Raw genomic sequence first — 144,179 nt, forward strand, 5'->3', positions numbered from 1 at the left:
TGGCAAACACTGACATTCAATAAATATGTACTGTCTAGCTGAAAGAGTGCAAAAAAAGACAAGGAAATGAATGGGGAAATGGAGCAGTAGAAAGGGAGGTTGGGGAGGAAACAAAGAAGAAAGAAAGACGGGTGAGGAATCTGTGGGTGTGGGGCCACAGTGTTTGCTCACACTCTAGGCTGCTGCTCTGTCTGTGAGACCAGACTGCTGGACCCTACAGGAATGATGTTTTTCTGTAGCTGCCTGGGCATCTGCCCACACTTTGGGACTTACGTTCTTTAAAACCAAATAAGGATCTCAATGATATGTCACCTCTTCTATTCTTTGGTAAAGTCACACCTACCACCAAAAGGGAAAAGGAACATCTCTTATCTCTTATCCCATAATCTTGTTGCTTAATCAAGTCCATCTCTAGTTGCAGAAGACTGAAAGAAAATGTTTCTCTTGTGCATGGGGGTAGGGGAGCGGGGCATTTTAAAATTTGAATTCTGTTTTCCCTCTTGTTAATCCATGGACTCTCATTTTACACTGGAATAAATATTTTGCTGCTTTTATGGATACCAGGAGAGAATCATTGAATGCAAATTATCTTGAAAATCTTGGATGTGTAGTTTATGCACATATATAGTCTAGCATAGCAAAAGGGAGAGGAAGTTGTCTTAAACTCCTTTCAGCACCCATCGCCTTTGCAGGTAGTCTTGTTCATTCTTTCCCCGGAGTATGCCAACCAGTTCATTGCCTCCAGCCTTCCTATCTTCACCACATTCCCATTTATTTCTTCTCTCTCAGGAAGAAATAACACTAAGGTGTAATGTGTTACCTTTCCCATTACCAAATAATGATGATACATTTTTGGAATTTCAGGTAGCAGCCTGAAATGAGCACTGGTTTATTATCTATCCTGTAGGCTTCTGAGTTCATGAAGCCAAACCACACGAATGGTTATCAATTTTAACAAAGTGACCCCTGCCTATAAGATGTAGCCTCAAGCTAGTCTTATAGTTCTGTTTACTGTGTTTTTCGACCAGCAATAAGATGGCCCATGAAAGGGGTTTATGTGGAAAGCTTGATTTATTTAATCTGACATTACATGCTCTATATCACATTGATACAAAACACTCTAAATTCATATTTTTAAGAGCTATAAAAAGCATATTTATGCTAAGCCCCACTTAGCCTATTGGGCTCTTGACAATCTACTGTTTAAAAGAAATTTTAAAAAACATCTTTGGAGATTATCTAAAACTACACAATTTCGTAGCAATTCAACTAACATTTATAATAAAATCACTATATGCAATTGACTGTGCTGAAAACTTTATAGGGGTTACAAAGAGAAATATGAAAGCTTTTCAGTTAAATCACATTAGATAGTCTAATACACATAAATTTTAAATAACGATTTAAGATGATTTTTAATTAACATTTTATTCTAGCTTCTTCATTGTACTTGGATCAACTTTAAATCAATCCTTTGTTCATTGTATTGAAGTAAGACAAAGATTTAATGTCAGCTCTTCACATAAGAGTAAGTACTAAAGGTACTATTACCTGGAGACTAAGCATTGTATAACAATTCCAAGTGTTTTCCGGTAGCTTTGCAAAATTAGCTACAGTACAGAACCAAGATTCTCCTTCTTTACAGACCCTATGCTCACTAATCCCACCTTTCCCTTTCACTCCTGCAGGCAGAGTGCTCAGAAGAATAATTTATAAATTAGGTAGAGTTGAATCAATCCAAATAACATAAAATAATATTCTTTTTTTTTTCGTTTTAGAATGTTCTTTATTCTGACAGTTGTTGGACAAATATAAGGCATGTTCACAAGTATCTGAAGTTATGTACAAAACACACTCATTCGACGGATGTTCCTCTTCTCCTTTTGTACTTGCTGCTGCTGCAAACTGATCTCATGCACGTTAACACCCATAGCGCTCAATTCTTATGGATATGCAGACAATGTTTTGGGGACCACCGTGGAGAATCTGTTTCAAACTAAGGTGTGAACTTCTAAGAACTAAGTCACTAAGACATCAGAACTCACGGTGAACAAAGGCAGAGGAAGGTGACCAAATCAGCTCATAAACTCATGGCTCTAAGTTTCCAGTGGAACAAAGAACACATTGAAAAACTCAAAAAATAATATTCTTACTGGAGATGCAAGCATATCTTACTTAAAGAAAGTTCTTTTAAAGTATTGGATGTTAATAAATTCTTCTATATTTAGAAGAATTCTTCCACTTAAACAAATTTTTTAAATTCTTCCCTTTTTTTTCTACAAAGTGCATTCTCTCCACTGCTCACAATCAGCTTAAGCACTTCTCAAGTTGTTATTAAAGAGTATATCTTCTTAAAATAACTAATATTTCTAAATATAGAAAAATTTATATCTTCTCTATATTTTCTATAATACAGAAAATATGATAGTTCTAAAAATACCACTAATATTGAGGACAAATACAATACTTAATTGAACACAACATGGTATGTCAAAGATTATGAAAAGTAAATATGTATACTATATGTGAAAAGAAATTATGCCCTACGGCCATCAGAACTGATGCTATGTCAGCTAAGTAAAGAGGACTCAGAAATAAGAGACTTTAAAAAAATTTATAACTACAGTCTGTTTTCTTCACTAGATTTCATCATTAGCTTTCTTGTTCACTCGTGTATTTCAAGTATGTGGCAGACTGGTTCAAGGGTGAATGATTGATGACAAATTAAAATTATTTAAAGGCTGCATATGGACTTCCTGCAGAACCCATATGTACAACCACATGTCAATTAAGCAAAGAGCAGACTATAGGAAATCTCTGTTAACCACACAAAAAAAGGAAGATTTTAAAAGAAGGAAAGGGAAAAGTTCTCTATCTAATTAGCAATCACCAAATAAGAGAAGAAAGCTGGCAACTTCCGGAGAAGGCTTAGTACACCGCATGGCTCATTTCTGCAAGTGCACTGCACAAAGACAGCTCCTGACTAGGGAATGGAAATTGTCATAGTTTACTCCAAACCCTATGGTTTTGTCATTTGGAGATGATGGAGTATTAAAGAACACGGTTCTTCATATGAGGACTAAATGGTCTATGGAAAGCAATTCCATTCTTGCGATTCCAGTATCCCATTTGAATGATGGTGCTTCTGACTCTAGCAAGATTAGCAAATGACTAGGCAAGTTCATTGCAGAATCCTCATTTGGCCTGGGAAATTCTTTACAGGGAGCCAGTGATGTAAATGCAGAGAGTCTAAGGGAAAAAAATTCCTTCACTTTTTCTGTCTACAAAGTGCATTCTCACCACTGCTCACAACTGGCTTAGGCACTTCCTCAAGCTGTTATTAAAATAAAGAAGTATATCTTCTTAAAATAACTAATGGGCTAAACAATTAAAAGATTAGCAAAAAATGCTTAAAATGATTAGATTAGAATTAAGGCTGTAAATTAAATTTAAAAACAAAAAATTGGAGATAAAAGAACAAGAAGTTAAAGATTTAAATACAGTAATCTCAAAACAGAAGGTGATATATAAAATGCAAGCTACAACAAACTAACAACTTGGAAAATTTCAAAAGAGGCTTAGAATTATTACAGTAAAAGGTTAGGAGACTTAATGTTGATCTTAGAGCTCAACCCTCAATAAGAATTATTTTAAAATTATTTACAGGCTGCATATGGACTTCCTACAGAAGCCATCTGTACAACCACATGTCACTTAAGCAAAGAACAGACATTAGGAAATCTCTGTTAACCATAAAAATGGGAGATTTAAAAATCTTTAAGAAGCTTAAGGTAATTCAAATTTAGAATTAGCAAAAAAATAAAGGCAATAGAGAAAGAAGCAGGTAGGCTGGGAAGGGCCGGGGCAGGTTCTTTGAGAAGTCTAACACCTCCAAGCCAACGTTGGCAGGATTTATACCAGATATGCAGTAAGCCGTCTAATGGCTGTAGGGGAGAAACACATCCCTTGTTTAATACACAAAGTCCCCCTCTTCCCTTTATCTCCCATATTATTCATTATTTTCAGTTAATAGTAATATAGTTTTATTTGATAGAATTATTTCAAAAAATCTGTCTTTTAAATATATTCTAAGAAGAGAAGACAACTTACGAAATAGTCAAAGTGAGGTGAAGATACATTAACTAAATGTGGAAGGAAAAGTCTCATGAAGCAATGAAAAATAGGCCAAAATTGTAAAGCTTTCCTCATAAAAAACGAGAACTCCATTTTTGCAAATCATAAAAAAAAACGAGAAAGGTAGATTGGTTCATTTTAACTTTATTAGTTTCAGTGAAAGCAGATTATTTCCAGGAGGAAAAAGAGCAAAGAATAATGTCTTTCCTTTTCAGAAACGTGAGAAATGACAAGTAGCTAGTCATTAATATTTTTTCTTTTTGAGAGTGATTGCCAAATTCACTCAGACCTAATATTCATTTTATTAAGTGTCATTCACTTTGAAAAACTGATTCAGTTAAAACCAAATTTCAATTGATTATATCTAGAAAATGGTATAGAAAACAAAACAGGAAACCTGCCTCTGTTGCCAGGAATTGTGCACCTTAAACCTGGGGTCTTGCAAAGAAAAGAAGAAAGCTGATATTGACTGAGCTCAGTGTGTCAGATGCCATATCTTTATTACCCTATTTAATCCACAAGCAACTTCTTAAGATTAGAAATTATTATCACTACTTTACTGATGGGAAAAGAGAAATTTACTAAGTCATTTTGGACATAGTTTATGTCCACATAGTTTAAAGTAAATCAATTGGAAATTAGGTCTCCCATAATTACCACAGTACAACATGCTGTCTACTTACCTTTTCTGAATGTAACTATTCATTTGTAAAAGCAGTTTTAAGCATTAATGAGAATATTGTGAAAACACTTTGCAAATTCCAAAACATTATAAAAACGTGTGACATTATTTTGATTAGCAATATTTAATCGATTAAAAATAAGACGGAAACTTGTGTAATTCAGGCTTTCATTCTACATTTCTATATTATTCCCCCCAAATTCCTTTTTTCACATTATATCAATTCCACAACAAATATTAAAGAAATTGGAAAAAAAAGTCTTTATTAAATAAACCTTAGATTGAGGCCACAGAGTCCTCATGCTATTGTTAATCAAAGGACAATGAAGGGAACTCTACAAAACAACTTTCATTAAAAGTTGCCTTTTTAACGTAAGGTCTTCCTTATGGTAAAGCAATTTAGCAACATCATGATGACCAAACAAGTCAGTGCAAATATTTTGCTCTTTGTGATGGAAAACCTTTAGAAAGTGCAAAAGCTGTGACTGGTCAAAGAGAGTCACTTATAACTCATCTGACGAATTTTGTGTTTTAATTTTTCTGCTTTCATTGTTGGGAAATAAGGCAGGATTTTGAAATTTAGCATTCTCTAAAGGAATAAAATTACTTATGAAATAAAAGTAGTCTCTATCTATAGGTCTGAAATGTTCCAAAGATATGCAGCCTTGTCAACATTTCTTAAATACCTTACTGATGTCAAATAATTCATTTTAGCATATTCCTTTAGAAAATGGTAAATTGTTTTTCATTTTTTTCTGTAAGTTGTACCACTCTAGATTAATAAAAAACAGAGGGCCGGGCACAATGGCTCAAGCCTATAATCCCCGCACTTTGGGAGGCTGAGGAGGATGGATTGCTTGAGCTCAGGAGTTTGAGACGAGCCTGGGCAACATAGTGAGACCCCGTCTTTACCAAAAACAGAAAAAAATAGCCGGACATGGTGGTGCATACCTGTGGTCCCAGCTACTTAGGCGGCTGTGGTGGGAGGATGGCTCTCTCTCAAAAAAAAAAAAAAAAAAAGAGGGTGTGTTTGTTTATTGGCAAAATAACACAGCAAATAAGGAATAGACCATGAACCCAAGTGAAAGGCTTATGTCTGTTGGGCTGTTTTTTAATTGCCCATGAACAGTTTGGAAGTTTCCAAGAACTTGTTAAAGAAACCTGGACATGCTCTGCTCAGAAAGTTGTGTGCCCCAGAGTTTGTTCCTTTGGGAACATTGCTCCACCACAACAGGGGTTTGGTAAAATGAGTTTGAGAAATGTTCCATACTATATAACTCTTCTTGGACTTTCAAATGCACATTATTATATTTAAGACAGAGACGTTATGCAGTAAGCCTATTTTAAGTTTGTAACAATGTTCCATGACTCTTCATAGTTTCCATGGATCACAGCTCTGGCCTGGGGAGTAATGGATGCTGCCATGAGCCTGTTCAATTTACCATTTTCTACTCATGAAGTACCAGTTTGACTATGTTGGATTTAGATACAACTGTCAATTAAAATCTTGTAGGGCTAAGATGATCAAAATGATATAAACTAAGTTCATAGTCCAAATAATCTATGGAGAAAGGATGGTCCATGACAATGACGTAAGCTTTCTGTAAAGCTAAATTTATTCAATTTGAAGAACTGATATTTATTTTGAATCCTTCCAATTTGTAAAATGAAATGTTGGTGATAAGAGGTTTAGTGTACTCAGCTATGGGCTTCATCACAATTGTAAGCCCAACGCTATAGTACAGAGCATGGCTCAACATAGGCTCAATACAATTTGTTAATTTATTAAATAAATAGTAACTATTCTGTTTAGTATCCTATTTTGCCAAACATAAGTTGACAACCCTATGTTGGTTTGATCATTGTTTTTAAAACTCAAAAATCTTGGAATCATTTGAGTAGATGAAAGTCAATTTTACTAAAAACATATATTGCAGCAGAGATGGCTTCCTTTCTGTAGTGTTGTCATTCTCCAGGTACCCAAAGAGAGATGACATTCTTAGCCCCTCTTGCATCTCAGTGAGGCCATGTGACTTATTTTAACCAACGTGGTGAAAGTGGAAGTGATTTCTGCCCCTTCTAGGTCAGGTCCTTCTCCATTAGCAGGCTGAATGCAAATGACCCTGAGTCCTAGGAATGGTAAGGCCACAGGATCCTGGGTCCCGGAATCACCACAAGAAGGAAAGCCAATGACCAAATGAACACACAATGAGCAATTAATTGATGCAAAATAAACTTCATTGTGTTAAAGCATTGATATTTTGGAATTTGTTTCAGAAGCTAGTGTTACCTAACATCTGTATCTCCATCTATATGTGAATACACACAGATATACACCTTCGCAGACATATATTAGAAGCATATGCACATAAAAGATAGAAGTGGGAAATAGACTTAACAGATTTTATTTATTTTTATTTATTAACAGGTTTTATTTACTCTCTGGTCAATAGGATTAACAGATTTTATTATTTAAAAATTGTCATACTTTTCTAAGTTTTCTTTAGCAAATGGGCATTATTACCCATTAGGTTTATAATCAGGGGGAGAGCAAAATAAATATATTATTTTTAAGTGATTTCCAGCCTGCAAGACCTCTTCCTTTTTTTTTTTTTTTTTTTTTAAGTTTTTGGGATTTTTCCTCACTCCCTGGGTCCCTCAAGCCCTCTGTTGTTTTGTTTTGTGGTTTCTTTTTTCTTTTTTTTTTTTTATTTCCAAACTGGAAGCACATCCTATCTTTAGTCAGAACTGACAAACTTGCAGTCATCTCTGCCCTCTCTCAGGGGTATCTGAGGAGTAAGCACCATCTAGTTTCTCTCTTTACCACCTCAAAATGTAGGAACACTGCAAGGGGAAGAAAACCTACCTGGATCACTGTGCTGTAGCTGGATCCTTCATGATGTGTTTTGCATTTCTAGCTTTTTATTCTGAAATAATTTCAAACTTAAAAAATTGCAACAATAGTACAAAGAAATCTTATGTTCTCCAACCAGACTCATCCATTATTATCAGTTTACATGTCTCTCTCTGTAGATACATAGACAGATGCCAGATAGATACATAGATGATGATAGATAGATGATAGATAGATGATAGATAGATGATAGATAGATAGATAGATAGATAGATAGATAGATAGATAGATAGATAGACAGATAGATATTTTTCCAAACCATTTGAGAAAAAGTTAAAGATATCTGGCAATATTTCATCAAAATTCTTGAAATACGCAATGATTATTTCTGTAATTCCACTTATTATGACCTAGATGTAAGAAAATACTTACGGATATGAAAAAGTTTTAATTTCAAAGTTGTTAAATCAGCAATACTTATATTAAAAATTGAAATGACTTTTATATCCAATAATGAGTTTGGCTGAGCAATAGCCATTACATACTGCTTCCAAATGTCCTTTTGTTTGCCACCCATCATTGGCCTCTGGAGCCATTAGGACAAAGTCCAAAGCTCTTAATATGTCTACCTCTATTGACTACGTCACTCTTATCACTGCTAGGACTCCTTTGATTCCGCCTGAGCCCCCTTCAGAAAAAAAAAAAATGATCACCCAGGATACCCTCAATTTTACATGGCACTGATGAATGTTGGTTTCACCAGGTATGTCTTCTCCACACTCTCTGAACCTAAGGATCCAACCAGGGACCATCATACATGGAGACCCCATTCTCCCCGAAGTCTCGGGGACTTGTGCCTGACAGCCTAGGTGTCAGGTGATGCTATTTAATCCAGGAAAGCAATTAAAAGCCTCTCTGAAAAAGGAGTAATAAAAAGCCCAGCTGTTCAGGAAGGTGTGCTCAACATAAGACCAAATAACTTAGAATATAATCAGAATTCTATAGAACTTACAACAGATAACTTATCCTAATTTGAAATAGAGTCTCTTCCTTGAAATCACATATATTCATGAGAATTTCCAGAAAAATAATGTCAACTTTCTTCTTAGTAACATCAATGGAACAGATTCCCCGGCCTGGCTCCACAAATTAAGCTTCCAAAGCTGTTTACCCTCTTCTAGCTGGTATGTTCACCTTCCTTACCAAGAACAAATATAATATTACAGAATCTCAGGAGGAAATCATTTGACTTTGATACCTCAAATTCAGAAATTCTGAAGTAAAAATCAACATAAAATTTCAAATAGGGAGCATTTGGAATTATATTTCTCATATAAATATTTGAATGGAAAATCATAGAATGTGAAATAGCACTTATAAAATAAAAAGAAATAAAGTAAACTCAAAAATTTGCCTCATAAATATTAAAAACATTTCATCAAATGTACAAGTTCTAAGACTCAAGAAGGAAATACTCCGAAACATATTTATTTAAAAGGCAATATGGTTTGTGTTGAAGACATTGTGGGGCAAAAAGGGCTTCAAAATGGAATGGAAAATGCAACATTCTTAATTGAATTTTACTGTCAATACTAGTACTGAATCACTTACTTTTCTTAAGGAGTGTATAAAATACCACACAAAAATGTAATTTCATTTAGTTTATTAATATGATCCAAACAGATTTAGCTTAAGAGATGAGGACAGGACATAAAACAAGATTTGGCTGAGCTATATAAAGAAAACCAAAAGAGTGACAAGATTTTCAATTGGTGACAATTTAAAGTCATTTATTAACTAATATAAAAATAAATCTACAATAGAACCATGACTTAAATTGAGCCAGTATGTGGTACATGTGTCACCCAACAGTCAGCAAGGAACCATTTAGAACTTACACTCTCCTGGACTGGCTCACACGGTCTGTCTTTGTCCTGGAACCTCATACAAGTCCCCTCACAGCACTGGGTTTGCAGCCAGCTACACTTTTTCTCCTCAGCCTATGACCAGTTATTAATACATGCCATTTCTATGTTGCCCATAGCCTCTTTCTTTTCAGATAGTGACAGAGCTCTAGAAAAAACTCATCTGGCCAGTACTAAACAGGGAAGGTGAAAAAAAGTACTTTAAGATGGGTGTGGGCTCATTTGGGGTACCGACAGACTCAGATAAACAAGGGAACCAGAGTGGGCATCAACAAAAAGCATTGAGGTAAGGGGCCCAGTGGTAATTCACAGAAAAGACCAGAACTGGACAATGTTAAAGTCAGGAAGAATGGCTGTTACACTTGAAAAGTCACACTAGAAGAACAAGAAAGAAGAAAAAAACTGGAATGAACAGTAGTCCCTTTTATATTTTTTAAAAGGAAGGAATTTTTTAAAGAAATATAAAAGTCAAGTCAAAAAGTGAAATAGTAACAATGAGTATTTAAATAAAACAGAATGTAGTAGGAAATAAAGAATTCTTTTATTCCTACATGACAGTCCAATTTTTAAAAATGGTTATCTTAAGTCAGGCCAGTTTTATTTTATTGACCATGTATATATAACATCAGGTATTTCTAAGAAAGAGAAGAGAACCTGATCAATGTCTCTCATGTAACACGGAAAGGAAAAAGGAGGGAGGGAAAATGGGGATGAAAAGTCTCCACACTCTTCATGCCCAAAGTGGACACAGTCTTTAACCTGTACTTCAAATGACAGGTTCAGATCATAGAAAACATTGTCAAGTCCAACAGAATTTTGATCACAAGCTCTTGGTGCTCAGCGTGCAGCTGAGTAGCAAAAGGCACACAAGCAAGTTGATGGAGAAATCTCTGTGCAGGGAAGAGGAAGAAGACGTGCCACACACCAAAGGTGCTGCTTTATAGGGTCTTTCTATATCTGGAGGTAATGCTGTCATTCCTTGAATCTGAAAACGGAAGCACAAACAATGCAAATGAACATCTGATTTAAAGCAGGACAGTGACCAAGCACGCTCAGCTGCCCACACTTCTGCAAGGGATAAAGGGGGCAGGAGTGGTTACCAAAGGAGTCACACACTGGGGGAGTCAGAAACCTAGGATTTAGGAGGAAACAGAAAAGAGGGCCAGGCACTCCTTTGGAAAAGAATACAAAGCAGGCTTTATTGCTTTTTGCAGCACTCATTCCAGCCTGTTCCTGCTCTATCCCAACCTTAGTTTTAGAACTAATTTATCTCTTGAAATGGGGTAGAATGAGGAGTTTTCACTCAACCCAAGTAACCATTGAACAAAAATTATCAGACATTAAAAGGCAACTGGACCCCTGGATTTTTGGATGTTTGTCTTCTCCTTAGGTTTTCCTGTAATAGATTCAGATAAAATGTGTCAATTGGGTTCTCAGAGGTTAAAAAGAGCTTACCGACCACTCAGCATTGTCTGTCTTGGAACATCTCACATTCACTGGCAGGCTGAGGACCAGCTTGTTGAAGGAGAGACCTTCCTTTTTAGTCCATTTAAACTTATTCATAGCATCCATGAAAGAAAGGTTTTTATATTGCTTGGGGCTTTTGATAATGAAAGGCCAGGTCCTGAATTTAAAAGACACAATTAGTCATATTCAGAACAAATGCATTACATGTTTCCTTTACTTTTCAACGTCCTAAAATAGATCTCACACTTATTCATTTTCAGACACATAGATAACCTGATGCAAAACGTTGATGAGCTCATCAGCAATTACTAGAAGAAATACCAAATAAAATCTTTTTAAAGAATGATATATTTTAGTAGCAGACTGGCATTAATTTTATTTTTAATTTACTATTTTTTAATAGAGATTGGGTCTCGCTATGTTGCCAAGGTTAGTCTGGAACTCCCGGGTGCAAGCAACCCTCCCACCTCCACCACTCAAAGTGCTGGGATTATAGGTGTGAGCCAACATAACCGGTCAAAGTTTAAACAAATAATTTTGTCTCAGAAATCCTCTACAGAGCCTCACAATTCTACATTAATTTGGTTTGGTTCTAGTTAACAAATTAACTGGTAAGCATTCATTTTTGAAGAGTACAATGCTAATGGTGTAATCAAGAAAACTGCAGGTTCCCAAAAGATATTATGAGAGATGGAAAGTTCAAACCCATGCACTATAAAAGCCTGACCCCTGCTGGCTGATCTGTTTTGGCTTAGCTAAGTGAGAAGATAAACACAACAAAAAATGTGATTTGATCAATGCTTCAAAAATTTTACTCATTTCTTAAAAGAAGACATACATACGGCCAAAAAAATGAAAAAATGCTCCACATCACTAATAATCATCAGAAAAATGCAAATAAAAACCAGAGTGAAATACTATCTCACCAGTCAGAAGGGCTATTATTAAAATGAAAAAAAAAAAAAAAACTGATATTGGCAAGGTTGCAGAGAAAAGACAATGCTTATACATTGTTGGTGGGGATGTAAATTAGTTCAGCTAACTGTGGAAGCAGTTTGTAGATTTCTCAAAGACCTTAGAACAGAACTACTATTCAACCCAGTAATCCTATTACTAGCTATATACCCAAAGGAAAACAAATAGTTCTACCAAAAAGACCATAGGCATTTGTATGTTCATCATAGCACTATTCACAATAGCAAAGACATGGAATCAACCAAGGTGTCCATCAAAGGTGGACTGGATAAAGAAAATGTGGTACATGTACACCATGGAATACTATGTAGCCACAAAAAAAAGAGAGAAATCATATCCTTTGCAACAGCATGGGTGCATCTGGAGGCCATCATCCTAAGTGAATTACACAGGAACAGAAAACCAAAAACCGCGTGTTCTCACATATACGTGGGATCTAATCATTGAGTACACTTAGACATAAAGATGGGAAAAACAGACACTGGGAACTACTAGAGAGAGAGGGAGAGAGGGAGACAAGAATGAAAAAACTACCTGTTGGGTGCTAGGCTCACTACCTGGGTGATGGAATCATTTATACCCCAAACCCCAGTTTCACACAATATACCATTGTAACAAATCTAAGCATGGCATCCCTTGAACTTAAAATAAAAGTTGAAATTTTAAAAATGTACTGAGAAAAAAAATACCCTATATAGAATACACTCTGCCTTCACCTGCCACTCCAAAAATCACATGCCAAATATCCAAGAAAGGAAAAAGAAACCACAAGAATGACATGAGCAGACAGAAAAAGTGACAGAAAAAGTGAAGTGAAAAAGTGAATGACATGACTTGCTTGAAAAGATACTTTTCAGGTGTTGTCTTTCATTAAACGTAAGTTTTATATTATTGATTCCTGAAAAAGGGAAAAGTGTAAGTGTTGGTGTGTCACAAAATTTTACATTAATCCATGGACCTTGCAGGAAATTATCATGGTGACTAGAAAGTATTTGGCACCCACAACATCCCAAGATGTTACAGTAATTTCTGTAATTATCAAATAATCTCAGCTGAAGAATATACATTAATCTTCACTTTTTAAAATTTATTTATGTCATTACTCTCTCTCTCTCTCTCTGACATACATAACCCACTCAGGCACATTGAATATCATCTTTTTAAGTAAATTAAAAGTTGCTTATTAATTTTTTGGAGTTATAAAGATAATTTTTTATGTCTAAATTTGAAATATTTCTTCCATATCTAATAGGTGAGATAATGAGGAAAATAGGTAATATATGCAGATCTTTACATTTTTCATAATTTCCTTTAATTAGAATCAATATATATCTTTGTTGAGTTTTAAATGCATTATTTTATACAAAGACCTTAAAGTGAAGTCCCATAAAGTAAGAGCAATCAGCATCACATTACATAAACATACCTAGCAATGACCTAAAATCTACACCATTTGAAAATTAAACATATTGTGACAATTTTATAGAGATACAATCCAGAATTAGTATAAAGCAAAAACTTGGCTTGAAAGAAGTTATTATATTTGCATACAATGTCCTTTTAAAAGCACTAAAAGCTACAGGTATTGATCATTTTAAGTCAATTATTAAAAATAAAATTTACTTTTCAAAAAGATAAAATGCCTAATTTGAAAAAGAGAAAATCAATTTTATTACCAGAGAAATGCTAGGGGAAAATCATCAGTCTGTAACCATCTGAAACACCACAAGGTGGCACGACAGTCTTTACTATGGTGCTTAGGTGGCCTAAAGCCTCTGGCGCCCAGCTGTTAAGAGTGAATAGTGTGACCATTATCCACAGATGAAATTTTAAAAAGCTTTGCTGCTATAATAATTTCGTAAATTGCCTATTATTGAGATTGCCTAACATAAAGTGACAGAAGAGGTGTAACCCCATTTGTCAGTTTTTAGAACAGATATGTAGAAAGGCCAAGCCCAGTGGCTCGTATGTTGGAGACAGAATGACTGAGGCTGGGTGACCTGGGGATGTGGTCACCAACCTTTCTGAGATGGCATTTTTGTCTCATATTTATCATCTCCTTTCCACTCCCACTAACTTGGTTTAGGCCCCTGTTCTATAATAACTTTATACTAATAAACATCCTACTTGTCATCTCTAACCTTTCTAGCCTATCCTACACACTTCCAAATCATCTCCTAGAGAAAAGAGCAGACTGAAAAAGTGAATATTTATCCTGAATACTTTTTTTTTCAAAAAGACTAAGCTTTAAACCAGAAACAGGTAACCTTAAAGTAGCAAGTATTTCTGCTTTTACTGGGATTAGGGATTAGTTAGAAATAATTGGGAATGTTACAGAAATAAAAAGTTACATTTCTGCATATCTTGTCAGTGTATAAATGTCTATCCATACATACATGTAAACGAATGGCATTATATATATATATATATATATGTATTACTGTAGTCAATAAAAAACAGTGTTATTATTATGCTTTAATAGTGATGGGTAATTTTCCTTTGTAAATTCCATCTAAACTCTGAGACATGTTTTTCTTAGAAGATAGCAAAGTTTACTGCAATACACCATGGTAGAGTAATTTTTTAAATTTTTAAGTGAAACATAAAGCTATTTATTCTTATAAATTCAAACTGATCAATGGAAATTTTAAAAGTTTAATGATTTTTATACTTGGTCCCTCTGTTCTACATAAATTGAAAAGCAGATGGAGAAAAATAATCTGTGGTTACATTTCTTATCTGAGCCTCTCTGGACTCCTGTTTTAAAAGTTTTATTGCTAGTGTCTTTCTTGGGGTAGAGAAGGAGAAGGAAGGAAGAGAGATGGAAGATGTAACCAAGAAACAGTGTCCATGTACTTATAGCTAAATGAACTGTATTACAGACTCTCCATCCATCAAGCAAGTAAACATGTGATCAAAAACTAGCAAAAGGAACAAAAATTCATTAACAGACATCTACTTTTGGCCATGTTGGAGTAACTGACACTAACTTCCTGTAAAAAACTCAAAATTCAACAAACCATATGAAACAGCAGGTTTGGACATTGGAAAATAGCACAGAACTATGATCCCCAAAAGTAAGGAAACAAATAAGGTGTTTGAATATTATGTTCATCCCAGCTTTCTGCCTAGAAGCATTCTCTGGACCAGAATGCAGGAAAGGGGATTTCGAAACAGAAAATGACAATCTCAATAAGTTAAGAAGATGAAAACCAGAGTTAAGGGAGTCTGAAGAAGCTTACGTATTCAAGGTAGCCTATTGCAGAGGAAAAATCTGTATAAGGATCCTCTGAGTCAGTAACTAAGCAATAAGCCAACTATATTTAGGGTAAAATCCACAAGACTGGGCAATGAATAGCTAGAAGATTGTGACCTAAACAATTCCCAGAGCCTGTATAGAGCTAGCAGACATTTGAGCTCAAACTAGCCAGAGTGGAATGTCTTTGTTGACTACACGGAGTAAACATCTATTCTAGACTCACACTAACAAGGTTCTTTAAAGAAATAAAAACAACCTAGTGCTAATTAACACAACGTGCATAATGTCCTGTTGTCTATGTCTAGTCAAAAATTATTAAACACATCAACAAGTATGTAAATGTGAATCTAAACTAGAAGAAAAAATCAGTCAATACTCCAAGATCTTGAAATGACAGAGATTAAAGAATTAGCAGACAAGGATAACTAAAACTTAAAAAAAAACATATTATTAACAAAACATGTGCAAAACTTCTATATTGAAAAACCACATAAAAGTGCTTAGAGAAATGAAAGAACAGTAAATAAGTGAAGAGGCATACCATGTTCATAGAAGACTCAATAATGTTAAGATATCAATTCTCTCAAATTGCCTAGAAATTCAATATAATCCCAATCAAATCCCAGCAGGTCCTTTTTTAAAAATGAAATTGACAAGTTGATTTAAATATATGTATGAAAATAGAATAAACCTAGACTATCAAAATAATTTTGGGAAAAAAATGACAAAGTTTTGGAGATCTACATTTAAGACTTCCTATAAAACTATAATAATTAAATGTGGTTTTAGAGTAAGGCTAAACATATAGAGCAATGAAACAGAATAGAAAATCCAGAAAGAACCAATATATGGACAACTGATTTTCCAGGAAATATTCCAAAGTAATTCAATAGTAAAAAGGTAGTTTTCTTTCATCAAATAGTTCTTGCACAACTTGATATCTATATGAAAAACAATGAACGTTGGATTTACCTTACACTACACACAAAAATGTGTTCAAAATGGATCCATCTAAATGTAAAAGCTAAAACTGTGAACTTTTCAGGGGGAAAAATAAGAGAAAGTCTTCCCTTGAGTAGGCAAAGATTTTTTAAGCAGGGTATGAAAAGCACAAAACAAACCAAAAAAATGATGAAACAAACTTCAATAAATACAGCTATAAAATGAAAGTCAAACCACAGACTGGGAGAAATTGTCTGTAAACATGCATCCAACAGAGAACTTGCAACCAAAGTATAAAGAACTCTTACAACTCAATAATAAGAAAACAAGTAATTCAATTAACAATGAACAAAAATTCTAATAAATAATTAAAAAGAAAAATACACAGTTGTCCCTTGGTATCCATGGGGGACTGAGGATAGCAAAATCTGTGATGTTCAAGACACTTATATAAAATGGTGTAGTAGTTACATATAACCTATGCACATGCTCCTATCTACTGTAAATTATCTCCAGGTTACTTATAATACCTAATACAATGTAAATGCTATGTAGATGGTTATTATGCTGTATTGTTAAGGAATGATGACAATAAAAATATTCATATATGTTCAATATAGATGCAAATTTTTTCAAACATTTTTTATCTGAAGTTGGTTGAATCCATGGACGCAGAATCCATGTTCTGCCTCTGGGAAAGCAGAGGGCTGACTGTATACACACACACACACACACACACACACATTTATTTATACACATGCACATATATATACATATATACACATATATATGTGTGTGTGTGCATATATATATATATAAAACTTTAGGACAATTCTCTGAGTGGCCCTGGACCAATCCAATCCATTCTCATTTTTGCTTGTAGCTCTCAAGAATAACTATAGAATGTGCTGGAAACACAAAATCTTGAGATGGGAAGGGACTGACTGGAATAGCCCAGGTTCTGTTCCAGTACCCCCAATAGGGTTTGAATGTTCATGTCCCTCCAAAACTCATGTTGAAATCTCATCTCCACTGCAGTGTATTAAGAGGTGGGGCCTTGAGGAGGTGATTAGGTCAAGAGGGTTCCATGCATCATGAATGGAATTAGTACCCTTACAAAAAAGGCTTGAGGGAACCTTCCAATTGCACCTTCGACCTGTGAGAACACAGCAAGAAGGTGCCATCTTGGAAGTGGAGAGCAAGCCCTCAGAAGACACTGAAACTGCTGGTGCCTTGATTTTGGACTTCCCCATCTTCACAACAATAAGCAATAATTTTCTGCAGTTTATAAATTACCCAGTCTAAGCTATTTTGTTATCACACCCCAAGCCGACTAACAGACTCCCCTGGAAACAGAGTGTCCTTCAATGCTTTAGCCTTGAATCTCACATTGTCCCGGGATATAAAACCAAGAATGGGCTGCTTTTCAAGGTCTTTCAGCTGCCACGCAACTGGGACATGTACAGTAGAGGCTCCATCTATTCCAGGCAGATTTCCTGAGCCTTGGAGAACTGGCTTACAATAAATTCTAGGATTCTGTTGTTTTCGCTGCCTATCTGTAAGCAATAAATCCATTTAATGTAACTTGTTATGTATAAGTACGATCTTTCTTACTGGACTCAGACAACCTGCACAGTGAACCTGCTTTACAATAACCAATAAACATGTGAAGGAGGCTCAATATCATCAGGCACAGGGAAAATGGAAAATAAAGCCATAAGAAAATACCACTAGATACACATTAAAATGGATAAAATGCAAAACACTGAAAATACAAAATACTGCCAAGAATATTGAGTAACAGGAGTTCTTACACATCACTGGTAAGAACGAAAAATACATTATTTTAAGAACATTTTGAGAGTCTATGGAGTAAACATAAACTTAGCCAACAGTCTCTCAAGTGGAATCTGCTTAAGCCTACTGAACTCCCGAGGGCAGGGTCGCCCAGCACCGCAGCTGCCTGCTTTCTAAGCTGTTTGAGCTCCTTGGGAGAGGAGCAGCAGCCAGCACTGGGACTCGCAACTGCTTAACATACTAAGCTCCCTGGGCGGGGGAAGGGCAGCATCCATCTCTATAGCTCCAGACTGTGCTTTTCCCCTGCTGGAGCCAGAGAGGCTGGATGGCTTGGTCACAAGACTTGTCCCCCACAGCCCAACACACTGGCTGTGGCAGTCTTCTGCCAGAATGCCTCTTCAGGCTTGACCCTGACCCATCCTTCCTCACTGGGTGGGGCTTCCCTAGAGGAACTCCAATGACTCCAACTAGAGGCTCAGGGACAGAAGCTGGATCTCCCTAGTCCTGAGCCCCTAAGGGGAGGAGTGGCCACAGTCTCTGTGGACCAGCAGACTTCGCCTTTCCTCCTGGTAGTTCTGAGGAATCCAGGCAGCCCAGATGAGTGGGTTTTCTCCCAGCAAGGCACACACCCTCCACCAAGGGAAAAAGTGCTTTGTAAAATGAGTCCTGTTCCCTGTGCCACCCAAATGGGTGAGACCCTCCAATAGGGGTTGTGAGACACCCTGTACAGGAGTAATCCTACTGGCATCAGGTTGGTGCTACTTGACGTCAGAGGTCCCAGAAGAAGGAGCAGGCACTCATCTTTGCTGTTCTCTAGCCTCCTGGAGTGTCATCTCCAGGTGTGGGAAATAATCAGATTAATAGGGCCTGAAGTGAACCGCCAGCAAAATGCAGCAGCCCTACAGAAGAGGGACCTGACTGTTGAAAGAAAAACAAGCAGGAAGCAACAACAACAGCATCAATGACAACAAAAAAAGCACCCACAAAAACCCCATCCAAGGGTCAGCAGCCTAGAAGACCAAAACTGGACAAACTCATGAAGATGAGAAAGAATCAATAAAAATATGCCGAAAATCCAAAAGGCCAGAGTGCCTCTTCTCCTCCAAATGATTGCAACAACGCTCCATCAAGGGCGCAGAACTAGATGGAGGATCAGATGGATGAATTGACAGAAGCAGGCTTCAGAAGATGGGTAATAAAAACTATGCTGGGCTAAAGGAGCATGTTCTAACTCAGTGCAAAGAAGCTAAGAACCTTAATAAAAGGTTGAGGAACTGCTAACAAGAATAATCAGTTTAGAGAGGAATATTAATGACTTGATGAAGCTGAAAATTACAGCATGAGAATTTCATGAAGCATACACAAGTATCAACAGCCGAATCAACCAAGCAGAAGAAAAGATATCAGAGTTTGAAGGCCACCTTGCTGAAATAAGGCATGCAGACCAGACTAGAGAAAAAAGAATGAGAAGGAGTGAACAAAGCCTCCAAGAAATATAGGACTTCATAAAAAGACCTAACCTATGACTCATTGGAGTACCAGAAGGAGACAGGGAAAATGGAAACAAGCTGGAAAACATGCTTCGGGATATTATCCAGGGGAACTTCCCCAACCTAAAAGAAAGGCCAACATGCAAATCAGGAAATACAGAGAACACCATTAAGATACTCCATGAGAAGATCAACCCCAAGACACATAATCATCAGATTCTCCAAGGTCAAAATGGAGGACAAACTGTTAAGGGCAGCCAGAGAGAAAGGCCAGGTCACCTACAAAGGGAAGCCCATCATACTAACAGCGGACCTCTCAGCAGAAACTCTACAAGTCAGAAGAGATTGGGGGCCAATATTCAACATTCTTAAAGAAAAGACTTTTCAACCCAGAATTTCATATCCAGCCAAACTAAGCTTTATAAGTGAAGGAGAAATAAAATCCTTTTCAGACAAGCAAATGCTGAGGGATTTTGATACTACCAGGCCTGCCCTGGAAGAGCTCCTGAAAGAAGCACTAAATATGGAAAGGAAAAACTGGTACCAGCCACTGCAAAAACATAACACATTGTAAAGATCAATGACACTATGAAGAAACTGCATCAACTAGTGTGCGAAATCACCAAATAGCAGCATGACGACAGGATCAAATTATCAAATTCACACATAACAATACTAACCTTAAATGTAAATGGGCTAAAGGCCCCAATTAAAAGACACAGATTGGCAAATTGGATAAAGAGTCAAGACCCATCAGTGTGCTATATTCAGGAGACGCATCTCACGTGCAAAAACACATAGGCTCAAAATAAAGGGATGGAAGAAAATTTACCAGGCAAATTGAAAGAAAAAAAAAAGCAGGGGTTGCAATCCTAGTCTCTGACAAAATAGACTTTAGATCAACAAAGATGAAAAAAGACAAAGAAGGGCATTACATAATAGTAAGGGGAACAATTCAACAAGAAGAGCTAACTATTCTAAATATATATGCACTCAATACAGGAGCACCCAGATTCATAAAACAAGTTCTTAGAGACCTACAAAGAGACTTAGACTCCCACACAATAATAGTGGGAGACTTCAATAATAGTGGGAGACTTTAACACCCCACTGTCAGTATTAGACAGAACAACAAGACAGAAAATTAATAAGAGTATTCAGGACTTGGAATCACCTCTGGATCAAGTGGACCTAGTAGACATCTACTGAACTGTCTACCTGAAATCAACAGAATATACATTCTTCCCAGTGCCACATGGCACTTATTCTAAAATCGACCACATAATTGGAAGTAAAACACTTCTCGGCAAATGCAAAAGAACTGAAGTCATTAAACAAACAGTCTCTCAGACCACAATGCAATCAAATTAGAACTCAGGATTAAGAAACTCACTCAAAACCATACAATTAATGGGAATCGAACAACCCAGTCCTGAGTGACTCCTGGGTAAATAATGAAATTAAGACAGAAATCAAGTTCTTTGAAACCAATGAGAACAAAGAGACAACGTACCAAAATCTCTGGGACGCAGCTAAAGCAGTGTTAAGAGGGAAATTTATAGCACTAAATCCCCACATCAGAAAGCTAGAAAGATCTCAAATCAACACCTTAACATCACAGTTAAAAGAGATAGAGAGGCAAGAGAAAACTAATCCAAAAGCTAGCAGAAGACAAGAAATAAATAAAATCAGAAAAGAATTGATGGAGATAGAGACAGGAAAAACTCTCCAAAAAAATCAATGAATCCAGGAAGTGGTTTTTTGAAAAAAAAAAATAACAAAATAGATAGATCACTAGCTAGAAAATAAAGAACAAAAGAGAGAAGAATCAAATAGACACAATAAAAAAATGACAAAGGGGATGTCACCAATGGCCCCACAGAAATACAAACTACCATCAGAGACTATAAACACCTCTATGCGAATAAACTAGAAAATCTAGAAGAAATGGGTAAGTTCCTGGACACATACACCGTCCCAAGACTAAACCAGGAAGAAGTCGAATCCCTGAAAAGACCAATAACAAGTTCTGAAATTGAGGCAGTAATTAATAGCCTACTAACCAAAAAAATCCCAGGACCAGATGGATTCACAGCTGAATTCTACCAGAAATACAAAGAGGAACTGTTACCATTCCTTCTGAAACTATTCCAAATAATTGAAAAAGAGGGACTCCTCCCTAACTCATTTTATGAAGCCAGCATCATCTTGATACCAAAACCAGGAAGAGACAAAACAAAAAAAGAAAACTTCAGGCCAATATTCCTTATGAACATCGATGTGAAAATCCACAATAAAATACTGGCAAACCAAATCCAGCAGCACATCAAAAAACTTATCCACCACAATCAACTTGGCTTCATCCCTGGGATACAAGGCAGGTTCAACCCATGCAAATCAATAAACATAATCCATCACATAAAACAGAATCAAAGTCAAAAACCACGTGATTATCTCAATAGATGCACAAAAGGCCTTTGATAAAATTCAACGTCCCTTCTTGTTGAAAACTCTAAATAAACAGGGTATTGATGGAAATATCTCAAAATAATAAGAGCTATTTATGTCAATGCCACAGCCAATACCATATTGAATGGGCAAAAGCCAGAAGCATTCCCTTTGAAAACTGGTACAAGACAAGGATGCCCTCTCTCACCACTCCTATTCAACATAGTATTGGATATTTTGGCCAGGGCCATCAGGCAATAGAAAGAAACGAAGTGTATTTGAATAGGAAGAGAAGAAGTCAAATTATCTCTGTTTGCAGACGACATAATTTTATATTCAGAAAACCCCATCATCTCAGCCCCAAGACTTCTTAAACTGATAAGCAACTTCAGCAAAGTCTCAGGATACAAAATCAATGTGGAAAAATCACAAGCATTCCTTTACACCAACAATAGACAAACAGAGAGCCAAATCATGAATGAACTTCCATTCACAATTGCTACAAAGAGAATAAAATACCTAGGAATACAGCTAACAAGGGATGTGAAGGATCTCTTTAAGGAGAACTATAAACCACTGCTCAAGGAAATAAAAGAGGACAAAAATAAATGGAAAAACATTCCATTTTCATGGATAGGAAGAATCAATATCATGAAAATGGTCATACTGCCCAACATAATTTATAGATTCAATGCCATTCCCATCAAACTACCATTGACATTCTTTACAGAATTAGCAACAACTATTTTAAATTTCATATGGAATCAAAGAAGACCCTGTATAGCTAAGACAATCCTAAGCAAAAAGAACAAATCTGGAGGCATCACACCACCTGACTTCAAACTATACTACAAGGCTACAGTAACCAAAACAGCATGGTACTCGTGCAAAAACAGACATGGAGCAGAACAGAGACCTCAGAAATAACACTACACATCTACAACCATTAACAAACTTGACAAAAACAAGCAATGGGGAAAGGATCTCCTATTCACTAAATGGTGCTGGGAAAACTGCTTAGCCATAGGCTGAAAACAGAAACTGAACCCCTTCCTTACACCTTATACAAAAATTAACTCAAGATGGATTAAAGACTTAGGTGTAAAACTGCAAACCATAGAAACCCTAGAAGAAAACCTAGGCTAATACCATTCAGGACATCCGACAAAAATCCCACCAGGACGGTGGCCCACTGTAACCACACTTTGGGAGCCGAGGCGGCGGATCACGTCAGAGACCACGCAATTGCAACAAAAGCCAAAATTGACAAATGGGATCTAATTAAACTAAAGAGCTTCTGCACAGCAAAAGAAACTATCAGAGCAAAGAGGCAACCTACAGAATGGGAGAACATTTTTGCAATCTACCCATCCAACAAAGTCTAATATCCAGAACTTACAAGGAAGTTAAACAAATTTACAAGAAAAAAACAATCCCATTAAAAAGTCAGCAAAGGATATGAACAGACACTTCTCAAAAGAAGACATTTATGCAGCCAAGAAATATGAAAAAACTCAACATCACTGATCATCAGAGAAATGCAAATCAAAACCACAAAGAGATACCATCTCATTCCAGTCAGAATGGCAATTATTAAAAAGTCAGGGAACAACAGATGCTGGAGAGTCTGTGGAGAAATAGGAATGCTTTTACACTGTTGGTCAGAATGCAAATTATTTCCACCACTATGGAAGACAGTATAGCAATTCTTCAAGGATCTAGAACCAGAAATACCATTTGACCCAGCAATATCCCATTCTTGGTATATACCCAAAAGAATATAAATCATTCTACTATAAAGACACATGCACTTGTATGTTTATTGCAGCACTATTTACAATAGCAAAGCCATGGAACCAACCCAAATGGCCATCAGTAATAGACTGGATACAGAAAATGTGGTACATATACACTATGGAATACTATGCTGCCACAAAAAGGAAGGAGATCATGTCCTTTGAAAGGACATGGATGAAGTTGGAAGCCAATGTCCTCAGTGAACTGACACAGGAACAGAAAACCAAACACCACATACTCTCACTCATAAGTGGGAGTTGAACAATGAGAACACATGGACACAGAGAGGGGAACAACACACACCAGGGCCTGTTGGGGGATGGGGGGTGAGGGGAGAAAATTTAGAAGATGGGTCAATAGGTGCAGCAAACCACTATGGCACTCGTATACCTATGTAACAAAACTGCACATTCTGCACATGTATCCCGTTTTTTGTTTGTTTGTTTAGAATAAATAAATAAATAAAAACACTTTGTGTTCCAGGAAAACTTAATTCAGATGCTCAACACTAAAGTGTATTCAATTTAACTTATAAATCCTACAGGTAAAGGAAAAAATTCCTCCATTTGTCCAGAGAGATCTCCCAAGGGAAAGAAATATGATTCTCAAATATCATATCCAGCCAAACTGCTGTCCAAATAAAAGAGTAGAAATTCCCAAATGTGAAAGAACTTGAGGCATAAGGCACTCAGAAGCCCTTACTGATTAAACAACTTGAAGATAAAATCCTAATGACTCAAATTTCAAAACTCATTAATGTAGAAATCATAAAGATTAGGGTTATCATTGAATCGATTTATCTAATCAAGTCATGTTAAATATTCTGGGAATTATAGTTTCATAATTAACTGTAAACATTAAAAATCTTGAAAATATAATAATTATAATATAAATAATAAATATTTAGTGGTATAGAAAGCAGAAGTGGGAAAAATGTGAAAGTATAAACGTCTCCATCTTTCATGACCTAAAATTGAAACTTATAGTGAATCTAACATGATCTAACATCACTATGATGATTTTATGATCTATTTTGTCAACATTTGAGATCCTCTTCATAAAATATTATTTCTTGTGGTTAAAACAACACCAACAACATTTATTTGAACTTCAACAAATGTTCAGTTTTACTTTAGTTTCTTTCTTGTAAGTTAAAACAAAATTAAAAGTCAATGGTTTTTAAAAAATAGTGCATAAATTGTAATCTTGTAACAGTATTTAATCAATTCATTTTATGTAAATATATACATATTAAGATGTTAATAATAACATTCAATCAACATGTTAGCAATGTTTATGTTGAGTAGAATTTGAGGTGGTTGCTTTTGCCTTCTTTATAACAACTTGTTCTGCATTACCTGAACTCTTTATAATAAGCATGTGTGAGCTTTAAATAGTAAAAACATAAAGTGATTTTTCCTGCAAAGAGGAAGAGAAACAGCTATTGATGCTTTTTTAGGAACAGAACCAACAACACAGGAACTTTCCATTACTTATATCTCACCAGACCTGCGTATTCAGTCTTGATTTATGGTAAAACAGGGAATACACAATTTATCTAAACTCATTATCTATTTTGTTATTTGATCTTTGTGAGTTTTTTGTTTTTCCTTAAGACTTGCCAGATCTGTAGGAGACAGACAGAAATAGCACCCCCAAGAACAGACAATAAAATTGAGACAAGATATAGTTGTCTCATTTTTTCTATCAATCCTTCCTAGGATTGCTATAGAATGTTTAAAATAAAATATAGAACCTGATTAATCATTATATGAAAAGCACAGAATAGAAGAGTTTTGTTCATATGTTATATGATATTCCTTTTTAGTATTATACACTGAATACCAATTGGTAATATTCTTTTAAGCAAATATTCTTTTAAGCAAAACAGAAAGAAAGCACCTAAGCCATTTTTCGTTCTGATGTTTGAGCCAGCACCTTGTTAATTTTGCCTTCACTATCATTTATGTCACTGTGGTGATGAACTAGATTTGAACGTCTAATTTAAAGTCTAAACATGTATTTTTAAATAGAGGCTCTTTTGTGCTCATATTTTTGAGGAATAAATTTAACCATGAAGTTAAATGGGTTTGGTCCTTTTTTTTTTCTTTTTTTCCTTTTTTTGGCAGGGGAGAATGACACCTCAAAACTAGCCTTGTTCTGTAAAGCAATTCTCCCTGTCTTTCCAAATTATGAAAACCCAACTTGAGTATTTCCTGAGGGAGACCAAAGGTATGGACACTGGTGGAGCTCATTGGGAAACAGGAGAGCCGAGGATTTTTAGAGGCTTTGTACCATTTAAACTTAAAAAAAAAAAAAAAAAAAATAGGCCAAAGAATGCATTTCAATCATCTTGCAAACATACAGCTTTTAATATCCATTTGTTTTTAACATTCTCTCAAATTAACCATTGATTAGAACATTTCCATTCAATATGTAAAAAATATTCTAAATGAGAAAAAGACTACTCAAGGCTAAGTAAGGAACAATATAACATCAATATTTGAAAACCAAGATTATATCCTAGTGTATTTAAAATGATATTTTATGTGATGCTTGGATTTTTGTTGTTTTAATTTGTTTACATATGTAATTATTTACTTGTTATATATTTATGTATATTTATATATTGGCCTATATGTGCATGTTGTATGGAGAGAAAGAGATCAGAGACTAGATACAAACCCCAGCTCTCCCTTTTATTATGTACTATATAATGTTGAATAATTTCTTAATCTCTTGGTTTCTATTTCCTCCCCTATAAAACTGGGATTGCATGTCTTGCTCTACCTGTTGGAATTGTGTAAAAATGAATTATAAAATCATGCATATGAAAATACTTAGTAAACTATAAACCAATTTACGTAAGCATTTTGGTTTTTGTATTTTATTAGATATAGGCATTTCTTCTAGTGGTCATTTTGTTGTTGGCATAAAAATTCAGTAAAACCTATCTATGAATCATAAATTTAATTCAAAAGAGGGGTGGGTCTCAGTTCATAATTCACAATCCTGTAATATTTAGGCACAAAAACTTGAGCATATTTCTATTCTCCTTCATCATCTGCATTTTACCATATCCTCACTGAATGTTTTTTCACTCTCTCCTTAAACATTTGTCTCAAAACTCTATGTGTGGCTGGGCATGGTGGTTCACACCTGTAATCCCTGCACTTTGGGAGGCCGAGGCGGGTGGATCACTTGAGGTCAGGGGTTCGAGACCAGCCTGCTCAACATGGCGAAACCCTGTCTCTACTAAAAATACAAAATATTAGCTGGGCATGGTGGTGAGCGCCTGTAATCCCAGCTACTCAGGAGGCTGAGGCAGGAGAATCACTTGAACCCAGGAGGCAGAGGTTGCAGTGAGCTGAGATCGCGTTACTGCACTCCAGCCTGGGTGACAAGAGTGAAACTCTGTCTCAAAAAAACAAAAACAAAAAAACTCTATGTGTATATTTTCTCTAATTACATAATTACATCAGTCCCTTTCATTTTGAAAAGTAGTGATCATTAGAAAATTCTTCTTTATATTAAAACGAATTCAGCCATCCCCAAATTTCCACCAGCCATTCTAATTCTTCTCACTGACATCAGTAAGAAGAGATAGATCAACCTTAATATATCCAAAACAGAATTCTCAATATCATCCTCAGGCATGTTCCCCTAAGACCATTCACACACCATCACTGAGCCTTTACTCTGCTCTATCCCTCACTGCCTCCCTGAGATGCCATTGATCAGCAAGCCTATGAGTGCTCCTTTCTAAAATTAACCTGAATGGAATGTGTCTCATCAACTCGGTGTCACCACCTTGGCACAACTGACCCTCATCCCTCAACTAGTCAATCACAATAGTTTCCTGATTGATATTCCTTCCAGTCTAGCCCTCCTAGAGTCCTTTCTCAACATAGTAGCCAAATTGACTTTACTTATATCCTTTAATTGCATCCCTTTGCACTTAAAGCCCCAAGGCCTTATGTTGCCCATAAAGTCCTAAATCATCTGGTCCCACCTGCTCTCTTGTGTCTTCACTTATTCTCTACCATACTTCACTCTTCTCCCGCCAAATGCACTCTCTTGCTGTTCCACAAACACGGTAGGTTCAGACTAACCACAGGGTCATTACACTGGCTCTTTCCTGTGTAGAATTTGCATATCTCTATAGTTGGCTTCTTATCATGGAGGTTGCTGCTCAGATATCACCAACCCAGAGAGGCTTTCTTTATCCTATTGACAACAACTACATACTTCCTTCACTGTTTTGTCTTCATAACATCTATTACTATTTAAAATATCTTTTTTGTTTATTACCTCTCCCTCACTCCAGAATATAATCTCAAGAGGGCAGGGATAATATGAATCTTGTTTATTATATCTTAAATAGCTCCCATAATTGTACCTAAAGAGTACAATCGTACCTAAAGAGTTAACATAATAGGCCCACCCCAGAAAGGCCTGCTTGCAAGGACAATCCTTGGCAGTTGCCTGGAAACTTAAATAGTAAACGATTTTCTATATTGACATAAACTTTCTCTAATGATAAGAGTGACTCATTGTGCCTAGACTGTGCAAACAATGCAGTTTATGCTGAATTTTGGTAAGCAGTAGGCAGAGAGCATCTATATGACTAGTTCCCCCAAAAAACTCTGAGCACTGAATCTGTGATGAACTTCTCCAATAGGCAACATTCCATATATGTTGTCACAATTTGATGACGGTGGAATTTGGTGCATTCTGTGGGAATCCACTGGAAGAGGGCTCTTGGAAGCTTGCACCTGGTTTCCTCTGGACTTTGCTTCATATAGCTTTTCCGTTTATTCTTTCTGCTTTGTATGCTTTCACCATAATAAATGTTTTCCATGAATACAACTATTTGCTGAGTCCTGTAGGTACTCCTAGCAAATCACAGAACCTGAGGGTGGTCTTGGGGACTCTGGACATAGTAATCAAAAAGGTTACTGGGTCTCCCCAGTTAAAAGTAGTCAAATAGAACAAACAGTGCATAAAAATTTCTATAAAGTGGTAATGGATCCAGTATGACAATAAAGCCCACTTTCTCTGAAATACATTACCCCATCATGAAATACATTTACTACTTACGTGACTGGTCTGTAGATCTCCTTAACACCAATGAACTGAAGTTGTTCCATAATGTCTGGAATACTTGCACATCGAGTAAGATTAATTCTTGGGTAATAAATAAGGTATGAGAGACACATTTCACTCCTGGTGCTTAGTCCTCCCTGAAAACAGATGGGTTATTTAGCAAAGTATGCGTTCTACCAACTTTGACATTTAAAGCACACAAGTCATTAATGTCACACAGTTCCTTCCAGTATTAAAATTTAATACATCTTAAAGCTGAAAATTTTAAAAACTGGCTTTTTTAAAAGGTAATGACACAATTAAAAATTAATAGAATTATTTCCACTTTGAAAATTTGCCTTTCTTAAATAACCTAATAAATTCTGCTGATGGGATGTAAACTTTTCAACACAGTGAACATTTCAGAGAATCATAAAGATGTTTGGTTAGCATAATACCAATCAATCAGGAATTTTTGCAGGAAATTTTTCTGATTTAATTGGGTTTTCTAGAATCTTGTCTTCATGTGTACAAACATTAGCAGCTGCATACCACAAGGGAAACAGATTTCATATTTTGAATCTAGGTAGTTAATTGTCTACTAAAATTTGGAAAAAGATTAAAGACCCTCAAAAGAACAGAATCCAGAGTTACTACAACATATTATCTAATATGTCTAATTTCCACCAAAAATTATTAAGCGGGAAAAGAAACAGGAAATTATTATCTATCTTCAATGGAGAAAAGTCAGTAGAAATGGATTGTAAGATTGAGATGCTGGATTTATTAGACAATGACTTGAAAACATAAAAATATGTTCAATAAAGCTGTTTTAAAAAGTGTTCAAAGAGTTAAAGAAAAACATGCCCAAGTAATTAAAGGCAAATATCTTAAAAATGAGTAAACAGATAAGGAATGACATCAGGAAAGAAGAACGTTTTTAAAAATAGAAATTCTAGAGCTGAGAGGTACCAAAACGAAATAAAAACTTCACTGGATGAGCTCAACAGCAGGTTTCAAATAAGCAAGGAAATATCAGTGAACTTGAAGATTAATCAATAGAAATTATCCTATTCAAATAAGAGAGAAAAAAGACTAAAGAAAAGTGAAAATATTTCAGAGATCTATGGGCCAATATTAAATGTTCTAGCATTTATGTCTAACATATATGTACGTTTTCATGTATGTTAAATACATGTAATTGGAGTTCTAGAATGTGAGGAAGAAGACAAAAAGGTAGAAAAAATATTCAAAGGAACAATGCCTGAAATAATCCCCAATTTAATGAAAAACATTAACTTACAGACCCAAAAAGCTCAACAAAAGCCAAAGGTAAATACAAAAAGAGCCATACCTAGACACATCACAGTCATACTGCTGAAAACCAAACATAAGAGAAAATCTTGAAAGCAGCAAGAGAAAAATGACACATCATATATAGGTGAACAAGAATACAACTGACAGCTGACATTTCATCATAAATGATGGAAATAACAAAAAGATATTGAATTATATATTCACAAGTGTTGCAAAGGAAAAGCAACTTCCAACCAAGAATTCTGTATCCAGCAAAATCCAACTTCTGAAAACAAAGGTGAAAAACTTAATATTGTTTATATTCTAAATTAATGTAGGGGCTAATATACAATGATTTTACTAACTGCAAAAACATGATGTTTTGCACTTGATGAGCAAGGCAGGATTAGGCAAAGGGAAATGCTGATCTGCAAATGAAGTTGCATCTGATGCCTCAGTAAATATTGTATTTAATTTATCCTTAAGTTAGGATGGCTGTTCAGAGTTGTACCAAATTGTAGAAAGAAAGCTGGGCCTTTGCAGCCTCTTATCAACTAGTCATTGACTGCTGGCTCTCCTACTGTAAGGATCATAATTTTAAGAAGTTATTCTCTAACACCAAGGGGAATTTCCAGTGAGGTACACAGCTGTGAGCTATCATATTATCATCTGATATTCCCACTGGCTGAGGTTTGGTTGTGTTGGCCCTGAAGAGGGTATCAAGACAGTGCACCAAAATACCCACTATAATAATCACTCATTTATTATGTCTTTAGTAAAATATTTCAACAACAAAAATTATACATAAGGCATGAGAAAAAAATAAAACCAACACCAGTACATTGACTACTCCGTGTGTGCCCAGCTTCTATCCCTCTTCTTCCCATTTCAACCAAAGGTGATTACTATCTTAATATTTTATCTTTCTGTTGCTTTTCATTACACTTAACATTCAGTATATTGAAGTATGTATCCCTAAATAATATATTGCTTAATTTTCCTGAACTTTACACACATAATATCACACTATATATATTCTGCTGCAAGCTTGCTCTTTTCAGTCAACAGTATTTGTTTTTCAGATACATTTATGTTAACATAGGCAGCTTTCATTCATTAATTTTCATAACTTTATACTGTTTCATTATATAATACCACATTTATTTGTTCTCCTTTTGATGAGTATTTGAGATATTTCCAGAATTTTTTCATTCCTATATTATTACATGTTACTATGAATAGTTTACATATTTCTCTCCTGAAACACATTCTGCAAAAGTAATTCCAAGGTTAAATCTACATAGGAACGGAACTGAGTAGAGTATATATGAATCTCTAATTTTACTAGATAATGCCATATTTTTCCCCAAGATGGTTTTACAAGTTTAAATCACTACTAGCAGTGTATAAGTGTTCCAGTTTCAGCACAATGGAAATGCTATTTTAAATTTTGCCAAACTTGTGAGTTCAAAATATCTCACTCTGGTTTATATTTGCATGACTTTGGTTTTAAACAAAATTGAGCACCTTTTCACATATTTATAGTATCTATATGGGTTATTATTTCTTTGAAATGCTTTTGTCTTATCCTCTTTTATTGTATGCTTCTCTTCTGTCACTGATTTATGGACTTTGTTTTATAAGCTAGATGATAATGTCCTGTTAATCTATGTATTGCAAATATTTTTCCCAGTTTAAAACTCTTCTTAATTTCTTAATAGTGTTTTATTTTGGTAAGCAAAAGCTTTGACGTAGTCAAATTTGTTAATCTTTTATTTATAGTTTGTGCTTTTTATGTTTTGCTTAAAAAATTCTTAAGTACTCCAAATCATGAAGATATATTCAGGTATTTTTTCTTCCAGTGGTTTTAAATTTTTGCTGTTCACATTTAAATATTTAATACATCTGGCATTGATTTTTATGCATTGTGTGAAATTAAGACTCAGTTTTATTTATGTCATATGGATATCCATTAGTGCCAGCACCCTTTAATAAAAAGTTTATCCTTTTCCATTTATCTAAATGCTATGTCTATCATAAACCAAGTTTCCATCTGTAGAATTTGTAGGTCTGTTTCTGAGATGCCTCTTCTGTTCCAAGTCTTCTAACTTGGGACTCAAAGCATATTGTATTAATCGCCAGTTTTAAAATAAGCCTTCTTATCTAGTAGATTGTTTTCTATCTTGTTCCTTTTAGTTTTGTCTTGCCTATTTTTAACCTTTTGCTCTTCTGTGTAAATTTTAGAATCAACTTGCTCCATGTAAAAGCTAAAACAGCAAAATGTTTATATAAATAAAAAAAAAGATGAAAATATTTGCAGCCTTGGTCTGGTGAAGATTCCTTAGCTAGGATACCAAAACCTCAAATCCTAAAATTTCTCTGAAATTTTTTTACTAGAATAATATCAAATTTATGGGCCAATATGAATAGAAGTATTTTCTTTATTTTACTGAGCCTTTCTATCCATGAACACGGTTATCTCTTACTGTTTTTAGGCATTCTTTAATGTTTCCCAATAAAGATTTATATTTTTTTCACAGAGATCAAACACATCTAGTGTTAGACAGATGTGTTTGATCTGTCTAAATAAAACAGATTTGATCTGTCTAAATAAAACAGATTTATTTCTGTTTAATTTTTATTTTAAATTGTATTTTCTTGAGATAATTTCTTATACACTCAAATGCAATTAATTTTAGATAGTATCAATTTGGAGGAGGGTTTGATGCAGAAAATTACAGTAACTGTGAGTAATGTGTTTTGCTTCTTCACTTCTTCCTTTCTGATCCTTATATCTCATTTTTGTATCTTTTCCAGTACAATGTTGAATACAAGTAGTGATAACAAATACCCTTATATTCTTCCTAACTTGAAAAAAAACACTTATGGTATTTCATTTAATTTAATATTTGCTATAGCTTTTTCATAGCTAACTTCTACCTAGTTAAGACAATTCCGTCCTATTCCAGGCTTGCTAAACGTCTCCCCTGTCAACAATAAACTTGAATTTTATGAATGCTTTCTCTACCTCTGTTGAGGTGATTATATGTCTTTTTCTTTCAATATCTTCATATAGAAGGCTTTAATATATTTTCTAATTTAAATCAATTTTATATTCCTTAGCTAAACTCAAGTTGGTCTTATCATTAGATTTGTATATAAAAAAGGATTTGGTTTGTCAAACTCTTGTCCAAGTTATTTCCATCAGGTGCGTACTACTGGCTCCTTTTATACTATCCTTGTGAAGTTTTAGTTTTAAGATTATGTTACTACATTTTATGACTTGGCGGGAGATGTTCCCTCTTTTTATGTTCCTGAAAGAGATTGAGAAAGAAATGAATTATCTATTTCTTGAATGCTTGGTGGAATTCCCCCATTAAATCTGTTGGGACCAGATTTCTCTTTGAGTCAGAGGCCTCAAGGTCATGAAATTCATTCTCCCTTTGGAAGTCTGGATTTATCTAAGCCAGACTCAAGCAGAGAGTCAATTAATGACCATAGTTATTTTAAAAATATTAGATGAGAAAAATTAAAAGACTAAGGATAGCTTTTCATGAGAGTCAATAAATTACACTCCAAATATTATCCAAATATTATTTAATACTATAATATCATTAGTTAATTTGAAGTCTTAGAAAATGCTAAAACCTCTCTGATGTAACTTTTATGATATTTGATGCTCAAGATTTTTAGAACTTTTCTTTCCAAATGGAAATGGTTTTTACTTTTTTCTTCTAAAATCAAGTCTATTTCTTTCTCTCCATAAATGAACTTTAATAACAATATAAGTTTTCTTACCCAAGTCATCTCAGCTCTATCTTTCGTGTTGTAGCGACATTCAGTAATTAGGTTATCTCCCTGAAACATAAAAGTAAAAGCTTTCAGATTGAATTTTATGCTGGCTTATTTATCAAATACATTTGTACATCAACAGTTAAGATTTGCTGTATGAATGGATGCACCAAGTAATTTGATTCAGCAGAAGATCTCTGATCTGTTTAATTCTAGGTTTGCTAATATAACAAGCAAGCAAATAAATAGGACTCTCTGTGTTCAGCCAGACTCCACAACATTCTAGCTGGATGACCTACGTATAACCCAGGCACAATTTGTTCATCTAAAACCTAAAGATAAAAATTGTTCTTATTTTTGGCCATGGCGCAGTGGCTCACACCTGTAATCCCAGCACTTTGGGAGGGCAAGGCAGATGGATCACGAGGTCAGGAGTTCAAGACCAGCCTGGCCAAGATGGTGAAACCCCGTCTCTACTAAAAATACAAAAATTAGCCAGGGGTGGTGGCGAGTACCTATAATCCCAGCTCCTCAGGAGGCTGAGGCAGAGAATTGCTTGAACCCAGGAGGTGGAGGTTGCAGTGAGCTGAGATTGCACCACTGTACTCCAGCCTGGGCGACAAAGCGAGACTCCACCTCAAAAAAAAAAAAAAAAAAGTCCTTTTTTTTCACAGCTGTTATGAGCAGATTAAATGACATAATATATAGTCATTAGTAGCAAATGAACACTTAATAAACCTCAGACATATTGTGATCACCTCTTCATTTACATTATTTTCTTTAAAGCTCTCAAGTCATGCCTTTATTTCCTTATGATAGAATTGTGAGGCAAATTAATAGAAGTTTGTTGTTCTAGTGTTTTCCATCCTTTTGTACATTACAATACACATGGAAAATGATAACATTTTTATGTTTCCCCTTTAAGGTAAGCAGATGAAGCTATTCATGGACCTGAGGCCATCATCTCTGGGCTTTTGCCCTTAAATTTGACCCCCCTGCAATGCCACTCAAAGGGCCCAGAGATCAGTATCTCATCGCACTTATGCCATAATCATGGTGCAGCAGTTAGGAAGCTCTGAGATAACATTGTTTGGAAAGCCCCGGAGACATCATAATAAAATAGAGTGTAGTCCTTAACAACCTTGACAAGATCACCATTTCTCAAACTTCTTTCTACTCTCAGGATGTATCAAAGAATTTCTAAGATCCAAAGCTATGGATTTAAGGGATAGCTATTAGCAAAAAGAAGATCCTTTTCCTCTTTATCATTTTCTTCTGTTTTTTCAACTTTCCTTTTACATCCTATTGTGCCATGTCTTCTCCCTGACAGTTCCCATCTAAAAACCCGGTCTTCAGCATCATGTAGAAAAGATATTGCCATTACTCTCATTTCATAAATGGTACATGGATCTGACTTTTAAAAGTAAAATAAGGGTAGAAAATTATACTACAATTGAGCTTGATGGTCATGGAATAAAACTTTGAGAAAACAAAGCATTATAACATTTTTAAAGCCTTCATTCTCTTCTCTCCTTCACCATAACCCCAAGTATTGTGTCAAGCTGGATCACACAGCATAGTTTAATTAGCTATATCCAAATAGCTTTATCAGATAAAAGAATTATCCTTACATTCCTTTTTACTAAAATAAAACTTCTAAAAATATCCTATCTTTTCAACATTGCATAAAGACACCTCTGATTTTACCACCGCAGGAATTGCAACCCAAAGAATCACTAACTGGAATGTCAAGTATAAAAAAAGGGTAATGTTTAGTCCTCAGAACCTGAGATTTTTGTTTGGGGTTGTTTTTATTTTTCAGTCAACAACTTGAATTGCCCCTGGGAATCATAAGAAAAGTAAGTTTCAATTTTGGAAAACAGATCAAACACATTCCATCTAGGTTGTACAACACCCACAGTGGGTGGTGTTAAGAATACAGATGCAAGGAAAAATTCATTTCACTAGTAGAAACCTTGCCACATCTCAGCAGATATGTCTTGTGACTTTTATAACAGTCAGTGAAAAAGAACAAAAACATGCATACTGGTAAGATTGTTTGTTCTTCCTTTAGATACTGAAACTCTTGGAAATTGAAGTCAAAATCATCATCATAGGCAAGTAATTTCATTTCCTTCCCTTTTCGAAAATGACGCAGCCTGATGCCTCTACCAGCCAGGTGAGCATGGAGAAGAACAGCAAACACATGAATTCCACTTGGCTTTTCGGCTTCCAGAGCCTGCAGGGGACACCAAGGAAGACGCGATTAGCCCACATTAATGCATGTTCAGACAGTTCACATTCAAACACACTTGGAGGGACAACTGAGATAAAAAGCTAAAGCAATTTAAATGAATGCTTGAACTGACAAAGAGTTTGAATTCGGATTGTTCAGTGTTCTCCTTGTGAAGCAACATTTGCCGGGAGAAAAGTAGGGGAGCTGATGCTTATAAGGGGCCTCCCAGACCATTTCTACATGTTATCTTCCTTTTTCTTTCTTTTAGGAGGATAAGAGGCAATAAACACTCTTAGTAAAAAGATTCCAGTATGTTAGTAACCTGAAAACTCAAATTCTTAAAAGGAAATATTATTCCCACTTTTCCAGATAAGAAAGCGAAAGTGGGTCAACGGAATTAAGTGAATCGCCCATGGTCCTACAGCTTGTAAATGAGGTCATGGCAATTTGAATTATGAACTATGGCCTAAATAACTCAGAAGAGCATAATCTTTCCACTTCGCCAGTCTGCCATATGGTCCTCAACCACAATATCATATAATTCATAAAGAGTATGATCCATGTTGAAATATTTTCATTAAAAAACTTTAAGTGAAAATTATCATTACTAAATACTTATACTTTTCTCCTATCCAATTTTTTTTATATTAGTTATTTTTGCTCTGTGGTGAAGGAAGTGAAGGAAAGCATAAGGCAGAGAAACATAAAAATAAATGATGGAAAAATCAATATGGATAAAAGGTAAACTAGAGAAAGGAAAAAGACTACATAAACAAAGGTCGAAATTGTAAAAGATGATATAAAGCATGCAACATGCAACAAACAAAAAAGGCAGGAGCAAGAAGAAAAACACCCTGCCAACTACTTCTGTCTTTAGAGTTCTACTCCTGTAGCTTCAAGATTTAAAAAAGGAGTCAAAAGTCCCACTAAAATTGCAATAATGGTTTCACAGTGTGTCAACAAGAAAGGAATTGATAATAAACACGCACGGAATTTTTCACACCACAGTTTCTAAGAGCATTGACGAATCTGCAGAGAGCAGCTCAGACTCAGATGCTGCATACCTCTTCCAGGCACTCCAAAGTGCAGTGACCCTCAGACTGGAACTCAGGCATCCCTGGAGGGATGGTATGGAAGAGGCTCACCCAGAGGCCAGCCTCAATCACCCCAGCATCATATTTCCTTGTATCCATTGTGTAAAATAACCTCAGTCCAGAATTATCTATTAAGCCTAGAACAAAAGCACATAATTAAAGTGAGTTTCGGTTCTTAAAATGTTTTCATTCCCAAGAAAATTCTTGGTTTGAATTTTTTAAAGTTTTCATATTCTGTTGAAATAGGTTTATTTATTTTCCATAAACTGTCATGAGGAAAAGGGATACAAGCAGAGATTAGTGGCAGACAACATTCAGTTTCACAAACAAGAATTAAAACATGAGTAGCCATATTGCCTGCAACCTTTGTGGACTCACACAGCATACCACAAGAGAAATGTTTCAGTTATCTGGCTGTTATATTCCACAATTATCTAACATGAAGACAGAATGAAGATTCTAAAGCCATTCGTTAGAATATAGAATAAATAACTCAATAAAAGTTTTATTTTATATTGTTTTCAAGATGAAGTTCAGTAACATTTACTTTGAGGTAAAAACTCCTTAGTTTAGAAACCATCTGCTGATGAAGAAAACTACTGAAGATTCGCTTTATTTCTTTAAAGTTTGTCACCATTTTCTTCTTTATTCAATAGCCATTCAATCAACACACAGTCATTAAGAATCCATTATGTAAATGGCACTCCATTAGGCATTGTGGGGATGAGAGATGAATAAGACACACTTGTTGTTATGACATATTCATTACAGGGAGGGAGAGTATGAGCCCGAAACAGTTCATAAATTCATTTCACTAACTTGGAAATTAATTGACTTCCTTCTGCAGTAACTAACAGATTGATTCCTTCCCCTCAGTTTCCTTTCTTGTCTCATTTAAATCAATCAGCTTAATCTATTTCTAGTCAATCATTTTTAAACACAAGGTCTTTATATCAAATATTCCTCATTGTATGTTATATACCCCTCACTCACAAACACACACACACACACACACACACACACACACATACACACATTTAGAAGATATCCATTACTTTGAATGTTTTAGGATGTAATAAGTTGTTAAAATTAAGTATTTCAATAATTATCCCAGGAAAGTCTTACCTCTCAACCTCCCTAACAGCCTTGGAAAAAAATCCAAGCTTTCCTTTCCTGCTTCATGAGTTTGTAATTGTGAACATAAAATAATTTGCTATGTGTTTATTGACTCCAGCTTGTTCAGATATTCAGGGTCATTCCAAGGAAGCACTGTGATGGGACAATTAAGGACACTGACTCTGGAGCTGACCAACCTGGATGCAAATCCCAGCTCTGCTGCATATGAGTTATGTGACCTTGGGCAAATACTATGGTTAAATATTTATCCCCTCCAAAAAGCAGGTTTGAATATTGTTGAAATTTAATGGCCATTGTGATGATATTGAATGGTGAGAGCTTTAAGAGGTATCTAGGTCATGAGGGCTCGGCCCCTGTGAATCGATTAATGCCATTATTTCAGAAGTGGCTTTGTACTCTCCTGCTCTCTTTACCCTTCCACCATGTGAAGCCTACTGCCATGTTATGACCCAGTAAGAAGGCCCTCATCAGATGCCAGTACCTTGTACTTGTACTTCTCAGCATCCAGAACTGTGAGGAATAAATTTCTGTTCATTATAAATTACCCAGTCTGTGGTATTCTGTTACAGCAGCACAGAACAGATGAAGACATAAAGTTACCTAATCTGTTTGTGCTCCAGTTTTCCAGTATGGAAAATGGCCATAATAGTAGCACTACTACCTCATAAGGGTGATGTGTGGCTTAAACACCAAGTTCTAAGAGCAGTGTTTGGCACAAATGAGGTGCTCAATAAATGGCAGCCAGTCACACATATAGTGGTCACACATCTACCAGGGTTTCAATCAATTGTTAAATAAATCATAAACATCAATTATCCTTTTGTGTTATTATCAGTGCAGATACAAATGAGCACGATAATGTAGAACATCTATACTGACCTTAGAATTTTCTCTGGATATATCTTGCAAAATTTTGTTTTGTATTTTATATTTTTGGGATCTACCTCCTTATAATAGTTTGACAGGGAAAAAATATAAGTGGAAATTCCAGTTGCATTTCGTAGAGTTAGGTTCATTAGTTGCATTAGCTGTTTGGAGCATTAATAGATAATCTAGTAAATAAAGTAATAATTTCTTAAGCAAATATAGAATGATTATTAAAAAACTTTTCTGGAAACATAAATTCATATTATGTTATATTTATAAAAATAAAATTAATCTAAAATTTGGTCTAATTATGTACATGAATAAAAATAGAAAGTACTAAAAATCCTGAGTTATCTATTAACCTGTTAGGAAAATAAGTTTATGTTTCATTTTTACATTGAAACTATGAGAAAGTCAACTTAATTGACAACAGAGAAGGCAAATAAATTAAGCCTTCTACTTTTGTAATAAAGACTAAAAGGAAGAAGCAGTTCACATAGAATTTCCAACTGGAGAAGTATTATACATTATATAAAATATTTATTCTATTAATAATTTAAAATCAAAAATGTAAAAATTTTTTAAAAGTTGCAATATAAGACATATTCAATAATTAATCCCATTGTTATTATGATTACAATTTTTATGGTTTATAGTCACATACGATTTCATGGAAAATCTAACTTTGAGAATTTATTAATAGGTTATTTTGCTTGGTTTATGAAAGTTTTAAACTTTTATCATAGATTCATGGTTCAGAGTATGGGATATAATTGGTGGGTGGAAATTAAAGTGAATTCAGAGAGAAAATATTTCCTATTAATTACTTTAGGGTAAAAAAAGATACTTTATTGGCTTGCTCACAAATAGAATAGCTTAACACCTACTTTTATAGAAACATCACTCTTTAAATATCATAGCACGTGTCCTCTCTTCAAAATCTATTATTCATGCTGCTGCAGCCAGAGTGGTCTTTTCAAAATACAAATTTTAATATTTGACTCCATTGTATCAAACTCTTCAATTGCTTCTCATTGTCTTCAGGGTAAAAATCCTTAATGGGCCCTACAAGATCTGAGATGGTCTGCTTCAGCCTTCCTCTGCAGGTTCATCAGCATCTTTCTTTACTGCACCCTAATCCTTCAACATCTCCAGTCACCCAGGTGAACAGTTTGATTCTTTAATGAAGACTTTTTAGCCCATCCCCACCAACACACACCCCTGGCTGGATTAGGTCACCAATTAAATACTCTCATAGTGTTAGGAATCTTCTTTGGACCAATTGGCATATATATAATTTCATATGATTGCTGTGAAAAATTGATTGTTTCTCTTTCCCATTGGGCTATAATTTCCATAAGGGTGGGAACACATCTGTTTTTCACTCACACTATATCCTCAAGCACAGATCGGGTACATAGTTGGAGCCCAGTATTTGCTGAAAAATTGCACGAGTCAATACAAAATAATAACTTGGAGTTACTTCTGTTGATAATTTCATGTTAAATCTATCAATGTTGGGATTTGGAATATCATACAAATGATTTCAGAAACAAAATGTACATCCTTACATTTCTTTACTTCAATATCATATTACACGGTGTCACTGCATGAGTACTTTTTAAGTATATCTATGGTTTGCTTACCACACAACAAAATGCTTACACTTTTTAATATAATAAATGGTAACTTTTTCTTATGTGCAGTTAGAAAGAAAATGTTCCATAAACACCATGTATGTATTGGGACTAATCTACATCATAAAGGAAAAGTCTATTATTCTACTTCCTGGTAGGTAGCATGCAAGTGTTTTTTTTAAGATTAGCGACTGCATGTGCTCGTTTACCTGGTTTGGTGCTGGTTAATGCCTGCTGTTACAGTATAATTATAAATAGTACCCACTTTCACTTTAAAAAGTATCCTAATTTGAATGACAAATGTATAGCTTAATTCCTTCTAACACTGGCTACTATTTTGTTTCAACTCTGTTAAAGACAAGACTTACAAGGTACAAAACTTTTTATAAAAATCATAGGTAAAACATATGAACAATAAACTCACCTTCCTCATAAGTGGGATTGTCATAATGGACTTCTAGGAGCACATAATGCGGATCTAATGGAGTGCCGAGGGATAATCCAACATGAGGTGGATAAGAAAAGCCCTAAATATGGAAAATGCCATGAGACAATGTCCTATGAAAGTCCCTGAGAGCTCTATTCCACTAAAAAGCCAGCCATCTTCAAGGATATTTCAACCCTCTGGAACCCCATTCATCTACAACTGATGAAATAAAATAAAAATGACTTAAAGAAAAGAATCCCTTCCTATGAAAATGGAGTTAAGCCACCTTCATATCAAAAGCAGCATTAGAGCTTTACTTCTAAGTATTAATTAGAATAATATTTGCGGAGGGAAATATGATCAGTTAATTGTGTTACATCTCAGTAATCATTAGCCCCACCTCTCCACCAATAGCCCAGGCAAAAATCACGGTTTCACAGGTGAGGAATGCATCGGGCATGTTGGGGTGATAGCACTCGTGGCCGGACTCCAGAACGCTGTCGTTAAAGTTGCTGCTGCACTGATAGAGCAGGATGTGGTGCACCAGACTCTCATGGCCTCTCTGTATCACTGGCTCAACCTACACGAACATAAATGAGAGGGAGGACACAATAAATAAAACCACCCTACAACATCCCACAACAGACATGAAACTAGCATAAATTATTATCAGTTTCTCAAAGGGATATTCTTCTCAATTATGTCAAGGTTATGTAGTTCAAGTCAAATTTGTTCTGGAGACAGAGACAATGGTAAAGATAAGACGATGACAATGGCAACAACAAAGATGAGATAACCATTTACTCCAAGAAACAGGACTTTACTAATCGGCTTTTTTTGGTTGTTAATTCACTGTCGTGTCCCTTGGCCATTCTGCAGAGCAATTGTTTTGAAAGTTGCTTGCTTTTTCCCAGGTTTGCTCTTCCTCCTCCTCCCTCTCATTTTTAAAAAAATTTTTATTATTATACTTTAAGTTCTAGGGTACAGGTGCACAATGTGCAGGTTTGTTACATATGTATACATGTGCCATGTTGGTTTGCTGCACCCATTAACTCGTCATTTACATTAGGTATATCTCCTAATGCTATCCCTCCCCTCTCTCCCCATCCCATGACAGGCCCTGGTGTGTGATGTTCCCCTTCCTGTGTCCAAGTGTTCTCATTGTTCAATTCCCACCTATGAGTGAGAACACGCGTTGCTTGGTTTTCTGTCCTTGTGATAGTTTGCTGAGAATGATGGTTTCCAGCTTCATCTATGTCTCTACAAAGGACATGAACTCATCCTTTTTTATGGCTGCATAGTACTCCACAGTGTATATGTGCCACATTTTCTTAATCCAGTCTATCATTGATGGACATTTGGGTTTGTTCCAAGTCTTTGCTATTGTGAATAGTGCCGCAATAAACATAGGTGTGCATGTGTCTTTATAGCGTTTTTTTTCACGTAGAAAAAAAGAAGTCAAGGCTGTGGGCACAAATGCTCTTAGTCTTCCTCTCTTCCACCTCAAAATGTTATCTTTACCCATCCCTACCAGAGGTAAGAGGTGAGATCTCATTCATCTCTATAAATGCATGGTGCTGAGAAGAAGGCTAAGACCTTAAAGACCACTGAGTTACAGGGTTCTTTTTTCTTTCCCCTCAGAGTTCTTGGAATCTTTGTTCAGCTGATAAAGTAGCCCCAGTGTGCTGCTAAATATCCAAGAGTTTAGCCTTAGAGTTCATCAACACTTCTGTGTTTAGTCCTAACTACTCAACTTCAGGCACTGCATTTTAAAATCCTTGCTTGCTCTCTACTTTCAGCATGCACATTTACATGAAGTGTTTTCAGCTGTTTTCTCCTATGGCTTTGTTTTCCATTTTCTCCATAGTTTTTTCTCTTTTCTGTAGGGAAATCTAAGCAAGGGGGGAAACGGTATGTAGTGGGTCGAGTCTGAATGGGCAGCCAAGAAATTCCAGTTTTTAAATCCAGGTTTCTTTTGTGTTACATAGTGAGTCATGCCACATCTAAGCCTCAGGTACATTTTCAACATCACATTCATGGAAAAAACATTGCACACGGTTTTGTTTGCACTTGTTTTGTCTCTAAAAGATCGTGAGCCCTGAAGGCAGAAACTTTCCTATTTTGCTTGAAAAGGGTAGTTATTGTTCAAGCATGGTTGCATAATAACAATGATTGCACAGAAGTAAAACCCAGAATTTCTATAAGAATTTCATTTTTATGTCTAGTTTTAGCTTCTGTCTGAGACTTGACGTTTTTGGGTTCCTCAGTCTTCCAAGGGGGACAGGGCACTGCTAAGATGCCAACAGTAAAATATTCAGGCACATGTGAGATTTTTGCTAAGTACCTCATAAGTTCAGGCAGAACCTTAAGGTTATACTGAGCTCTATAAGGTAGGTCTTGGGAAGAAGCTGTTAGGGCAAAGGAGAGTTGGTTACTATCAGGACAGTTTCAGAAACTAGTGGCCTTCACTGAAGTAGAGGAAGAGGGAGTTAAGGGTGTGTGATGCTGGGTGGTGCTTGACTCTGGGGAGCTTCAAATAAACAGCTTGAAAGAAACTTTTAAGAGCAAGTGCTTTTTTTTAATCTTCATAGGAAGTGCTAAAACTAACACCAAACTGCAAAGCTACCAATTTATCCCTGGAATAATAATAACATCTGTCTTTTATTTAGACCTACTATCTACTAGCCACATATGAATCATTCTATGTATTTCATTTAATATTTACAACAAATCTATAAGAAAGATGTTATAATCCTTATCTTACAGATTTACTGAAACTCCGAGATTAGACAACAAGCTCAAAGTACCACAGCTGGGAAATGGTGATGGGATTTTAAACCAGGCTAGTCTGACCTCAAAGTCTGTACTTTCCTACTGCCTACACATTATTGCAGGAAGCATGTTGGAGATGCATCAAGGACCCTGGAAGTTGCTGCCAGTGGGAGGGAGGATGAAAGGCTTCAGTAAGGCAAGTTGCCGACAGCTGTCATTAACAAGGGTGATGACCTCAGGAGCCAATGCCAGAAGGTGCTTCTGGAAGCCACTAGCAGGGACCACCACATGCAGATGCCCTCAGAGGTGCAGTGCCAGACTGGGAGTCTTACACCAGGGGAGGGGGCTCCTGGCCTCCCTGCCACTCCAGTCCCAGTGCCCCTCGGCCTCTAGGATGAGAAGACAGACCCATGGCCTTTCAAGGTGTTCCTTCTTACAAAGGGCAAATAACAAGGCTTCTCTTTGAGACTTGATAAGGGCTTCAAGAAGAATTAAACTGTAATCTGACCTTCAGATTACAGATTGAGTGTGCAGCCTAAAACATGAGGATTTCCTAAGCAAAAACACCAACCCATAAAACAACAAGGAAACTTGCTGCAAACTTGGGTACTGATCACGGGAGGAGAGGATAAAAATGCTTGGAAGAAGCAAGCCCTTGGCAAAATAGAAAGGAATGAGCAAAGAAAGGGAAAAAAGGAAAGAAAAAGAAGCGCTTGGAAATGATATATAAGGATAAATATAAATTAAGAGGCTGATAATATGGGAGAAAAAATTACCTGACTATCAAACTCCTGAAAAATAGAAGAATAATTTCGAGAGAGGAAATTTTCAGACCACCATGGGGATATTAAGTGAGACACCAAGAATGTTCCTTAAGGATGGACATAACTTGTTTAGTGGAGGGTACAACTTGAGGAAATGGGAATACTTTGATCAGTGCGGGACAGGGCTATTGGCTCAAATGCTTAGCACAGGATAGGATTTCCCACAATGCTTCACGCCATGCTTACAGAGCCTGATCAAGCCAGGGCACTGCTACCAATCCCCTCACGGAGGCTGCTCGTTATTTTCTGCTCCCACAACAAGTTCTACAAACATTTTAAGCAGTCAACAAACTTGTGTTTTAACTCTGTTATGATATTCTTCTTTAGCCAAGGCACCATCTGAGGAAGCAGAGTGAGGCACACACAGAGCCCCATGCCCCCTCCTGCTTGTTGGCTGAATGCGGCATTAACCTGACTTTCTGATGTGCTGGGTAACTGTCCACGGAAAAGACAAGACTTTTGCTTTTGCATTATTACATTATTTGTAATGATGATAGAGTTACACATTTTTTAATTAAAAATACTCAGGCTGGGCAGGGCGCTGTGGCTCACGCCTGTAATCCCAGCACTATGGGAGGCCAAGGCGGGCAGATCACAAGGTCAGGAGATCGAGACCATCCTGGCTAACAAGGTGAAACCCTGTCTCTACTAAAAATAGAAAAAATTAGCTGGCATGGTGGCGGGCGCCTGTAGTCCCAGCTACTCGGGAGGCTGAGGCAGGAAAGTGGCGTGAACCTGGAAGGCAGAGCTGGCAGTGAGCTGAGATCGCCCTACTGCACTCTAGCCTGGGCAACAGAGTGAGACTCCGTCTCAAAAAAAAAAAAAAAAATACTGACGCTGTAATGTATCAGTACATTAAAGAGTAGCATTTAAAAAGTGTTCCTTATTCTGGTTACTTCACACATTCACATTATTGTCACAATCACAGGGGGAATGCCAAGAGTTGCCTCTATTCAAAAATATTAAAATTGTAGGAATTATTAAAGAAAGTCATGGCCATAGAAAGTATACAAATATAGATGTATTGGTATTCCTGACACTGGAATGAACATCTAATTTAATCTTGCTTGTAGCCTGGCTGTATGATGGCAGAAGAAATAAATAAAAAGAAATACAAAGCAGTACATATGGAAGTGGAGGCAAGACACAAACATGGAAATTCCCCCGATGACATCAAACTGTGTTATTGATCCCACATTCTTGTACAAAGGTGGGGTGTACAGACCCAGAATGGTGACAGGCCTGTGAGCTTACCTTCCTATGGCAAAACAGACCAGGCAAGGAGGGTCTGGCAGCTGTGGGTTATTTATTAACTACTGTGTGTATTAAAGGAACAGCCCAGAAACCAGAACACAGATAGAAAGGGAAAGACTTCAACCTGAAAGAATCTTTTAAAGAGGAAAACAGTCTCTTCCGTTAGATCAGGTAACTGGAGCTTTCGGATACACTTGAGATATCTTAGCAAGAAAAGAAGAGAACAACAACAAACAATTGCTCAAGAGTAGCCAAAACCAAGGTGGAAATTAACACTGACCATAAAGCTGACCTTAGCAATGACTATTTTTCCTAACCTCATCATCTCTTCTTACGCACTTTATCTAGGTCAAATATGCCTAACATAGCCCCTGCAGCACAAAGAGTGCTTAATAATTATTTATTGAATTGAAATAAAATGAATACTACCCTTTCCATGAAGCCAACATCAGTGAGGCTGAATCATTAAATTCATTTGCCTCTTAGTTTCTTGATTATCTCCACTATACTGCATCCCACTTCAGCTACTGAATCCCGTTGTCACACCCTGCCCATGAGTACACTACCTCTGAAATTCTCTTTCTGTGCCCCTTGCCTTTCCTGTTAGCTCTTTCACACTTTTCCTGTTGCTCAGCCAGCCATTTTCTCCTGGGAGGTCACTTGCACTCATCACTCACCAGCACTCACAACTGACCCAAATGCTCAAATAGTGAATCACTCCTGTAATCTGCTCCTTCTCATCCTCCACTTAGGACACTGGAGATATACTTTATACAAGTATTCGCATAAGACTTCAAAGTTCATAACTCACACTTTTGCCTCAGAACATCAATCTTTCTTTGGTTTTGCTCTGCATTCTGTTCATCTCCCTGAAGTGGCTATCCTAAAACCTTTCCCAATCTAGGCACACCTCCTAATCAGCTCTCAGCAAATGTCTTCACTATTTTGATGAGAGAGGAAAGCATTTTTATCCACTCTGTAGTTGCCTGAGGGCTGAGCTGGGGGGATAGAATTTGATGCAAAGGACACAATATGATTGAAAAAATCTTAAATGTCAGCAACCCATTCTATATATTCATTTTTCACAATGTAGAAAGTAACGAAATGATTCAAAGAATCTACACTTGGTGGCATCTTATTCTACTTAACTTGAGCTATACAGGGTGGGATGAGACATAGAGAACCTAAGACCAAGTGACTGGGTACAGAGATAAGACCAAAAAATTCTATGTGTTGCAGAATTCCCTAGAACTTAGAACGAAGAAAATGTTTCAGAATTTGAGGCAAGAAAATCTTGGGGGAAATATATATTTCCCTTCAGTTACTGAAAGAACGAGATCTTTGACAAAACTGTGCCTACCTGCTGATCTCTCTTCACCAGCACCTACACTGAAAACAGATTCAATTCAGAAAGGGCTTTTTGTGAAAGACACCGAGTATTGGCAAACAAAAATCCGTATGGTTTTGGAGGCTTCAAATAGCCAATTACCTAAACAATAATGCTGGCTGAAAGAAACATATTTTCTTTGCTTGATTCCCCTGTGCTGGGTTGAACAGCATCTCCTGAAAATTCACGTTTACCTTGAATCTCAGAAGGGGACCTTATTTGAAAATAGGGATTTTGCAGATGTAATTGGTTGAGAGGAGATCATACTGGATTAGGGTGGCATCTAAATCCAATGACATGTGTCTTTATGAGAGAAAGGAGAGGGAGATTCAGACACAGATACGTACAGAGAGAAGATGGAGGCATGAAGATGGAGGCAGAGATTGGAGTGATGCTGCCACAAGCCCAGGAATGCCAGAAGCTACCAGAAGCTGGAAGAGGCAAGGAAGGGGAGCTTTTGGAAGGAACCTGGCCCTGCCTATATCTTGATTTCAGACTCCTGATCTCCAGAGCTGTGAGAGAATAAATTTCTGCTGTTTGAAGATATCCAGCTTGCAGTCGTTTATTACAGCAGCCCTAGGAAATTCATACATCCTCAATTTTCTACCACAAACTAACAATTTGGAGATTTGTACATTTATACCTAGGTCATGATTGTCCCTGTCATTGTGACACGAACTCATCAACTCATCACAAATACACATTTCTCATACATGACTGAAGTTAAATAGGTTTTTTTTATTTATAGCTAAATATATGTGTGTCGTGCTTTAGCTATTAATTTTGGGGGTAAAGCGGGAGAAAGTACCTTTCTTGTTTTGTCTGATTATAATCAGCAATATGTGAGAAACACAGGGAGGTTACTAGCGCCCTTTTGAACAATTTTCCTGTACTCATTCTTCCAACTCTACCCATTTAACCCGTGGCTCCTTGCTTGTTAAAACATGAGTGGACGAGTGGAACGTAGCTCTTCAAAAACAACTTGTGACTCAATAAATTCAAAACTAAAACAAAAGGAGAGAGGTGATGGGTGTAATCTGTAATGAGCTGGAAATTTTGTAAATTCCCATCACTTTTCTTCCTGCCTGTTCTTGTTCCTGGCACCCAGCTTTATATACCTACCTGAGGCACAAGTTGCTGCCCACATAAAAGCCCGTAATCCATCTCTGAAAAAAGTTATCCAGAGGTCAGCTAGCTCCTAAAGTGATGCTGCCTACGGGAACATTTCAGCCAGAACTAACCGTGTAGATGGATGAGCATATGATCATGCTGACATGCTCATGTGACAATGGGAGCACAGACGTATCTGCCCCTCTCTCTCCATGTCTCCTGCCATATCCTCATCCCTAACAGGAATGGCTCTTTTAGCCTGACAATATATCCGAGGTATGAGAGGCAACCAAAATTAACAAGGAAATGGCATCTTTGCACCACAGACACTCCTCTCTGAAGAAGGTAAGTGTGCAATGCAAATCCTGACTTGGTGATGTGGTGTCAAGGGGCCACAGTCAAGGGGCCAGAGCAGGAATGGACCTGTCAGCTAAAGCACACGAGGTGATGGCAAGAAGAGATGAAGTGGGAAAGAGATGAAGAAAAGGAAGGAAAAAGAGAAGAAATGAGGGCGAGGAGGCTTCTGGGAAATAACTCACCCCTTGCTGCAATCCCGAATTCTCATGCGTCTACCATCTTCAAGCACAACCTTGCCCTGCCAGCCACAATTGGTCAGTTCAGGGAAGGGTGCCCAGCCTATCTCGGAACTTTTCAAATGACGAAAAGGAATTCAACCCCCTCTAGAAGCTGAATATGAGCTGTGAGGTTCAGCAACCTCTAGGGATGATGTTTCTCAGCACATGGAAGAAGCCAGCATTCAGTGAGATACCAGCAAGCAAGCACACAGAGAGGTAGCAGAGACAAGATAAGACAGGTTTGGCAGAGTTCGAACACTTCACTGAAGCCATTCCTGAAACCAGTTGCATCTCTGCCAACTGTGGTTTATTTACTCAAGTTTTCCTCTTAATAAATGAGTCGATACATTCCTTCTTTTTCTGAAACTAGTTCAGCCTGGGTTTCTATTACGTGCAAATAAAAGTCCTGATTAATAATCAAACACAAATAAGTATAAATCATCAATTCATCAATATGTATGTGCAATCATGCATGTGCTACCTGAAATTTTTTTCTTCACATTGGAACATTGCCACATAAAATACTTTGCTTTTGTTTTACTCTTCCAGTTTATTTACTATTCTTAATTGGACCTGCGAAAGTTAAAAATAGTTACTTCAGGCCGGGCACGGTGGCTCATGCTTGTAATCCCAGCACTTTGGGAGGCCGAGGCGGGCGGATCACGAGGTCAGGAGATCGAGACCACGGTGAAACCTCGTCTCTACTAAAAATACAAAAAAATTAGCCGGGCTTGGTGGCGGGCGCCTGTAGTCCCAGCTACTCGGAGAGGCTGAGGCAGGAGAATGGCGTGAACCTGGGAGGCGGAGCTTGCAGTGAGCCGAGATAGCGCCACTGCACTCCAGCCTGGGTGATAGAGCGAGACTCCGTCTCAAAAAAAAAAAAAAAAAAATAGTTACTTCAGTAAATGCCCTTGAAGAGTAATATGTTGGGAGAGAATCACTTCCTCTACTACATACCTCTACTACATACCAATGTCTTTCTCCCTTGCTTACTGATTTCTGAATTTCCACCTAGGCACTTAGGATTAAGGCTATTTGACTTGATGAAACAGGTAACATGTTATGATTTACAGTTATTTATTTTTAAATATGAATGAATTAGGTCCTTTGGCCAAACACTTCAAGAATACAAAAACAAAACAGAACATTACTTTTAAGACAGTTTATAACACAGCATGCTTAGTGTATGTATTGCTGTTTGAATTTTTAATAGATTACTTATGAACTCTAAGGTACCTTCTGTCCCTATATTAGCATATATATTAATTTTCAATTACTTGAGATATTCAATACACCAGAGATCACCTAGAACTTTATGAAAATTTGGAATTAACATATCTATGGCCAGCAAGAAGTAGTTAATTTTAAATTAATACATATATGGCCAGCAAGAAGTAGTAGTGTCCCAGAGGTCCCATCTTGGCTGTGCGACTAACCAGCTGTGGGACATGCCATGAGTAAGTCACATGATTATAGCTCTGCTTCCAATCCAGCTCTAGTCTGTGTACAGACTAGATGAATATATACATTCATTTAATCCTCAAAGCAATCTTATGTGTTTAGGTAAAAGAATTATTCCACATTTTACAGATACAGAAAATGAAGCACACATAAGTTAAGAAACTTGCCCAAGTGTCACAGCCCAGATTTGACTCTGGTGGTCTGGATCAAGAATGTGCTCCTAACCACCACGTGATATACTTGTATCTTTACTAGCAGGGTCACGGATGGGACAGCATCAGTGCTGTACCAAGAACACTTCAGATCCCTGGAGCCTTTTCTGTGCACCCACGACTAGGTTCTGTTCTAGGTTCCTCATTTCTAATCACTTGCATCTGCAACTTTCCTCAGAGGACTATCTTGCAGAGAACTAGTGCCACAAAATATACATTCCCCTGGGGCAGGTGAAAGGTATGGAGATGGGGATGTCCAGCAACCTTGCCCAGATGGGACACGTTCTCCAGGGGTTTGGATTGAGGCTGGAACTGCAATGAAATCACACTCTTGCTCAGCTTCTTCTTCCCTAGCCTTATTCCCCCCACCAGCCAACCCCCGACCCAGTGTTTTCTCCTGGCACTTCCTTAGTAAATCAATTGCACATAAATCCACGTCTCAAGGGGATACATTTCAAATAAGACAAGCAGCATAATGGTGGAATATTTTTTTGGAACACATTTTATTGGGTTTGATTCTTGCTTTATTATTTTCTGTCTCTATTTCTTTGTTGTTTAACTTCTCACTAACTCAGTTCCTTTAGCAGTAAATTAGTGATAATGAGGCTTACTTATAAGATTATTTAAGCATTCAATGGCTGGTCCATGTGAAGCAACAGATACCTTGTAGGTGCTCAAACAATAGTACTAGTATTACTATCTTAAGTTGGATCCTGAGTTTTTAAATGCAATTTTAACATTTTACACTCACAGACAAGTAAATCTATACAAGTAATCCATTCACAAGTTCCAATATTTCAAAATCTAATTTTAAGGCTTGTATGTCACAAATATTCAGGCAAAAATATTTCCGTAAATATTAATGTTATTGCAAACTATGTAATCATGAAATATGTATTGGTGAGTGTCATCTCAATATATTAAGGATTTGATTTTCTAATTTTTATGTATAAGACAGCTATATTTTCTCTACAGAGATCTTTTTCTGAAATATGGCATCCCTCTTTTCTCAAAGGAAACTTATTTACATTCACTCATGTATGTTTATATATAGTTTTAAATATAAATTTTCCTTATCACTTTGATTTAAAAATGTTTTCTTTCAAGAGATGTTCCTATGAATGAATGAATGTTCATTCTTGGACTCAACTGACAACTCCCCACCCACCAACAAAAGCCCCACCTACATCTACATACTATGTGCTCTTTGTTAGGTGCCGAGGGAGGAAATAATGATGCATCACACATGAATCTGACAGTCTTATGGATCAAATTCTAGAACAGTAGAGAAGCTAAAGCTAGAGAATAATCATTTTCTGTTGCTTTCCAGCATCAATTCCTCAATATTTTCCTATCAGGAATCCTGAACTTCCGAGCTACATCTTTTGGCTAAGAATGATCGCCAGCTTCCTTGGGTGGCCTAAACCCACTTATGTAATCCCATCCTTGATAGGAGCTGAAATTGATCCAATCACAAGGAATCTGTAGACTTTTACATGATAGCTAAAAGCTATCCTCTCTTTTCCCCTGGATGTGAAACAGAAACTGTGTTACATCAGAAATCTATGCTGCCATTTCTCTACCATGAGGCAAAATAGCCTAAGGATGAAGGCAATACAATATTAAGGGCAAGCTCAAAATGAAGCTACAGCTCTTTTTTTTTTTTTTTTTTTCTGTGATGGAGTCTCACTCTGTCACCCAGGCTAGAGTGCAGTGGTATGATCTCGGCTCACTGCAAACTCTGCTTGCCGGGTTCAAGTAATTCTCCTGGCTCAGCCTACCGAGTAGCTGGGATTACAGGCACGCACCACCACACCTGGATAATTTTTGTATTTTTAGTAGAGATGGGGTTTCACCATGTTGGCCAGGCTGGTCTCAAACTGGCTGGTCTCAAACTCCTGACCTCGTGATCCACCTGCCTCAGCCTCTCAAAGTGTTGGGATTACAGGTGTGAGCCACCGCGCCCAGCCAAAGCTACAGCTCTTGAAATATCATGAACCTCTAGGCTAAGGGATTTGCTTCAAATAAATCTAAGCAACATTCAATTGAAATAAAAATGGGTTTGATGATGATAATAACTGTCAATGACAATTATTTTCTTCAATCACCCTTTATTTGTTTCTTCCCGTCTTCAGACAAGCAATGAAGGTTGAGGCGACTACTCAAATCTGGATTAACCCATTTCTTGTTTGCTCTGAGAAATGAGCACTGGCAGCAAGCAACACTTTCTTTTTTTTTTTCTAAATGGGAAATAGGTTAAGGTGGAAATTTTAATTCGGCAATCTGGAAAAATATACATATAAAACAAAGCATTCCCAAAATAACTAATAGCTAAGCCTGGTTCTATAATGTGCTTGAAAAACACTTTTTTAAGAGAACAATGAGTATTTAGAACATGCTAAAACAACAAGACTCATCTTATTTCCCATTTTTCATCTTCAAAGTGTCCTTTAAGTTGCTTTTTAGTCATAGCTATCATCCTAATCCACATCTCTCATTAATCCTATAGGAATTATAACAATAGTCATCTACTTATCTTCTTGGATGTTGCTATTGGTCTGAATGTGTCCCCCAAAAATTCTTATGTTGAAATTTAATCATCAATGTGATAGTATTAAGAGGTAGGGTCTTTAAGAGGTGATTACACAGATGGGATTAAGTCTATTACAAAAGGGTTTGAAAGACTGGGTTCATTCTCATGCCCTTCTACTTTTTACCATGTGAGGACACAGCAACAAGGTGCCATCTTGGAATCAGACAATAGCTTTCACCAGACAGCAGACACCAATGACAGTGCCTTGACCTTGAACTTCCCAGCCTCCAGAACTGTAAGAAATACATTTGTGTTCTTTATACATTACCCAGTCTAAAGTACTTTGTTATAGCAACATAGACTAAGATATGTTTAGTAACTTGCCTTTTGAAGAACACTCTATATCCCAAGCAGATGATCTTCCCAAATTGCACTTTTCACCTTGTTAATCTGACCAATCATATTCAACGGCTCCACACTGCCCATCCTGTAGCTGATAAAGTCAGTACTTCTTTTTCTGACATTCAGGGCCCACTGTCATTAGCTGCATGTTAGCCCCATGGTCCCATATGCATGAATTCCAGTCATAGAAATCCCTTCCCTTTATGCACTATGTTCATTCTTACACTCATGATTTCATTCATGCTGTTTTCCCCATCCAATAAGTCCCCCTTATGCAACTTTGCTTATTTAAATCCTATTCATTTTTGAAAGCTCAAGTTTTGTTTTCCCTGGATGCTTATGTGATTATTTTGGCTCACATTTGCCCTGTTGCTCAGAATTTCTTTCAGGAGGCAGTACTATGTGGTAGCTTAAAGCCAAAGACTTGGTTTGGAATCCAAGGTTTGCCCCTTACTAGTTGTGTGACCTGAGGCAAATTACTTAACCTTACTGAAACTCAGTTACTTTAGTTATAAAATAGAAATACAAATCAGCTTTTTTTTTCTTTGAGATGGAGTCTAGCTCTGTTGCCCAAGCTGGAGTTCAGTGGCGTGATCTCGGCTCACTGCAAACTCCGCCTCCCAGATTCAAGCGATTCTCCTGCCTCAGCCTCTCAAGTAGCTGGGATTACAGGGACTTGCCACAACACCCAACTAATTTTGTATTTTTAGTAGAGATGGGGTTTCACCATGTTGGCCAGGCTGGTCTCAAACTCCTGACCTCATGATCTGCCTGCCTCAGCCTCCCAAAGTGCCAGGATTACAGGCGTGAGCCACCACGCCTGGCCCAAATCAACTTCTAATCTATTATAAAAACTAAAGGAGAAACGTGTCTAGCCCATAATTTGTTGTAAACGTTAGTTTAAAACTATACTCAGTTCTGTACAATTTGTCACATACATAACTTTTTTACTGAATGCAATTATTTCATATGCAAATTTTTTTCTCCTTAGTTGGAGTAACAATTCATTGTTTTACTACTTGCTGCCAATTCATTATATGGGGCTGACTTTTTTAAAGCCTTTGTTATTTGTGTATGAGTGTCTGTGTGTATGTAATTAAGAAAACATAACATGAAGATTAGATCTTGCTATTCTTTGACATGCTATTGCATACATCTCTATAGGTATGAGCTGTTTTTAAATGATACATGAATTGTTTTTTAGTTTAACCTGCATTTCAGATTCCAGCATTTCATAGAGTCAAATGCATATACAGTTCATACAGAGTAGATATATATTATTTTGCTTTTTTATGCTGCAGAAAAAATGATTCAGAGAACTTTTCCAATAGCTTTTTGGTGGTTTCGTTTGTTTCTTTCGGTCAATACATGCGCTTCAATTCAGCAATACATCAAAGGGGTGAGTATATCTGAATTTCTGCCAGTCCTATGCAGGATAGATAGATGCACATGGACCAACATGTTTTATGGAGGATGAAAAACTGCAGAAATGGGCAATATACAGGAACATAACTCCACATCACAGAACGACAAGGGAGACAGAACTACGCAGTAAAAAAATGCTTGAATACTACAACTTTATTTTATGTGACCCATCCTCCTATCCTGGGGAAGTAAAGATTAACAGAAGAAATTCAAAGCAACATTAAACTAATGAAAGATAAGTAAACATTAAATTATCAAAATAATGGAGAAATTATTTGCAACAATTATATCAAACAAAAGGCTTAATTCCCTTAATATAAAAAGTTCTGATAAAACAAGTCAAAAAACAAAATTGTGAAAATGGGCAAAATACATGAATCAAAACTTCATGGAAGTCTGGGCACGGTGGCTCATGCCTGTAATCCCATCATTTTGGGAGACTGAGGTGGGCGGATCACCTGAGGTTGGGAGTTCAAGACCAGCCTGGCTAACATGGTGAAACCCTGTTTCTACTAAAAATACAAAAATTAGCTGGGCATGGTGATGCACACCTGTAATACCAGCTACTCAGGAGGCTGAGGCAGGAGAGTCACTTGAACCCAGGAGGCGGAGGTTGCAGTGAGCTGAAATTGCACCACTGCACTCCAGCCTAGTCAACAGAGTGACACCCTGTATCAAAAAAATAAATAAATAAAAATCCATGGAAAAGAGATCCACATGGTTACAAACAGAGAAAAAGGTGTTAAATAAATATATGGAATTCAATATACTGAAATGAAAACAACGACATACCTATCAGATTGGCAATATTCACCTATCAGTATGGCAACATTTAAAAAGTCTGTCAATAGGCAATTTGAAGAGAAAGAATATAAAAAAAAGCATAAAACCGGAAATAATTTAATATTGTTATTAAATTATATTAAATTCAGATATTCATACAATAATAAAATGGATCTATACATACTGAAGGGGAATATTTTTCAAAAGGTACTGTCAAATGTTAAAAGCAAGTGTCAAACTACATAGTGTAATCCTATCAGGATCTAAAAGTTAAAACAAGAAAGTTATATATACATATAAGATATATGAAGTTTTTTCTATATCTATTAAGAGAAAGGAATGAAAACAGAAACAGAAATAGACATAAAGGTATTGATTTCATATGTATAGACAATTTCAGAAAAACACAAGAAAATATTAATGATGGCTTTATAAGCAGTGACACTTGAGTAGTATTAATAGAAGTTAGGGCATTTTACTTTTCACTTTACAATCTTTTATATTTGAGTTTTTACAGTGAGCAAATATTACTTTTACAGTGTATTTTTAAAAATTCTGGTTTCATTGCTTACTAACTGAATGGCCCATGACAACTTGACAACTTAATTAACTGTATGAGTCTCTGTCTCCTACCACACAAGGTGATCATGAGGATTGCATGAGATAAAAAATTCCACACAGGAGAAGAAAGTCTTCTTAGTAAATGACCTGAGGTCAGCTGGTTATTCATATGGGGGAAAAAATCAATCTTGACTCTGATAGCGGCAGGAAGCAGACAAATTCCTAGGCAGATAGGGGCGGGTCCCTGGTGAAACCTGACCTTCAAACTAAAGACAATTTAAAGCCTGAAAACCAAGCCACAAGTCTTGGATAAATCCATGGACTGGATTGAGAACCTCTGTTCCCATTTGACGCACTTTCCCTTGATTGATCCCCACCCTTCACCTATTTTACACATATCTACCCTTCCCTAATTGGTGTTTTACACTGTTGTACCACCTTTGAGTGGGGTCTTTATTTTAGCCTTTTTTGCATACTCACAAACCAATCCACACACATTCTCCTATTCCAAACCTATAAAAGTCCCAGACTCAGCCACACTGGGGAACTGACCACCTTTGAGTCAGGAGCACTACCCGACTTTGGGTAAATGGGCTGCCCAACTCATGTCTCACTCTCTGCTGAAAGCTGTTTCATCACTCAGTAAAACTCTCCACCCTGCTGACTCTTCAGTTGTCCAAGTAATCTCATTTCTTCTTGGACACAGGACAAAAACCTGGGACCTGCCAAACAGCAGGTGCAAAAGGAGCTGTAACACAGCTGCCCCAGGTGACAAGAAGCAGCAACAGGGCCAGGCCAACCCAGAGGCCACGGTCCAGAGTGGGGCAACGGGAACAAATGAGCAGAGATTCCATCGGCCACAGAATTTTCTGGCTTGCGAAGTGGCATCGAAAAACATCTTGTATTATTTCCTACCCCACACTATAAAGTGTCAATTCCAGGTAAATTTTAGGTTTAAATGTAAAAGCCTAAAATAATATTTGTAGTAGATAACATAGAAAAATATTATCATGTTGTTGGATCCAGTATTATAGTGTTTTTGAGAATTTCTGTGTCTACATTTATGAGGAATAATGGTCTGTACGTTCTTTATTGTGATGATTTTGTCTGGCTATATTATCTGCTTAATGCTGGCCTCATAAAGTAAATTGGCAAGTTTTTCTTCCTCTTCTAAAAAAAAAATAGAAAAGAAAAGAATTCCATACAGTGCAGGGTATATATAAAGCATTTATCCTATTAGTTCTCAAAATGTTAGTTCTCATAATCCCCATCCATTTTCTGTCTATAATATTTCCTTGAAAATTACATTCATTTTATATTTGTGGTAAGCTATCATACTTAATTAGATAATAGTCTCCAAAAGCCTTTGAAAATATTTACTTCCCTATTACTGAGTCAATGCAACATAATTTATCTCCTCTTATATTTTAATGTAAAATTTGTATTTAGAGTAATAACTGACTAGGAAGGATTTTGAGCTGGGTTTCTTGAAAAACAGAGTTTTCTTCTGTAAACCCAATTATATCCTCTGAGTTTTTAGGCCTTTAGAATAATTAAAGGAGTCTTTTTTTTTTTTTTTAACCTAAATCTGCTGTCAAGATTGACAGACCAAATGACAGATGCCAGTACGTGTGGCTTTAACTCCAACCAGTCACATCTCCCGATGAGGGGATCCCAGCAAAGATACCAAGACCCTTCTTTGGTTCTGTATCAAACATTTTCTGTTTCTCTGGATTATATTTTGCTTTTTTGGTCTCCTTTGAAATTATAGCTGTGTGTCTGTTTTTTTGTTGTTGTGTTGTTGTTGCGGGGGGCAGGGGGATTGTTTTAAATGATTTCAAGGCCTAATAATTCTATCCAAGAAAGGGCAGAACTTAATTACTAACACATGATTCTCATGATAAACTACCAGAGCCCAAATTAGAAGAAAGAAAAAAACTTAGGTTTTTACTTAGTAAAATATAACTTACATATAAAAATAACCAATTTAAATATGCATGTCTTTTAACTAACTTCCTTTTAATAAAAGTTTTCATATCCTGAAACTTCTAGTACCGTGTTTATATGTAATTTGTCATGGTTTTGGCAATTTTAAATAAAGTATATTATTTCAGCACTTATTCATCATAATTTAAGGATTTTATTTAATGAAGAAATGTAATAAATGGCCCATCTTTTTTTTCTAGGAGCAGGGAAATAACATCAATGACATTTTTTATTTCTCTGAGCATAGTCTAAAGGCTAAATCTAATTGTAGGCAATACAGATTAATAATATTGCTTCATGCAGAATTCTATGTTGGTTTTTATCCAAAGGTCTAGAATTCACTGGCCTTTTAAATGCCTGCAAAGTAAGTTCTGTTCTATCTGGTAAAGAAAGTAGGAGAAATTTATGATAAGTGGTCTCTAAGATACAAAATAAATTTGCTTTAGAACCTATAATAAGTCCAGTTCTTTAAATCATAAATTTTTGCCCCTTCCATGAACTATCTACAAGTAGCACAGCAGAGCTGTATTTTGATTAACTAGATGCATAATCCACAGTGCCACCTATTCAAAATGCATTTGTCCCACGAACAAAATAAATTTTCTGAACATTGTTTACAACTTCCCATTATTGGCTTGAGTCTAGATTTGAGTCACTCATCCAACAAGCATTTGCTAAACACTATAAGAAACTGTACCCAAGGCTGCAGATCTAAGGCACAATTAGATCAATTGTCAAGGAGTTAAAAGTTTTATGGTCAGGTAAAAGATAAATTCCACTAAAAAAGGTGCTAATATATCAATAATAGCTATCATTTGTGAGTGTTTATATGTACCAAGGACATTACACAAGTTATCACATTTAATCTTTATACGACACTGAGACTGGTATTACTGTCTTCATTTTGCAACCAAGAAAATTGAGGCACAATTAAGTAAACTGAAGAAATTAACACGTACTCTTAGTGGCAGGCTTAGAGTTGCACCCTGGTCCAACTGGTTTAAGTCTCATTCTCCACGTGACTGATTGTCTACCTTTCTTATCTGTACAGGATACAGTGGAGATACAAGGGAGGGAGCTATGGTCAGAAAAGGAATTAAAATAAGGTTCAAATAATTTTGTACTTTAATTTTGTAGGACTGTTTCAAAATGTCATTTGGGCTGGGTGTAGTGGCTCACACCTGTAATCCCAGCACTTCGGGAGGCCGAGGCAGACAGATCACTTGAGGTTAGAAGTTAAGAGACCAGCCTGGCCAACACAGTGAAACCCCGTCTCTACTAAAAATACAAAAATTAGCCAGGTGTGTTGGCGGGTGCCTGTAATCCCAGCTACTTGAGAGGCTGAAGCAGGAGAATTGCTTGAACTCCAAAGGTGGAGGTTGTAGTGAGCCAAGGTTGTACCACTGCACTCCAGCCTGTGCAATAGAGTGTGACCCTGTCTCAAAAAAAAAATTATTTGATTTATTTTATGGAGTGTTGCCCTCTAGTTGGAAAAGGGATAACAAAAATATTTAAAAGACTATGCTTAACTTCTTGCAGAATTTGTGGTGAACCATTGCTACAATGAAGAAATACAGTCTTTTATAAGTCATAAAAGTTAAACAAATAAATGAATAGGAGTGGATGACTTTTTCAGTTCTCCTTCTTCTCTTTTTTTTTTCTTATTCTCCATGTGTTTGAACATGAGGCCCCCATTTAAAAAATTCTCATTTATAGAACAGTTCCATGAAAAAAAGAAAACAAAGAAAACTCAGGCTATGGCTGCGTTAAATAAACACTGGCCTTCATGTCTGTGGGGGAATCTCCATTGTAGGTAGATATCCCCGACTCCAGGAAGTCTGTTTATCTTAGTAAAGAGGTTCACACTGAACTTACTTTTTCAAAGGTCCTAAATCTCCTGTTGCTTTCCAGATACTGTATAAAAAAGTATTTTCCTATAGATGTAGGTTTCTTGAGAGGAAGGCAACTGTCTTATTAATCTTTGGGTTTATTTGATTGCCTGCATTTTATTTAATTTGCAGTTAACAGAAAAAATAATGTAACATCATTCATATAACAACCACCCAGGATTCTGTCACTTTTACTTTGCTATTTATCTTCACTCTGACTTAATCCAGTACATTTCAGTGCACTTCAGTGTTACCACTGGGTACTCAAATGTTGAAGTGACCTGCCAAACTCAAAGATCAAGGTGGGTCCCAAGGACAAATGCAGGGGTCATTAGTCTTAACAAATCTGATTTGTTTTTCTCCCTAAACTTGTCAACATCTCCTTTAAGTTAAGCCTAAAATAACTTTTGCAATTAATGCTTTTTATCAGAGTTTAAATATTCTCAGGTATGCAGCCATAAAAACTACATTAAAATGGATGTACATATGAAGAAAACATATAAAATACATGGGTGATTTATTCCATATTGTATAAAAACCACACTTAATCTAAATGTTGTAATTCACAACCTGCATAAGTTTTCAAAGAAAAATTTACAGTTTCAAGAATGTGGCCAATCTCTTTTCTTGGCAGATAAAGGAAGAAATCTAACAAAAGATCATATAAATCAAGTTATGATAATGGTTCCAAAAAAGACTGCATTGTCTTCACTCCCCACTAAACCAGCATTTCTTTTTGGATTTTTACCAAAGTCCTAACACCTAACATCAAAGAAGGGGCCAAGTCTTTCATCTTCTACCTCCACAGTAACCCTTGTGTGTATTCTCTCCTTATTTATTTTTATTTTATTTTTTATTTTTCCAAGGGTTATGGGGGCACAGGTAGTATTTGGTTACATAAGTAAGTTCTTTAGTGGTGATTTGTGAGATTTTGGTGCACCCATCACCTGAGCAGTATACACTGTACCCTATTTGTAGTCTTTTATCCCTTGTCCACCCCCACCCTTTCCCCCAAGTCCCAAAGTCCATTGTATCATTCTTATGCCTTTGCGTCCTCATAGCTTAGCTCCTACATATCAGTGAGAACATACAATATTTGGTCTTCCATTCCTGAGTTACTTGACTTAGAATAATAGTCTCCAGTCTCATTCAGGTTGCTACAAGTGCTGATAATCCATTCCTTTTTATGGCTTAGTAGTATTCCATCATATATATATAGATATATTCCATCATATATATATAGATATATTCATATATATATACCACAGTTTCTTTATCCACTCATTGATTGATGGGCATTTGGGTTGGATCCATGATTTTGCAATTGCGAAATGTGCTGCTATAAACATGCGTGGGCAAATACCTTTCTCGTATGACTTGCTTTCCTCTGGGTAGATACCCAGTAGTGACATTGCCAGATCAAATGGTAGTTCTACTTTTAGTTCTTTAAGGAATCTCCACACTGTTTGCCATAGTGGCCTTACTAGTTTACATTCCCACCAGCAGTGTAGAAGTGTTCCTTGATCACCGCATCCACACCAACATCTCCTGTTTTTTTATTATGGCCATTCTTGCAGGAGTAAGGTGGTATTGCATTGTGGTTTTGATTTGCATTTCCCTGATCATTAGTGATATTGAGTATTTTTTCAAATGCTTGTTGGCTATTTGTGTATCTTCCTTTGAGAATTGTCTAGTCATGTCCTTAGCCTACTTTTTGATGGGATTGCTTGTTTGTTTGTTTTCTTACTGATTTGAGTTTGTTGTCGATTCTGGTTATTAGTCCTTTGTCAGACATATAGATTGTGAAAATTTTCCCCCACTCTGTGGGTTGTCTGTTTACTCTGCTGACTGTTCCTTTTGAGGTGCAAAAGCTCTTTAGTTTAATTAGGTCCCAACTATTTATCTTTGTTTTTATTGCATTTGCTTTTGGGTTCTTGGTCATGAAATCCTTGCCTAAGCCAATGTCTAGAAAAGTTTTTCCAATGTTATCTTCTAGAATTTTTATAGCTTCAGGTCTTAGATTTAAGTCCTTAATCCATCTTGAATTAATTTTTCTATAAGGTGAGAGATGAGGATCCAGTTTCACTCTCCTACACGTGGCTAGCTTATTATCTCAGCACCATTTGTTGAAAAGGGTGTCTTTTACCCACTTTATGTCTTTGTTTGCTTTGTCGAAGAACAGTTGGCTGTAAGTATTTGGGTTTATTTCTGTGTTCTCTATTCTGTTCCATTGGTCTGTGTGCCTATTTTTATACCAGTACCATGCTGTTTTGGTGACTATGGTCTTTTAGTTTGAAATCAAGTAGTGTGATGCCTCCAGATTTGTTCTTTTTGCTTATGCTTTGGCTATGCAGGCTCTTTTTTGGTTCCATATGAATTTTAGAATTGTTTTTTCTAATTCTGTGAAGAATGAATGATGGTGGTATTTTGATGGGGACTGAATTGAATTTGTAGATTGCTTTTGACAGTAGGGTCGTCTTCACAATATTGATTCTACCCATCCATGAGCATGGGATGTGTTTCCATTTGTTTGTGTCATCTATGATTTCTTTCAGCAGTGTTTTGTAGTTTTCCTTATAGAGGTCTTTGGCCTCTTTGGTTAGGTATATTCCTAAGTTTTGTTTTGTTTTTGTTTGTTTGTTTGTTTGCACCTATTGTAAAAGGGGTTGAATTCTTGATTTTATTCTCTGCTTGGTCACTGTTGAGGTATAGAAGAGCTACTGATTTGTGTACATTAATCTTGTATCCAGAAACTTTGCCGAATTCTTTTATCAGTTCTAGGAGCTTTCTGGAGGAGTCTTTGGGATTTTCAAGGTAAATGATATCAACAGCAAACAGGGACAGTTTGACTTTCTCTTTACTGATTTGGATGCCCTTTATTTCTTTCTCTTGTCTGATTGCTCTGGCTAGGACTTCCAGTACTATGCTGAAGAGGAGTGGTGAGATTGGGCATCCTTGTCTTGTTCCAGTTCTCAGAGGGAATGCTTGCAACTTTTCCCCATTCATTATTAAGCTGGTTGTGGGTTTGTCATAGATGGTTTTTATTATATTGAGGTATGTTCCTTGTATGCCAATTTTGCTAAGAGTTTTAATCATAAAGGGATGCCAGATTTTGTCGGATGCTTTTTCTGCATCTATTGAGATGATCAGGTGATTTTTGTTTTTAATTCTGTTTATGTGGTGTATCACATTTATTGACTTGCCTATGTTTAACCATTCCTGCATCCCTGGTATGAAACTCATTTGATCATGGTAGATCATCTTTTTGATATGTTGTTGGATTTGGTTAGCTAGCATTTTGTTAGGGATTTTAGCATCTAAGTTCATCAGGCATATTGGTCAGTAGTTTTCTCTTTTGGTTATGTCCTTCCCTGGTCTTGGTATTAGGGTGATGCTGGTTTCATAGAATGAATTAGGGAGGGTTCCCTCTTTCTCTGTCTTGTGGAATAATGTCAAAAAGATTGGTACCAATTCTTCTTTGAATGCCTGGTAGAATTCTGCTGTGAATCCGTCTGGCCCCAGACTTTTTTATTGTTGGTAATTTTTTAATTACCCTTTCAATCTGGCTGCTTGCTATTGGTCTGTTCAAGGTATCTAATTTTTACTGATTTAAGCTAGGAGGGTTGTATTTTTCCAGAAATGTATCCATCTCTTCTAGGTTTTCTAGTTTATGTGTATAAAGGTGTTCATAGTAGCCTTGAATGATCTTTTGTGTTTCAGTTATCAGTTGTAATATCTCCCATTTTGTTTCTTAATGAGGTTATTTGGATTTTCTCTCTTCTTTTCTAGGTTAATCTTGTTAATAGTCTATTAACTTTATCTTTTCAAAGAATCAGCTTTTTGTTTCATTAATGTTTTGTATTGTTTTTTGTTTGTTTGTTTCCATTTCTTTTAGTTCAGCTCTGATCTGGGTTATTTCCTTTCTTCTGCTGGGTTTCGGTTTGGTTTGTTCTTGTTTCTCTAGTTCTTTGAAGTGTGACCTTAGAATGTCAGTTTGTGCTCTTTCAGTCCTTTCGATGTAGGCATTTAGGGCTATGAACTTTCCTCTTAACACCACCTTTGCTGTATCCCACAGATTTTGATAGGTTGTGTCATTATTGTCGTTCAGTTCAAAGAATTTTTTAATTTCTATCTTGATTTCATTTTTGACCCAACGCTCACTCAGGAGCAGGTTATTTAATTTCCATGTATTTGCATAGTTTTGACGGTTCTGTTTAGAGTTGATTTCTAGTTTTATTCCACTGTGGTCTGAGAAAGTGCTTGATATAATTTCAATTTTCTTAAATTTATTGAGGCTTGTTTTATGGCCTATCACATGTCCTATCTTGGAGAAAGTTCCATGCACTGTTGAAAAGAATGTGCATTCTGCAGTTGTTGGATGAAATGTTCTGTATATATCTGTTAAGTCCATTTGTTCCATGGTATAGTTTTAATCCATTGTTTGTTTGTTGACTTTCTGTCTTGATGACCTGTCTAGTGCTATCAGTGGAGTATTGAAGTCCCTTATTATTATTGTGTTGCTGTCTATCTCATTTCTTAGTTCTATTAGTAATCGTTTTATAATTTTGAGAGCTCCAATGTTAGGTGCATATATGTTTAGGATTGTGATATTTTCCTGCTGGACAAGGCCTTTTAACGTTATTTAATATCCCTCTTTTTCTCTTTTAACTGCTGTTGCTTGTTGTTTTAAAGTCTGTTTTGTCTGATATAAGAATAGCTACCCCTGCTTGCTTTTGACATCCATTTGCATGAAATGCCTTTTTCCACCCCTTTACTTTAAGTTTATGTGAGTCCTTATGTGTTAGGTGAGTCTCCTGAAGGCAGCAGATAGTTGATTGGTAAGTTCTTATCCATTCTGCAGTTCTATATCTTTTAAGTGGAGCACTTAGGCAATTTACATTCAATGTAGTATTGAGATGTAAGGTATCATTGCATTCATTGTGCTATTTGTTGCCGGTGAACCTTGGATATTTTGTTTTTAGTTTTTGCTTTTTAAATTGTATTTTTGTTTTATAGGTCCTATGTGATTTATGCTTTAAAGAGGTTGTATTTTGATGTGTTTCTGGATTTGTTTCAAGATTTAGAGCTCCTTATAGCAGCTCTTGTGGTGCTTCCTTAGTAGTGGCAAATTCTCTCAGCATTTGTTTGTCTAAAAAAGACTGTATCTTTCCTTCATACATGATGCTTAGTTTCACTGGATACAAAATTCTTGGCTGATAATTGTTTTGTTTGAGGATTCTGAAGATAAGGCCTCAATTCCTTCTCGCTTGTAGGGTTTCTGCTGAGAAATCTGCTGTTAATCTCGTAGGTTTTCCTTTATAAGTTAACTGGTGCTTTTGTCTCATAGGTCTCAAGCTTCTTTCCTTCATCTTAACTTTAGATAAACTGATGATGATGTGCCTAGGTGATTATCTTTCTGTGATAAATTTCCCAGATCTTCTTTGTGCTTCTTGTATTTGGATGTCGAGGTCTCTAGCTAGGCCAAGGAAGTTTTCCTTGATTATCTCCCCAAATATGTTTTCCAAACTTTTAGATTCCTTTTCTTCCTCAGGAATACCTCTTCCTTATTCTTAGGTTTGGTCATTTACCATAATTCCAGACTTCTTGGAGGCCTTGTTTATATTTTCTTATTTTTTCTTTGTCTTTGTTGGATTGGGTTCATTTGAAGACCTTGTCTTTGAGCTCAGAATTTCTTTCTTCTACTTGTTCAATTCTATTGCTGAGACTTTCCAGAACATTTTGCATTTCTATAAGAGTGTCCAAGGTTTCCTGAAGTTTTGATTGTTTGTTCTTCAAGCAATCTATTTCCTTAAATATTTCTCCCTTCACTTCTTGTATTGTTTTTCGGATTTCCTTGCCTTTCTCTGGTGTCCCCCTGATTAGCTTAATAAGTAACCTCCTGAATTCTTCTTCAGGTTAATCAGGGATTTCTTCTTGGTTTGGATTGATTGCTGGTGAGCTAGTGTGATTTTTTGGGGGTGTTAAAGAGCCTTGTTTTGTCTTATTACCAGAGTTGGTTTTCTGGTTCCTTCTCATTTGGGTAGGCTCTGTCAGAGGAAAAGTCTACAGGTGAAGGCTATTGTTCAGATTATTTTGTCCCAGGGGATGTTCCCTTAACCTAGTACTCTCCCCTTTTTTCTATGGATGTGGCTTCCTGTGAGATAAGCTGCAGTGATTTTTATCTCTCTTCTGGGTGTAGCCACCCAGCAAGTCTACCAGGCTCCAGGCTGGTACTGGGGTTTGTCTGCACAGAGCCCTGTGATGTGAACTGTCTATGGGCCTCTCAGCCATTGATACCAGCACCTGTTCCAGTGGAGGTGGCAGGGAGGTAAAATGAGCTCTGTGAGGGTTCTTACCTTTGGTGATTTAATGTTGTATTTTTGTGCTGGTTGGCCTCCTGCCAGGAGGTGGCACTTTCCAGAGAGCATCAGCTGTGGTGGTATGAAGAGGTGGTTGGTGGGGCCCTAGAACTCCCAAGAGTATACAGCCTTTGTCTTCAGCTACCAGGGTGGGTAGGGAAGGCCTATCAGGTGGGGGCAGGGCTAGGTGTGTCTGAGCTCAGACTCTCCTTGGAAGGGTCTTGCTGCAGCTGCTGTGGGGAATGGGGGTGAGGTTCCCAGGTCAATGGAGTCATCTACCTAGGAGGATCATGGCTGCTTCTGCTGAGTCATGCAGGTTGCCAAGGAAGTGAGGGAAAACCAAGAGTCACAGGCCTCACTCAGTTCCCACACAATCCGAAGGGCTAGTCTCCCTCCCACTGTGCCCCTCCCCCAACATCCTGTTTCCAGGCAGTAGATGAGCAGGGCTTGAGAACTTGCCCCAGACTAGCCACTTCCCAGGTGCAAAAGAAAAGGGATTTGTTTCTTCCCTCACCTGTGGAGTCTGCACACCAGATTCCTGCCCTCCCCAGGGTTCTGGCCAGGAGGCTTCTTGCTGGGTTCAAATTGTTACAAAGTTCAGCTGGGGACTTCCTTCTCCCTGTGGCATTTTACCCTGTGCCTCTGATCACCCTCCCAAAGGATCCCTGTGGTACCAAGCAGGGATGGCATGCTTAGGGACCCAGTGAACTCCCAGGTCCTTTCCAGCTGCTTCCTCTATCCCTGTATTTTGCTTGGCTCTCTAAATTGACTCAACTCCAGGTAAGGTCGGAAAGTTCTCCCACAAACTAGACCTTCAGGGGTTGGAGTCTATCACCATTCTCTGGTATGTAGGCTGGGCCTTCTTCTTATGGCAGGAGTAATGGCGTGCTAATCCCAGACCAAGCCTCAAGTGGCCTTACAGTTTCTACTCTCTCTTTTGGAACTTTGCCATCGCCATTTGAACAAGCCCAGTCTAGACTTCTAGAGAACAAGATACTATAAAGGAGAGCCCACTTGTTCAGCTAAGGCCTCCTAGACCTGCTTACAACGAGCTGACTCCCAACCAGAAGAGAGAGCCCAGGCACTATTAGAAAGCTGCATACCCAACCCAAGCTGGTTACATACCTGTTTGTAGCCCAGCTACAAACAGAAGAACCATCAAGCTGACTTGTAAACTACATGTGCTTCTTCATTTAAAGCTTATTTAAAGCTGTTGAACTTCGGGTTTGTTTGGTTCACAGAAATAGCTAACCAATAAAAATGAATAAAAAATTCTGGTATGTTCAGAAAATGAAATTCAAAGATGAAAATGAACACATTATTTTCTACAAACAACATGGCCAACTTGCACATCCTGTTGAGCAAAAAAAGCCAGACACAGAAGAATACTAGTGTTTCTGTCTATCTACAAAAAGCTCATAACAGGAAAAATTAGTAAAGAGTAATTTAAGTCAGCAAACTGGTGACCTCTGGGTACAGACAGTACCTGGGAGGGGAAGAAAAGGACACTTCTGAGTTGACACTCTATTCTTCATCTTGATTCTGGTTTCATGAGTCAGTTCACCTTATGGAAATTCAGTGAGTTTTATACTGTTTGTGCACTTTTATCTAGGCAATTCAATAAAAGAATGTTTTAAAAAGAAATCGGTAAAGGGTTGAACAGCAAACTGACAGAAGAGAGCATAAAAAGAGTATAAGCCTCACTAGTAGTCTAAGGAAAGCAAACCAAAGCAGTCAGAAATATTAGTTTTCACCCATTAATAGGCAATAAATTTAAAAGACTAAAATATCCAGTGCTCAAGAAGGGATGAGAAAATATTCACATATAGCTAGTGTGTGAATTTTATAAAGTAATCTGACAAATATATTAAAGTTTGAAATACATGTAATCTTGATTACATCCATTTAGCAATCTAGCCTATAGAAATGAAACCACCAATACATAAGGATATACTTACAAGAACATTTACTGAAGCAATGTTTATGGTAGCAAAAAACTTACATCATCTCGAATGTGCATCAAAAGTGGATGTCTGCAAAAATTATGGTTTATATATAATAGGAGATTAAATTATGTAAACCTTAAAAATAATGTGTTATAATATTTTGTCCAGTAATGATAAGGGCATTAATTTGAAAAGCAAAATTCAAAGTAATAGATATAGAGTGATCCTAATTTGTTTAAAAATAAAAGAGATTAACCCAAAAAAATCCTATATAAATGTTGTAAATGTTTTCTTCAGCATAAAGTTTTAGAAAAATACAAATAAATCTGTTAGCATTAGTCACCTCAGGAAAGTAGAATTTGGAGAAAGAGGGCACTACTAATTTTTATTTTATATATTTTTTACTTTTTTACTTGTTATGACAAGTATATATTACACTGGAAATGAAACAAATACACATGTTAGAAAATATTCTCATATTGGAAAATAAAGTGTTCTCTAGAGAAACAAACTCCTTAATCTTTCAAATCATGAGAGATAAAAACTCAACAGTTGTGATCTCTTTGCAAGATTGTTAAAAGCCAGTCCAGAAGCACATCATATCACATATGAATTTTATCTGATTATTAATTCAAGCTGAAGAAGAAATAAATTATCCCATAAAATATCTCTTAGCACTTGGAGTAAATATAGTTTGAAAAAAATGTGACTGAACCAACAATCTGTTGGAAAATTCTATTTGCTATATGAGTGGAAAATATTACTCAGAGTACTGACATTTCCTGTTTATCACTGAAAAAAGAACTTAGTTCTCTAACCTTGTAAATGTAATTCAACTGTGAATCTTACAAACGCTTACAGTAAGAGTTTGCCTTATTAAACAAATCAGGTTCATTTGGCAGTCTAGTTCTTAAAGGAACTAAACTTTATCTTAAAAGTAAGTATAGAAATAAAAAGGAAAGATAGCAAAGTAATGAGTTCCAAGTTATAAAGGAACTAATATACCATATAAAATCTAGTTAAATGTAAATATTTCAATTTTTCCCTCTTTTAAATGTCTCAGAAAAGTCAATGAAATCAAAGTGAATGTCCAGCTGTTCTAAATTACTGGATAATAATATCCAAGTAATTTAGAGCCTTTTGAAAAGCTTTAAAAATTATTTAATTATAGATTGCTAAGAGATGATAAAATGGAGATATAAATCTTAGGTGTTTTTTTACTTTGAAATTGTTTTATATTTCATATTTTGAAGGAGAGATAGAGATAAGTAACAAAAATTTATGACCTAAATTTCAATCTCAATTTCAATTAATTAACTGGATGAGAAAGGCAGTTTTTTCCTCTGGACTGCATTTTCTGCAACCATGAAATAAAATGTTGACAAAAGCAAACAGAAGGTTTAGACTGTTAGAGGAAAGAAGGATTACTATAAAATGACAATATTTCACATCTATTGTGCCTCAGGTGTTCTATAAACATTTTCCAAATAATTTTACAGTAGTATTATGCATAGGTCATATCTCCATTTTGCCAATGGGAAAACAGATTCAGAAAAGTTCTGTAAGTTACTCAAGGTCATTTAAGTGGTAAATGGTGGAGCCTGGATTTGAAATCAGGTCTATGTGACCAGAAAGACAGGAAGGGCCCTTCAAACTTAGGCTCATATAGGTTAAATAAAGTGTTAAAGCTCCCCCTACTAGACTAAATAAATGGTGTTCATAATACACGTACTAATAACACCTATGTGTGTAGCACATTTGCACTGAAAAGAGTTCAACACAGTGATTCAGATCTCGGGCATTAGAATTAAACAAGGCTAGGTGCCCACCCCATGTTTACCACATCTGGCTCCGTGACATTAGAGACAACATTACATTTTTCTGAGCCTGTTTTCTCATCTAGAAAATGGCATAGGTAGTAAGTAAAGCACAGTGTTTGGCACATGATGAGCAATCCATAAATACTTGTCTTCTAAAATTCAATATTTTAAAAGCATTTTCAAAGTAATCTTGAGAAGATATGAATTGTTATTTTTATGTTATATATGGGTATATATTAACACCAAAATCATAAAAGTTAAGGGAAAAGTCAAGGGGCATATTCAAAAACCCTGTGTTTAGTTTCCATCCTAAAGGCCTGATTTTACATTGAAGGTATGAGGCTAAAATCAGCTATTATGGAGAAAATACCCAATTTTATTAATAAAGGTAATTTTATAAAGACTATGGAAGATTTAAATGGCTAAGAGAAACAAACATACATCTTTGGAGGATGATCTTAGAGCAGTATTTTTTCAAAGCTTGGGCAATAAATAAATAATTCCTTGAGAACTTTTTTTAAGCCCATGTTTCAGTAAGATAGAAAGCAAAATGAGACAAACCTTTTCTATAAAAAAACCCACATATATCACATACATTTAAATTATTAAGAAAACACAGCTGACATTAGCGATGGAAATGGACATGGCTCTAACAGACTCCACTGTCAAGTCACTGGCTCTAGGGAAGACCTTGTCATTTCCACAAGAACTGAAATGAAGAGATGTACACATAAATAACAGAGAGTCCCCAAAGCTGCTGAATGAACATTCATGTCAAGCTATGTGATAGTGGCAGTAAAGGAGAAGAAGAAAGGAGAAAGCAGTGATTGTTTGGGCACAGTTCCATGCCATATGGAAAGAATAATTTGGGGAAAGCACAGAGTAGATGAATTTTAGGTAGGTGGTAGTAGTGGTAGAGGATGACTGCAGAGGCATAAACAGAGGCCATCATCCTCTTTGGAACTGCCTGCAGCTTTCCTTTTTTTTTTTTTTTTTTTTTCTAAGACAGGGTCTTGCTCTGTCTCCCAGACTGGAGTGCAGTGGTGAGAAAATGGCTCACTGAAGCCCCAAACTCCTGGGCTCAAGTGATCCTCTCATTTCGGCCCCCCAGCTAGCTGATACCAGCTAAATTTTCTAAATTTTTCTGTAGCGACAAGAACTCCCTCTATAGCCCAGGGTGGGCTCGAATTCCACTCCCAAGATACTGGGATGATAAGTGAGAGCCACTGCATCTGCCTAGCTTCACTTTAAAGAACTAAATGGTTACATGCATATGTGTGCAATTAAGAGGCTGGTTTTATTTCTATTTCAGAGAATATGATACAAATTGCTAGAGTTTTAACAATAAATAAAATTTGTTAAAGCCACACAAGAGTAATACTCAAGATAAAATTAGTGACCCCATTTAGGTATTAAAGGCCTCGGACTTCAGTCTCCCCTGCAATATTACACACTGGGGACTTTGGTAGGGTTAAGGTATTCTCTGATCAAAAAATCCATTTATCTTGACAACAAGTAACTGCAGGGATTCTGCATTCTAATTCGAGGTATTAGACTATGAGTTTAAAGTTTAGCCAGCAGCTGTTAGCTGGCTTTAGTATGGGCAGATGTTGGTTGTATCAAGTATTCTTTGCCACATGTGGGACCAAGTGGAGCTTCCTCAGAGACCAATGTGTAATACTTCAGAATGTTAATGTTGAAGTCAGAGTCTTATTTTTTTAGTCAACAAATGCTGTTTTCTGTAGACCTAACAGTCATGTTTGGCGGCTAAACCAGCAAAAGTGTTTATGTCTGTTTACTTTTTAAATAGATCATCTTCCCCAGGGAAAGGAATACTCATAGGAAAACTACTGGCAATGGGCAAATTACTTAACTTTTCTGGGCTTCAGTTTCCTCATCTGTAAAATGAAGATAGTAACACTGCCTACATCATAGGTTGTTTATGAGGACTGACAATCCCCAAATTGGACACTTCTCTCAATAAATGTTGGTTCTTATCATCTAATTTTATCTTGATGCTTAAGCACATCAACAGAGGTTGCCTCTGTTTATGCCTCTGCAGTCATCCTCTACCACTACTACCACCTACCTAAAATTCATCTACTCTGTGCTTTCCCCAAATTATTCTTTCCATATGGCATGGGACTGTGCCCAAACAATCACTGCTTTCTCCTTTCTTCTTCTCCTTTACTGCCACTATCACATAGCTTGACATGAATGTTCATTCGGCAGCTTTGGGGGCTCTCTGTTATTTATGTGTACATCTCTTCTTCTCATCCAGACTGTGAGGTCTTTGGGCTGAAAAACTACGTGTTATATTGCTCTATATACAAGACATAGCACTGAACGCTGTCCAAAGCAGACACTCACTAGATACTCTGATTCTTTTTCACGATTTACAGGTGTAGTGTGAAGGAATGTTTCCAGCTGATTAAGATATATAGTGGGCATATCGAGTACACATCTGATTTCTGAAACATACCATAAACCAAAGTGTCTCTCCTATATTTTCATTTCCTCAGGACAAGCTAAAGACCAAGAGGCTATGGGAGCATTATTAACAGTTATTTACATGGTCTTGCCTTCACTAATTTTTAAAATTCCACACAGAGCAATTCAGTGAGATTTCAGTGGTGCAAAGATCTCTCTTTATTGGCAATGGGATGCATTTTAAAGTCAGTGAGGTGGTTTTCAGTGTATGGTTCCTAAAATGGACCCATTACATTATAAACACGAATGTGTAGCATTAATCTCCATGTATATATTTCACTAGAACATAAATCTTTTTTCTTTCATAGAAGAAATTATCCCTTCTATCTGAATTACTTCAAATTTTATCATAAAACTCAGCTGTGGTTCCAGGAAGCAGCTGGTGTTTTTGCCTCTCCATTTTCACCAAAAAAACAGCAAGCAATGCATCAAGGAATAAACTATCTCAAAACCATAAACTGCTTAACTCTTCTTCATGTGCATGCAACTAACATAGTATATATCGATAGACATTCAATATGTGTTCACTCTTTACAATATTTGTTGAATAAAATAGTTTATTACTATAATAAGATGTATTAGTGCTACTTAATATGAAGGGCATTTTACTAGGTGCTATAAAATGTAACTTGACAAATGCAATCTCCTGGGAAATTTTAATATCTATAAAACAGTTATTTTCAAACAGAGGGTTTGTATCAGAGTTACTTGGGGAACTTTTCCCAAAAAACAGCAACAACCACTATCATCACAAAAGCCTGGACTCCCTCCCTAAAGATTCTGATCCTAATATGCACCCTACATTATGAATCAAGAAAAATACAATAATAGCTCAATGAAGCAAACCTCAACCATAACATTTTTGATGTTAGTGTAGTATTTTTCTTCATAAAATAGATATACTATTAAGCTCTTATATATAATCTGAATTTTTGATGCACAAATACATTCATATTAAATGACCCAAAGAAAGTCTTGATACCTTAAAGAAGGTATTGATAACTCAGTAAAGGTGGGAAAAAGTATCCTTTGATTTATGAGTTTTATAAACTTGAATACAAAATATCTCACTTATCAAAAGTGAGTTTCCACATATAATTTTTCCTGCTAATCACTAAAAGCTCCATTTACAAAAACTATTAAAAATTTCACTGTTGTATCATAGGGCAATAGACATCTTCCTGTTTTGATAAGTATACAATTGTTTACATTGAAAATAGAAAACATATAAATAAAATTGACCTGTGATATCCTATGGCAACACACAAAAATTATCTGAATTCCTTTCACAATTTTAAGAAAATCTTTTATTATAATTTTATTCATATATATTTATACACTTCTTCTATAAATTTCCAACTTTGTCAATTCCAATAATACAATGAAAGAAGTCATAGAATTTTAAGGGTTAAAGATCACTTAGAACAACTTCTCAGTTATACAGATTTATAGTCTTTGAGTTGTGTTATTAACATGAATTTGGTCTCTTGAGAGGCATTGTGGCGCAGTCACATTAATTTTCAGCTGACCAAAGGTTAAAGTAAGATTAGAACCCAGACTATCAGTCTGGTTCTTAGGTCTTTTCTGAGACAACAACACTTCTAGTTTTTTCCCCAACAACATATATCTCTTCGTGTTTTAGAGCACTTTAGGCATTTTGTCATAAATTTAACCGCCAAGTGAAAAATGTTAGTATTTCTTCTCACGAGTAGCTTTTTACAGATCGTTATAGCAAAGGGGAATCAAACAGTCCATTACCATTATTTTCACTTAACTCCAAAGAAGATCTTAGCTCAGCTTAAACAGAAAGCTTTTGGCTTGCTTCCAGCAATCTTTATGCTACAAGACGTGTCCAATAAGATTAGCAGGCTCACTAACTTCTTTCCACTGAAATTATTTCCAATTCCTTTCTCCTTAATATCATCTCCAAGATTTAACATGAAGCCTTTTTGCAGCCATAATCTTTAGCCTAATCATCTTAACTCTAATCTTACTTAAATGACTTCCTAAAACACAAATGAAACTTCGTATGTGTCATCCATCGTTAATGAGCATTTGTAATCCCCAAGGGTGAAATCACCCAGCCTCTGTGTACTCATATGTGACTAGATCTAAGTCACTTTCCAGGATCTCTGGACTGATGTCTCTGGAGGATTTTGGTGGGGTCTACTCACACAGTCCTGTGTCCTGTGTCTATGCATTAATTCCGTAGGACTCAAAAGTAGTCCAGCGGAATATAGTATTGTGCACTTCCAAATTTGTTGAGTGTAGATCTCATGTCAAATGTTCTTACCACAATTAAAAAAAAAAAAGAGAGAGACTCAAGGAAACAAGGGAGGTGATGAATATGTCTATTACCTTGGGTGGTGATGTCACTATAAGTGTTTGCATATTTCCAAGCTCATCAAATGGTACACACTGTAACTGTGCAGTTCTTTGTATATCTGTTATACATCAATAAAGCTGTCAAAAAATAAAAAGTAGCTCAGGTTCTGACAAGTTTACTTAAAGAACTCATGGCTGGATATAAGCTATCAGACATCTTCCACACAAATTATTTTTCATTGTAACATATGCATCTTGAAAAAAATAATAAGGCCTGGATAGATATTTAGAAGTAGAAGGCTAGCAAAATTGTATGGCGAAAGCCCCATTAGTATTGCTCAGAAGATCTGCATTCGAGTCTTGGCTCTACTTCACCTAATTTGTGTAATGTTGAGCAAGCTACATAAGCTTGCTGTGTCTCAGTGTGTTCATATGGAAAGTGGTGGTTGTTCAGCTTACTTTGTGGGAGGCTGTGAAAACGTAGTGAGATAATGTATTTAAAGTATCAAAAAAACAAGAAAGTATTTTACCTACATACTTCCTTGTATGTAAGTAAAAGTCATTATAATTTAATGTTACCACACCTCTTAATCCCATTGTGCTATCAACATCTAGAATTCAACATAAATATCTTAGTATCCTTTCAATAAAGTGCTATTAATTAAATTATTTACTAATTTTTATAATGAATAATTACCAAGAAAAGTGCTAGTGCTTTTCAATTTTCTCATCTAAACTTTTGTACTACCTGAAAAAGATATACAAGGTTGGAGTAGACTTGGGTGGTAGAAGAAAAACTAAAAAATAAAAAAAATTGTTTCATATCAGTTGAAAATGGCATTATTTTAAGGCCATAGAATGGAAGACTATTGGGTGACTTAAGAATGTCAAAGATTATCTCCCAGAGGATAGTCACCAGTTGGTTTTTATCCTTACTTAGACAAGAACAGGAGGAAATTAGCTTAAATTTCATTTGGGTTAGAGTAATGGAAGCAAGCTATGAAATCTAATTCCCAGGGAATCTTTTCTTCAAAATAAAATAGAGACTTACTGCCTACCATTGTTTCAGTGCAGCCCTGACTCCAAGAATGAGAAAACACTAGATGAAGTTTTAGTCATTCATCTCTATAATCCCCTTCAAGGGAAGAAAACAAGCAATGACGAGCCTATTATGCAACAGGTGTTTTCACTTGTTTTCATTTCATCTTTGCTGAAAATTATTTTCCTTACTTTGCAAGTCAAGATGCAAGCTATGAGCATTTAGTCTTCCCAAGGTTATCCAGTGAATGAGAAAGAGAGTTTGAACACAACTGCTAACTACCTCCAGAGCCAATTCTTGTACACTGCACCAACTTACCTCAGTAAAGTCTTGCTCACCCTGGCACTCCTAATTTTTATCTTTATTTTAAAATGACATTATCTCTGTGACTTAAGAGGTATCTGAAAACTAAAGCAAATTGGGAATATAGCCAGTACTTATTGAACTATCTAATACACTGCCAAACATATAAGCACTCTACAGATACTGCTCTCATTTGATAACAGCTAACATACGAGGCAAATACGGTTATCAGTCCTACGTACAGATGGAACCTAAGGCTCAAGGAAGTTAAATTGCTTGCCCTGGATTCCACACTAGCAGGCTGAGGAGCCAAGATTCAAATCAGTTGCTCTGACCCTGTAGGCCATGGTACAACCACTAGATAATATGGATATTATAAAGATTTGTGGTTTCAGAATTTGATTTGTTGTGAATACTTTACATTTGCAGCCCTTCTGTGTTTAGAACCAGCTGTTCCCAAAACTTAATAGCCATTAAATAATATCAGTAGCAAGTTTAGTTAAGTGCGTGGGAATTTAAAGATCAAAAAGTGAGTGTTGTATAGCCCAGAAATAAGAAAGTCTATGGGCATCTTTTTTAAAAATCAAGTATTTCTGTCAACAGACCAAGCAGCCACACATGTCTCTAGACATTCTGGATTCTCCTGGGGATTCTGGGGCACTTTGTCATGCTCTAGAAAGGACTAAGACGCCTCAAAACTTATCCTCCAAGTCCATGCTCGACATGCTAAAGAAAGGGGTCTTTTAACTTCGGCGTACTCAGTATTTTCACCTCAGCATGCCCTGCGACTGAAAAGCATGCATGACAGGAACTGAGACCACAGGGCAGCAGCCAAACCCCAGCGCAGACTTTTCTTTTTGTTTTCATCAAATCACAGATATTTAGAAGTAGAAAGAGCCTATTGAGGTCATCTGGTCCAATCCCTTTATCTTACAGACAAGGAATTTGAGGACTAGGCAAGGTTAAGTACTTTCTCTAGGGTCAGAAAGCTAATTAGTGACAGAGTTAGCAATAAATCACTTCCATGAAAAGACATGCTTTCAAAGCAAATTTAATTACCTTGTACTCTCAAATGACTAATAAGAACACCCATGTAGCTAGACGATCTCCAGTGTTTCCATGAAGTAGATGTAACTCAAGAGGATCTTGAATGAACTTTACAACACTGAACAATCTAAGTCAGCAGTCTTTCAAATGCACTAATTTGAGTCAAATCGTTACTTGTAGGGGAAGTGTTCCTACCAACTTTTTTCTGTACAAAGTTACAGTTTCAGCCACAGTAAATGCCCCAGTATTTTCATCTCTTGTCTAGTAGATAAAAAATAGACAAAACTTAGGATACACTTAGAAATGAGGAATAATTTTTGGCACCCAAAAACATTGTACCACAAATTATTAAAGGAAAAGATTCTTTTGATTTTTATGGCATAACTTTTTCCCTAGAAGATCAAGAATCATCTGTTTTATCAATTGATGACAAAACCCAGAGGTGTAGGGGTAATCCATTGGTGTTAATAATTTAATAACCAAATAGAGTGTTGCAAAATATTTAAAAGAAATGGAAAGTATTTTCATGTAAGATAGATTATGAAAGTTAATTTATTTCAACATGAATCTAGCTAAAAATCCAAAGATTTGCCTTTATAAAATAAATAGAGTTAAATAAGAAAGGATAAAAGGGAAACATCAATAAGTAAGAAGAAAAAATTCTAGAGTTGGAATGGATATGGGTTAAAAACACAAATAATCATTAAGTCAGTAGTTAACAGCAAACACCTAGTCTCCTATATGAAAAAGTGAAACAGAAGGTGAACACATGAAAAAACAATGAGAACTAGACGGGGCAGTCTGTGCAAATGCAGGCTGACAACAAACCAAAATGCTGTTTCCATCAGGGGGAAAAACGGCATCAATTAAAATATGGCTTGAAATATTATTTCAGGAAAGAAGGAAAGAGATATACTGTCAGAGAAGAGCTAATTCTGACAGCCATAAAAGCATGTAGTTTGACATTGAGAATGCTCAAATTCCCACAGTTTACTAAATTTAACCCCAAAGACTTACACATTCTCAGAAAATAGAAACCCTCTATCGCACTTAACATTTCAGAAATGTGTTAATGATAAGGTTTTCCATTTGACTGTGTCTTTTTAAGTGAACACAGTAGAAAAACGGGTAGCAATGTCCATTTGACATGTTGTATTAAGCCTAATGTTCATGTTAGGTGCCTACTCTAGGAAAATCAATTTTCGAGTGGCTATTTCATGGCTCTACAGTAATCTGGCTTCAAGGACATTCCACGGCTATTCAATGTCAATTATTCTTAAATTTTCATGTTCTAGGAAACACTCCCCAAATGAAATCATTGAGATTTATGAGTGCTACCAATAGAAGAGAACAGAAGAATGGATATTTCATGGGGAAAAAAAGATGTTCTGTTCAGTATCAAGTAATAAAGCATAGCATTTCTCTTCCTGTAGCAATTGATGATGAAGAGGATGATGATAGCGTTCTACCTCAACTTCACATTTCTGCAAAGCTGAAAATGTTCAAGGTGACCCCCTTAAATGAAGTGATGGACAAGCTAGGTTTTCTTTGGAACTCTGACTGCCTAGAAAGGGTTGACTTGTTTGGGATTCCTCTGTAATCCAGAAACCTAACAAGATGATCAACAGATTAGCAATTGCATGTTGTTAGTGATCTACAAAATTTTATTGAATTTACGTACTTTGTTTAACAGAAATTATGTTTCCAGCACTGTTATAAATACTTTACAAATATTAAACTCATTTGATTCACTTAATACTCATAGCAATCTTGTTAGGTAAGAACGATTATTATCTTCAATTTCCAGAAGAAGAAACTGAGGCACAGAGAGGTAAATTAATTTGCCTGAAGTCACACAACTAGTAAGTATAATCCTCTCTTAAAACTCAGCAATGGTCAACCTTTAAGCTTGATACTGCATCCTTTTCTGGGCCTTCTCACTAAACGGTAGTTTTCAATGAAAAGTCATTCAGGGAGCAACACTGAAAATAAATAGTTGCCTGATCATAATAGTTGAGTTTATTAATAGTTTTCTAAGTGTCAGATACTGTGCTAAGTGCTTAAAAAAACAACAACTCCTGTTTGATCTTTAATGTAAGCAATTCCATTAGAAGGCACCATTTCCATTTAAATGAAAATACTGAACTATGTGTGGCTCATAACTTTTCTGTAAGTTACATGACTAATAAATGGAAAGAAGGAATTCAAACCTGAACTATCCATCCAGTCACAGAACCCACCTACTGTAGTATGAGATGTACTGCCTCCCTATTAGGGAGCTAGTCTTTTAAGGAGAGAGGGCTAAGGGATGATGATTTTGGCTGGCTGTTTTTCTTTTTTCTCCCCTTTGCCATAATAGGCCATCAGCAAGTTTTCTATTAAATGGAATGAGACACATCGCATTTAAACAGATATATTAGGAGTGTAGTTCATCTATGAGAATTCCTGGACAATAAAAGCCCCTCAAAAAAAGCAGTGTGTTAAGCCAATTCAATAACCCCCATTTCTAGCAAAGTATATCCAACCATGACTAACAGTCATGACAATGACATTACTGTTGACTAAAGAGAGTGGAAGAATCAACCTTCTTTAAAAAATTTTAAATTTACGATAAAGTCACATCTAAAATAAAGCTTAAAAAGAGTCATGCTGAAATATGGAGAGGTGGGCTGCAGAGTGGTCTCAAGTACCTGACACAGAGATGATCTCACATGAGAAGTACAGTTTAAATATAAATTACCAAGAATATTCTTTTCTACAATTTCCATATTCACCTGCAATGTGATATGCTGTCATCTGATAATACCCACATTTTCAAGCCACAATTTTAAACATTTTTTAAGAATCAAAATACAAATCAATAAATTGAGATCACAAACGAGTTGCAACAGCCAATAATTGTATTATAATCCTATCTTTTCTAGAGAGAAAATCATTTATGTTTATTTTATATTTTAGTCATTTTAGAGATTATTTACCTTATTTTATAACTTTAGAAGCAAATTATTTTTACATGGTTAAAATTTAAATTTTAAATATAATAAATATTTTTAAATTTAGTCATTCTTATCAAACTACTGATATATTTTCTTTGCTTAGTCTTATAGTTACTATAAGTATAAAATGTGTGCAGTAGTCTTCCCTCATCTGAGGGGAAAACATTGCAAAACCCCCAGTGGATGGCAGAAACTACAAACTCTATACATACTATGCTTCTTCCTATACATGCATTAAAGCTTAATTTATAAATTAGGAGATTTCCAAATACTTTCTTGTAAGAGCTTAACAACAATAACTAATAATAAAGCAGAACAATTATAACAATATGCTGTAATTAAAAGTTATGTGAATGTGGTCCGTCTCTCTCTCAAAATATCTTATCATACTGTACTCACCCTTCCTGTGATGTGAGATGATACAATCCCTACATAATGAGATGGAGTGTAATGAATAACGTAGGCATTGTGACATAGTATTAGGCTACTACTGACCAGGATCTATATTCCCGAATCTCTGCAACTATTCCTCACCTGCAGCAAATGGCTTGGTGTTACTCATTTCAGGCAATCCCTTGTTGAAGTCTTTGTATAGGCTCAATGCTTTCTAGCGCAGCACGTTACTGTCAATCGAAACACGTTTCTGTTCATGTTTTCTACCCACAAATTTAATGCCTTTTCCATTTCAGCTAAGCACTTATCATGCACTGTGGCCATAACTTTTGCAGTCTGAAGTGAGACAGCAAAATTGGCATGAATTTCTTTTTCCTTCTTCACAATTTCACAGAGAGAAGATTTATTCTTAGCATAGGTCTTAACAACCTTATCTTTTTTTATTAAGTTGAGAGCTTTCTCCTTTTCACTTACAGAAGCACTTGATGGCTTCTCTTGGGCATATCTGAATTGGTAGCTAGCATCACTACTCTTGTGCTTTGGGGTCCATTGTTAAAGAAAATAAGGGTGACTTCAACACAAGAACTCTGATACCATGATAATCTGATAACTGCAACAGTAAGTCTAATAACTGAGATGGCTACTAAGTTAATAATAACTGAGTTACTAAGTTACTAATAACTAAGTTACTAATAACTGAGATGGCTACTAATAAAGATGGGCAGCGTTTCCAGTGTGAATACGCTAGACAAAGGAATGATTCACGTCCCAGCTGGAATGAAGCAGGACAGTGCAAGATTTCATCAAGCTACTCAAAATGGCATGCAACTTAAAATTTATGAATTGTTTATTTCTGGAATCTTCCATTTAATATTTTCAGATCACAGTTGACCATGGGCAACTTAACCCATGGAACCACAGATAAGTGGGTCTAGGCACTATCAACATTTAAACTGCAAATACAAACAAATTCTTTGTGTGAATTAGACACCAGAAAATGAAACTGATTTCTCACAATTCAACTGTAATCGATATTCTTAAAACTCACTGCAAATGACACACCACACAATATGATATAAAATGAATCTTCTCATTTCTGTGAAAGTACTTTTTGTTTGTAGCAGAAAAGGACTGAGGCTTTTTGATACAGTGATTTATGGAACATAAAATAAAGAATAAGGAGAAGCTCTTAACTGATGGCTTTTCAAAACATAGGAGTCTTTGATTTTATGGAAAGAATATATACTTTTCTTAAATTATTAGAAATCATCTCTACTAGAAAAAACAGCATGGAAATCAGACAACTTAAGGCAAATCCTAGATTTATGAATTCTACATCATTAAAATTTTGTTGAAACCTTGAATAAGTTGCAAATGAAAACTGGTTTTGAAAGGCTACCTTAAAACCACTTACATATTACTAAATATTTTGAATTTATTTTTTCAGTAGAGTTTTCTTTTTTGAATAATATCCTATTTTAGTTAATTTTCAAGGAAAATGTTTCATAATACTTAATAAACTTTAAAATATTTTAAGGTTTAGCAAGATAGGGAATCCATCCTATAAGTGGTATTCTCACATAATAATAGGATTTTAAATTCCAGCCACCAAACCTCTGTCCCCTGTAACAACAAAAGTTTGTATGAGCACTCCCTTATGACCTACTGTCCTTCCCTCAAATCCATTTTGCTCAAGGTAAAGAACTTTTGTTGTCTAGAAGACCTCCAAACATTGCAAAAAAATGCTCCAATGCCTTTCATGTTGATGCAAATGTCTAGTGAAGACAGCTATGTATTCCCAAAAGTACTTAATTCTAAGTTCATGTATCTGAGAATTACTTGATATGCTTCTTACAGGAAAGTTTATCTGAGTATCATTTAATATGCTTCATATAGGCAAGTTAGCGAAGAAAGATGAGGTACCAAGCAAATATCCTACATAGAGGGTTGAAACATACACTGAGCTCCCTGAAACATACATAATTATTTTATTTCATTCAATTCAATTATTAGCATTAACAATGGGAAGAATAAAAATGCATTAACAGTAAGTGGTTAAGAAATTTACAATTAATGTTTGCCAAAAAGTGGATAAAGGACCAATTGTTTGAAACATTTTTTTTTATTTCTGAATCTACAGTTTTACATTTGTCTCTTAAGCCTGGTTCCAATTAAATTTACTGCAAATGACATACAGTACATATAAATGAAATATTCTCTTTCCTGAGGAAGACTTTTCATTGGTACAAGGGAAGGACTTAGGCCTGGTATTAATTATACAAAATTAGAATCTGCATTCCCCTTTTCCATACACAAAGTAGAAAATAACTTATTGCACAGAGGTAAATGATTCACCTGCAGTCACACTGTTGGTAAGTCTCCTGTTTGCAAAAATAACCTATAAATATTTAGGACTACATATTAACTCAATAACATTCCCTAAAGCCACTCCCTTTGCCTCTGTATGTAGTTATGAATCATTTTGTAAACCAAAGGCAGAACTGTAAACAAAAATATTTGTAAACAAAAGAAAACTAGGGAAATATATTAAAAATTAACAAATTTTAGCCACGAATAAACTTATAGAATGTGCTCAGTGTTTCTATCTCTGCTAAAATGTCTTGAGGTTGATAGGAAAAGTGTTATGACTGTCCACCTTTTACAGATGAAAAAACCTAAGGCTACATCATTACCCCACAGTGACTTACCTGAGAGCACATACTTTAATTAAAGGGTGGACTTGGCCGGGCGCGGTGGCTCACGCTTGTAATCCCAGCACTTTGGGAGGCCGAGGCGGGCGGATCACGAGGTCAGGAGATCGAGACCACGGTGAAACCCCGTCTCTACTAAAAATACAAAAAATTAGCCGGGCATGGTGGCGGGTGCCTGTAGTCCCAGCTACTCGGAGAGGCTGAGGCAGGAGAATGGCGTGAACCCGGGAGGCGGAGCTTGCAGTGAGCCGAGATTGCGCCACTGCACTCCAGCCTGGGGGACAGAGCGAGACTCCGTCTCAAAAAAAAAAAAAAAAAAAAAAAAAAAAAAAAAAAAAAAAAAAAAAAAAAAAAAAAAAAAAAAAAAAGGGTGGACTTACGATTCTCTAACCCATGTATTTCCCTCTAGATTCCAGAGTCTGGCAATTCATTACTTATCCACATCGCTTCATTACATGGTCTGGGGACTGACAGAAAGGCAGCAACGTCTGGCCTTCTGAATGTTTACTGTATTCTGTATGCACTATTTAATTCTATCTTATTCTTTCTTGTGTCTTGGCCATGTCTCCCCAATCTCACTGTAAGTTCTTTGAGAGTATGGATCATACCTTTGGCCTCTGTGGAATTAACAATTACTAGCACAGAGTCAAGGACTTGTAACTTTTTAAAAATATTTGTTCATTCGCTAAGTAGATGCAAAAGTTCTGGTAGGCCCATTCCAGAAGGGTGGAAAATAATTGTATGGCACAGGCAAATTGGGTTTATTTACTACCCAATTCTGTATTTTTTTATTTGTGTAGAAATTCACTAATTTTCTTTTTTCTATTTTCAAAAAAATATTATAACTTTTTTTATGACAGTATCCACTGTTTTCAATGAAGCAGATGTTCTCAAACATTATTGGTGAGGAATGTAACCTTTATGGGTATAATTTATCAATATGTAAACATACTATTTTAAATTGCAATTCCAGTAATTCCAATTGTAGAAATGTTGCCCAAAATAATAATTAGCGGTGTTCATGTGCATACCAAAACGTGTACCTTTGATGTGCAAAATTAGGAGATAACCAAAATATTAGATATAATCCAAGCTTTCAGACTCTTGAAAAAGTATGCAGGTCAGCTAAGCCAGTTCTTTTTTCTCTAAAAAACTTTCAAATAATTGAAAAACATTTCTATATTTTTTACTGTTTTCATTATATTAACAACATCAATTTCTTCTTCCATTCATGCAAATTAATTTTAGCCTATGAATGAGTTACATACCTTTATTACATGATGCTTTTCTTGGAACACAGGAATCTTAAACATTTGGCACCAATATGTTGTATCTTTGTTTGGGATGGGGACCTGTCTTAATAAAAAGGGGAGGAAGACACAAAGTCACCTTCTCTTAACATGCTCCTGAATAACATAATGTAAGCAAAAATGCTCATATACACTTTCAATAAGCCCATCCCTACAATCATAAAACCTGAAAACACTTACGTCCTGATTTACCAGATCAAAGTACAGTAAGGCTGTAGACGGCACACTAGTTTTCTCAGGATTCAATAACCGCAAACTCTTGGTGCCCCTATTGGAGTCATGGTACTTGGGACCAGCTTCTCCTGCATCTTCATGGTGGTAGGCCCAGATCACTCTCACAGTGCTGTCCTGGGGATCAGACATGGGCATGATTAGGTCTCATGAGAGCACTTTCCATACCACTGAGTTGAGTTTAAAGAACTCTATTGTAAACAAGATATAGAAGTGAAGAAAAGACAATAATAACATTTGGAGTTCTCAACATGGTCTCTAATATTAATTGCACAAATTTGATTAAGTCATTAAAGATCCAAATATATGAGTTACTTTTTGGAAGGAATCATCTCTCAGCATGCAAGATTATGTGTTCCAAAACATACTGAAGGACAACTGACTCAGTAATTACACTTTTAAATATACGACACCAATAAATCATTGTCACGCCAAAACTTTAAACTTGCAACTGGTAGCTTCTAAACAAATATTCTTGTTCAGCAGCAGAGACTTTGGAAACTTAAATGCCATGGAAGATTTTAGGGAAAAACAAATTAATACAATAAAAATTAAAATTACCTAAGACTTTTCCTTTTACAGTAGATGTTTTCCTAGGCACTAGCCTAGTCACACATATAAATTTACAGAAAGTATAAATATAGAAGGATTTCTGATTCTGAGTTTTTTAATTATACTACAGTTAATCTACAGTCATTTTATGAATCCTGGGAATTTCCTAGGGACTGGTTTACCGCAACTACGGAAAGTACTGTCAGATGAAATTGGTTTCCATTGAGCAACCAAGAGAGATTGCCCAAAGGGCTATGGGTTGGGTAGGGTTTGCTGGGGTGTAAAGAAATTGTTCGATCCTCCCACAGATAAAGGTGTTTTTGCCAGATCTTTGTAATAAGAACTTTGAAAATAAATAATAAAGCAAAAGCTATTTATTTTAAATGTTCTCTTTGCTATATTCTTTCTTAATAAGTCAAATGACTATAATTATTATTCCAATTAAAGTATAATTGCACTGTATATTGCATTAAAAAGTAATCCCTCTCTTTGCATGCATTTTTTCTGCCTCGTTTACTCTTTATGCTGAATGTTAATCAGAACTGCTTCATATTTTTTACATTCCCATTTTTGAAGCTTTGATTTACAAAATAAAAAGGTAATTGTATTGGTCTACACAAAATAAAATTAATCCAAACAATTCATGGAAATTTCTGAAGTATTACATATCTTCTAAATATTTAATTTGAATGCACATAAAGATATTAATTTTTGCACGAAGTCTGAAAATAAGAAATCTCATTTAATATGCCAATAGGCAATTATAATCAGCCACCTATTCATCTTGATTTTAGGAATTTACAAAGATGAGTCCATTACAAATCAGATGAATTATATCCTAATATTCAGATTCATAATTCTTTCTTGTGTAATACATTTCTTCAAACATTTATCTGTTGTGTATTTTCAAACTTTATGGATAGTAAGATGTATTTATGGCTAAATCATATAAATTTTAAAGGGATCTTCAAAATGTTAAACTCACACAAAAATGGATTTTATTGAAATTTACAGTCTTATACATTTTTGGCTTCTAAAAAAGTAAAAAAGAAAAAGTTAAAAAAAACTAAAAAATAAAAATAAAAAAGATTTCAAAAATATTAGAAAAAAGACTATATGACTTGTTTCTCTTATTCTTTAAAGTGCTTCACAAGTGTAAATATACAATTTATTCATGCATGCATTCACTCATAGATGCCTTACCGTTATACTCTTGTCATTTATGTCACATGTATGCAGCTCTCTGGTAAATTCAATTATTGTGTGTGTGCTATTTTCCATGGCATATTCTAGATGGTAATCTTGCTGAGCATCTTTTTTCAACTCTCTATTTGCATTTGTAAAATAATCCTGTGGAAAATATGGAAAAGAAAAATCAGGATACCTAAATACAAAGAGAAAAGAACTTATAGGACCTTTAAAAACAAAGTCTTGAAATCTAGAGTTATTTTATAAATCCCGGGAATTTCCAAGGGGCTGGAGTATTCCAACTGGGGAATCAGGTTCCTGGGAAACTAGTCCATCTTTGAACTTCTGACCTTTCAGGAAAGCATAGCGTAGATTGATAATATCATAGAGCATCAAGAGATGGAATGAATAAACATTTGATACCATTGTGTGCCTTTCCTTCCTTGGAAAAATTAAAAGAGGGACTATAGCACTATGAAATGTCTTACCGCAAAGTTTGCATTTATACAAAAAAAGTTTGATAACTAGTTAGCAGCAAAGCCAGAATCAGCCCTAAGGTCATCACTCTTTCTATTACACCTCCTGGTGGAGCCCCACTTCACCATTCATAAGAGCAAAGAGATCCGTGGGCAAGTGCGGATTATAGGTTGTTTCAATATGACTTTTAATGGCATATCCTTATTAAAATAAAATGCAATGGGAAATATGCAAAGAAACAAAACTAGTTGAATTACACGATATTGAAAAACTAGGGAAGTTTTGTTTTTGGGGATTAGCCATAATTTTGTACTAAACTTGTTCAACGGTGTACCTATCACTTCTTTTTGAGACGGAGTCTGGCTCTGTCGCCCAGGCTGGAGTGCAGTGGCACAACCTCTGCTCACTACAAGCTCCACCTCCCAGGGTTCACGCCATTCTCCTGCCTCAGCCTCCCGAGTACCTGGGACCACAGGCGCCCGCCACCATGCCCGGCTAATTTTTTTGCATTTTTAGTAGAGATGGGGTTTCACCATGTTAGCCAGGATGGTCTCGATCTCCTGACCTCATGATCCGTCCATCTCGGCCTCCCAAAGTGCTGGGATTACAGGTGTGAGCCACCATGCCCAGCCAGTGTACCTATCACTTCTGGGAGGCAGACCAGTGCGGTGGAGAGAACATTGGCTTTGGAAGAAAATGACTAGGATGTGATTCCCAGTTGTACTCCTAAACAGCCTTGAAGAATTGTTGAAGTAAAACTCTGAAAGCTTAAGTTTTAACATTACTAAAATGGGGATAATATATACCTATTTTATAGATTTTGAAAAATAAACAAGTGAGATAGTATGGGCGGGGGCATAACTGCCTACATGGTTAGCGCCCATTCGATACATATTTTCTCTTTTGCACCATAGTTTGGTTTTATCCCCAAAATATCTTCTTATGCCTTTTACCATTCGCCTACTCCGTTGAGTCATCAAAATCACAGTATTAATTTTTGTCACTTATAAAAGACACAAAATTTGCCTTAATTACTGCCTTTCTGGTTTTTCAGTACCTGATGATATTTTATTTTTGAGAAGTTGTACAGTTGATTTAGAATATACATGCTGAAACGTAATTATAATTACTTTTACTAACAGTAAAATTGTATTTGAAAAATTCATAGCTATGTTTGACTGAGAAAATGCAATATACAAGATAAAACCTCCCATTGTCTATAAAAGTCATACTCAAATAGATGGCATTTGGCATTTTTATTCCTAGCACTTTTGTATGGTAATTATAAGTGTGCGTATGTTTCCCATCCAGGGTACCACATCTAGATTTTCTTTAGTATGTTAAAACCCCAAATTTTTGGCAATGCAGAGTCTAACTCACCTTTCTTGACAATGATAACAATAACTACAGCTTCTTATAGGCACCAGGCCCTGTTTACACCTGTTACATATATTAACTAAACTAATCTTCAAATCAAATCTATCGTGATAAAACTATTTTTCTGCTTTACAGATGAAGACATCAAAGAACAAAGAGGCTAAGCGACTTGCCCAGGATTTACAGCTAGTAAACGGAAAGGTAGGATTCAAACCTTGGCACTCTGGCCCCAGAGTCTGGATCCTTTTTCACTCTTCTACAGCGTAGTGGCCACTGCTGGTGTGTCCGGAATTGGTGGGTTCTTGGTCTCACTGACTTCAAGAATGAAGCCGCGGACCCTTGCAGTGAGTGTTACAGTTCTAGAGGTGGCGTGTCCAGAGTTTGTTCCTTCTGATGTTCGGATGTGTTCGGAGTTTCCTCCTTCTGGTGGGTTCGTGGTCTTGCTGGCTCAGGAGTGAGGCTGCAGACCTTCGCGGTGAGTGTTACAGCTCTTAAGGCGACATGTCTGGAGTTGTTCATTCCTCCCGGTGCGCTCGTGGTCTCGCTGGCTTCAGGAGTGAAGCTGCAGACCTTCGTGGTGAGTGTTACAGCTCATAAAAGCAGTGTGGACCCAAAGAGTGATGAGCAGTAGCAAGATTTATTGCAAAGAGCGAAAGAACAAAGCTTCCACAGTGTGGAAGGGGATCCGAGCGGGTTGCCACTGCTGGCTCGGGCAGCCTGCTTTTATTCTCTTATCTGGACCCACCCACGTCCTGCTGATTGGTAGAGCCGAGTGGTCTGTTTTGACAGGGCGCTGATTGGTGCATTTACAATCCCTGAGCTAGACATAAAGGTTCTGCACGTCCCCATCAGATCAGTTAGATACAGAGTATGGACACAAAGGTTCTCCAAGGCCCCACCAGAGCAGCTAGATACAGAGTGTCGATTGGTGCACTCACAAACCCTGAGCTAGACACAGGGTGCTGATTGGTGTGTTTGCAAACCTTGAGCTAGATGCAGAGTGCCGATTGGTGTATTTACAATCCTTGAGCTAGACATAAAGGTTCTCCACATCTCCACCAGACTCAGGAGCCCAGCTGGCTTCACCCAGTGGATCCTGCACAGGGGCTGCAGGTGGAGCTGCCTGCCAGTCCCGTGCCATGCGCTCGCACTCCTCAGTCCTCGGGTGGTCAATGGGACTGGGTGCCGTGGAGCAGGGGGTGGCGCTCGTTGGGGAGGCTCGGGCCGCACAGGAGCCCATGGAGGGGGTGGGAGGCTCAGGCATGGCGGGTTGCAGGTCCTGAGCCCTGCCCCATGGGAAGGCAGCTAAGGTCCGGTGAGAAATCGAGCACAGAGCCACTGGATCGGCACTGCTGGGGGACCCAGTACACCCACCACAGCTGCTGGCCTGGGTGCTAAGCCCCTCACTGCCTAGGGCTGGCAGGGCCAGCCGGCTGCTCCAAGTGGGGGGGCCCGCCAAGCCCACGCCCACCTGGAACTCCAGTGTCCCGCAAGCACCGTGCACAGCCCCGGTTCCCGCTGGCGCCTCTCCCTCCAAGCTGAGGGAGCCGGCTCCCGCCTTGGCCAGCCCAGAAAGGGGCTCCCAGAGTGCAGCGGTGGGCTGAAGGGCTCCTCAAGTGCCACCAAAGTGGGAGCCCAGGCAGAGGAGGCGCCAAGAGCAAGCGAGGGCTGTGAGGACTGCCAGCACGCTGTCACCTCTCACTGGGATAGGATGGGTACGTTTATTTTTGTTTATTTTTTCTGTCTCCAGAAATTAGCTATGTCAGTTTTTCACATAAAATGTTACTTTTCTTCTGCCAAAGTTGAGGTTTGTCAAAATTCTTATTTTGAGAACTGGGTTGCAATTGTGAAAGCAATTTAAATGAAATATTCCTGTGAGCCTGTGATTTTCCCATTTTTCATCATATAGATTTTCAATATGTAAATGAAATAACAATGTCTGTAGACAATGAGAAATTTAGATCAGTTAACTGTGCCTTTTCACTGAACTCATATTTCATTACATGATCCAAGCAGTTTTTGCAATACAATACAAACTTTAATCAGTTCAAAGAGTAGAATAATTATCCGAGTCTTGCAAATATGTTTCCAAAACCATTATTTCCACAAAATATGGAAGTATCCAGCTGGTTTGCCAATTTTCCACTCATTCTATTTCCACTAAACAATACCAACTCCTTCCAGCTATTCCACCTTTTTCTGGCTTTTCAGGTAACTTAGTTATTAGAAAATGAGAGAAACTTCACTCAACTTATGTTGATGACCCCTTGCGCCGTCTGCCCTATGTAATCAAGCGAGTGCTTAATATTTAGAAAAGACAGCTGCCAATTATTTCAAAGTTCTGAACTCCCAGAAAAATGCTGTTGTCTAAAAGAAGCTCATATCTTCAACCTTACTGAAGGAAAATATGGTTGGATCTTATTTTAAATAAAATTTAAATATGAACTAACCTAACCACCATGGTAATTCCACTATAATTTTTTTCACAGCTGGGGCGCGGTGGCTCATGCCTGTAATCCCAGCAATTTAGGGGGCCAAGGGGGGTGGATCACCTGAGGTTAGGAGTTTGAGACCAGCCTGGCCAACACGGTGAAACCCCGTCTCTACTAAAAATACAAAAACTAGCCGGGTGTGGTGGCAGGTGTCTGTAATCCCAACTACATGGGAGGCTGAGCTGAGGCAGGAGAATTGCTTGAACCTGGGAGGTGGAGGGTGCAGTGAGCCAAGTTTGCGCCATTGCACTCCAGCCTGGGTCACAAGAGCGAAACTCCATCTCAAAAAAAAAAAAATTTTTTTTCATATTTTCCAATTTTGAGGTCCTATTTTGGAGGCAGATCTTCAGATTTGATTATAATACACCTTAGCTATCCAAATAATATTATTATTTAACATGTTTACTTCAGCTGGGCCCTCACTAATGGCTGGAAATCCATGTTAATCTCTTGCTATTTTCTGAAGACACCTCCCAAAACAAATATTCTAAACCTTCTCTATGCAAGATTCTGACATTTCCCCATCCTCAGCTTATGATCACACATCTCAGTTTATTGAGAGAATTTCAGTTATGATACATGAGAGCTCCCATTTTCATTCTTTCTATCCTAAAAAATGTCTACTTTATGGAATCAAAATAAAAATACTGATTGTAAAAGAAAGCAGAAAAAGAGAAAAAAATAAAAAGAGAAGATGGAATAAATAGAAAATAGATGTAAATGAAATGGAGAAACATCACAATAGATCCTACAGACACTAAATGGTTAATAATATTATGCTTATCTTGAAGCCAAATAATTGGATACTTTAGATGAGAAACAAAGTCCTTACAAGACAAAAACCAGCCAAAGTCATTCAGAAAAACAGAGGTACTCTGAATAGCTCTATAATCTACTCATGGGTAAAAACCTTCCTAAGAAAATTCTAGGCCAAGATGCGTTCACTTGGAATTTTACCTAATATTTAAGGAAAAGGTAATACCAACTGTTCACAAATTCTTCTAGAAAATGAAAGAGGACAGAACACTTCCTAACTCTTTTTTTTTTTTTTTTTTTTTTTTTTTTGAGACAGAGTTTCACTCTTGTTGCCCAGGCTGGAGTGCAATGGCATGATCTCAGCTTGGCACGATCTCAGTTTACCACAACCTCCGCCTCCCGGGTTCCTAATTCGTTTTTTATACCAGCATTACTTTGTTGCCAAAATTAAAGACACTACCAAAAGAACTACACACCATTATCACTCATGGACCTAGATGTGTATTTCCTTAAAAATAGAAATAGAAATATTTCTTAGCAAATAGAAGCCAGCAACATAAAATAGAATAATATAGCATGATCGTGCAGAGTTGTCTTAACATTAGAAAATCAATCAGTACGACCTAGCACATCAAAAGTCTAAAAAAGAAAAACCATATGATGAACCCAATAAATGCAGAAAAAAAACAGTTTATAACATTCATTCACTGCAGAATCTCTCAGTAAACTAGCAATAGAAGGGCACTTCTTCAACCCTTTAAAGGGCACCTATAAAAAACCTACAGCTAACATAATGATAAAAGACTGAATTCTTCCCCCTAAGTTTAGGAACAAGTCTGGGAAACAAAGCAAGGCACATTCTCCACGTGGAAAGCCCTACAGGTGATTGTCCACCTTGAACAGTTTATTTCTGTTATTCCCTGGCTCTATTTTCATCTCCCATTCTCTAACTAAGGACTTCAAAGTTCTGTCCTTAAAATTATATTTCTATCGGCCGGGCGCGGTGGCTCACGCTTGTAATCCCAGCACTTTGGGAGGCCAAGGCGGGCGGATCATGAGGTCAGGAGATCGAGACCACGGTGAAACCCCGTCTCTACTAAAAAATACAAAAAATTAGCCAGGCGTGGTGGCGGGCGCCTGTAGTCCCAGCTACTCGGAGAGGCTGAGGCAGGAGAATGGCGTGAACCCGGGAGGCAGAGCTTGCAGTGAGCCCAGTGAGCCGAGATTGTGCCACTGCACTCCAGCCTGGGCAACAGAGCAAGACTCCGTCTCAAAAAAAAAAATTATATTTCTGTCTCCATATTTCACCATTTGGGAATCTCATCCACTCCAATAATTACAAATTATCACCTTTATTCAGTATCACATATTCAAAAGTCTTTTTCACTTGGAAGTCTTAGTGTCATTTCAAATGCAATGGATCCAAAATTGTATTCATATTTTACTTGTGTTCCTGAATTTCTTTAATTATACTACCATTCTCCTAGCTATCTAAATTCAAAACTGTAGTCTTTATTTTTCTTTTCTTTTTTGAGACAGGGTCTCACTTTGTTATCCAGGCTAGAGTACAGTGGTGGAATCACAGCTCACTGCAGTCTCATCCTCCTGGGTTCAATTTTATTTCTTGTAGAGATGAGTTTTCACCATGTTGCCCAGGCTGGTCTCAAACTCTTGAGCTCAAGTGATCTGCCTACCTCAGCCTCCCAAAGTTTGGGATCACAGGTGTAAGCCACCATGCCCAGCCTGCAGTTTTCTTTAACTTCTTTCATGTGACTCACATCTCCACACATAGCCCCTGCTTCTATCAAGTCTTCCTTTGAAAATGAACCTACCTTTTAGTTCTATTTCATTTTGACTATTCCTATTTCCCACACTCTACGTTTACATACTCTGTCATAGTCTTCCTTGAAAAATCACTCTCAGTGTGTCACTGCATTTTATTCAACAGTATATAGTACAAAGTCTATAATTCAGGGTCCAGGTTTCCTCACATTGAGCCTAACCTGGCTTTCCAGGTTACCTGTTATCAATCTCACCACGGGACCTGTACTAATTGCTCCCTTCAATTACTCTGCCTTTTCCCAGCTTTTTGCTTTTGTTCACATTCTTCTTCCCTATCCCCCCTACTCTCTTCATTCAACTAAGATATCTTCTCCACTAACTCCACCTACTGAATCTCTTTTTCCCGCTAAGGCTCATGATTCTATTTCCCCTATGAAGTTTTCTTTGATCATTCCAACCAGAAGTGATCATTCCCTCTCTGAATTCCTATTCCTCTATTTACATTCCCATGTAGCATGCAATCTATTTTAGGCATTGCCTTATCTTTTCAACCATGTGATAATTGCCTAGAATTCAAAAGTTAATCTTAGTATTTCAGTTATAAATTTGTGCCTTTAGAATACTTATTTACATTGTCAATGGAACAAAAAAAGGGGGGAAGACAATTATTTTCCCATTTGCTCTTAATTATATTTACACATGGTTAAGACCGGATATGGAATGTGTTTAACCAGATGCTAGAATGAGTTTGGGTCTGCATGATCTACCATACAGACACATCTGGCACTGAAATCTGGGAATGTTGTTGTGACCTTTTAGCCCCTACATGCACATGAATCTTAGGAGACTGTCATTAGTATTCAGAAAAAAAGAGTTTATACATGCAACAACTATTTTAAATCCTTTTACACAAGGAGATAATCCCCTACCTATTTTAAATAAATAAGAAACAAAAATAGATCTAAGAGGGAGAAGTCATGTTTCAGAAGGTTTTCTGATGTTAATTTATATCCTCAGTACCTAACAAAGTGACTGGCATATTGAAGATGCTCGGGAAATACATGCATATACTTTGAAAAGGAGCATCCTGCTTTTCTTTCTGTTAAATCTAAATAAGGAGATAATTTTGAAAATAAAAGATAAAACACAAGAACCTATCATCTGATATTCACAGCTTTGTGGTATAGAAATAGTTTAACTTAATGGGACCAAAGTATTCCCCAGTAGTACCTTATCTCTCCTGTCTGTGTTAAGAAAATACATGGACTGTAATCAAACACAGCCTTAATGCTGTCAATATTATACAACAGAAGTGGCATATTGGCCAATCTTAAAAGCACAATTAAATGAAGTAAAAGAAGAGAAAAAGGCAAAAAAAAATTGGGATCCTAAACTTCATAGCATTCAACTATTCTTGCCTGGAGGATGAAAAGCAGAAAAGAGGGAAACAGAAGGAGAAAAAAAAAGCAAGCCACTGAAAGAACAGTCAGCAATAAAACCATCAGTCTTGAGATTCAGATTGGTTAAACCTGAAAAAAGTGTTAAATGAATTGAAGTCTCCTGACAGTCTGACAAAGGGATAAATGTTATTCAAGTGGATAATCAATGGATAGGTTATTGTGTTACTATCATCCTCTAGGAAAAATACTAGAGAATGAAACAGATACAGCAAAACATTGACCAATTAAGAGTTCAAATACAGGTAAAGTCACTTAGAAGTTGATATTCACAAAACCATACTGTATAGTACTTAAGAGATACTTAAGAAAACTTCCTACATCATTTTCACTACGTCTGATTTCACCTTTAGAATTAGAACCAAATGACATCCTCACCCACTCCTCATTTTATTTAGCGAATAGAATCAAATGCAGCTCTATTATGCACTTATGGTAAAGGCCATTCCTCAGCTATCTTCCTATGGTGCTTTATATTCCAGGATTTAAAAAATAAAAATAGAAATATTGATCACTGTGCACTCTCGTTGTCATGGCGTGGTATCACAGACATTATAAAAATGTAATTGTATAATATACGTATTTAACATATAATATACACATATCATAAATATACAATATTGATAAAAGTCACTCCAATTAAGAATCATTAAAATTAGACTTTATGTGGGTAAGAAGGATGGAGAGGATTCAGAGAATCATGATTCTGTATAAATTTTGTAAGAATTTAAGAAAAAAAGTAGGTGTTTTTTAAAATGTAAATATAAAAGCTGACATACAGAAGTCATTCTCACATTTATACAGTATTAATGATCTGCAAAGTGAAATAAACGAGGTAATGTTATTCTATATAAATGGCTTTCTGTGGATCTCAGTCATATTCTAATTCAAACACTGATTTAGATCAGTTTCAATATGAATCATCACTGAGGTATTTTTTTTTGTTTTTGTGGATTATACTGATTATGTATTTAGCTTGTTTATACATTTTTAGATAAAAAATTACTTGTTACACCTGAAAATATGAGTTAATAATTCGATTCCAATAATAAAGCTAATTTTCAGTTGTACCGCAGACTATTACTCCTGAAACATATTGTCACAAGATATTTTTTCTTTTGAACACTTCGTGCTTTGAAAAATGTATGAAATACATACTTGAGGTTTCAAAATGCTATGTAGCAACAATAACATAAATTGTCATTAGAAGCTGATAGTAAGTTGACATCTGTTATTTAGCATGATAGCCTAAGTACTTGCTGTCACTTTCAAACTGAGATAACATATACCAAAAAAACCTTGCTATGACCTCTTGTTTAAAAGCATGATGGCACAGGTGTTAAATTGGTTCTCACTCATTGTCAGTCTATTTTTCTCTCAAATAAAATCTTTGACTGGTGCTGTGTTACACAGGAGGAAGTAAAAACTCTTACGGGTGTAATAAAAGATATGAATAGACCTTGGTTGCGCTTTGAAAACTGAATGTAAGCACAGCTGCAGGGAGATTCTTGAGAAAAATGTTACCATCTGTCATCATTTTCTTCAACAGGTGCTTGTAGTTTTTCTTTTTCTAAATCTCAAAAGCCTCATTACTTCAAACATTTGTTTATAATATCAATTTCTATAATAAGTGTTATGGTGGTTTAATAATATTGATAGTATAATGATAAATATTTTGAGTTAAAGGGAATCTTTGATCCTAAAAAATCATAGAGCTGTATAAACAAATTATATAAACACAATCTTCAGAGTTCAATATAAGCTGATCTTAATAAGTTATTTCTTCACTAATCTTAGAAATTTAAGTGGAATGTCAAAATAGAAGGTGCTTACCTTTTAGAAACCACTTCAGATAAAGCTGAAACTGTCTATGTCTAATAAGGGATCTGTTAAATACCTACCAAAATGCCAAAATATGAACCCTGTAGCTAGTGTTCCAATGAGAAAAAGGCCCACCTGAGCAACCTGTTTGTCCTTTAAGTGTCACCTTCTAAACACAAACATCCTGAATTTTCTCCCATGCCAACTGTCTCATTTCAGTTGTCACGTAGGATAATGTAATACCTTGCTATAATTATAGAATCATCAAAGATACAGAATAAAATCAAAATTTTGACTCTTCATTTGGAATAATATATTTCAGTGGAAAAAACAATTTCAGACTATACCATCTGAATAAGATACTACTTTGCCTTCATCCTATCCCATCACCTTACTTTTTTAAAAAATGTGTATGATGGCTGGGTGCAGTGGCTCGCACCTGTAATTCCAGCACTTTGGGAGGCCAAGGTGGGTGGATCACCTGAGGTCAGGAGTTTGAGCCAAGCCTGGCCAACATAGTGAAACCCCATCTCTACTAAAAATACAAAAATTAGCCGGTTGTGGTGGCGGGCGCCTGTAATCCCAGCTACTTGGGAGGCTGAGGCTGGAGAATCACTTGAACCCGGGAGGTGGAGGTTGCAGTGAGCCTAGATCGTGCCACTGCAGTCCAGCCTGGGTGGCAGAGCAAGATTCTGTCTCAAAAAAAATAAATGAATTCTCTTAATTGGTTATGTCTATTTTTTGCAAGGAATAAATTTTGAAGTTAAAACTAGTTCTTTCCTTTATCCTTCCCTCCCTTCTTTCCTTCCTTCTTCCTTCCTTCCTCCCTCCCTCCCTTTCATTCTTCCTTTTTTCCTCCTTCTCCCCTCTCCTTTCTTTCCCCAGCATATACTTTATTGAGTGACTATTCTTCAGACCTTGGGTAGGGTTGAGGATACATGACTACACTGGACAGTAGACAATGGAACTTTAGTTTGGGGTGGGCAGACAATTTCTAAAGAAATTTAAATAAAATATCCAACAATTTTTAGATAAATACTTACAGAAAAATAAAACAGAGATAATAGGGGTTCAGAAGGCTATTTCAGGGTGAGTGATCAGAAAAGTCACCACTGAGGCAATGATACTTAGGCTGAGAAGTAAACCACAATTAGGAACCATCCATGCAATGTGTGGAGAAAGTAGTTTCCAGGAAGAGAGAGTAGCTATTGAAAAGGGCCTGGACAAGAGGTTGGGTTATCCAGTGTGATGAAGCAAATAAAAGCCAGTGGGACTGAATTACAGTGCCCAAAGAGGTCCCTGAGGTCAGCAGAGATCAGATGAGGCCCCAAACATTGTGATAACTTACATGCCATTGTAGGGAGCTATAAGCAGCAAGTGGCATAATGTATATCTGTATCTGTATCTCTATATTTCTGTGGCTTCCAGGTGAGGAATGAGGAGAAGAAGGAATAGGATTGGTGGTTGGAAGACACTCAGGAGCCTGGCAGTGGTCCTGCAGGTTCAAGCTTGAGTGGTAGTATCACTGGAGAGAGGTGGGCAGGTGTTAGATTTAGTTTCGAGGAAGAGTCAATAGAACCTGATGATGGGTTTTATATATTGGGTGAAGGAAGGAGCAGAAAGAAGAATGGCTTCTAATTTTTGACTGGAGCTAAGGCTAACAAGAAGTGCCATTTGTAGAGAGATGGGGAAGCCTGGGAAGGAAACAGGTTGGAGTTAAGTCAGGTTAAGTTTAAGATGCCTAGCTAGAGGGAAGGCCAGGAGGCAGAGAACAGGTAGACTGTTCTTAGGTCAAAGTAATGCACCACCAGGGGAGGGGTTCAGGACCTCAGAAACTTCAGGCTCAGCTTTGCTTTTGAAGCCCTCCACCTTCCTTTGAGTATATACCAGTCAGAAAACCTTCTTTTCCCTCTTTTAATTATTTTTTCAGATTTCAAAACTTACACATAACAACTACAGGGAATTCAAAATATACCGAAATTATTATTATTATTATTATTTGAGACAGTTTCACTCCATCACCCAGGCTGAAGTTCAGTGGCACAATCTTGGCTCCCTGCAATCTCCGCCTCCTGGGTTCAAGCAATTCTCGTGCCTCAGCCTCCCAAGTAAGTGGGATTACAGGTGTCCGCCACCATGCCTGGTTAATTTTTGTATTATTAGTAGAGGCAGGGTTTCACCATGTTGGCCAGGCTGGTCTCAAACTCTCGAACTCCTGACCTCAAGGGATCTGCCTGCCTTGGCCTCCCGAAGTGCTGGGATTACAGGCGTGAGCCACTACACCCAACCAATATACTGAAATTAAAAACAGGAAAAGAGGCCGGGCGCAGTGGCTCACATCTGTAATCCCAGCACTCTGGGAGGCTGAGGCGGGCGGATCACGAAGTCAGGAGATCCAGACCATCCTGGCTAACATGGTGAAACCCCGTCTCTACTAAAAGTACAAAAAATTAGCTGGGCGTGGTGGCGCGTGCCTGTAGTCCCAGCTACTCGGGAGGCTGAGGCAGGAGAATGGCGTGAACTCGGGAGGCGGAGCTTGCAGTGAGCCGAGATCGCCCCACTGCACTCCAGCCTGAGAGACAGTGCAAGACTCCGTCTCAAAAAAAAAAAAAGAAAAGAAAAGAAAGAAAAGGCCAGGCGCAGTGGCTCATGCCTGTAATCCCAGAGCTTTGGGAGGCCGAGGCGGGCGGATCACGAGGTCAGGAGATCAAGACCATCCTGGCTAACACGGTGAAACCCCGTCTCTACTAAAAATACAAATAATTAGCCGGGCTTGGTGGCGGGCGCCTGTAGTCCCAGCTACTCGGAGAGGCTGAGGCAGGAGAATGGCGGGAACCCGGGAGGCGGAGCTTGCAGTGAGCAGAGATCACGCCACTGCACTCCAGCCTGGGTGACAGAGCGAGACTCCGTCTCAAAAAAAAAAAAAAAAAAAAAAAAAAAAAAAAAAAACAGGAAAAGAGATAAAATACTCTCATAACCATTGTAATGATTCAATGCATATCTATCCAGAGACCAGGCAAACTTCTTGAGGCAGGTGAAAAAACAATATAGACAGTATTATAGTTGCTAATGTCTTCCCTTCCATTCATTTCTTGAATAACCTGAAAGTGTAAATGCAAAGTAATTTTAGCATCACACATAAGTTGGAAGACAGGCTGAAGGAAACCTAATCCCAGCTCCCACCAAAGGAGAATTTGTCTCAAAAATGTTTTAAGAAATGATCACGCAGTATTTAATACTTCCAGTGACAATGCTCATGATCTCACAATCTTACAAGGCAACCCACTCAATTTTAATATCTCTGATTGTCAGAAATGTATTCCTTATAGTAAGCTAAATTCTTCTACTCTTTAATTATATTTATTGGGTCTTCTCTTCTTTCTTCTGGGGCTTAATAAGTAGACACGAATCCACCTTTCCTGAGCAAGACTGTACACTACAACTCCAAAGACAATGATCATGTCTTTCTCATTGTTCTTTCTCCAGACAAAATATCGCCAGCTGTTTTTCGTTCCTCAGGTACTCAGATTTCCCAAGGTTTCAACCATCCTTGTAATTCTTTGATATGCTCCAGTTTATCCATATGTCCATTAAAAGCTATTTCCAGAAGGAGTCCTCTGGTGTGGTCAGCCTAAGATAGGGTGCTATGTCAGTATTACTTCCTTTGATATGAACAGTAGAATTTTAGGCTAATATTGCATTTATCTGTTTGGCAGCCACATTGTACTGAGCTAACACAATATAGCTAATACGTAGAGCTTTTTCATATGAATTCCAGTTAAGTACAATTTTATACTGTGTACATGCACAGATCATTTTTTAACAGAGTTGTTGAACTTTACTTGTATTCCCAATGAATTTTTAACTTTTAGTTTCCTTTTATTATTTTAGAATATGGCCATCTTTTAAGTCCTCATTATGTAACCTAATGTAGCCAGTCTATTAATAATGAGTTTGGGGCAGAGCACGGTAGCTCACGCCTGTAATTCCACCACTTTGGGAGGCCGAGGCAGGTGGATCGCTTGAGGTCAGGAGTTTGAGTCCAGCCTGGCCAACATGGTGAAATTCCATCTCTACTAAAAATACAAAAATTAGCCGGGTATGGTGGTGCATGCCTGTAATCCTAGCTACTCTGGAGGCTGAGGCAGGAGAATCATTTTAACCCGGGGAACGGAGGTTGTAGTGAGCCAAGATCGCGCCACTGCACTCCAGCCTAGCAAAAAAGTGAAACTCCGTCTAAAAAAAAAGAGTTTGGGGTATGGGTTTAAAATATTTAGGATTATAACTAATTCAACTTTATTAGTGCATCCTCTACAAGGATATAGTGAGAAACCCTGCAAAATACCTTACTATCACTCAGATGCACCTATATTTAATACCCTAATCTACAGGTCCAGCAAATCAAATGCAAAAGAAAATGCAGTCTTGTATAATCTGTGTACTGAAACCATGCCGGTCTCTAGTCATTAATGATTACAAGGTGTTCACAAACCAATTACTTCAAGTTTTACTTCAAAGTTTTTTCAAAAATTACTATAATCTCTCCCACCTATACATTTAGTGCAGACCTTTTCCCTAAGTTCAAAAACTGGAATATTTGTCTTCATGTGGTCTTCTGAACATCCTCTCATTAGACTAAGTGATTGATTCATTATATCTTGTATTTATTAAGTATTTTCACTGTGTCACATACTCTACTAAGAATTTTACATGACTATTTCATTTAATCCTCACAAAAGCCCATGCATTAAATATGATCTCCCTTCTTCACAGAAAGAAACTGTCACTTAGATTAAGGAGTTTGCCAAGGGCCACACAATGAATAAGCAGCAAGCAGTGCTGGGATTCACACCCCGTCTAGAAGATTTCCTGCTCTTTACTTCTCAGCAGATATTTATTGAATATCTGCCAAGCACATGGAATCATTCCTGGTACCTCTAGAAGATTTGGCAGCATTGACACAGTCATCAACTTGCAAATGTTCCTTCCATACTCTAATAAGATACTAATTATCCACCACTGCTGTTACTCTTCCTCCTCCTCCCTTCTGCAACTATAGCTTGAGGGCATTTCACTGCTTATTAGTAACCTTGGAGAATGGAGAGGAAAGGGAAGGGAAGGGATATCTATTTACTAACTGGAAAGACGCTGGAGAATTTTTCAGAATAAAAAGGGGGCCCATTTTGTTACTGTTAATTCTAATAAAAGATTTTGGAGAAGAATACTTCTCTTGGCTTAAATACAAGCCTAGAATTACCTAGGACTTTCATTTACTAATGAAATGAAATAACATTGCTTTGACACGCTGTGACCACACACAACTGTTAAATTTTAAACTCTGTGTGTGCAGTTATTTGTGTTGCTTAGAAATACAGCAGCTGGTACCGGTTGACAAAAGGTGTGTAGGAATGGGAGAGGGCTATGAGGATGAAAGAAAGGCTCCTAGTTCAGAAAATTTTGAAACATACCTCTACCCTCAGTTCAACAACTGTTGTGTCAGTACATAAATTATTATTATTATTATTATTATTTGGGGGACAGAGTCTTGCTCTCTTGCCCAGGCTGGAGTGCAGTGGTGCAATCATAGCTCACTACAGCCTCAAACTCCTGGCTTCAAGTGATCCTCCTGCCTCAACCTCCCGAGTAGCTGGGATTATAAGAGTGAGCCACTGTGCCCAGCCCTTACTATATAAATTATAGAAAATACTTACTCATTAAGCTTATCCCAGAAGGGTTTCCATGCCAGGAAAACCCAGCTTATTTTCCTATCTTAAAAAATAATCTTAAATGTGCAAGCACATGCTAGCCCTTGTTTAAAACCTCAGATGGTCACTCTGAATGGTTGTGTATCGAATCTTGCTTTGTATCCCCATGTCCTATGTCTGCAATTTTCCATGCTTCTGCAGGTCGAATTGCCTGATTCCTACCAAAGAACCTAACCATATAAGGTCAGTAGTTACTCAACTTGCCCCACACTGGAATCAACGGAGAAACTTGAAAAATATATTAATGCCTGTGTCCACCTCCCAGGGATTGTGCTTTGACTGGTGGGGGATGGGGTTGCCTGGGCACTGGAATTATTAAAACATCTCCAAGTGATTCTAATGTGCAGATGAGTTTGAAATTTTGACATAGGAATAAAAGTATCTTTCCCAGTTCTTACTTCTCTATTAACTCGGCCTGCTCATGTCTGGACTGCAATCTGCCATAGCATGAACTCATTTTGGCCCTATCCAAAAGGATCTGGGTCTGCCAAGTACCAGGAGGCCTAGTGTCTACCTGGTCATGTCTATCATGAGTTTCCTTTTATAAGTGAGGTTTCCATAGAAAAAAAAGACAGAAATTTAGTTTTTCCTAAGAAACTCGAGATTTCAAAGTTTTAGTTTAAAAATTGCATGAAAAATGGAAATCTTCCCCAGTCATACAGTTTTTTGTTGATCTATCTTCTCAAAGGCCTTTAGCTCTCTAATATTATTGAAGATGAGAAAGAATACAGAATATAAGAGAAATACATCCACGCCTAGTACTAAGAAAGAAAGTTCCATAAAATCACCAAGTCTCTAGATCAAAGCTTGAAAGCCTCTAGCTGAGCTTACTAAACATCTGTGTAACAATGCCACAGAAATAGAAAAGAGATCTCATGCGGTTCAGACACATTTGAAAAAAATATTAATTATATTTTCCCCAGGTAGGTAGTTTCCTGTATTCAAGGTCTACTGAGTTCTTTGATGCCTATGCCAGATCATCTTCTTCATAGTACATAATGTTTTGAATTGTACACACTATGGTTAACGTCAAAAGACAACCTTCAAAACTTGGGACACTTGTTTTCTTTCATGTTTTGAGTATCAGCATCCTGATCTCAGATAGCCACACAGACACACTGCTTATCACATCACTCCGTTTTAATTATCTGCACAGCACTTAGCACTTGGCACTTTCTGATGTTTCTCTTGCTTATTTATTTGTTTAATGCTACCTCCACCACCACAATACGGGCTCCATGATACCAGTGGTTTTATCTCATTCAATGTTGTGTCCCCAGCATCTAGAAGTGTTCAATAAACATTCAGTGAATATTCAGTAAATGAACATTCCAACATTCTGAGTACTTTCCTGAAACAGTTATATGACAGCCACAATTTCCATGCTGTGTGACATGAAGGCCCACGTTTATACACCTACAAAAGGAGAGTAATAAGATATTGACCTCACAGGACTATCACGAGAATTGCATGAGAACACACTGTAAGGACTTATCACAAGGTATGGCATATGATGAATGAAAAATCATAAAAATCATATTATGGAAATGTGTCAGTGTGCCATTTATAGTGGAATAAAAACAGTAAGAGAAATGCCATGATTTCACTTTATCAATTTGTTTAAAATGTATCTGATTATACATGTTCTTTCACTATTTAGGAGGAAAATTAACATATGTTTTTATGTAACCTACAGTTTGCTTTCAGGAGAAGAAGAGTACCAAACTGGGACTCAGAGGAATAAATCCAGGCTGCTGATCTGTATGGCCCAATAAGCCATTTAATAGTTACCTAAGGTTTAGTTTTCTCACCTGAAACATTGAGGGGAGAGGCAAGGAAGAGTAGGAGGTTTGAGGGGAATCAACCGAAGTACGAGCTCTTAAGAGGCAGCGAGTAAATACGCAAAACATCAATATTTAGCTCATAAAAGAAAGAATGGCGTCAAGATTTTCTCACAAAGTTTGGCTAAATTAGATGAATAAGATAGACCTTCATAATAAATTAAATGTGATCTATACATTATTTGTATGATACTCAGATATATAATCCGTAGCTTACAGTTAATAAAAATTATCCATTTGAAATTATTTTTGCAGACATTTTTGCGTATATGCTATATGGTGTCCTTATGAACAGCTTTTTTTTTTCTACTGAAATTTAACAAGTTAAAAAGAAATAGATTTAGAATAAGCTTCCTGGAGAAATGTTTTTCCTGTTTAAAAGTTCTTTACCAGTTTTTTTTTAAGTTACAATAAAAAGCATTGTGAGTCATCCATACGCAGTTTTTTTTTATTACATATGGATCAAATACTTCCAGAAACATGACAATGTGTAATGAATTCATCCCTTTCACCAGTAACTTTATTTTAATATGGCTCTATTACAAATGAAAAATCAATAAACCACCATTCAGTTTCTTTGAAGTAGACTCTTGCCTCTCCTTCCAACACCCTAGAAATATGCCATCGGTTGCCTAAAGCCTTGAACTTCGTTTGTCAATTCAGGTGCATTGTTTCCTTGGCTGTTAGTTCTGCCTGTTTCCTCAGGCTAATTATGAAATCATCTGCTCTGCCAGGGAGAAGCATACAGCTGAAGAGCATCATCCTGTGTTCCAGCATTACTGTAGAGCATGTGTCCTTATTACTAATGCACAAAGCATGACACTTGGAGAGGTCTCTTCGTTGCCTGGAAATTGGGGGGCATAATCTGAAGACTTATAAATATCTCTTAACAAAGCACCAGCTGAGCTGTGTCAGGGTTGCACACTCTCTTCATCTCTCCCTTACAGCCTTTCAATTTGCTTTCCAAACATTTCTTTGTTGCCGTTGGCTGGGGTGTGCTTAAAAGAAGCACATCGTTAACCACAAAGAATGCTCACTGTTTTCTGTGATTTCAAATCAGTTCCAAGCACTTCCTCAGCAAGTGGCCCGGCAGCAATTACCCTGCTGCTGAAGACACTTCACATCACAGAAGGCTTCAGTTTTTGAGACAAGCAAGCAAGGCTGTAAGAAATGATAATATATGTTTCAGCCTCCATTCACTGGCGATTTATACCCCCATAAGAAGGGTGAATCAATTTTTGTGCAAATTCAACAGGCATATTCAACAACGTTGCTCTCTTCTCTAATTCACACAAACTCAGCATTCATCGACTGCATTACTTGCCTCAAATGGGCACTCACAGTTGCTAAATGATTCGGGTGGGGGTGGAGTTGCTCTGTCAAAAAGGGGCAAAGAACAAGGAAAGGACATGAATCCATCAGGGCAATGAGAGTTGAACTGATTCACTGAGACAAAATAGTGAGGTTTTGAAAAGCCAGTGCAAAAGGAGATGACTTCCCACCTCACCCTGACACTTCTGTGAAAGACGGTGTAGAAACTGACCTCGGCAGCATTCAAGGGAAATGTTTCCACAAGCATGAGCTGCTCCAGAACAATTTATCCAATAGATTATGCTGAGATAGGCTTCACTTTACAACCACATTTCTCTCTTTTCTTTCCCATTTTGATCATACCTGTTAATATCCTCTTTGCGGAAATATCTCCAGAAGGAGTCAAAAAGGTTAAAATGGGCAGCGCAAATTTCCATATGCCAGGTCCCTGGATATAGTTTTAAAGGGCCTGTGGCCTTAAGTAAAATCTGATTTCCTAACTCCACAGGTCCGCAGGTAAATGTCACACTGCCCTCTGGAGGTAGTCTCATTGGATCTAACCCTGAATTAGTGATTGTCAGCTACAGAAAAATATATGGTTGCTGAATTTCAGAAGTCTTTTTCTAGGGTGGAGAGGGTATAGAATAGGAAGACAGTTGAAAAATTACCAACTGCTTCCAACTCCTTGTGAGTGGAGTGAGTGTGTGTGTGTGTGTGTGTGTGTGTGTCAGAGAGAGAAGGAGGTGGGAAAAGGAAAGGAGAATAAGTAAAGATTGCCCCCAATTTCAGTAGTGCCAAGAGAGAAAGGATGCATGTAGACAGGAAGCTTCAAGATGGCCGACTAAATGCATCTGGTACTCACCTTTTCCAGGGAGAGGAGCTAAAATAGCAATTAGATAATCACATTTTGAATAGATCATCTGAGAGAGAATACTGGAATTCAACAGAGAAGTGATGGGAAGCACTGAAAGCAAGGAAGGAGAGGGAAGCAAGGAAGCCAGCTTAGCTGGGATCAGCTGAGAGCCCGGAGAGGCTCCTTAATGAGAGGAAAGGGTAAGTGAGAGACACCAAGTGGTCCACATTCCTGCCACAGAATTCTACAATGCTAGCCATAGGAGAGCCCTTGGACTTTCATGGGCCCTGAGACTCACAGAGTACTGCCTAGAGATCACATAACGGCATTGTTCTAGACAGGGAGCTCATGCTGAGTTCTATAAACCCCCAAGTCCTAAGCGGCTGCAGCACCGTGCCATTATGAAAGCCCCGCCCCTGCCAGAATGTGTCCTGCCTGGGGGCCCAAGAGCCCCTGAACCTCCATATCCCTGGAGCCCAACTGACACTCATCACCCACAGACACCACTGTTGGGCTGAGGCAGGAGCCACTGGAAGTGACCTTGCCACCCCAACAAAAAGGTAGCTGTACATTTTCATGTGCCATCTGCAGGACTGAGGACCAGTTTGCCCAGTTCATCATGGACATCACCAACACCAGCACTGACCACCTGGGTTCCAGAAAGTTGTCCCACCACAGCTATTGCCATTGCCGCAGCATACCTGCTACCCAGAAGCATGATAACCTGCCCATCCTCCTGACCCACCATGATATTCCCAGCACCTGGAGAGGCTAATGCTCAACCCACTACTGCCACCACTGAGGCCCAAAGACTGGCCCACCTAATGTCCTAGTTCCCAGCAAAACTTCACCACAACCTCCACTAATAATCACACCCTAAACCACTGAGGAAATCACAGACACCACTGACACTGTTTACAGCTGGAAAAATTACACAGAGACTATACAACCACCCACACCTAGAGTCAAGGCCAAAGTGCCCTACCCAGCCAACACCATAGATAAATCTTCAAGAAATGTCATCCCCCATGAAAGCAAATTCAAAAAACTGGAGCAACTGTTATATCAGATGCACAAATGATCAATGTAAGGACACAAGAAGCATGAAAAAATAAGGAAATATGATATCTCCAAAGGCACATGATAATTATCCAGCAACAGATTCTCATCAAAAAGAAATTTAAGAAATACTCCCCAAAAAAAGAATTCAAAATATTGATTTTAAAGAAGCTCAGTAAGACACAACAGAATACTGAAAAATAATGCAAAGAAACCAGAAAAGCAATTCAGGAAATAAATCAGAAATTTACCGAAGAGATAGATGTCATAAAAAAAGAGAACCAAACAAATTCTACAACTGAAGAATTCATTGAATTAAATACAAAATACATTCTAAAGCTTCAACAATAGACTAGATGAAGCAAAAGAGAGAATCTCAGAACTCGAAGGGAGGTATTTTGAAATAACTCAGACAAAAATAAATAAAAGGGATAAAAAAAGAGTGAGCAAAGCCTATATAACATCATAAAGTGACTAAGTATTTGAATTTAGGATTTGAGAAGGTGAAGAGAAAATGAAGGAGTTAGAAAACCTATTTAACAAAACAATAGATAAAAACTTCCCAAGTCTTGCAAAAAACTTTAGACATCCAGAAACAAGAGGCTCAAAGGTCTCCAAATAGATACAATTCAAAAAGTTCTTCTGCTCAGCACATTATAGTCAAAATATCAGAGGTCAAAGACACAGATAAAACTCAAAAAAGCAAGAGAAAAGCATCAAGTCACTTATAAAGGTACCTCTAGCAGACTAGACTAACAGCAGAAACCTTATAGACCAGGAAAGAATGGGCTGATATATTCAAGATGCTGAAAGGAAAAAAAACTGCCAACCAAGGATACCATACCCAGAAAAGTTATTCTTTATAAAATGAAAGAGAAATGAAGTCTTTCCCAGACAAGCAAAAGCTGAGGGAGTTTATCACCACTAGACCAGAACTACAAGAAATGCCAAGGGAGTCCTACACCCAAAAGTGAAAGAACAATATCTAATATCATTAAAACATATGAAATATAAAATCTACTAGAGCAAACATAAAAGAAGGAAAAGACTAGAAGGTTACCACTACAGAAAAACCACAAAACCACAATAATAAAAAAATAAGAGAGTAAGAAAGGAACAGAGGATACACAAAACAACTAGAAATCAGCTAATAAAATAAGAGGAATAAGCTCTCACATATCAGTAATAACCCGGAATGTAAACAAATTAAAACTTTCACTTAAAAATACAGATGGGCTGAATGGATTAAAAAACATGACCTGACTCTACACTGCTTACCATACTCATCTCACCTGTAAAGCCACATACTAACTGAAATTAAAGGATGGAAAAAGAACTTCCATGCAAACAAAAATCAAAAGTGAGCACGAGTGGCTATGCTTATATCAGGTAAAACATACTTTAAGTAAAAAACTTTACAAAGAAAGTCATTATGTAATGATAAAGGGATCAACTCAGCAAGAACTGCATATATATTTAGAAATACAACAATTCTAAATATATATGCACTCAACACCAAAATACCCAGATCTATATAGCAATTATTATTAGATCTAAAGGGAGTGATAGACTCCAATACAATAATAGTTAGGAACGTTAACAGCCCACTCTCATCATTAGACAGGTCATCTAAACAGAAAATTAACAAAGAAACATTGGATTTAAATTGCACATTAGACTAAATGGACCTAACAGGCATTTACAGAACATTTCATCCAACAGCTACAGAATATACATTCCTCTCATCAGCACATGAAACATTCCTTAGGACAGCCCATATGTTAGGACACAAAACAAGTCTCAATAGATTTTTAAAAATCAAAATCATATCAAGTATCTTCTCAGACCACAGTGAAATAAAACTGGAAACCAATAACAAGAGGAACTTTAGAAACTGCGCAAATACATGAAAATTAAACAACATACTCCTGAATGACCACTGGGTCAAGAAAGAAATTAAAGAGGAAATCAAAAAAATTATTAAATAAAATGGAAAATAACATATCAAAACCTATAGGATACAGTAAAAATAGTGCTAAGAGGAAAGTTTACAGCAACAAACACCTACATCAAAAAGTAGAAAGATTTCAAATAAACGATCTAATAATTCACCTAAAAAAACTAGAAGAACAAGAAAAACCACACCCAAAATTAGTAGGAGAAAAGAAATAATAAAGATCAGAGCAACACTAAACAAAACAGAGACAAAAAAAAAATACAAAGGATCAATAAAAGGAAAAGTTAGTTTTTTGAAAAGATTAACAAACTTGATAAATAACTTGCTAGAATAATCAAGGAAAAAGAGAGAATACCCAAATAAAATCAAAAATGAAAAAATAGACAAGTATAACTGATACCAAAGAAATGCAACAGATTATCAGGGACTATTATGAACAACAATACACTCACAAACTAGAAAACCTAGAGGAAATAGATAAATTCCTTGACTCACACAACCTACCAAGACTGGATCAAGAAGAACTAAAAAACCTGAATAGACCAACAATGAGTAATGAGATTGAATCAGTAATAAAAAGTCTCACCCAACATAGAAAGTCCAAGACTTGGGGCTTCACTGCTGAATTCCCATGTGACTGTCTTCTCACGTGATGTTCAGATAGAGTCTACATTCCCTCTTGAATCTAGTGGGCTTGTGACCACAGTGAAAGACTAAGTCATAAAAGGCTATACAGTTTCCACCTAGCCTCTTGGTTCCCTCTTGGGACCTGCCACTATGCTGTGACGAAGTCAAGCAGCCACACAGAGAGGCTATGATCCTACCACAGCACCAGGCAAGGTCCCTGCCAAGAGCCAACATCAACTGCCAGCCATAACTTCAAGGAAACAAGGCTTCATATTCTTCCAACCACCCACTTTGGAGTTGTCCCCACCAAACTTCAGACTTGTGAGCAAAAGAAATTTGTCATTGCGTTAAGCTACTCTGTATGGAGATGGTTTGTTACCAAGAATAGACAGCCAAAACAATGGGCAAGGCCCCCAGTACTGGACCCATTTCCTGGCATAGAATAGAACTGGCCTAAAAAGAAATGGGACTTGCCTCTCTGCCTTTCATGAATTTTCGTTATTTGGGTTGATTCTTTATTAACATTGGACTTTCTCTCTGAGTCCCAGATTAGGCTGTCTATAAGATATATCCCAGCTGAAATTGTGTGTGTGTGTGTGTGCATGCACACTATATGATGAATTGTTGCCAGTATTTAGTAATAAGATTTTTATATAAACACACACACACACACAGAGAGAGAGAGAGAAAGAGTAGAGAGAATCTAAATTTTTGTCTTCTCTCAAAATAAAAGAACAAACAGAAGATCTGGCAATACTGAATTTACATTCCCTTTTCACAGTAATTCACTTACAAAACCCCCAGTTCCCTCAGTGCCATCTCCTCTCTGTTGCATTACATCCTGCCTGTTCCATTCAAGCTCTCATCACTCTTTTCTTTTTCTCATTTTTTAATTTGTATAAATGTATGGGTTACAAGTGCAGATTCTTTACACACAGAGATTGCACAGTGGTGAAGTCAGGGCTTTTAGTGTATCTATAACCTAAGTAACATACATTGTAACAAATAAGTAATTTCTATTCCTCCACACCTTCCCACTCCTTCACCCTTTCGAGTCTCTATTGTCTATCATTCCAAACTCCACATCCTTGTGTACAGATTATTTATCTTCCACTTATAAGTGAGAACATGCAGTATTATTTTTCTGCATCTAGCTTGTTTCACTTAAGTTAATGGCCTCCAGTCACTCTTAGATTTATTTCCTGACATCTATAGACATTTGGGCTTGTGACATCTATTAAGCCAACGATTCTCTACCTGACTGATAAAAATTTACACTTACATAGTTCTCAAGGAGTTAACACCCTTTCAAAGAGTTTAATATAATTAGGAAAATAAAAGTCAGAATAATTTTTAAAAACTAAAGTTTTAGTTTAAAATTAAATTTAAAAGGATAAAATAAAATACATGCAAAAAAGCCACATGATGAGGTGACTAGGATAGCAACTTAGGTTATTATCATACACCCTGGTGTAATTGTCCAACTCTTAGTGGCTGCTATGCATATATTGATGCCCCAGGAGCCAGTGTTTTTTGTGTCATTGTTCTATATAAATGTTGCTCTTGCCGGGAGCAAAATTACGCAAAACATAAAGTCTACTAATAGAATCAAATATGCTACATTTAAGAATCCTATTTATGGCCTGGCGTGGTGGCTCATGCCTGTAATCCCAGCACTTTGGGAGGCCGAGGCGGGTGGATCACCTGAAGTCAGGAGTTTGAGACCAGCCTGGCCAGCCTGGTGAAACCCCGTCCCTACTAAAATACAAAAATTAGCCTGGTGTGGTGGTGGGCACCTGTAATCCCAGCTACTTGGGAGGCTGAGACACGAGAATTGCTTGAACCTGGGAGGTGAGGTTGCGGAGAGCCGAGATCGCACCACTGCAATCTAGCCTGGGCAATAAAGAGAGACTGTCTAAAAAAAAAAAAAAAAAAAAGAGAATCCTATTCACTTTTTGGTATAGTTGCTGAAAATACCCTTCTCACACTAGTGTATGAAGAATCTTAAATAAATAGTTTCTAGAGAGGAGATTGAATTCCGAGCATTGGAGAATGGAATCATTCAGCCTGAATAATAAAACTGAAATTGGTATATTTATTTCATTTATAGTATTTGGTGTATTTCATCTTATTAAACAGATTTTAAGTAAACTGTCTTTCCATTTAATTGAATAGCATAATTTTAATGCATTTTATATGTCCTAAAATGAGTAGAATGTTTATGGAAATGGAATGGTAAAATATGTCAGCCAAGTAAGAAAACGATCATCCTTTACATGTAAAAATGATTTTATTTCCTTAGGAATAAAAATGGAGGGGAAATCCTATTTATTGCTCATTAAATGTATTGAGAATGCAGCCAGTCATAATTTATCTCACAGTGATGTGTATTCACTAATTACTTTAAGAAAATTTCTATGTTTCAAAATCAATCTAAAGAGTACTTAACTAAGTCCTATGCAACCTTTATGAAGAACCACAAACAGGGTGAAAACACTGTAGTTTAACCAAGTTTATCTTTGTGGTGGGCCTATTATGGCATGTTGAATCAGAATTCTACTCAAGGCTTTTCATTTGACATACAATTGGGTGGGCTTTCTAGAAATGCTACTCTTTGGGGGAAAATAATATGGAGTTAACATTCAAAGTATATCCCATTTTATAATATTAGCATAGTAAGAGTTATGCTCCCTTTTGTAGAACATGCAAAGATAGTTAAGGGGCATACTATACTCCTCTCCCTAAACAGTCGAAATTTCTTTTTTTAAAAAACATTAAATAGGTATTTAAATAAGGTATCGTCTACTTTATATCACAGGAGAATGAGTCATTCCCCTAGTGAGGCCTGCATTTGTGGTCAAATACTTGGTTCATAAAGTTAATGTCTGAGATGCTGCAGGAGAAGAATATTTATACACCAGTGACTTCAGCAGAATGCAATCCTCATAAAACTTTATTTTATTGGAGTTGTAAAGTTACTTATTTGGGGGAAGAAACGATTAATTTATGAAAAAATAGATGATAGAGTGGTTTTGAACTTTTTATTGTTGTCACTTTATTTCCTGCCAGAGTTAACAGCTCAGTGCCAGAATCAGCGTTCAAATTTGATGGCATATTTCAGTCGAAAAGAACCTGGGGATAAAATTACTAAAAAGCGCACTCTAAATCCACCAAGAACACTGATTTAAATACTGTCAAAGCCTTAATGCAATGCCAGAACAATTCGGAGTTTTCATCTGGATCAAGACTTTTAGCAAAGGGCAGTATGTTCGGATGAATTTTTATAAGTAACAAAGCGTGTACGTTCACCGCCATCCAAACGTTGGTCACGATCAAGCAAGGATGTCCAGGAAACCTAACCACCTAATCATTCTGGTCATCTCACAGTCTTCTTCTTCTTCCTTTTTTTTTTTTTTTTTTTGTCTTCCTATTTAGTAAGGCACCCATGAACAGGCAAGGTGGTTACTTAGGCTCCTTCAAAGCACATCAGCAGCGGTCAAATTAACTTTATTGGTTATTAAAGTAAGCCAAAGTTTTTGCCACTTCATAGGATATTTTGCCTGGGGACCTTCGATTTTGGTCTCTAAATGTGGCTTCCTGAACAGCTCTCGGAATAGGAAAGTCCCTAAGCGATTCTTAGGGACCCTTCATTCTTCTGGAGAATGGTGTAGCTCACATCAGCCCCGCGCCTGGAGGCTCCAAAATAGCCACGATTTGGAAAGTTCTGAGATTTCTTTGCACTCCTAGACAGCAAGTCCGCGAAGTACTAAAGCGCTCTGTCCCTTCCCTCCTCTGAGAGCTGTCCCGTTAGGTCCCCAAAGCCAAAGCCTAGGTCCTTCTCCCTTCCCATCAGGGATGAAGCGGGTTGTGTTTCAGGTGTGTAGGCGGTAGGGGGGCGTCTATTAAGTGGGGCGCTGGGGACAGTAAAGTGTTCAAAGAAGGAAACCTGCCTGGGGCCACCGGTGCTCGGCTTGCCTACCGCGCGCCTTCTGGGGCTCCGGGAGCGCAGGCGCTGCCCGCGGAGGTGAGAGTGAGCGTGGCCGGGGGCGCGGGGCTGCGCCAGGTGAGAGGGAGCTGCGGGCCCCGGGGACGCCCCTCACCTGCGCCCTCCCTGGGGTCCGGACGGGACTGGGCTCGGCCGGGCGGGCTTCAGGAGGAGACGCGCTTACCTGGAGGTAGGGCCGCCCGTGGGCCACGCCGCCCACGACGATGTCGGCGGACGCCATCGCCCCGGTGGGCGAGAAGCCGAAGCCCACGTAGCCTGCAGTGCGCACCTGAAGGCGGAAGGCTATCTGGCTGCCCCGCTGGCTCCAGCCCAGCCAGTACTTGCCCTCCGAGTCCAGGAGGGTCCGGTGCGAGTAGGTTCGGCCTGAGCCCCCCGCCGCCGCCTCGGGGAGCAGCCCCCACAGCAGGAGCAGCGGCCAGCAGCACATCCTCGGGCGCCTCCTGCCCGCCGGTACCGGCCTCCAGCCGCTGGGGAGTGAGGAGCAGAACGAGGAGCGGCGGCGGCGAGCGGGAGCCCAGGGACCGCCCCTCGGGCCGGCCGCGCGCCCGCCCGGGAGGGGCAGGACCCGCTCTCCCCGCCCCGGGCGGCCTGCAGGGCGCGCCCCGTCCCTTCCCGTCCCGTTCCGTCCCGTCGGGTCCCAGCCCCGCCAACTCTCACCCTGCCCGGCCCTTCCAGCGGATCCACCTGCAGCCCCCGACCTCTGACTTGGTCCCCGAGGTCGGGGCTCGGTGGGAAGGAAAGCGAGGGGCTTCCCGGAAAGAAAGGGAGGAGGAGGCAGGAGGAGGCAGAAGCCGAGAGAGGAGAAAAGGAGGCCTGAGGCAGAGGGAAAAGGAGGAGGGCAAGAGAATCCTAGAGCGGGAAGAGCGTGGGCTCTGCGGGACGTGGGCGAGAGGTTACAGGGGAAAGAATGGACTGACGACAGAGAGCAAGTTTAGCCTGGAGAGGAGGAATTGAGTGAGCAAAGGGAGTCTGGGGTGCGAGGGACAGAAAGGCCCGTCCAAGGTAACCTTCACGTCTCCGTATCCGTTGCTGTCGACTTTCCAGAACCTTTGTTCCCAGTGACATCCCTATTTCAATGGAGGGACACAGTTCACCTTCCCCCACCCCCCCTCGAGCATTTCTCTCGCCCTCCCACCCTGCGGGGCCGCAGAGCTTGCTCCTCACGGCAGGAGTTGGAGCCCTGACGCTTGCCTTCACCTAGTTTTTGTTTGCTTTGGTTTGGCGTTGATGGGACAAAGTCAGCCAAACTACTTTGCCATCAGCAGAGAAGGTAAGGGATGAATTGTCATTTGAGAGTTATATTTTAATTTAACATTCTCTTTTCTTGCTATTCCAAGTTCTGGCCATAACCATGTTTATCAAAAGTTTGTTTTGGTTTGGTTTTGCCTCTACCTTTGACCACTCCTGTCTTCAGAATGCTAAATACAATATGGCCACTAAAATTTACCTTGCTTATTTATTCCTTTATAATCTGCCAAGTTTCCAAAAAAGTTCGAAATTTTGTCTTTATAGAAATACAAACAATGCAAAATAGAAAAACAAATAAGAGAGAATATCAGATGAGAAATATGGGTAAGAAGAGCAAGCTCCACACTAGCCACCCTACACTCCTCATTCTCTCTCCTCACCTCGTATTTCAGCCTGTTTTCCCCCCTGCCTATCTTTTCCCATAACTTTTCCAAAGTTACCGTCATGCATCTAATTTATATTCTTCTAAGGATACGGGAATATTTGACCATGTCTGGAAGGTGACCTGTAGGTGGATCTGCTTACCAAAGTGCTCAGGGACTTGCCTGGGAAGGGACTTTTCCCAAGAAGAGATGGATCAAGGTCCGCAGGGCTGGCCAATGGCAATAGGCCAGCATCAGAGAAGAGTGATGTTGGAACCTCAAAATAAGATGAGAAATAAAAGAGCCTGCAAAGCCTTACAAGAACTGGGCATGGAGACTATGATATATAAGTAGCTGGTGCCTCACCTCCACCAGGACCCACTGGGCAAATGTCAAGGGCAGTAACAGCCATACAGCAATGTAAGGGTGGCAACCTTAGAATTGGGTTTCTACAAGCACCATACCAGGGATGTGGCTTCAGCCATGAAGAAAGGAAGGGGGATATGGAGAGAAAGAGGAACAAAATAGGGGGAATGGAGTCCCAGAGGAGTGGCTCACGGCACCGGGTGGGACACACTATCCTCGGCAAGGATTTCAGGGAAGTTAAATTACTGCAGAGTGACTAAAGGCAAACTTTCTGTTTTGTGACCCTACTTTTATTCCTAGTGTGGAGGAATCTGGAACGAGCACATTGCTACATCTGCTTCCTGGGGTTCGTTATATAAACCCCAAATTCACATCTATTAGGACATTTTGTCTCCTTATTGAAACAAAAAGAGGTCATGCCTTCCAGAATTCTTCCCCCATTAACTGTTTTAGCTTTACCTTTCATCACTCCCATCTCACTCACCCATCGGCCTCTAGACCACATGAAAACTCCCTCTGGAATCCTCAATGGAGAGCCATGCTATTTTGCATCACTGTGCCTATTCGTAAGGTTTGTCACTTCTCCCCTCCTTCCTTTGAAGTATTTTCTTGTCCTCCTTCTCACACTTCACTGTAAGATAGCATCCTATCTGTGGATACTATCCACGGTAGTCCCCATGGAATGTTCTGCCAGACCCCATATGGCACCCCTGACACTTCAGTGTACTTTTTGTCTACAGGCTTGTTTTCCTCCAGTAGCCTCTTTAGGTCAGGAACCACATCTGGTTTCTCATTGCCTACAATGTGGACATCTTGCAATAGGTACTTAATGAATACTTGTAGGAAGAGTGAACAGATGCATGCCCAGATCCTCCTGTAAGCATCCTCATAACAAAGTTGTTCTGTGGGGGAAAGCTTGGCCCCAGATGTAATTGAGTGTTCTGCATTGGTATTGAGGCAAACATAGAAAAGACCACACATGAATACACAAAAGAGAAAGTTTTAAATTGTTTTCATTTATTATTTCATTGAGTGTAAAGTTATTGTCTTTTGTTGTGACTGGCATTGCATCCGAAACGCCCTGAGCACTCAAGAAACATTAAAACTAATATAACCATTTTGAGATCAAGTCAACAAACAGAACATTAGCATAATTCATACTCAAGAGATCCACTCTGCTTTGGCTTGAATCACCCAGTAATTTGAGACAGAATAGAAAATGTTATCTATGTGTGCTTTGTACGCTGCTTGAGTTCTCTGGATCAAAACAAACTCTACACTTCAGTTGCATAGAGGACTCAGTTTTCTGACGTTGGAAATCAATTACTGCATTGCTGCTTGTCTTAAATTTGTAAGGAAGGCAGGGAGAAAGCACAAGTCTGTTGAAAACTTAGGGAATATGGCAGAGAGGAGAATGAAATTAGTGGTAAAGGGTTTCAAAATTAGTTTTTAAAACTAATGTTTTTGTTAAACCTGAAACTTGCTGGTTATTTAAAGAAAAAAGTCAGGAAATGCAGAAAAGTATGAATAACAAAGTAAACTTAAAAAATCACCTGAAATTCCACCATCCAAAAATAACCCTTGTATGCATTCTGAGAACATCATTCCAGAACCCAGTTCTGTTAAAAGGTTGGAGGAGCAGTCTGCTGGGCAAGCATTTGCAGAGAAACAGGTGAATTAGCTTTGTAAGATTCTGCTTGAAATAAACAGAGCGACTTTAAACATATTAGTTACAAGCACATTTTTAGGCTGCTTCTCTCCACATATATCCTTTGAAGACATGAATAGACAAAAGAAATCAAATAGACAAAACTAGCGATTCAGTGAGGTTTTACTTAAGTTCAGAACATTCAACCAAATTAGTCATTCCTAAAATGAATCATTTTCTCACACTTTTCAATCAAGGATTTGAAATGTTATATTTATTTTGACTCCTCACTTTGATACATAGCTTGCAATCTGCCAGTGTGACTGCCCCCATGCTGAGTTTCCTTACCTCCAAACCCTCTGTTGCTAAGGTTTATTTGTATTTCTACATTAGTCAACTGCAAGGGGTTGGGGGAAGGAATGAGGAAAAAAGAAAACCTAAGGGACGATTATAAGCCAATGCAGTCTCCCTATATGAGCTAGGATGGGCTAAAGTATTTCTTCTTGAGAGTATCATAATTTTCCTGCCTACTTGTACCTAAGGTTCAACAATAATACTAAATATTTATAAAGTTCCTGTCTTCTAGGGAGCTCAGAGAAAAATATTTATGTAAGTGATCTCAGCAGTTCTCCAAAATAGGGAAGCTGAAGCATTTTCTCACATTCGTCTATAAACTAAGTCACTTGTGTGGATAGGTGACTGGTTCAAGTTCATACTATGAGTCAGTGGCAGAAAAGCCAAAAATAGAACTACGGTGTTTTGAGGTTTTTTTTAACTACATACTTTCTCCAGCTCTCACCTCATCTCCAATAAAAAAAAAATTAAAGCTATTAGGTAATCATCATGAAACATTCTTTCAGCAGGGCTGATATTTTTCACATGAGCAGGATGCTATGATCTACTATTAGCTCAATGTTATATATTCATTTTAATAACAGATGATATTGATGATAGTCATGTGGATGGAGAAGGTGAGGATATAGTGCATTTACTCCTATTATCAGGAAACTGAGAATTGCTTAACTGAATTCTTGAGGTTTCTTTGAAATTGAGTGCCAGTTGGCACTGAAAATCACTCTTAGGTTCTTATGAAAATCACAGCAAGCAAACCACTTTCTCTGTGCAAATCCTACACTTTAGTATTATCTATAAACTATGCTCTGAAATAAAACTGTTTAACTAAAAGTAGTCTGTGGAAAAAAAAGGAATGCTCTTTTTTTTATCACTAATGACCATCTGTTATAATTTCCCTTTACAGGGAACCATAATATGTATCAAAAATGTGGTAGGGAAGAAATAGATTTACTAAATACTCAGTCTATATTAATGCAAAGCCATGTTTAAAATGTTATTTAGGGGATTTATGAGAGTAATCGATGCTGAAATTGCACTCATCAGAGTGATTTGTGGCACAAAATAAATATCAGTGCTCTCACACTTTGGCAAACCTCACTTATAAGAGGGCAAGCCAACTGAAGCTGCCAGTGATTATAGTAAGAGAAAGTAGGAGTAATAAAATGTGCTGAATTAGTTATAAGAATGTCAGTCTTGCAAGGGTAGAGACTCTGTAGTCCATACCCTCATCTTGCAAATAGAGTCCTAGAGAGGAGTGAATTGTTTAAGCCTACAGTATTTTTAATAGATACAAGCAGGAAAGGTGGTGGCCTGACACAATTAACAACAATGCCTGGCTCCCCCACATCCTCTTCTTAACAGCTGTTCTTTTAGGTGTCTCAGGTCACCACTGGAATTACTTTTACCAAGCTTTAGCTTCTATATACATGTTGAGAGAAAAAGTAGAAAGGAAGAGGGCATTGTGAAAATGGTGATATTCTCCCCAGGTAGAACTCCCTAGAAATCACCCTTTTGATTACTCCGTAGACTTGGCCCTTAAATACTTGTGCTTCTGTATGCTTAGAATTCTATGGCCATTAATTTAAAGAAAAGCCTAGGTTTAGTCAAATTGAGCAACCAGCATCAATTCAAAACTAAAAACAAATTGAACTCCACACTGAGAGTAGGAGGATTCAGTACTACTCACTTGATTCAAAAATACCCATGTGGTTTTGGGGAGCTTTAAAGAAATTTCTACTATGATAAAGAAAACATAAGGACTAGATATATAAATATAAAAATTTAATTTTCCAAAAACCTAATTGAAGTCATTACAATCATTACTAGGAATAATAAATAATGACTAGAGGTTCCCTTAATTGAAAAACTGAAATAATTAGCAATTATTTTTCACATGGAAACTGGCAAATATGACATATTCTGGAAATGGGTGTTAAGCCTTTGAAGCTTCTAATCAATACATGAATAAAAAAGAAAATGTGCACGTTTATTTTCTATGCTGCAAGATTTTATTTTCTTTTATTTCTAAATCTAAGCTCTCGTCTCAATTCTTTGAAAATTTCCACATTTAAAGATCCAAATTAATGATCGCCATTCTAACTGGTGTGAGATGGTATCTCATTGTGGTTTTGATTTGCATTTCTCTGATGGCCAGTGATGATGAGCATTTTTTCATGTGTCTTTTGGCTGCATAAATGTCTTCTTTTGAGAAGTGTCTGTTCATATCCTTCGCCCACTTGTTGATGGGGTTGTTTGTTTTTTTCTTGTAAATTTGTTTGAGTTCTTTGTATATTCTGGATATTAGCCCTTTGTCAGATGAGTAGATTGCAAAAATTTTCTCCCATTCTGTAGGTTGCCTGTTCACTCTGATGGTAGTTTCTTTTGCTGTGCAGAAGCTCTTTAGTTTAATTAGATCCCATTTGTCAATTTGGACTTTTGTTGCCATTGCTTTTGGTGTTTTAGACATGAAGTCCTTGCCCATACCTATGTCCTGAATAGTATTGCCTAGGTTTTCTTCTAGGGTTTTTATGGTTTTAGGTCTAACATTTAAATCTTTAATCCATCTTGAATTAATTTTAGTATAAGATGTAAGGAAGGGATCCAGTTTCAGCTTTCTACATATGGCTAGCCAGTTTTCCCAGCACCATTTATTAAATAGGGAATCCCTTGCCCATTTCTTGTTTTCATCAGGTTTGTCAAAGGTCAGATAGTTATAGATATGTGGTACTATTTCTGAGGGCTTTGTTCTGTTCCATTGGTCTCTCTGTTTTGGTACCGGTACCATGCTATTTTGGTTACTGTAGCCTTGTAGTATAGTTTGAAGTCAGGTAGCGTGATGCCTCCAGCTTTGTTCTTTTGGCTTAGGATTGACTTGGCAGTGCGGGCTTTTTTTTGGTTCTATATGAAGTTTAAAGTAGTTTTTTCCAATTCTGTGAAGAAAGTCATTGGTAGCTTGATGGGGATGGCATTGAATCTATAAATTACCTTGGGCAGTATGGCCATTTTCACGATATTGATTCTTCCTACCCATGAGCATAATCATAATATGTTTACTGAAGGGTACAGGTATGTTACATAGATTGTCTTATTTAATCTTACAACAACCTTACGAGGTCAGTGTTGTTCTCTCCATTTGGGGGAAACTAAGGGAGAAAATTGTTTTTCAGTTATTATAAAAGCACTGTAGGACTGTTAAATCAGAAAAATAATCAAACCTAAGAGAGTCAAAAGATATCATGATTTGGTATCTAAACCAGAGAAATCCAATATTATTTGTATATTTAATATATTGTTAAAAAGCCCTTTTGACTAGCAGAACCAATGTTTTGATTTGAAAATATTTCAAAAATATCTACTCTTGTGATTTATCTTGTGTAAGTTCATCTATGTGAAGAATATTTAGGAGGCCTAAATATTCAAGGAAAGGAACTTTGACTTGACCTCTAGGAATCACTTTCATCTGCTTCCCAGAAAGAGGAAACCAAATGGCCAGCCAACACAGACCATGTCCAGCTCTGAGAACTTCCTCTTTAAAAGTGATCTCTTAATTCAGTGTTGCAGAAATTCCTGGATCGATCTATTTCCCTAGGAAATAATAAGTAATAGTGAGGAAAGCACATTTATTCTTAATTCTTTAATTCACAGTGAACAAGAGCAAATGCCATGTGGTAAACTGCATGTTATTTAATAAGAGTGGTAAAGTTAGACAAACTGATCGATCGTGTAGTAGTCATTCTTAAAGCATATTCATTGTCCATTCTGCATTACCTAATGGAGCAAATGACTCCTTTACCTGAAAAGCATGTATTTAAGATAATGTCAATTCCACATGTTTCTTTTGGCTGAAAAGAGAAAAAGAACTAGAAAAAGCAACAGATTGAATTCCTCTGAATGAGTCAGAAGAGTGGGAGATGTGTAAAAATCAGGATGAGGGTGACAGCGGGATACCAGAGTCCTACCTACATCAGTCCCATGGCCTCAGCCCATGTGATGCCCACCTCCCTCAGATATCACATTTCAAGGTAAATTTCCATCAATTATGGCCACTGCATTAATTTGGCTAGTTTGTAGTATTTCGCAAGGGAGCTTCTAAACCTGGAGAACAAGGGCTTGGGTTTTTCCAACAGACAACAGAATTTAACCTAAATAGATTACCCAGGAAAGCTCTGCCCAACTGACATAGACATTGATGACAGGGAAGACAAGCTAGTGCAAAGAGATGATAGTAGCAGTAGAGCTGACCTAACAATCCAGCCTGAAAAGGTAAGTTAAAGATTAAAATACAGTTTAAATGTATGTGAGATACTATGTCACATTTGTGAGCAGTCTTCTATGTGGTTGTGATTAGAAGAATGATCTTCATCTATAGAACAAATTTTAGTTGGGGGAGCACCACAACTTTAAAACCAGAAAGTCTAAGAACATTGTGATTTTTATGGAAAGAACACTTTAAGAAATAGTACTCAAATATTTAATGAAGGAAATGTTCACAGGATTCATTCTATAATGGAAAAATGTTGTTTTCTAAAAAATCTCCCTTTTGTAAATATTTACCATGATTTACAAATCTCTCTACTTTTACCAATGATTAAAAATTATTAAAGTAGTTGATTTTCATGTAACTAGAGAATGTCTAAGCAAGAAAACATTAAAAAATTTCAAGTATATTGTGAAACAAAACCTTTCTAAGAAACCATCCACTTCCTTAACTCATTGGGATTCATCTGTTTGTATATTTTGCTTGAAATTTGTGAAATGTTCATTTAGAGATTGAAATGCAGGATTTTACTTTATTCATTTATTTGCAAATACATTTGAGAATCTATTGTGTACCTATAGGTTGTAGGCACTGGAGATGTGCTAACAATACTCATTCGTTCCCCTCATGGAGCTTGCATTCTAGTAATTTAAGTAACTCAGGAAATATTAGAGGTAGAATCAAAATAGAGGTAGTCACAAACCTGACAGATTTTTTCCCTTTTTGAGTTGGACATGAAACATTTTTCTTTAATATAAAACCATTTTTGAAATAGTATCACTTTGTTATTTTGAGCTCCTTCAAAAGAAAGAAGAAAATAAGGGACTCCATTCCCCTAAATAAATAAAGTATGGTGTGTTTTCTCCATGTGGCAAGAATTATTGGAACAAAGTAACTAAAACAAAGCAAAAATCTGGGGAAAGAGTATTTATATAAAAGAGAACAGTATCAAGATACTCTTATGGAGCCAAGACACAAAATTTAAACCACCATAAACAAATAATGCATCCATGTACTAAAGAAATGAATAGAGATGTGTCATTCTGAGCAATGCTTGAGTATGATGTTCACGAAGGTCTGAAATGCTAGTGCATTTCATTATGTGATATCACAAATACCTAAAGCATAGATGTTTAAATCTATCAACTTAATTTATTGGGAAGCAAATTCAGTCAACAAAATCAATGTTTGGGTATGTATGGGACATTTTTTTTTTGTTTTGCTCCCCTGTGGGATCCAAGTATGGAACATTTTGAATCATTGGCTTTGTTGCATAAATCTTCTCAGCCTCCTCCCTTCTTGCATTCACTCAATGTAATCTACACATTACAATCATTCTTTGAGTCTCACTATTTCAGCTTCATTTCCCAGCTTTATTTCCTCTATAGCATGACATCACTGTCCAGGACCCAGGCTCCACCACACACACAAGCACAGAGTTAAAATACATCTCCAATTGTGTAGTATATTTCATAACCACATGTTATGGAAAAGCTGTATTTGCTTAGAAAACATACATTCTCACAGAGCATCTCTCTAATATCTATTTAACCCATTTTTTGCAAAAGTTAAGACTCATTTACTGAGTTAGCATATTGAAACAGAATATAATTTTTAGGAACATAGTAGAAACTGAAATCTTTCTTCTATATAGATTTTTTTCCTTAGATTTTGAGTAGCTTTTGAATATCCTGAAAAATATGATGAAATAACTTCTTTATAACCCCACACTCCTAGTCTACCAAGCAAATTAAAATGTCTGATTTAAAGCAGATGAAGGTTTTAATGAATCATTTCTCTGTTTTCAAGTACAGGCACACTTTATTTTGCAGCATATATAAGATTACATTGGAAGCATTTTTTTCAATGGGCACATACTTTATTTTGAATTAAATAAACTCAGCTTGTGATGATAGTGGTGAAAGTGACTGATCATTGAAATTTATGATTGTTTTTCTCCTCCCTCTCTCTTTCCTCTCTCCCTCTCTTCCTCCATCCCTTCCTCTCCCTCTGTGTCCTTCCCTCTTTTTCTCCTTCCCCATCTCCCGCTTTTCTTTCTCCCCTTTGTAGTTTCTATAGGCAGAGTATAAAAAAAAAATAACATTTCATTTTTGGGGAAAAGAAAGAACATGGATTTTGGCACAGGGGATTGCCTGGAATTGAATCTTGGCCCTGCCACTTACCAGCTATGCCACCTTAGGAAAGTTAGTTAATTTTTCTGTGTCTCATTTTCATCATTTCTTAAATGTGGATAAATTAGTAACTATCTCATAGGATTAATAGACTTACAGGAACTTGTATTTGTAAAGTCCTTAGAGTCTGGCACCTTGAAGTGCTGTATGAGTGTGCAGTAATAAATAAATAAGCCTAAAGACAAAACTCTTCTTCCTTTCAAGAAATAATTTCTCCAGAACAAAGCAATAGAAAGTGAGTTAAACACCTAATTTTTGTTTACCTCCCACATTGCACTTGTTCTTGCATAACAAACACATTCTATTTCAAGAAGTTGAAATCCTTTCCTTTTTGTCCATCTAAGTTTTGTATTATTTCTATGCCATGGGTCATTAATGAAAGGCAGGATTCTCTCTGAAATTAAACAGTGGGGAAGTCAACTGGAAAGAGAGAAAAGTGCAGCAGAAGTGACTAAAAGTGAAATACAAGAAGCAGAAGAAAACATTTAAAAACCCCGTAATTAAAAGCATGCACAGAGTCCTGTTAACCTCGGCTGACTCCAATAACCTGGTTACAAGAGAAATGGTCTACTCCAGCATGTCGTTAGCCATAAATACAGAGGTAAAGTGGTCCAGGGCAAATAACATCAAAGGCAAAGGGAAAGTGGGATGGGCGAAGGTGCCCCATCCAACCTCCCTGGATGAGCTTAGCTTAAGATAGTTTTCCAGCAGACTAACCAAACCAGCAGCGTTGACCTTAAATATGAATTTTTCACCATCGCTGGCAGATGAGCCTGTAAGTGGCGTCAGAGGCGGTTACTCCGGGGACCAAGGGGCTCACTAAAATTAGAGACAGACTTTTTATTCCCCTGTCTCTTGAGTGTTGACTGCTTGGGATCCTTGAATTTGACTTGGATGAATGAAGGCCCTCTCAGACTTGCAAATTCCCCCTAAGGGTTTTGACATCACTTCCAAAGCACTCGCCCTTATCAGCTGCATCATGCTGACCTCTGACCAAATGGAAAGACCTAGTTTCTGAGAGAATTCTGAGATGGCTATTCATTTGTAAGAAAGTTCAAACACAAGTCTGTGGGCTTAGGAAATCATTTTGAACTACTTATTAATTCTGAGAATTTAAAATGTGAATACATCCTGTTATTTTGTATTGCTCCATAATTACTACATTTACTAAGTTGCTATTTAATATCTACTCTCCTTAAAAAACAAACAAATGAATAAAATTAAAGGAGTGGTAAAATGTGAACATGTGTAGCAAAAGGCCAAGAAGTATTTTTATTTATATTTGTATTTTAAAAGGATAGTAATTTTGCTTGAGATCAAGACAAATGTGATTTCTCTGTGTGATAGAGACAGGTGGTTCCATAGGGCTATGCTAACAATGCAGTGTCGTTCTTCCCTTTACCAACAGCCAACCACTGGCCTTGCCCTGGTTGTCCCTATTATTTAGCATAAAATTTTCTAACTAATTAATTTAAATTATGAAAACTTTCTGCCACATAAAAAGATATAAGGAATACTATAACCTACTTCCGAATAAAGGTGTTCAGCTGAACACCTGATTTGCATGGACTCCCTCCTGAAACCCACCAGCGTAAGTTTTTGGAGCTCTAAACCCATAAAGAAAAAGAGAATACAAGGAGGAAAAGAGCAGCAAACTTTTCGGGAGCTATAAAGCCTATGGATCGATGGCAACCTACGTGGCAAGTTGAGAAAACTAAATATTAACTTGGTAGTAGAAACATTTCAGGAGAAAGGTGATTTAAGTCACAAGATCTTCAGATGATGAAACACTGGGGACTCAAGAGGGCCCTGCAGGTGAAGGTGAGGGAGTAGGGAAGTGTTTGAAAACTTTAGAAGAAGTCAGGGAATCAAACTCCCCCCTCTGACATGGCCTTATCAAACATTATAACAGTGAGAAAATTATAACAGAAAAAGGAATCTGACCTAATCAACTCCGTCTTGTCTTTACCCTCCAAACTGCCCTTGTTTATACCTGGGCATAGACCAAGCTACCTTTGGGAGGAATTTAGTTTATAATTTAACTTTGAAAGAAAGATGATAGCCCTTCTGCAAAATAAACCCCTCCTTGCTTAGGGACCAGACCACCTTTGTAAAACCAATAAATTAGCCATAAGATTAGAAATTATGGCTTAGGAGTCATGCAGCCAGAGACCACATGATTCCTAACTTCCCCAGTGCTCCAAAACATTATTGTAAAATCTAAGATTGGTGTTCGAGTTATTTTTCAGACCCTGCATTCTGATGGATCAGCTGGTGCTACCCAGACAGGTAAACTGGCTCATCTAGTCTTGTGGTCCCCACCTAGGAACTGATTCAGTGCAAGAGGATGGCTTCAACTTCCTGTGATTCCTTCCCTGACCCAACCAATCAGCATTCACCATTCCTTAGCCCCCTTCTGCACCAAACTATCTTTTAAAAACAAACAAACAAACAAACCCTTGGCTTATGGAGACTTACCAGAAAAAAACTAAAAGTATCGATATAAAATAAAACAAAAACTCTAGCCTCAGAATTTTCAGGGAGGCTGATTTAGTAATAATAAAACTCTGGTCTCTCATTTAGCTGGCTCTACGTGTATTAAATTCTTTGTCTATTGCAATTCCCCTGTCTTAATTAACTGGTTCTATCTGGGCAGTGGCCAAGAAGAACCCATTGGGTGGTTACACCTCTATTCCACTCAGCTGCTCCAATGATTCTCTTCAATTCCAGGCCAAAATGAAGGTTTATTCTGCAGAAAGGACAACAGAGAAATTTTAATTGGGAGAGAAAGGGACCATGCAACACTGAAGACAGGAGTCCTATAAAGGAAAAAGGGAGAATAAATGAAGTGCTGAATGTCAAATGACTGCCCCTTTTCTCCACTAGCTCCTAGAATGCTGAGAGCTGACTTAAACCCTCCAAACAGGAGATAGATTACTCACTGGAGGATCTACTCAGCCTAAAGATATTAATGTTGGAGACTCCTCAATAAAAGTGCCAAGTCCAATCCCAGGATGAAGCCCACAGTGTACAAGTCCCACCAGGCCCTAGAATTTCCTATTTTGCTGCCCAGCTTTCAGTATGAATGAACTTCAAAGGATCTTTAGGTATTAGAGGAAATCTTCTACTGTTTTAAAATGAAAGTCAGCGACCAAAACAGCAATGAAAAACTAATAAAGGAACGTAGATCATCCAAAAAAAAAAAAAAGCCAGCTGAGAAGGAAAGTGGGAGGGAGGAATGAAGAGAAGTTTGTTAATAGGTACAAATATAAACTTAGATAAAAGGAATAAATTCTAGTATTAGATAGTGCAGTAGGAAAATTATAATTAACAATAATTTATTGTATATTTCAAAATATCTAGAAGAGAAGAATTGTAATGTTCCCAACACTAAGAAAAGATAAATGTTTGAGGTGATGGATATCCCGGTTATCCTGACTTGATCTTTATGTGTTATATACATGTATCAAAATATCACATGTGCCCCAAAAATATGTACAACTATGATATATCAATTTAAAAAAACACAAAAATTTCAACTTGAAAAAGTGGATACTATCCTGAGAAAACAAAACATAACAAAACTCTTTCATTGATATACTCAGAGAGCTAAGAAATAATATAGCATCAGTTAAATAATAGCAGGATACTAGAAGAAAGAACAATTTTATAATGAAAGGAGTCTGAGAAATTAACAATAAAATATCAGCATTGAAAAACTCAAAAGAAGATTAGTAGCATAATGTTGAAAAAAGAAATGCTCAAGAAAGTTAAGCAAAAATCAGACAGGAGAATAAGATTTTAACTACTTGACCAAATTAGTCAAGTAGTTCCTATCCAAATAACAGAAGTTCCAGAAGACAAAGCAGAAAGATTCGGGAAGAGTGGGAGAGAGATCAAATAATTTACAAAAATCTCACTGGGCCAAGAATGAAAACGAAATTACAGAAGATCATCATGAAATCACTGCATGTGGATGATTGCCAGACGAGGAAAAATTTTCATTAACAAAGAATCAGATTGGCTGGAACCTCTCAAAAGCTAATTGAAAGCCCAAATTCATTAGAATAAAGCCATCACAATTCTTAAGGAAAGTGATTTCCAACCTAAAAATAAACACCCAGGGCTGAGTTACTGTATTAGTCCATTTTCACACTACTAATAAACACATACTCAAGGCTGGGTAATTTATACAGCAAAAAGGTTTAATGGACTCAGTTCCACGTGGCGGGGGAGGCCTCACAATCACCGTGGAAGGCAAAGAGGAGCAAGTCACATCTTACATGAATGGCAGCAGGCAAATAGAGAGCTTGTGCAGGGAATCTCCCCCTTATAAAACCATCAGTTCTCGTGAGACTTATCCACTATCACCAGAACAGCTCAAGAAAGACTCATCCGCATGATTCAATTACCTCTCACCTGGTCTCACCCACAACACATGGGAATTGTGGGAGCTACGATTCAAGATGAGATCGGAGTGGGGACACATCCAAACTGTATCAGTTACCTATTGAGCATGAGAGTAAAATAAAGAATTTTTGAATTTGCAAAATCTTAAAACTTATCTTCTATGCATCCATTCTAAGGTATGCAAGAGCAAGAAAGAGGATTATTATGGAGCCATGAATCAGAGTCCCAGACACAAAAGAAACAGAGAGCTTCCCAAAAATTTGGTGAAGAGAGATTCAAAGACATTGACTCAGTCATAGAAATAAACTGAACCACATTTGCAGAGAACAGAAGACTCCACGAGAACTTTCAGAACCCTGAAATTAACAGAGTACAGAGTGTGTTTGAGATATTTCATACATCTGGGAGAGTTTAAGGATAGATAAATGCCAAACACAAAGAAAACTAAGCAAACAACACACACAGGGCAAAAGATAAGACATTTAGCTCTTACATTTAGATCTGTGATCTATTTTAATTATTTTTTGTGTATGGTATGAGGTAAGGGTCTAAATCCCTCTTTTTCCAAGTAAATATTCATTTGTACCAGATTATTTTTTGAAAGGACTATCTTTTGTCCCCAGGAATTGCCTTGGCATCTTTGTTGGAAATAAATTGACCATAAACTTAAGAGTTTGTTTTAGAACTTAAATTCTGTTTCATTGATCTACAGGCCTATTCTTATGCCAATACAACATCATCTTGCTTACTGTAGTTTTGTACTATCTTTTGAAATCAGGAATTATAAGTTCTGCAAATTTTTCTTTTTTTCTCAAATTGTTTTAATATTCTGGGTTTTTTTGCATTTCCATATATATATTTTAGGATGAGTTTGGCAATTATTGGCATTCTTCTGCTAGGGAGAATTTGAAGAGAATTTGCCATCTTGATATTGAGTCTTCCAATCCATGAACATGAAATATTCCTCCATATATATATAGATCTTCTATATACTCTTTTAGCAATGTTTAATATTATAGTTTTCAGTGTATCTCTCTTTCACTTTTTTTGTTAAATTTGCTCCTAAGTATTTAATTATTGTAATGCCATTGTGAGTTGTTTTCTCTTTTCCTTTTTATTTTATTTTATTTTATTTTATTTTATTTTATTTTAAAGTTCCAGGTTACACGTATAGGATGTGCAGGTTTGTTACATAGCTAAATGTGTTCCATGGTGGTTTGCTGCACCTATCAACCCATCACCTGAGTATTAAGCTCAGCATGCATTAGCTAGTTTTCCTGACCCTTTCGCTCCCACTGCCCCACCTCTGACACGTCCCAGTGTGTGTTGTTCCCCTCCCTGTATCCATGTGTTCTCATTGTTCAGCTCCCACTTATAAGTGAGAACATGCAGTGTTTGGTTTTCTGTTCCTGCATTAGTTTGCTGAGGATAATGGCTTCCAGCTCCATCCATGTCCCTGCAAAGGGCATGATCTAATTCCTTTCTACGGCTGCATAGTATTCCATAGTGTATATATACTACCTTTTCTTTATCCAGTCTATCATTGATGGGCATTTGGATTGATTCTATGCCTTTGCTATTGTGACTAGTACTGCAATAAACATACATGTGCATGTATCTTTATAACAGAATGATTTATATTCCTTTGGGTATATACCCAGTAATGAGATTGCTGAGTCAAATGGTATTTCTAACTCTAGGTCTTTGAGGAATCACCACACTGTCTTCCACAATGGCTGAACTAATTTACATTCCCATTGTGTGAAAGCATTTCTATACCTCCATAGCCTCACCAGCATCTGTTATTTCTTGACTTTTTAATAATCACCATTCTGACTGGCATGGGATGCTATCTTATTGTGGTTTTGTTTTGTATTTCTCTGATCATCAGTGATGTTGAGCTTTTTTTCATATGCTTGTTGATTGCATAAATATCCTCTTTTGAGAAGTGTCTGTTCATGTCCTTTACCCACTTTATAATGAGTTTGGGTTTTTTTTCTCGTAAATTTGTTTAAGTTCCTTATAGACTCTAGATATTAGACCTTTGTCAGATGGATAGATTGCAAAATTTCTCTCCCATTCTGTAGGTTGTCTGTTTGCTGTGATGATAGTTTCTTTTACTGTGCAAAGCTCTTTAGTTTAATTAGATCCCATTCGTCAATTTTGGCTTTTGTTGCAATTGCTTTTGATGATTTCACAATGAAATCTTTGACCATGTCTATGTCCTGAATGGTATTGCCTAAATATTCTTCTGGCATTTTTATAGTTGTGGGGTTTACATTTAAGTCTCTTATCTATCTTGAGTTAGTTTTTGTACAAGGTATAAGGAAGGGGTCCAGTTTCAGTTTTCTGCGCATGACTAGCCAGTTCTCCCGGCATCATTTATTATATAGGGAATCATTCCCCCATTGCTTGTTTTTGTCAGGTTTGTCAAGGATCAAATGGTTGTACATGTGCAGTCTTATCTCTGAGATCTCTATTCTGTTCGGTTGTTCTATGTGTCTGTTTTGGTACCAGTACCATGCTGTTTTGGTGACTGTAGCCTTGTAGTATAGTTTGAAGTCAGGTAGCATGATTCCTCCAGCTTTGTTCTTTTTGCTTAGGATTGTCTTGGCTATATGTGCTCTTTTTTGGTTCCATATGAATTTTAAAATAGTTTTTTCTAATTCTGTGAAGAATGTCAATGGTAGTTTCATGGGATAGCAATGAATGTATAAATTGCTTTGGGCAGTATGGCCATTTTCATGATATTGATTTTTCCTATCCATGAGCATGGAATTTTTTCTATTTGTTTGTGTCCTCCCTGGTGTCCTGAGCAGTAGCTCTTCTCGAAGAGGTCCTTCACTCCCCTTGTTAGCTGTATTTTTAGGTATTTTATTCTCGTTGTAGCAATTGTGAATGGGAGTTCATTCATGATTTGGCTCTCTGCTTGTTTGCTGTTAGTGTATAGGAATTTTTGTGATTTTTGCACATTGATTTTGTATCCTGAGACTTTACTGAAGTTGTTTATCAGCTTAAGAAGCTTTTGGGCTGAGATGATGGGGTTTTCTAGATATAGGATCATGTCATCTACAAAGACTGTTTGACTTCCTTTCTTTCTATTTGAATACACTTTATTTATTTCTCTTGCCTGATTGCCCTGGCCAGACTTTCCGATACTATGTTGAATAGGAATGGTGAGAGAGACCATCCTTGTCTTGTGCTGGTTGTCAAAGAAAATGCGTCCAGCTTTTGCCCATTCAGTATTCAGTATGATGTTGGCTGTGGGTTTGTCATATATGGCTCTTATTATTTTGAGGTATGTTCCTTCAATACCTAGTTTATTGAGCGTTTTTAACATGAAGTAATGTTAAATTTTATCAAAGGCCTTTTCTGCATCTATTGAGAAAATCATGTGGTTTTTGTCTTTAGTTCTGTTTATGTGATGAATTACATTTATTGATTTGCATATGTTAAACCATCCTTGCATCCCAGGGATGAAGCCAACTTGATCATGGTGAATAAGCTTTTTGATGTGCTGCTGAATTTGGTTTGCCAGTATTTTATCGAGGATTTTTGCATCAATGTTCATCTGGCCTATTGGCCTGAAGTTTTCTTTTTTTGTTATGCCTCTTCCAGTTTTGGTATCAGGATAATGCTGGAATCACAAAGTGGGTTGTGGGGAGTACTTTCTTTTCAATTGTTTGGAATAGTTTTGGAAGAAATGGTACCAGCTCCTCATTGTGCCTCTGGTAGAATTCAGTTGTAAATCTGTCTGGTCCTGGGCTTTTTCTGTTTGTTTCTTTGGTAGGCTATTTATTACTGCATCAATTTCAGAACTCATTATTGGTTTATTCAGGGATTTGACTTCTTCCTGGTTCAGTCTTGGGAGGTTGTATGTGCCCAGGAGTTTATCAATTTCTTCTAGATTTTCTAGTTTATTTGCGTAGAGGTGTTTATAGTATTCTCTGATGGTTGTTTGTATTTCTGTGGGATCAGCGGTGATATCCCCTTTATCATTTTTTATTGTGCCTATTTCATTCTTCTCTCTTTTATTCTTTATTAGTCTATCTGGCAGTCTATCTATTTTACTAATTTTTTCAAAAAACCACCTCCTGGATTCATTGATTTTTTGAAGGATTTTTCATGTCTCTATCTCCTTCAGTTGCACTCTGATTTTGATTTTATTTCTTGTCTTCTGCTAGCTTTGGGATATGTTTGCTCCTGGTTTTCTAGTTCTTTTAGTTGTGATGTTAGGATGTTGATTTGAGATCTTTTTAGCTTTTTGATGTAGGCACTTAGTGCTATAAATTTCCCTCTTAACACTGTTTTAGCTGCATCCCAGAGATTCTGGTTATGCTGTCTCTTAGTTCTCATTGATTTCAAAGAATGTCCTGATTTCTGCCTTAGTTTCACTATTTACCCAGGAATCACTCAGGATCAGGTTGTTCAATTTTCATGTAGTTGTGTGGTTTTGAGTGAGTTTCTTAATCTTGAGTTCTAATTTGATTGAGCTGTGATGTGAGAGACTGTTATGATTTCAGTTCTTTTGTGTTTGCCAAGGAGTGTTTTACTTCCAATTATGTAATCAATTTTGGAGTAAGTGCCATGTGGCACTGAGATAATTGTATAATCTGTTGTTTTGGGGTGGAAAGTTCCATAGATATGTACCAGGTCCACTTGATCTGGAGCTGAATTCAAGTCTTGAATATCTTTGTTAATTTTTTATCTCAATTATCTAATATTGGCAGTAGAGTGTTAAAATTTCCCACTATTATTGTGTGGGAGTCTAAGAGACCTCTTTATAGGTCACTAAGAGCTTGTTTGATGAATCTGGGTGCTTCTGTATTGGGTGTGTGTATATTTATGACAGTTGAATTGAACCCTTTACCATTATGTAATGCCCTACTTTGTCTTTTTTGATCTTTGATGATTTAAAGTATTTTTTTTCAGAAACTAGGATTGCAATCTCTGCCTTTTTTCCTGCTTTCCATTTTCTTGGTAAATTTTCCTCCATCCCTTTATTTTGAGCCTATGTGTGCCTTTGCAGGTGAGATGGGTCTCTTGGACTATAGCACACCAATGGGTCTTAACTTTTTATCCAGCTTGACATTCTGTGTCTTTTAATTGGGGCATTTAGCCCATTTACATTTAATGTTAATATTGTTATAAGTGAATTTGATTCCATCATCATGATGCTCGCTGGTTATTTTGCAGATCTTTTAATGTAATTGCTTCATAGCAACTGGTCTGTGTACTTCAGTGTTTTTTTGTAGTGGCTGGTAATGGTTTTTCCTTCAGGAGTTCTTGCAAGGCAGGCCTGGTGGTGACAAATTCCTTCAGCATTTGCTTGTCTGAAAAAGATGTTATTTTTGCTTTGCTTATGAAGCTTAGTTTAGCTGGATATGAAATCTGGGTTGGAAATTATTTTCTTTAAGAATGTTGAATATTGGCCCCCAGTCTTTTCTAGCTTGTAGGGTTTCTGCTGAAAGGTCTGCTGTTAGTCTGATGGGTCTCCCTTTGTAGGTGACCTGGCCTTTCTTTCTGTCTGCCCTTAATATTTTTTTCTTTATTTCAACCTTGGAGAATGTGATGATTATGTATCTTGTGGTTGATCTTCTTGTGGAGCATCTTATCGGGGTTCTCTGGATTTCCTGAATTTGAATGTTGGCCTGTCTTGCTAGGTTGGGGAAGTTCTCCTGTATGATATACTGAAGTGTATTTTCCAGTTTGGTTCCATTCTCCCTGTCTCTTTCAGGTACCCCAATTAGTCGTAGGTTCAGTCTTTTTACATAATCTCATAGTTCTTGGAGGTTTTGTTTGTTCCTTTTTATTCTTTTTTCTCTAACCTTGTCTGCCTGTCTTATTTCAGCAAGACAGTCTTCAGGCTCTGAGATTCTGTCCTCCACTTGGGTCTATTCTGCTATTGATGCTTGTGGTTGCATTGCGAAGTTCTTGTGTTGTGTTTTTCAGCTCCATCAGGTCATTTATATTCCTCTCTAAACTTGTTATTCTGGGTAACAACTCCTGTAATATTTTATCATGGTTCTTAGCTTCTTTGCATTGGGTTAGAACATACTCCTTTAGCTCAGCAAAGTTGGTTATTACTATTACCCACCTTCTGAAGCCTACTTGAGTCAATTCATCCATCTCAGCCTCAGCTCAGTTCTGTGCCCTTGCTGGGGAGGTGTTGCAATCATTTGGAAGAGAAGAGGCACTCCTACTTTTTGAATTTTCAGCGTTTTTTCATTGATTCTTTCTCATCTTCATGGGTTCTCTGAGGCTGCTGACCTTTGGATAGCATTTTTATGGGGTCTTTTTTGTTGATGTTGTCGTTGCTTTCTGTTTTTCTTTTAATAATCAGGCCCCTCTTCCATCAGGCTGCTGTGGTTTGCAGGGGGTCCACTCCAGAGCCTATTTGCCTGGGTGTCTCCTGCACCTGGAAGTGTCACCAGTGGGGGCTGCAGAACAGCAAAGATGGCTGCCGGCTCCTTCCTCTGGGAGTTGTGTCCTTGAGGGGCATGTAGCTGATTCTGGCAGGAACACTCTGTATGAGGTGTCTGATGACCCCTGTTGGGAGATCTCATCCAGTCAGGAGCCACGGGATCAGAGGCCTGCTTAAAGAAGCAGTCCAGCTGCCCCTTGGTGGAGCAGGTTCACTGCGCTAGGGAGAATCCCTCATCTGTACTGCCAACAGGCAGGAAAGACTATGTCCCCTGAACTGTGGAGACTACAGCCTCCCCTCCTGCCAGGGGCTTCTTCCCAGGGAAATCAGAGTTCTGTCTGTAAACCCCTGGCTAGAGTTGCTGAAATTCCTGCAGGGAGGCCCTGCCTAGTGATGAGGGATGGGTCTGGGTCCCACCTAAAGCAACAGGCTGACCAGGATCTGCCACAGCTGCTGTGCTGCACCATGGGAAATTCCTCCCGGTCCAGACCACCCAGTCTCCTTGCACTGTCAGGGGAAAGCAGCTAACTGGAGCTGCAGTGATGGTGGCCACCCCTCCCATGGGAATTTGGTCACCTTTGGCAGTCTCCAGCCTGCTACCGCTGGCTGAAACCTGAGCAGGTTACACAGCTCTGTGCTTGAAACCCAAGACCCTGGTGGTGTGGGCTCACAAGGTGATCTCCTGATCCATGAGATGCACAGATCTGTGGAAAAAGCATGGTTTCCTAGGCAGGGTAGCAGAATCACTCACTGCCTCCTTTGGCTGGGGGTGGGAATTCCCCTTATTCCATGAGGCTCCCAGGTAGGCCATCACTTCACCCTATTTTTCCTTGCTCTATGTGGGTCCACCAACTGCCTAGTCAGATCCAGTGAGATAACCTGGATACCTCAGTTGATGGAGTAGGATTCACTCGTCATTTTTATACTTCTCGGTGGGAACCACAGACTGGAGCTGCTTCTATCGGCCATCTTTTCCCCTCCCCTCTTTTTCTTTTGTTTTTTTCTTTTCTTTTCTCTTCTTCCTTCCTTCCTTCTTCCTTCCTTATTTTTTTTTTTTGTCAGAGTCTCCTCTGTTGCCCCAGCTGGAGTTCAGTGGCACTATCATAGCTCACAGCAGCCTTGAACTCCTGGGTTCAAGTGATCCTCCCACCTCAGCGTCCTACAGGTATGCATCACACCCAACTAATTTTTTTATTATTACTTTTTGTAAAGACAGGGTCTCATTATGTTGCCCAGGCTGGTCTTGAACTCCTTGGCTCAAGCAATCCTCCTGCATCAGCCTCCCAAAATGTTGGGATTACAGACGTAAGCCATTGTGCCTGGCCTGAAATTGTTTTCTTAAATTTTCAGGTTGTTGCTAATATAATAAAAATAAAAATAAATATTGATCTTGTAGCCATCCTTGCTGAACTTGTTTATTAGTTCTAAATTTTTTATTTTTGGAATATTTGAGGTTTTCTAAATATAGGATCGTGCCGTCTGTGAATAAATACAACTTTCCTTTTCCAATCTCAATGCCTTTTATTTTTTGCCAGAACCTCCCATACAATGTTGAAAAAAAGTAACCAGGATGAAAATTCTTGCCTTGTTTCTGAAATTAGGGAAGAAACATTCAGCCTTTCATAATTGAGTATGATATTAGCTGCCCTTTAGAAAGATGAGGAAGTTTCCTTCTATTTCTTATTTGTTGAGATTTTTTTTATCATAAATGGGTATTGGTTTTGTCATATCCTATTCTGAATTTACTGAAATGTTCATATGATATTTTGTCCAGATTTTTGGGGAGATTTATTTAATTCCTTGCTCTGACATGCTACAAGTAGGACATTTCAATGAAATTATAACCTTATATTACTTATTCTTAGTTTGTGGTTGGTATTGTTATTTCTTTTTGAATCTGCCTGATCATTTTTATGTGTTTATTTCATTTTTAATTCTTTCACTATTTTATCAAAAGTTATGCTGCATTCTTACTTTAACAATTCTTTAATTCAAATTTCTGGGTGTTCAATTCTGTGACTTCTTGTTCCCGTCTACTCTCATGTATAATGCTTTCTTTTCTTGTATGCTTTATAGTTTAGTAGTGTATTCTCATGTTTGCTAAGCCTATACTACATAGGAATCATGGAGGGCATGGCTTGAAGAGAGAATTTATAATTGTTTCTGCCAGGCACCTCAAGGCTACCCAACTCAGGACCTTGTTCTGTGAATTTTTTAGTATGGGGTTTTGCAGGAAGTGTAAATCCAAATTTGAAGCCGTGTGAAGACCTGGCTGTGGCTACAAATTCTTAGGGAATATTTTCCCACCCAAAACCCAGGCCAATATAGATGACACTTCTTATTGTTTTCTTTTCTTGGTGGGCGAACTTTTCTAGTTCTTCTTTTGCAATGGATGTAGCACTTTCAGACTTTCTATTATATTGTTAGTTCTTTATTCCAAATCTTTGTCTCTCTGGGTCTAAGCCTTAGTTATTAGTAACTGCTGTGGTTAGAAGACTATGCCTTACTCGCAGGAAGACGGACATTGCCAAATCTTTTGGGGGTAACTATTAATTGAGTGCTGCTTAGTACTAAGATTTTTAGCTTCTTCTACCTGTTTTTCTTCATTTCTTGAGTGTATAACTGTGTTTATGTGGCAGTGTTGCATCTGGTTTCCAAGATGACCTGTAATGACCTTTATTTCCTAGTACTCACATACTCGTGTAGTCTCCTGGAATCATGGTGGACTCCTGTGAGCATTAGGATGATGCAGAAATGACAGTGTGTTTTCCAAAGTTAGGTCAGAAAAGCACGGCAGTTTCCATCTTGGCTTCTCTCATGGATAACTTGCTGTAAGGGAAACGAGCCTTATGTGTTAGGGACACCCAAGCAGCCTGCGGTGAGGCCAACATGGCGAGGCCCATATGGGGATGAATTGAGGCTTCTGTCAATAACCAACATCAGTTAAACAACTATGTGAGCAATCCTCCTTGGCAGTAGATCCCAGCTATGCTACTCCTGACTTCCTGACCCACGAAAACTGTGAGAGATAATGAATGTTCATTGTTACTTAAAGCTATTATTAATTAAGGAATTTTATTATACAACAACAGTGATATAATACAAGTGGCATTTATTATATGGTATCCAGCATTTAATGGTGTTTCCAAAGAGAGTGTTCACAATTTTGTAGTCTACCATATTCTTAGAAACAGAAGTATGGCCAACAAATAAGCACATCAAGTATTCTCCAGCCTCAAGTTTTTTTCACTAGCTGGTACCTTCTCTGGCCACCCTATCTAAAATTTCAAGTCTTTTCTTTTTTCATACTTTCTATTCTCCTTCCCTCCTTTTTTTCCTCTGCCTTACTACTTATCACTATTTGAACATACTAATCACTTCATTTATGTTAATTGTCTATATTCCAACTACAACACTATACTCTATAAGGGCAAGGATTTTGGTCTGATTACTTCACTGCCTCATCCCATGACACAAGAACAATACCTGGCAAATAGTTAAGTGTCCAATCAATATTTGTGGAATTAGCAAAGGAGTAGATGAAATTTTAGCCTGAGCCTCAATCAGATTATCCTGATAAAACCTTCCCTTATTATACTCTGCTATGCCCCCAAATCTTTCATGACTCTCAATAGCATTAAGTGTGAGGCCCCAGTCCTCCAGATTCAGGGTGCAGTGTGCCATGCCCTCCCTCCCATTTATTTCTACTTCTCTTAATGTCTAGACAACTCAGTTGGCTTTTAATCACTAAAAATTTTTGACTAGTCGAATTGCCCAAGTTTCCCATTTTTCTAGACAGAACTTGCTTTAACTCAAGTTTGACATCTCTTCTTTGCTTCTTCAATTTTATTTAGATAGAGTACCAGTCCATATTGAAACTAACCCTTTCTAGATCTCTAAATGGAAAAAAAACAAGGTAAATTTCACAACTGCATTATTTACCTGAGTTCAACATTTCCTCCATCACCTCATCTAATTTTTTAACTTAAACAGTGTGGATGTTGGTCCTCTCATAATATTCTATTTTAAAAATTAGATATACATGCAATGTAACATTGGAAAACTTCAGAAGCAAAAAATAATACAAGCTTTTTAAGAATTGTATTCTTCTTTAGCCAAAAATAGTCTTTTGATGTTAGTTTAATTCTGCAAAAGCAGTATGTTCATTGGTTATTCTTCACTAGAAAGAAAGGTGTGTTTGCTATTATAAATATGAAAGTGGAGAAGAATGCTAGTTTCCAAATAACAAGAATGTGATCTTATTAGAACTATCCCTTCCTCTTCTCTTACAGATTTTTGTTGTGCTAACACAATACTAATCAAAGCATGGCCATTTATTGTATCAAAGGAATACAAAGGAATAGTTAATTTAAACAATATTGCCCTTAGAAATACTACTAGGAGGGCCGGGTGTGGTGGCTCACGCCTGTAATCCCAGGACTTTGGGAAGCTGAGGCGGGCAGATCACAAGGTCAGGAGATTGAGCCCATCCTGGCTAACACGGTGAAACCCTGTCTTTACCAAAAATACAAAAAATTAGCCGGACGTGGTGGCGGGTGCCTGTAGTCCCAGCTACTCGGGAGGCTGAGGCAGGAGAATGGCGTGAACCCGGGAGGCGGAGCTTGCAGTGAGCTGAGATCGCGCCACTGCACGCCAGCTTGGGCGACAGAGCGAGACTCCGTCTCAAAAAAAAAAAAAAAAAAAAAAAAAAAAAGTACTACTAGGAAATACTTACTTGGACAGAGTATGGAGGTATGGAGGAGGAGGTTATTTCTGGTTCCTAGAACATATGGATGTTTTAAATATGCCATGAGACTATCATTTGGCTGACTAAAGTCAGATCTCCACACGGCAACTGAACCCCGCCAGTTACACAGAAAATGCTTGGTGCTTTGAGATGAATTCAGCTGTCAGGGTGGCAGAGCAATGAAACATTCAAAAATCACTTGAAATCCATGGTCTACTTACCAAAATTGAATACATTTGTAGTTTTCCAGGATGTTTTTCATAATATAGAAAATTTAAGAAGAAAACATGCACCAATTTTTACAGTGTATTCTAATGATGAGGCCACTACTATTGTTATTTTCAAGTTAAATAGAACAGTTAATAGTTTTTACAATTCACAATTACATGTGAAAATACTAAATTCTCCTTTCTTTGAGATAGACATATGTTGTTTTATTGAGACCAACTCTGAAATGAGTTTAGAGTCTGCAATTCACTAGGGAGAAAGTTTTTCAGGGTGCGTACAGGGGCAAACAGCAGCGTGTATCTGAACCTACTTGGAGGCAGGGAAGGAGCACGGATGAGCCTGCCTTTCATCCGTCCTGCAGCCCTGAGACGGAGCTGGCAAGCTTGTATCTTCTCAGCACATGGAACCCATATTGTTGAGTTTGTAAAAACCTAAGTACATGTAATTTTCTTGGAAAAAAGTTTCCGAGGACACCTGTGCCTGCATATGCTATTCCAGTAGGTATTCAGGCTATTGTCTTCTAGGAAATCTGAATTACATTAATTTAATAGTAATTAATGCAAGAATGTATATACAGATAATAGAGTAATAAGCAGTTGTTTTGAGGTCACAGGGACAACAGCCACTGAGAAGACAAAGAAACTCAGGTCCCAGTGGAAGGTGAGGAGAAGACTGTGCTAACCTTTAGAGAATCCCTAAACTTGAGTGAGGAACATGAATTTGAGCTGATTCTCTTTATTTATGTACACCATTGGAGATAGTAAAGTTGTGGAAGGGGTAGAGTATTGCAGTGAAAAGGGAAAGTCTATAAGACAAGACCAGAGACAAGTAGGACCCCATGCCCTTACATGCAAATAACTGAGTATTTATCCCTCTGGGCCCCTGCTTCCTCCACACAGAAGCCTGAGAGGAATTCAATATGTTAATTTCTCAGGATATCTTTTGAAATATAGGATAAAAGAGTTAATTTCCTACTCCAAGGGATGGTAGCTCCATATACCTTCTCATATTGCATCCAACATATCTTCACTCCTAGCTCTATCTCCTAAACTGTGGGTCCTGGAATATGAGTGCCTGAGACACTATATGCATTATACACACTCTGCTGCCATCTCCAAATGGAAAAAATAAATATGTATTGCCTGCCTACATATTACTCACTCAATAAATATTTTTTGAATGTAAAGAGTGAAGGGTAAAAATATAAACAAGGGACTCAGTCCCTAACTGAACAACCTCATTCTGCTATGAATTTTTAAAATTTATTTTTATGGACACATAGTAATTGCACATATTTATGGGGTACAGTGTGAGGTTTCAATACATGCATACATTGGATAATGATCAAACCATGGTAATTAGCATATCCATCACCAATTTGTTTCTTTGTTGCAAGAACACTAAAAAAAATCCTCTCTTCTAGCTATTTGAGATATAAAATACATTATTGTTAGCCATGGTACTCCTACTGTGCAACAGGGTATCAGAACTTATTCCCCCTATCTAACTGTAACATTGCACTCATTGACCAATCTCTCTTCATATCCCCTCTCCCCCTTCTCCCAGTCTCTGGTAACCACTATTCTACTCAACTTCCATGAGATCAAATTTTTTTAGGTTCTACATACGAGTGAGATGATACAGTATTTGTCTATCTGTGCCTGGCTTATCTCACCTAACAATGTCCTCCAGGCTCATCCATGTTGTCACAAATGACAGGATTCCATCCTTTTTATGGCTGAATTGTGTATATATACCAGATTTCCTTTATCCATTCATTTGGTGATGGGCATTTAGGTTGATTCCATATCTTTGCTTGTTTGGAATTTTTTTAAATTCTGAAGTCACACATCTATATCCATAATATATCTTGTACACAAGATTTAATACCCTATTTTACATTAGAAATTCAATAGATTAACTGGGTAAAATATTTTTATGTGTTTCCTTTCTTTGTGTATTCTGGCTATAAATTCACAATTTGTTACTCTATTGATAACTTATTTCCCAATTATGAACCTATCAAGTGTTCACCTTTTTGTTTTAAAATCATTTTTAAGTGGGGAAATGTTTTGAACTTAAGTGTAATGCAAATGAGAGTTAAGATTGTTGTCTGCTTTGGACATATGGCTTCATTTAGCATGTTTATAGTTATTGAACTTTTGGGAAAATATAATTGAAGAGAAGTAATATGAACATAGAATACAGTTTACTTAAGTCTTTATAGACCTCTTTAAACTCATTAAAAACAATCTATATTGAATTTTCTTAAATGTAAACAATGTTGATTTTCAAATGTCAAAAGTTGCTCACTCAATCATATTCTTTCTTCAGATGGAGCCAAATGGTGTAGTCATCACCATTGTACAATATAATTTTAAACAAAATCTGAGGCTGCAAACAGATAATGTCTCTTTATTTCTATTCTTCCTTAAAATTTAAGTGTCAAGAGGTTTAGAAAGCAAATTTGGTGTTTCCTAATATTTTCTTCTTTGTAGTCCCTATTCTAGATATTCAATGTCTCTTAATTCTGTCATTTACTGATTTAAAATATGCTTTTCAATATTTAGATATGTTATTTGCTGGACTAGTTGACTGTATTTTTTTCTGTGAAATTATATATATATATATATATATATACACACACACATATCTCCATTTTTTTCCTGTATTCAATTGAATCAAATTAGATATCAAGTAATGTAAGTGAGATACAAAAAAATTTAAGACATTTAAGTATTTTGCTTAGGAATAATCAAGTATGTATGCCATTCAACGTTTCAAGTTCTGCTTTAGAGAAAAATCATGGCATTATAGTTGAAATTAAAATGCGTATTAATTATGTGTTAGGTTTACTCCATTCATCCTCCATGGGGTTGATTCTTTGAAAATAAATATGAACATAAGTATGTTTAAAAATGATAATACTACAAATACCCTCAAAACTATAAACCAGTTAAAACAAGTTTTCTGATACACTAATGCTAAGATTATAAATGAATCTCCATAAGCATGGCTAGACATACCCAGAGTCATGTACCTCCACAGGAGCCAGAAAGCATACCTCAAAAGGGTTAATACAAAGGTGGGCCTGCCTGACACACAACAGGCTGGCGAACTACATCACCAGTCGGGT

General features: G+C 37.2%; 1 protein-coding gene across 1 annotated transcript; it reads right to left on the reverse strand.

Moving 5' to 3' along the window:
• Window positions 1-9,316: 9,316 nt before the first annotated feature.
• On the reverse strand, window positions 9,317-115,305 carry MOXD1 (monooxygenase DBH like 1). The gene is made up of 12 exons (XM_032159146.3): window positions 114,970-115,305; window positions 87,241-87,387; window positions 85,435-85,602; window positions 85,213-85,296; window positions 41,742-41,921; window positions 41,339-41,441; window positions 37,244-37,410; window positions 35,991-36,182; window positions 33,950-34,009; window positions 28,871-29,013; window positions 11,051-11,219; window positions 9,317-10,580 (listed from the first exon to the last, which is right to left on the reverse strand). Exons 1-12 carry the CDS (start codon window positions 115,231-115,233, stop codon window positions 10,416-10,418), a joined length of 1,842 nt encoding a protein of 613 aa, XP_032015037.1. The 5' UTR covers window positions 115,234-115,305; the 3' UTR covers window positions 9,317-10,415.
• Between the last annotated feature and the right edge of the window lie 28,874 nt (window positions 115,306-144,179).

This window comes from Hylobates moloch, unplaced genomic scaffold, assembly GCF_009828535.3.
Source record: "Hylobates moloch isolate HMO894 unplaced genomic scaffold, HMol_V3 SCAFFOLD_2, whole genome shotgun sequence".
Lineage (NCBI taxonomy): Eukaryota > Metazoa > Chordata > Mammalia > Primates > Hylobatidae > Hylobates > Hylobates moloch.

Bases quoted from the DNA above. Each gene is read 5' to 3' on its own strand.
- MOXD1 (XM_032159146.3), bottom strand. From the start codon at position 115,233: ATGTGCTGCTGGCCGCTGCTCCTGCTGTGGGGGCTGCTCCCCGAGGCG. The intron at 41,442-41,741 runs GTGGGGCTAATG...TTCCATATTTAG, and splicing joins CCTGGGCTATTGGTGGAGAG to GGCTTTTCTTATCCACCTCA. The intron at 36,183-37,243 runs GTATGCAGCATC...TGTCCCCTGCAG, and splicing joins CTTTGGAGTGCCTGGAAGAG to GCTCTGGAAGCCGAAAAGCC.